The sequence below is a fragment of the Erythrolamprus reginae genome, chromosome 1 (genome assembly GCF_031021105.1).
Source record: "Erythrolamprus reginae isolate rEryReg1 chromosome 1, rEryReg1.hap1, whole genome shotgun sequence".
In the NCBI taxonomy this organism is placed as follows: Eukaryota; Metazoa; Chordata; class Lepidosauria; order Squamata; family Dipsadidae; genus Erythrolamprus; species Erythrolamprus reginae.
The window spans coordinates 175,161,569-175,283,464 of record NC_091950.1 but is presented as its reverse complement, the minus strand read 5'-3'; the positions used below and the strand labels follow the sequence as shown (position 1 = coordinate 175,283,464).

The 121,896-nt window shown below is 39.0% G+C and overlaps 1 protein-coding gene across 1 annotated transcript; it reads right to left on the bottom strand.

Moving 5' to 3' along the window:
- Nucleotides 1-1,219: 1,219 nt before the first annotated feature.
- On the bottom strand, nucleotides 1,220-62,243 carry ACVR2A (activin A receptor type 2A). Its single transcript, XM_070731492.1, has 11 exons — nucleotides 59,912-62,243; nucleotides 36,066-36,273; nucleotides 34,957-35,066; nucleotides 31,548-31,702; nucleotides 19,133-19,276; nucleotides 17,149-17,292; nucleotides 13,622-13,767; nucleotides 10,066-10,180; nucleotides 9,263-9,401; nucleotides 8,000-8,130; nucleotides 1,220-5,101 (listed from the first exon to the last, which is right to left on the bottom strand). Exons 1-11 carry the CDS (start codon nucleotides 59,964-59,966, stop codon nucleotides 4,907-4,909), a joined length of 1,542 nt encoding a protein of 513 aa, XP_070587593.1. The 5' UTR covers nucleotides 59,967-62,243; the 3' UTR covers nucleotides 1,220-4,906.
- Between the last annotated feature and the right edge of the window lie 59,653 nt (nucleotides 62,244-121,896).

Genomic DNA, 121,896 nt, shown 5'->3' with positions numbered 1-121,896 from the left:
TCTTGTGCGGCCACATTACATGCTGTCCAGGGCTGCATGTGACCTGTGGGCAGTGGGTTGGACACACCTGATCACAGCATGCACAAATAGCCCATGACTTTTTGAAGGTTGCTAAGTTGGGGCCATCAGTTGCCCAACTTAGTATGTAAAATAGGAAAAAATAATACTTAGTTGTTCAACAGTATCTAAGTGTCTTGTGCTTCCTCAACCCCCCCCCCCCCTTTGGAAGATAAGTGATAATTTAGACCTCATTCTTAGAACAAGCAGTACTCAACTACAATAGGGCTTCTCCTAAATTGTGTCCGAAAATATGAAATATGTAATCATAGGGCCATGATTTGTATGACTGTCTTCAGTCATTAGTGTTAGGAATTGCAATCCTGGATGACATTTCATTGTAGTACCATATAAGGTAAAAGGTAGAAAGTAAGAATGCTGAGTCATTGGGTGTGAACTGCAATGTGATTGGCCCAGAGCAGTATAATATGCAGATCAACCTTACTGTTCCCTTTTTGGTCTGGTCGTTGGTGGTCGTTTGCAGTTGATGGTGGTCGCTGGAGCAGTTTGAGTGTGAGTTTGATATCGAGTAGAACTGAGGTAGTGATATGAAGAAATGGGTCTCTTATCTAGTCCTCCTGCATTACTCTGCATATATACAGTATATCTGGACAATTAGGACACTTTGCCCTCCAATGACTTTTTTCATATAGATTCTGTACATTAAGAATCACATCAATTGAGCTACAGAGTTTGTAATTTTTTATTCAGTCAAATTATCAGTTTAGCTTATCGGAACTATCAAGCTTTTTAAAGTTCAATTATATCGAACATAAAAAGAGAAGGGAGAATTTCTTTACATGCTTTATTTAATTCATGATTTCCCATAGATGTAATTCCCTCAGTGGCACTTTCTGTATCTGTTTTTCTCTGGGTGATATACAGTCTACTTCTGCAGGGTAAATGTAATTGTAAAGAGTTGCTGCTAATATTGGCCAACACCATTTCCAGTATAAATGTATTTTCAGTTTTAATTATTCCTAGTAGCCAAAAAACAAATCGAAATGCTGCTCTTAAGACTTACTTTCTGCCAAAGGACATTTCATTTGTGACTGCTGAAACACAATTATAATTCAGTTTCCAAATTGGAAAAACAAAATCTGAGAAAAGTAACCGTTTTTATGTACAATATAAAGAACAAATCAGAACAGTGGGCGAGTCATAGTAGTCACATAATTTTTTATTCATTGTTCTGTGGGAATAGGGAAAGAGAAGCATACATTTATACAATATTTCACAATCACTTTTATTCAAGATGGGGTTATTCTTAAATACTTGCCGAAAAATAGCAAGAGCAATTTGACAGTAGTACAACAACCTGTGCCCAGAACACTGACAAGTACTGAGTAAAGCTAAAATAATTGCTTACCAATATTTTGAGAGGTAACATCTTATATGGGCTTGAGTGTGCATTAAAAAAAAAGTACTGCTGGTTGAATATATTGAGGTAAATGGTGTTCCAACAAGGACACTATTTTTATCCCTTGTTTGTTATCCTGTACATAGCTTGCTGAATTTTATACCAAATATTCCTAATAAAAATGCATTAAAAAGTTTAAAAAGAGAATTGGAAAAAGATCAACCAATTAGTCACCTCACTTTGTTAAACTACGATCAGCAATTTTATTCTGTAGAACGGTAGTATGAACACTATTTATTACTACTACATCTGATTACACCTTAGTTATGCAAGAGCTACTCCACATGGATTTTGATATCAAAGAAAGTATAAAGTTGTGTATTTTAATCCAGACTCATTTTCAGAATACCACCATGAATGAGAACACTAGGTCAAAGAACTCCAACAATTACGAGGCACAATCTGTTCCAAAAATGCTAAGGTATATTTAGCGACTGTACAAAGAGTAGTCATGCATCATGTGATATAAAGTTCTTCGCATCTAACACAAACTGAAAAGGTATTGCAAAGTTTAGACTTTGAAGTTGTTCACAAAACTGATCCGTTAAATCCTGTGGCAATTATATGGCAGCCAACTAAGTAGTCACAGGCAAACCAAAGGACAATGAAAGCTCAAGTCTCAGCCTGGGCTTTCTTTCACAAGTCAAGATACTAGGTAAATCACCAGAGCTGGCCAGATCAATACAAGCTGTATGGTTCAAGTACAAAAAGCAACAACAGCCACAATATCTGCCAGAAAGCAGAGCATTTTTCCTAGCTCAGACATTAATGGGTTAATTTCCTAAGATAGATCTTGGCTTAAGCATTTTGAAACAACTGTCCACCCTTAAATTTTTCAAACAAAGTCATCAAGGTTTCGTGCAAGACTATTTTGGTGGATTTTTGTTTTTTGGCAGTTTGGTGGATTTTAAAATTTGACAGATTCTACCACAAAAAAAAGTGTTTACTGATGAGAGTCATCTTGAAAAGCAAAGACTAGTTGGGAAAGAAGCAAGGAAGGGAAGTTTTGGGAAATCCCTCTTCTTACATAGACATGGTTCTGCTTGATTGTCAGTTTTGATATTTCCCCTATGTGATCTGCAATTTCAAATGCATTTGCAAAAAACCATGCGAAAATGTTTTACTTGGCTCCAATTATATTGGTGGAAGTCTATTTGATTAAAAGAAATACCTGCTCTGTGAAGCTGTGGTGGGAGATTTGCTACCACGAATGATGTTTGTAGGCATGTGCTTTTAAAGATGAACACTGATAAAACTTTGCATGTTCCTAGTATGAATATTTTCATTTTGGGGGGTGGGGAATTATACGTACTACTAATTCCTATCAATTTAGAGGATGCTGTTGCAAATCAATCCCTACAAGTAGGATCAAGCAAATAATCTTTTATTCCAAAAATATATCTGAAGAACAAACATTAAGTTTGTTAACAAAAGTAGCAACTTAGGCTCAGCAACATCCACAATAAAATTATCGTATCAAATTTCTTAACTACGAGACCAAAACATGTCTCTATAGAGTATGCCACTTTGTAGAAGAGAAATCCTCTAATACTCGTCTCTGTTTAGACCCTGATGTCCAAACTCTTGTTTTTAATTATTTCTTCTACATTTTCGGAGACCAGTACAAACTTAAAAAAACAAAACAACCTCACTGTGATTTCATAAATCTTGAAAATAACATTCACAGTGAACATTTAATTATGACCACCTTTTCTTTTATAATCTAGTGTATTATTTAAATATAAAACTGACTAGAATCTGATAATACTGGTTACTGTTGGTTCAGTACTTTTGTTTTGAGAATTACCTTTGGCTTGTATACATATAAACTATTCAAATAATCGTAGTGTATTTTACTGCCTTTTAAAAGTGCTTTGGCACCTGCTTAATTTCTGCCCCTTTTGCTAGTGTCTTCTTAATAGATGGGCTCCACATCATCAATTCCTACAATTCCTTCAATTCAGTAGTTCAAAGTTGTAGGGTGTTTTCCCCCCCCTCACTAGATTATGATACATTATCACTTCCATTGTAATAACTGCAAATTTGATGGTGAGGGTTTTTTTAGTGACCACAAGTTAAACTTATGTATCACTGATCAATATTCCTCTGACAAGCCGGCACAACAAAATAAAATAAAACTCAAGTGATGTGAAACGACAAAAAGGCAACAGATATAAAGTGTGTGGAGTTCAAGGTCATGAAGCTTCCTGAGGTGATCCTGAAACTACAACACAGTGGAAATAGAGTTATGTCCAGGGCTGGATCCACACACACCGCGTGGTTGAAAACATTCCCCCTGCCACCTCCTTCCGACAGCAGCCCTCCCCCCAAAATAGCTGGAGTTTCTGAACCCTTTTGTACAGGGGCTGGGTTGCTGCAGAGGGAAATGGAAGGATGGGTAACTTCCACCATCTTGTTACATATGTCTGTTTGGATCAACCCACTGTGTCCTATTTAATGAAATAGAAAATAACACTAGACAAAATATACATGAAACATTGAAAGAATTAATGCTAAGAGCTTTCCAGTGCTAGAGCTCAATAAAATAATAATAATTAAAAATCATGCTTAAATTTTCAAATTCCCATCAGACACAGCAAACCTAAATATGAGTATTTAGTAAAATAAATGTATACACTATTTTGGGAACTGGAGGTAAAGCTTTTAACTAATTGGAAAAGTCATCATTGAAAAGGCAATACATTTTTTACACATAAGCTAGAACAAAGAAAGACTAACACACCATTTTAGGAATGGCCATGGACTGTTGGCATGACGCACAGCTTATAACCTTTAAATATACACCATGAATTTTTTTAATGCACCATTTACAAAATCTGGATCAATTCATTTTTTCAGTTTTATTAGTGTTGTCAATTCAATTTAGCATAGGTGGAACTGAGGTATACCTTGTTGAGGGAGGTTAAGTAATGCTTGGAAGCCTTTTTGCTAGATCCCACTTTGATTACATAGAACAGCAGCACACTAAACATTCACAAGCTGTGTCATATTGGCATTACAACAGTCATTTATATAAACACAACGGCAAATGCAATAAAAACAAATTACCCTTTTTCTTAAATCCGAAATGAAATGTCTGATTTTAAAAAAAATAGCAGTAGTTCATTTTAAGGAATTAGTCTGACATGTTAAGAAATACAATGTCAGTTTTTAAAATGTCTGACAAGCCGAGATAGGTCCATGTTCTTCTTCAGGTACGTTTAACATTATCTTGCCATTTTCTCTGGCATATGCAGTAAGTCTTCTCAATCCAAATCTGGAAAGAACAAAGAGGAATCTTCCTACTGACACTTCAGAGACGGACTTACCAATATTTCATGCTGAAAATTACTGGCCAGAAATAGGCCAGTTGACTTGGCAGTTCCAGTGCTGAGTCTTATTGGTCAAGAAGAGTGACCGCTGCTACTATCATAGACTGGATTCTTTGGGAGGAAAATCCACATTTGTCACCATGGTGACCACAGTCACAATGTCTTCTGTTGTTATAATGTTTGTTAGTCTTTGCATTTGGATAATCCTTTCCTCTACGCAGCCTGCTGATAATCGAGCTTCTGCATCATGATCCCAACACTCTTCTATTGTTTCACAGAGCATTGCCATTCCCTAAAAATAACAATAAGAAAGGATACGGTTTTGGAAGTCTTTTACAATAAGACAGACTGTAAAAATGCTGTCCTGAAATACATAAACAGCATGTAAGGTTTTATCTAAATTAAAACAAAAAGATTAAAACATCTTCTATGCAACCTTGACTTTGAAGAGCAGCAGCACATGCTGAATTCTAAAATCCAGAATCCATTTGGAATGAGAAAAGTTTCAAGATCATATAAATACTTAAGGTTTATCTGCCTTAGCTATCAGCTGAAAAACATAACTTAGGTTCATTATCGTTACTTTTCTAATACTGGTTCCTATATATCTGAAATCATTATCAATATCATTTCATCTCCTTTTCAAAAGTTGAACTGATGCAATTTCAAATTAGGACTTTGTAACCCTTCTTTCTTCTGCCAGGAGACTTTTAAAAACCTAGCTACCTTTTTTTTTTTAAAGGGCCATTGTGTTGTTGAGAGCCTTTGAGATTGCCTGAGACCTTTTGATATATATGTGATTTTAGCAATCTCTCTCAATTGTGTTTATAGACTTTTCCTAAAAAGGTCACTGATGCCTGCCATGGGATGTCCTGGGAGGCTGAAATTCTCTGATATTAATTTCTCCTTGTTTTGAGCATACATGAGGAAAAAACACTTTTGCAGACAACTACCATGCCTTTCAAATAATAGCCTGTGACCATTTTCGTTTAAACTTACCTGACCCATTTTTATAGGTGAAAGACAAATAAGAAATAAGTATAAGTACCGAGTTATGTTAAATCTCAGAAAGAGTGGAAAAAGCAGCTAGCTCCATTTGCATTAAATGTGTTCTTTTTTTTTTTTTGACAATCCAACGTTTACCACCTCAAGCAGAAGCAGTGCAAAACTATGATGAAACAGTAATAGATTACCTCAAGGATCTTATAGGAGTCTACCCTGAATGACTGAATTTCCACCAAATGTAAAAAGACTAAAAAAAAAAGATTGGGTTGCAAAACTATCCTAATTTTGGAACCAGAGTTCATTACATATGAAAAAAAAGAACTTTTTTCCAACAGTCTTGTGATATTTCGGGCACATCAATTATATTCTGTTATGCAGATATCTGATGTGAAACTGGAGGAATGAAAATTAAATTAGGATACCTTTCCTAGGTGTAGACTAGAAAATTATAATATGAATCAAATTTCTCTTCAGAACCATTTTAATTCCTATTAATAGAATTTATATTCAAACTTAACACTGAAATACATAGAAATGTGTCACCCTAAAACATTTATTTTTACACAGCATATTAAACCAGATTAAAATTAAACAGCCACTCTTACATTTAGTGACTGAAAATATGTATTAACTTTTTGCTAAATAATAAAATTTAGTCCTGAGTCCTTCGGGATTGGGCAGCATAGAAGTCAAATGAATGAATGAATGAAAATTCTAAATGAGAGTCTAATTTTCAATATTTGGAATTTTATTTAGATCTTTTTTGTACTTTGATCTCTGCAATTCCAACTGTTCTTAAGAGTATTCAGCTGCTGAATTTTCCTCTTTTATAGAACAGCTTCTGAGAAAAAGCAATTATATTGAAGTAAAAAAATAATTTTAAGTCACCTATGGCAATATTCTATTAATTATTTTAATGAAGATGCACTGAAAGGAAGATCTTCCCATAATTCGAAAGGTTACCTTAAGGCCTGGGTGTAAAACTCGCGGTGTCATGTTGCCATATCATAACGTTTTTTCCCTTTGTGGAGTTGGGCTGGGCGTGGCCTGGATGTGACACATTAGGCCCACAGCTGCCAGTTTGACACCCCTGCCTTAAGGTAACTGAATTGCCATTGAAGAAAATTCCACAGCTTTGGTTCTTCGAGGTCTTGTTCCAAAGAATGCGAAAAGAATATCTTTTGGGATCAGAATGGAAGTATTGGTAGATCCACAAGACTAGATAACTTCCCATTCTTCCAAAGAAACTCTCACTGGTAGCAAAGCTACAGGAATTAATGGGGAGAATTAACACAAACCACTAGGAGGAATAGGGGAGGGGTATACCTAAAAATTCCCTCTTCACCCTTTTTGTAGAGTTTGACACATCATCGAACAAAGCAGCTTTCCCCAATTCCTATCCTTCCTACCCATGTAAGACATGCTTGCTGGATTATATAAATATTTTAGAAACATAATTTTTAAAACAGCAGGATACTGAAGTTCAATTTCTCCATTGGATTTTAAATGTATTTTTATAGGTTATAAAAGTTTTATCTTCTGAAGATAAGTTGCAGTATAGATATTCTCAACTTACAACCACAATTCAGCCCAATATTTTCGTTACTAAGTGAATATTTGTTAAGTAAATTTTGCCTCATTTTACGACCTTTTGTACCATAGTTGTTAAATGAATCACTACAGTTGTTAAGTTAAGTTAATAACGTGATTACTAAGTGAATCTGGCTTCCCCATTGACTTTGCTTATAATGAGGTCACAACAGGTGATCCCAGGATATTGCAACTGTCATAAATTTGAGTCAATTGTGAAGCATATGAATTTTGATCATGTGACTATGAGGATACTGCAGCGATTATAAGTGTGAACAATGGTCATAAGTCAATTTTTTCAGTGCCGTTGTAACTTTGAGTGGTCACTAAATGAATAGATGAGCCTTGGTGGTGCAGTGGTTAGTGTGCAGTACTGCAAGCTGCTTCTGTTGACTGCTGGCTATAGTTCACCAGTTCAAATCTCACCAGGCTCAAGGTTGATCAGCCTTCCATCAATGTGGACCCGATTGTTGGGGGCAATATGCTGACTCTGTAAACTTAGATAGGGCTGTAAAAGCATTGTGAAGCTGTATATAAATCTAAGTGCTATTGCTATTGCTAACTACTTGAACTGGCAACATTATTTGTTACTTACAGCATGTTTCTGCCAACACTCTCTCAGAACAGGCCTCTTCTTTTTATGTACCACAACCTCCTGCATATCTTCCAGAGAAGGATGCTGACCCACTTCTTCCTCAAAAGGTAACATATACTCATCCACGGGTCCTGCATTGTACGAAATAATAATACATTACATAAATTCTGTTAACTTCTAGTTTCATGCTGATCAGGTTAAGAGACCAGAATGAAAGATGACAGCTGGTTTATGACTGTCCAAATTGATTATATTGATCAAGGGACAGAGTATGGGACACTTCTAGTATATTTTATTTTGTTCTCTGATCTAGGCTTCTAAAGCATAGTTTCCAATGGAAACAATGCAGCCTTCAATGGTTGTACAATAACAGATCTGTAAACAGCAATTGATTTTTAAAATATAATGAAGTCTGACAAAACAAGCATAAATATTCAGCACAGTGAGTTATTCAAAGTATTAGAAGAAATAACTCAATTGTAATTACAATTCTTGAAATGGCCATCTGTGAATTCATTTTTCATATCTGAATTTTTTTTTAAAAAAAATCAAAACTAAATATTTGCTCAGCCACTGGTTCCTGACCTATTATGATTCCTAAGACTATTACATGAGATTCAAAGGGATTAATAAGGCCACCCAAGAATACGTACAATGAGGAGACTGGTTGGATAAATTAACAGTTGACTACTTGAATAGCTGCAATTACAGATAAAATAAGGAATCATGTTTTCTGTGACTCACACATAGATGACCAGCAAGCTTTTTACTTAAGGATAATGTGATATTTGCAAGTGATCAGAGACAACTCATCTTCCAAAAGTTGCATTTGTCTGGGTATAAAATGCCATCTATAAAGTTGAATGAACATGGAAGACTGTGCATATATAATTACCCAGCTTAGTTCTGGTAAGGGATGTTATGGAGGAAGTCTGCAGTGAAGGACACGCTGTATGGAAAGCTAGGTGTTTTCATTGTCTCTTTTGAATGGTGTGTAAATATGGTTTCTCTCTATGTGTCTATTGGTGTGGCTGAGCAAAGCTTTGAGAAATTCCCAAGTGTTTCTGGATTTGGCTTGGTCTAAACGGCTAACAGTTTCCCAGTTACAACTGTGGTTGAGTATGTGTCTGTGTTGTGAAATTAAAGAGGTTTCATTGAGTCTTCTGACAGCTAGTTAATGTTCTTGGATGGGGTCTACTAGTTTTCTGTCTATCTATCCTACTTAGTGGCCATTAAAGGCCTTACACTGTGTCAACTGCTTACCATCTGATGCTGTACATCGTGATGCCAATTCCCACAGAACTAATCCCATTGCATACATGTCTATTCTCAAAAATGCATCTCGCTGGAAGTTTATAGCACCTTCTAATACTTCAGGAGCCATGTATCTTCGGGTACCAACCTTGACAATAAGAAGAATCATTAGGCTTATAAATGTGCAAATTCAAAGTGTAAACTAATTAGATGCTCATCATACATTCTAGAAAAAACAAAATAGCAAAGTCAAAATCACTTGGTTTTTAGAATTTGGAATCCTATAATTTATTTTGAAACAGCTTGCCATCAAAATCAAAAATACACTGAAAAACATTTCTTAAAGAAGTAGGTAACCTTTGGAACATTACCTATTTAAAAAAGCATTAAAAATCTCTTGATACAAATAGTTTCAATAACTTTCATTATTTTGAAATGGCCAAGGAACTAAAAAGAGTGAACATTATTAGCAATGTCTCAAAATTTAACATGCAGAAATGCTTTCAATGATCAAAGTTTGCATTCCTTGCCTAGGAGTCACATTGCAAAGTAAATACAAAGCACAAACTCTTAAGACATGACCATTTCATACTCAGAGATATGTTTTTCTTCTTGTCCTACTATTCTGTAATTTAAAATGTTTATAACACCATGTTATAAATCATGTTAACATCATGTTATAAACTGCACCTATAAGACCATGATCGGCTACTAGCCATTTTACAAAAGTGCTTTTAATATTGTAATGGCAAGGAAAAATATCACAACATATATAATAAAATATCTTAATTCTTATTTTCGTTTAAACTTACCTGACCATGGGTATCACCAGCTGACTTGCCAGCCTCAAATTTTAAAGCAAGCCCAAAATCAGCAATACATGACGAAAGATTATTTTTCAATAACACATTTTTGCTCTTGATGTCCCTTGAAAAAATGAAGTACAAAATTGAAAACTGTCATATTTAAAAGGGATCAGAATAACATTTGGACATCTTTAACTGACAGTATAATTCATTCTTTGAATATAGTTGCAGAGATGAAAAAAAATTGGCTTGGTACCTGGACATACAATAACTATGGTTTATAATGAAAACAATGGACATTACCATTTGCACAAATATACAACACAATCGGAGCGCTTAGGAAATGGGAGGAAAATATTCAAAAGAAATAGGGGGAAATCACCCAAATCTCACATGTGTGACCGTCCTCACGGAAGTGTGATTTGGGCAAAAATTGCCAGTTTTTTGCCCAAATCTCGCTCATGTGAGATTTCGATTGTTGCGCATGTACAGCAGCCGAATCTCATGCGAGTGAGCGCACGAGTCGAATGCAGGCACACACGCACGGAGCGCACCTGACCGTCGGCAACTCATCACTGGTTGGAACTGGCCAAGGTTGAGGCCCTGGATGCCATGATTAATGGTAGAGCAATAAAGGGCCACTGCCTGTGCCGAGAAGCTAAGCAAATGTCACATACAGTTGTCACAGGACAGACAAAATTGTCCCTGATAATGAACAGCACTAGTCTGACCAAGGAGGCTCAGTTGTGTATTCTGCCGTGCTAGGCTTCCTGCCGTGCTCTGGTGGAGCGTGGCTAACCGTGACCTTTTGGCCGTGTCCTGGTGGGGCGTGGCACTATAATCTGTCTTGCCTTGCCCTGGTGTAGCATGGCTGAGTCGCTATTCGCTTGTGTCGTGCCCTGGTGGAGCAGGGCAAGCTGCTAATTGTGGGAGCACTAAAACTCTGCTCAGTTCTAATTAACATCTGACTGGTGCTTCGGCTTAATGAGGAGGGGCTGATTTATTGCTGCCCACTCCCTCTCAGCAATCTGCACAAGGGGAGGAATTATCACTTCCTAGGCAACTGCTGGATCTTTGGGCAATCTCCATGCGACAGAATGAAATTAGAGAAGAGCAACAATCTTCCAATCACAACTGTGCCTTTAACCCTGCTGTTCTGTTCGGGTCGTATGTGACCCGAAGCCAAGTTTGAGTCCCTGTAAAAAATTTTCCCTGCATATCTGAAACTTGAAATTTCATGACTTTTCATCATTTCAGGGGTTCTCTCTATGAGAATTTTTTTGGGGGGGTGGGGGGCTTAGTTTTTGCTGAGCAAAAAAAGTTCCTAATGTTATGTTCGGGTCACATACGACCCGGACCGAAAACACTTCATTTGAAGTGCTTATGTTTGGTCAATTTGAAAACTTTTTTCACTTGGAAAGTAGTCTGAACATTTCTGCACACAATGATATGAAAATTGAAATGAAAAAATTAATCCTTATTGGTTTATTTTGCACATAAATGTGCCGCCCCCCCCGTTTTTGTGATTTTTTTTCAATTTATGGATAGTTTTGCTTGCAAAATCCATTCTATTTTACTGGAGTTGGTGTGGGATTGGTAGCTTGAACATTTCTGAATATAAGAAAAATATAAAGGAACTGAAAAAAATGATTCTTACTGGTTTTTTAACATCAGAAATAAGGCCTCCCACCCCCCTCGGCTGCTTGCAATCATTTTCACTTTTTATTTTTTTATGCTCCAAATCCGAAATATTCTTTAAAATCTTAGGCATTCATTTACTCAATTTAACAATGCTGGTCATCAAAAAATATTTTTGGGGTGGTGGCTAATTGTTTTCTGGGCAAAAAAAAATCATAACTTCAAATCTGTTTCTGTTCGTATATGACAGGACCAAAAATATTTTTTTTAGGTACTTGAATTTAATCTTTTTGAAAACTTTTTCAACTGGAAAACTAGTTTGAACATTTATGAACATAATGATATGAAAATTGAACTGGAAAAATTGAGACTTATATTTTTATTTTGATCAAAAAGCCCCTCCCCCCATCCTTTTTGAATTTCGTGTCAATTTATATTTTTTAAGGCTACAAATCCCTAAGGAATTTTCCCCCAAAAGGTTTGATATACTAAATTGAACAATCCTGAACATAAGAAAAATATAAATGAACTGAAAAAAATGACTCTTATTGGTTTATTGTTTTATACTCGAGTATAAGCCTACTCGAGTATAAGCCTATTTGAGTATAAGCATGGGGGCCCATTTATGAGCAAAATAAACCAATAAGGATCATTTTTTCAGTTTAATTTTCATATCATTATGTTCAGAAAGGTTCAAGCTACCAATCCCACACCAAAATAGAATAGTAAAATAGAATGCATTTTGCAGGCAAAATTATCAATAAACTCAAAAGTTTTGATATACTAAATTGAACAATCCTAAACATAAGAAAAATAGAAATGAACTGAAAAAAAATGATTCTTATTGGTTTATTTTTGAATATAAGACCATATCATTTTATACTCGAGTATAAGCCTACTCGAGTATAAGCCTATTTGAGTATAAGCATGGGGGCCCATTTATGAGCAAAATAAACCAATAAGGATTAATTTTCTCAGTTCAATTTTCATATCATTGTGTGCAGAAATGTTCAAGCTACCAATCCCACACCAACTTTAGTAAAATAGAATGGATTTTGCAAGCAAAACTATCCATAAATTGAAAAAACTTTCACAAAAACGGGGGGGGAGGCACATTTATGTGCAAAATAAACCAATAAGGATTAATTTTTTCAGTTCAATTTTCATTCCATTGTGTGCAGAAATGTTCAAACATGTTTCCAGGTGAAAAAAGCTTTCAAAAAGACCAAACATAAGCACTGCAAATGAAGAGTTTTCGGTCCGGGTCAGGGTGACCCGGGAACATAACATTAGGAACTTTTTTCGAACAGAACAGCAGGGTTAAAATGGCCGCTGAGATTTCCAAAATGGCCACTGCAAATGCTGATTTTCAGAACGGCACAAAGATCACAGAGCCAACAGCCCAGATAGCTGTCAAATCGGGGCGAAACCCTAGCTACTTAAAAAACAGTATTGTTTTCTAATGTGCCACTGCATTTTTGCTGCAATCAAAACTGTGTTACAAATTGATTTTGCATTCTGATCAATTGATTTTGCATTGTTCTTCCTTCTACAAACTGGGTTGCATCCACACTTCAATATAGCAGAGCTCTGGTTTTGACAAGACTCTCCCAACTCTTCTACCTTGCAAGTACCTAAAAGGCTGCCCTGAGAGACTGGAAAAGAGAGCCAAAAAAGCAAGGTATGACTACTGTACCTCAGAAAGCAATTAAAACCAGAACTACAGCCCTTTTCCTTTAGATTCCAGTTTTCTCTACTCCTTGTCAAACAGTTGGGCTGAGATACATTATAATGTGGCTCATCAAGGAGGAATCCAACACTTTTTAAGCCTCTTATTACAGTTAAATATTAATATCAGAAGATAGATAGAAATAGAGATAGATAGATAGATAGATAGATAGATAGTTAGTGTGATAGGTGGTACCTGTGAGATATAGCTGGTTTATGCCCTTCTTTTAGACTAGGGATGTCTTCATGGAGATAGGCCAAACCTCTTGCCATAGTTTCAGCTATATGACAGAGTTCATTCCATGAAACTACATTAGCTTTCAGGTAGTCAGTAAGTGAACCCTAAATAATAAATAATATTTATATTTATAAATAATATGTTAAAATAATAATATAAATAATATTTTTCCCTTTATATCACATCATTAAAGTTACATGACACATTTAACTAAAATTTTAGAACTAGGATTACACAGCCTAAATACGTGACGGTGAACCTATGTCAGGCATATGCTCTCTGTGGGTACGCAAGCCATCATCCCAGCTCAGCTCCGCCACACATGTACCTGCACCTCCTGCCGGCCAGGTGGTCTTCGGGTCTCTGCCGCATAAGTGTGGGGGCAGGATACAAGTGGGGCATGCACACACAGTGGTGGGGCACACACAGGGCATGCATCATGGAGGCAAGGCACATGTGCAAGGGTCATGTGTGCATATTTGTTTGTATTTATAGGCAGCCCAACTCCTGCCTGATTCTGGGTGGCGTACACAATAAAACCATATACAACAATAAAAGCCCCATTCCAAAAGCATTCCTTATTTCTAGGCTGGAGAAGAGCCCTATAGCTCAATGGCTGCAGGTCTGCCAGCAAAGCCATGCTTTTAAGGCCTTCTGGAAGGCCAGGAGGGTAGGGGCGGGGCGGATCTCCGGGGGTATCTGGTTCCAGAGAGCCAGCGCTGCCACAGAGAAGGCCTTCCCCCACAGTCTTGTCAGTCGAAACTGTTTGGCCAATGGGACCTGGAGATGGCCAACCTTGTGGGTTTTGATCGGCTGCTGGAAAGTGTGAGGCAGAAGACAGTCCTGTAAGTAATCTGGTGCTAAGTCATGTAGGGCTTTATATGTGATAACCAACACCTTAAATTGCATCCAGAGACTGATAGGAAGCCAATGCAGCTCAAGGAATGATGGAGTTATGTGAGTGTCCTAGGCATATCCACAACAGCTCACATGGCTGCATTCTGGACTAATTGTAGTCTCTGAACATTCTTTAAGGGTAGCCCTGTGTAGAGTGCATTGCAGTAGTCAAACTGTGAGGTGACAAGGACATGAGTGACTGTGAGAAGAGAATTCCTATCCAAATAGGTCCACAACTGGTGCACTAGGTGGACCTGTGTGAAGGTGCCCCTAGCCACAGCTGAAATGCTGTTCTAATTTCAGCTGTGGATCTAGGAGGACTACCAAGTTGTGGACCTGTTCTGAGAGGGTTAACTCCACCCCCTCAAGTTAGGGACAGATGAAACAGTCCTTAGGAGCCATTTGGTCTTGTCGAGGTTGAGCTTGAGTCTGTTGACTCCCATCTAGATCCTCAAAGCCTCCAAGCACCGGCATATCACATCCACTGTTTCGCTGAATTGACATGGGGTGGAAATGTACAGCTCATCAGCATATACTGTAGGAAACTCACTCCATGCCGTTGGATGATCTCACCCAGCGGTTTCATGTAGATGTTAAACAGGATGGGGGAGAGGACCGACCCCTGAGGCACCCCACAAAGGAGAGGCCTAGGAGTCGACCTCTGTCCCCCTATGAACACAGACTGCACCCGACTGGAGAAGAGGACAACCATCATAATATGGTGCCGCTCACTCCCAACCCCTCCAGTTGACGCAGAAGGATACCATCGTTGATGGTATAGAAACCGCTGAAAGGTTAAGAAGCACTAAGATAGAGGAATGTCCTCTGGCCCGCCAGAGATCATCCATCAGCGCAACCAAAGCAGTTTCAATGCTGTAGCCAGGCCTGAAACCAGACTGGTAAACATCTAGGTCAGCGATGGCAAATCTGTGGCACATGTAGCGATATCTGTTGGCACACAAGCCATTGCCCTGGCTCAGCTGCAATGTGCATGTGTGTGCCAGCCAGCTGATTTCTTGCTCACACAGTGGCTCTGGGAGGGCGTTTATGGCTTCCAGAAAGCCTCCGGGGAGATGGGGGAGAGCGTTTTTACCCTCCTCCAGCTCCAGGGAAGCCTTTGGGACCCTGGGGAGGGCGAAACACGAGCCTACTGGGCCCACCAGAAATTGGGAAACAGGCCGTATCTGGCCTCCAGAGGGCCTGAGAAGCTGTTTTTGCCCTCCCCAGGCATTGAATTATAGGTATGGGCACTCGCGCATGCGCGATTATGTGCGCACATGCTCTTTCGGCACCCGAGGAAAAAAAGGTTCACCATCACTGATCTAGGTAACTGGCTTCATCCAAAGACTGCAGGAGCTGGAGCACCACCACATTCTCAACAACTTTCCTCATGAAAGGAAGGTTGGAGACAGAACAGTAGTTTTTCAGGTTAGCTGGATCCAAGGATGGCTTCTTGAGGGGTCATACAACCGCCTCCTTTAGTGGTTGTGGAAAGGATCCCTCCTTTAAGGAGGCATTAATCACCACCTGGATCCAGCCTCATGTCACCTCCCTGCTGGCGAAGACCAACAAACAGGTGGAGGAGGTCAAAGCTCCCATGGTCTTGTCCACTTCATTGGGGGTCATCAAATCAAACTCGTCCCACACAATCGGACTAAGACGTGCCCCTGCCATCTCAGTCGACACTGCCCAGGTCTGCCCGACTCTGAGTGACTTTATCCACAAGAAACTGGACAAATTCCTCAGCTCTACCCTGTAAGGGCTTGTCCGCTTCATCCTTATCAAGAAAGGAGCTGGTCACCCTAAACAGGGCAGCTGGGCGAGATGCACAGATACAATAAGGGTGGAAAAATGTGAACATTTTGCCACCTGAATTACCACTAGATAAGTCCTAATAAAAGGCTCTCAACAGTATCCGGTCAGGTTTGGATTTACTGGCTGTCCAACGCAGCTCCAGACTTCTCTTCTGGCGCTTCATCTCCCGGAGCTACAAATTCCCAAATTTTAGGAATTTGGGCTGTGTGCACACTTGGGGTACTCGGTCCGGAAAAGATTAGCCTATCATTGGCCTCATAGAGAAAACAAGCACTGTGGTGAGAATATCCCATTTGCTATTTTATAATCTGGGATATCCAAATTTTATTGAAATGTTTCTGTGATCTGAGCTTGGAGGGAAAGAATGAAAATATAGGGATTATATTTATCATTACCTTGATAGTAATAATTCAGTGGGCATCCTTTTAAACATATGGAAGGACAATGTTTGAAGAGTTTGGGGACTACAGGAGGTTACCTAGTGCTGTGCCATCATAAGACACAATGACAATTTTTTTTTGTTTCTTGATTTTGCTCTGTCCCACCCAAATAAAATAGCTTTGACAGGCAGACATGGAAGATAGTCTGAAATCACTGCCTTGTGTTGAATTCTTCCTCTTTAAAATTTAACATTGATCTTTTAAAAAAACTACTAAAGTTTTCACAAGCTTAAAAATTTGCCTCAAAATCTGCTTCCCTTGGAAAATATTCTATTTGTACACAATGAAAAGTTCTAACAATTGTCACATGAACCATCACAACTAAGTCATAACCTTTTCATGAAACGCTGTTATTAGCCACAAGTCAACATCAATGTTAGTGCCTCGTTTCTCAGCACCAATGAACTGTAGTATATTTTCATGCTTCATTCCTGGCAAGCTATATATTTCATATTCATTTTGCCATGATTCTTTATCCTGAAACAAAAAGAATCACATTAATATATTTTTAAAAATATTAAATGTCTTGTCTACATATTCAAAATTATTTCAAATAATCAAAATCATATCTGATATACTATAAAATTTGTCCAAATGCATGGGGTGATGGCCAAAAGATTGAAAATAAGATGGGAAATACACGTCTTGGTTTGGTTTGGTAAACTCACATTAACAGAGAACTCTTGCTTCTAGCAATTTCTGAACTGTGCACAAATCTTTAGAAATTCTGTCAAATGGCTTAATAAATTGAGGCTAGACATGTTTAGATAATTCTCTTAGTTCAACAACTAATAATATTTTGCAAGCAGGTTCTCTGGAATAAAGATAAGGATTTTTCCTGATTTGCTTCATCAAATAAATATGGACAATGAAGTGAGGTTAACAATTGAATGAAGTTCATGTGACGTAAAAGAGAATTAAATTAGCAATTTTCTTTTTCTGTATCTGGTTCCCTCCCCCAGATTCTATAATGTTTTTCATGCTGGGTGGGGCACCAATCATAGATCAGACACAAGACAATGTAAACCGGCTGTAATGGCAATGACTCAGGAATGCTGCAAAAGTTGTAAATAGGCCATAAAGTTATTTTTTCCAGCACCATTATAACAATAGCTAAATAGAATACAGTGGTACCTCAAGATACGAACCCCTTGTCTTACGAACAACTCGAGATACGAACCAGGGGTTCAGAAAAAATTTGCCTCTTTTTACGAACTTTTTTCGTGTTATGAACGCCAAACCCGAACTTCCGGGTTCGGCGTTCGGGAGGCTGCTGGGAAGCCCCCCGGCTGTTTTAAAAGGTGACAGCTGGGCGGCGGGGCTTCCCAGCAGCCTCTGAACGCCGAACCCGGAAGTTCGGGTTTGGCGTTCGTAACACGAAAAAAGTTCGTAAGAAGAGGCAAATTTTTTCTGAACCGTTTGGAGGCTGCTGGGAAGCCACGCGGCTGTTTTAAAAGGTGACAGCCGGGCTGGGGGGCTTCCCAGCAGCCTCCGAATGCAGAAGTTCGGGTTTGGTGCTCGGCTTCGGGAGACGGCTAGGAAGCCGCGCGGCTGTTTTAAAAAGTGACAGCCGGGCTGGGGGGCTTCCCAGCAACCTCCCGAACCCCGAACCCGGAAGTTCGGCAAGAGTTCGGGAGGTTGCTGGGAAGCCCCCCAGCCCGGCTGTCACCTTTTAAAACAGCCTGGGGACTTCTCGGCGGCCTCCCGAACGCCGAACCCGGAAGTTTGGGTTTGGCATTAGGCGTTCGGGAGGTCGCTGAGAAGCCCCCAGGCTGTTTTAAAAGGTGACAGCCGGGCGGCAGCGGTTTTTTTTGCGGGTTTTTTTTTTTTGGTTGCACGGATTAATTGACTTTACATTGTTTCCTATGGGAAACAATGTTTCGTCTTACGAACCTTTCGTCTTACGAACCTCCCCCTGGAACCAATTAGGTTCATAAGACGAGGTATGACTGTAGTTGGTAAGACTATATTTATTAGTTTGAGATTGTAAATAAATGATCTGATCTGAACATATTTTGGTAAAAAAAAAAGATGCCTTCTAGTTTTTATTAGTTTTTAAATCCCAAGCCTATTATTACAAAGGGAATTATTTCTTCACCCATCAGGATGGATGTCTGACTGGATCATTATAGATGTCCTTGATTTCCTTTCATATTTTACTTGGTCTCATAACCACTGGAATATTTTATTAAGCAATCACATGATATTTAGACATATTTTGAAATATCATCAGATTTCCTTGTTATAACAATATTTAAAAAAAACATTTTAAACATTTGTAACATATAATAAGCACAGTATTTGGCTGTTCATATACCTGCACTGGGAATATTTTCACAGCAACGTATTCATTTAACAACTGAGCTTTCCAGACACAGCCAAACCTTCCTCTAGCTCTGATCTCTAGTAACTGCAACGGCTTTAGGCCCATCAATGGTGATGGAGGTGGTGGTCCAGGGTCCTAAAAATAATAACAATCAACAAAAGTTCATTTTTTAGTATAATCTCATTTACCAATTCAAAAGACAACAATTTAGAAAGCAAATTATTCAGAATAAAAACAAAAATGTTAATGTCTCAAAATTTTTGAATTCATTTTCAATTCTTTCTCAGCAAAAATGAAATGAATAAATCTAACTTTTAAATTGTATGATTCCAAACAAAGGCATGCATACAAAATATGGAAGGAATTAAATTTCTTGAAACTAATCCAGTATCTTTAATCTCTACATATGGTCAATATAAGACAGTTTGTGCAACACGTATCTACTAAAATTTTATGAACAATACTTTACTTGAATGAAAAAAACTGTAAAAAAATTATTACCCTATTTTTAATGGAATTATAACTTTTGTATAGGAAATCTATATGCTTCATGCAGCCTGTGGTTATTTCCTGTGCACATACAGAATTCCTGTGGCTCCATCCCTACTTTACCAACCCAGCAATTGACCCAATATCATTAGCTTAAAAGATCGGGAAATCAGTTTTTGTAGTTGGAACTACTTAACTTTATTAGCATTTATTTATTATAAGCATTACAAGAAAGGTTTACAGTCATGGTAATGGTGATTGGGACCTTAAAGGTACTTATGTGTGATTATATTTCCTGGTCCTCACTACTTCATCTACTTTGATAAATATTAAAGCATCTACAGGATGTAAACAGAATGAAGTGAACTTTGATGAACTGGCCTGTTTTCATGCACGAGGCAGTAGCTAAACAAGGACCTATGCCAATTTAATCCCACCATTCCAAATAGTAATGCGAAATAATAGTAGAAAAAATAAAAACAAAGCCATAGAAAAAGTATTAAATGAATACTGCTCCAGATTCAACAGGTTGCTTGATGAACTCCACATATATAGTGGATCTTCAAAATCTGGTATCTAAAATGAAATCTAACATGTTCTGATTTTAAGGAAACTCTCAACATCTGTAAATATAAATGTTACTCCTGTATGTAGTTTGTAATTTATGATTATAAATAAAATGGTGCATCTTACCTCTATCATTATATGAAAGGCATGCTTGTAAAAAAACACATACACACAGGCAAAAGGGAATTATTTCATATAATACAAAGCAGATATAAGTGCATCTTAGGACAAAGAGTCATCAGTAACTTATAAAATTCATCATGCATTAGGTTTTCAAATGTGTACTTTATTGACCTTTTTTTAACAATAAAAGATAGCGATAATGTTTATTATACCTGTAACTGAATTATTTGAACATTAAACGTTTTATAAGCAAATGCTCCAAATAGTATGGAAGCTTTCAAAAACGGATTTCCATATGTATAGTGCAAATAATTAGAAGGCACAGAGAAATGTAATAATTTAGTTATTAAGATACTGGTTGTGTTTTAAACAAAGTAACTGTGCATAAAATATAAATTGGTACATTACACAAGGGGGCAGTGTTGCATCATCTAACCTACAAACTACAAAGCAAAACAGTGAAGCAAAACACATTACCCTCATCTTAATCTTACTTCATTAACCATTAAAGTTGCTATAATAGCACATTTTTCAATATTTTTGGTAGCTAATTAATTCTAGAAATATCACCCTTCCTTCTTTTTGATCAGCTGCTTTCATTTGGAAATATCAATATATAAATCAACGTTTAATTAACTTTTATTTTAACACTGATGAAACATCTCAAATTTTTAGCTTTATTTGTATATGCAAAATTATTTACTGATAAATTGAGGGAAATGCTTTATAAACTAATATAAAATTCACTGAAAACCAATAGCAAAAAAAAAAACACAAGGAGGCAAAATTAGGAGAGATTTCTGTGATTCTATCCTTAGAATCTGTCTACCTTCCATATTTTTTAGAGTATAAGACACACCTTTTAACCCCCCAAGAGGTAAAAACTCAGGTGCATCTTATACACTGAATGTAGCCCCCCCCACCCTCCCTTCTCTTTGGGTCTCTGCCTGACAGCAATTTACCTCCTTGCAGCAAACAGCAGCAGAGCCTGATAAGCACAAGCCACTGATTATCTGCCTCCCAACACTCAGCTGATTGATTGAAGTTGCAGGCAAGCCCAGGTGCAAGTGAAACTAAAGCTGAAGGGAGAAGCAAAGGCTGAAACTGGCTGTTTGGGGTTTTTTTGCTGCAAGGACTATAAAGGTCAATAACTATAAATGCCTATAGAATGTTCAAATTACTACACTTATTTTTTAAAGACTGCTTCATCATTGTTCTAAACAACTTAACAAAATGAAGGTTTTTAAAATACCGTATATACTTGAGTATAAGCCGACATTTTCAGCACAAAAAATGTGCTGAAAAATCTAACCTCGGCTTATATTCGAGTCACTGACCTTCCCTGACCTGAAAACTCCCGTGCAGCATTTTCCAAAGCTGCGCAGTATGGATGTGAAAGGCAGGGAGGGAGGAAACCTCATGGCTCTTGGCAACACAAGGCTTTTTTCTTTCCACGACTGTTTCTGCTCTTGCAGGCAACACCCTTCAGCTGCCTGATTGGCAGCAGATGGAACCAATCAGAGTTCCTCCTCTACACAGAAAGGAGGCACTGAGAGAGCTGCCTGATTGGCAGCAGGCTGAAGCAATCACAACCCCTCCTCTACAGGAAGCACTGGGGGAAAGGGCGGGAGGGTTGAAGAGTTTCAGAACGAAGGAAGCATGGCTTTCTCTCTTGATCAGAAAGTAAAATGTAAGTTACCCATTTAAATTTGATTAATTTCTAGTAACAGAAGAGGTAATGTTGTAATAAAATGTTGCTTCAAATGGGGATAACTGTGTAACTAAACTTTTTCTTCCAACTATTATTCATTCATTCATTCATTCAATTTTTATGCTGCCCTTCTCTTTAGACTCAGGGCAGCTTACAACATGTTAGCAATAGCACTTTTTAACAGAACCAGCATATTGCCCCCACAACTATACTTATCATACCCAAGAGGATTGTTAATGCTGACTTGTTTAAAACAATACAAAGGTTGGGATAATATAATAGTATGAATTTTGGCATTAATCATTTGTTCTACATAATTAATATGAATAGATCTACCTTTTTTAAGAGTATAGTTTCTCCTTATGCAAGATAAATATCACGTAGAAGAAAGATTTTACAATTAATGATTGAATAACCCCAAATTGTTATTTACTGATGTATTGAGATAGTAATGATTTTAACTTATGAAGTATGTTATAAATGGAAAATCTGAATATTTATCATATGGAAGTTTGATTTAAGCAATTGTTTTGAAATAATATATGAAATCCCATTTATTAAGAAAATTATAATGATATTGTAATGAAGATTAAGATAACAGGTTTGATCACATTCCTAAAGATATTTTAAGATTTTTGGTTATGATAAAAGAAGGAATTTTAAAAAGAGAGAGATTTAGGAAGGGGAGGAAGAAAGGTGCAAGAAATAAAAAACAGTTTGGAAGGAAAAGTTACATAATAATAACAATAATGTTGGAAGGGACCTTGGAGATCTTCTAGTCCAACCCCCTGCTTAGGCAGAAACCCTACACTACTTCAGACAAATGGGTACCCAACATCTTTAAAACTTCCAGTGTTGGAGCATTCTGGTGGCAGGCTGTTCCACAGATTCATTGTTCTCTCAGGGATTTTCTCCTTAGTTCTAAGCTGTGTCTCTCCTTGTTTAGTTTCCACCAATTGCTTCTTTTTCTGCTCTCAGGTGCTTTGGAGAATAGGTTGACTCTCTCTTCTTTGTGGCAAACCCTGAGATATTGGAAGACTGTTATCATGTCTCCCCTGGCCCTTTTTAAAATTAAACTAGATATACCCAGTTCCTGCAACCATTCTTCATGTTTTTTTATTCTCCTACAAAAACAATTTTAACAAGCTACAGTAGAAAAATATTCCATTTGTATAAGTTGCCAGTAGCCACTGTTATTTTCCACCCTAGGCTTATACTTGAGTCAATAAGTTTTCCCAGTTTTTGTGGCAAAAGTAGGTGCCTGGGCTTATAATTGGGTTGACTTATACTCAAGTATATACGGTAAATGATTTATCTGAAGAGGCCAGTACTATTGTATCTTCTTTTAAATAGCAGAGAATACTTCCAGAAAGCCACATCAATTTTAAAGATCTATAAAAGTATAATCTGCAATGTCCTGTTTTAGTACTAAGTATTAGTATTAAGATAAGGCAGCTGAGTTAAACCCTGTAAATAATTGGGAGGAGTTAGTGTGATTACATTTAAGAAAACTTTCTGGGATTAATATACTGCCATAATGTCCATTTCTCTAATTCTTTACTATTTCTATAGATCAGGCACACATGCACAGAAATATACAGCAAACATTGCATATCATCTGTGCTGTTTGCTGTTTGGCAAATTGCTGGGAGACAGAGGCCTTTTTTCTTTGTTTTCCTCCCCCAAAACTAAGGTGTGTCTTATACTCCAGTGTGTCTTATACTGTACTCCAAAAAATAACTTTCCCAGATAAAAACTACACGGGCAAGTAATTATGCCCCTGTCACAGCCTTTTCTAGAACAGAGAACTGTCCCATTTGCCAGGAATTGGGATGAGCTAAACAGAAAATCTCCCTTTCCCTCCTCTTAAAAAAGGCCTGCAGATTTTCCCTTTAAATCAACAAGGTAGTCTCATCAAGAAAGGAGGATTTTAATTTTAATAAAAGCATCAGGTACTTAAAAGAACAGTTTAGATATAGCAACTTACATAAGGCAGTGATCTGTGTTTAAAATTCAGTGTTTACCAATTCACAACACTCAAACAAAAATATGGATAACTAGAACAGATGCAAAATTGCTTTCCAATCATGTGTGCCTCACTGAGCAGAAATTAATATAAGGGGGCAGGGTGGGAAAAATCATCACTCATATGATAAGCATTCCTTATCAACCTTATTAATGTGGTTTCCATTCTTCCAAGGCTCTAATAAATAACAAAGAAACTCCTGACATTCTCTCTTAAATCTCCTCCTTCTAAATAAAAAAATATTTAAAAGTCCAACAAGATAGCCAGCAGGTTATTCAGAATGAGGAGTTTCCTTAATCCATTATATTAACACTAACTGCAAAATCAGAAATCTTCAGCTTTATAAAGGTAGTCTTTGATGAGGAAAAATATACAGCATGAGAAAGAAATCCTCCTTATATCTGGATTAAAATAAGTCATTTTTTTCCTAATGATTCATATTGGTAGTGGGGTCACATAAATAACTGAAACAATGTTGACCATATAATACACTGTCCCTGACAGCAAAGCTTGTGCAAATTCTTCAGAAATAAAAGTTGGCAACTGCATTCAAAGGACTTTGAATTATATGTGACCACAGCTTTTGTCCGGTTTCCATGGCTCCTATGAAAGCTACTCCCACCCAGCTTTATTCACATATGCCTGCCGGTTTGCAAAGTGAAATAGTTACACCAGGATATATTGGGCCGGAGCAGTTTCTGATGCATTGGTTTTGATTGAAGAGAAGTTTTGATCCCCTTTCAAAGGAGTTTCACAGCCTGATTGTATAGTAAAACATAAAAAAGTCCTTAACAGCCCAACATTAAGATCTCATTCAAAGTAAAAATAAATTATTTCCAGTGCTTATCTACTTCTTGATGTCAGGAACTTCCGACATAAATTACAAAAATACAGTGCAGTCAAGATTTTGCATTTTTGTGAATACGGCTAATAAAATATGGCATTCCAAGTATAGGATATAGATGCTCAATAACTGTGCTAACTGCTCTAAATGCAAAAGGATGATAAAGAAGTACTGAATTCATCTAATCTGGCAATAAAAAGTTGTTAAGCACTGCAATAATTAGACTTTAATTTTATTCTACATGTTCTATTTGCAGTCAGGTGTATCTGAAATTCAGCTGAGGATTAAGAAATTTTCAGTTTATTTAAATCTCCTTCTAAAATTTTCCAAATTAAAAGTCTAATGGTTTTATCTACCAAGGCTTGATCAGAATATGGAGCATGTCTAAGGTGCCCTTCCTTATCAGGGTGGTCCAGGGGGAAAGCATTTTGAAATTTCCTGATATTTCCCTAAAATGTCTCTGTAACTTGCGATCTAGTTAAGGCATGGTCATAGATGATGTCATGCCAAACAGCTAAGCAGTGGAGAAATATCGGCAGCTAAGGAAGCAAGTTGTTGCCACACTTATGCTCATTTTTGCTTGACTCTGCCAGGCAGTGTGATCCGTGTTTTTTTTTAACATGATTTCCCCCTGACTTTTAAACATTTTAATACAGTTTGTTTCCCCCCCCTGATTTATTCTGTTTTTTTTCACGAATTCCCTGATAATACCCTGATATTTCCCAAATTGCCAATTTCCCTGATAATTCCCTGATTCCCATTTTCCAGGTTTGCTGGACACCCTGCTTTTTCATATAGTAAATGAGTTGCTTGGTACACAGTATTATTCTTTTTCCTTGATCAAAGCAATGCAACTCACATTGACTAGTAATTGACAAAGATAAAAAGCTGCATTTCTATACATGGGATAGAAGATGGGCTCCTATGCTTGAACTCATTATTCCTCTTCTGTCAGGTACAAGAAATGCTTAGTGTTCTACATTTTTTAAAATTAAAAGCCGAAATAAATTTTAACTGACAAGTTTTATTTTTCAAATTACATCCTCAGAAACTATTTGATTCATAGAAAACAGTTTAATAAGGGCGTGCATGTGCAAAAGTAAGAATATAGTAGAGGCCTTTACAGGAGCAGCTCTGGCACAGCTGGTTAAGACACCAACTAGAGGGGAGAATATTCTAGATTTAGTTTTTACGAATGGGAATTGGGTTTCAGATGTCAAGGTGGGAGAAAATTTAGGTTGCAGTGACTATCTATGTTTGTGGTTTGATGTAAAAACTCATTGTGAGCAATCCTATAATGCAACCAAAGTATTGGATTTCAGAAAAACAAATTTTAATGCAATGGGAGAATATTTAGATAATGAATTAAAGGGGAGGGATAAAATGGCAGGAGCGAGCATCCAGTGGACTGTATTAAAAAAGGCCATCTTAAAAGCCACTGGACTGTATGTAAGACAAATAACTAAAGGTAAAAGGAAGAAGAAACCGCTATGGTTTAGCAATGATGTAAGAGCTATAGTCAATGAAAAAAAGGCTGCCTATAGGAGGTATAAAGAGTCTGGAAGTATAGCTGATAGGGAGGTGTATAAAATGAGACAGAAGGAGGCGAAACAGATAATATATGATGCTAAAGCCTCAAAAGAGGAAGAAATAGCAAAATCTGTAAAGAAGGGGGATAAAACCTTCTTCAGATATATTAATGATAAGAAGAAGAAAAACTGCGGCATCACGAAGGTTAGTACCGGGAATAATACATGCATTAATGGGAATAAGGAGATCGCTGACCATTTCAATAGCTACTTCTGTTCAGTTTTCTCAAAAGACACCTTACAAAATAATACTATAGAGGGATATAGCATTGCTTCCAACTGTACGGATTCAGCTCCAGTGATCTTAGAAGCCGATGTCTTAGAAGAACTTGAACGATTAAAGATAAATAAGGCAATGGGTCCAGATGGCATCCACCCCAGAGTTCTTAAAGAACTCAGATCTGTCATTACTACCCCCCTGACTGATTTGTTTAACCAATCGTTGTTAACAGGAGAAGTTCCTGAGGATTGGAGAATGGCCAGTGTTGTGCCTATTCACAAGAAGGGCAGTAGAGAAGAAGCTGGTAACTACAGGCCAGTTAGCTTGACATCAGTTGTAGTTAAAATGATGGAGACTCTACTCAAAAAGAGGATAAATCAGCACCTAAAAAACAATAACTTATTGGACCCAAATCAGCATGGCTTTACTGAAGGCAAATCATGTCAGACTAATCTCATTGATTTCTTTGACTATGTCACAAAGGTGTTGGATGAAGGTGGTGCCGTGGATATTGCCTACCTGGACTTCAGCAAAGCCTTTGATACGGTTCCACATAAAGAGCTGATAGATAAATTAGTGAAGATTGGACTTAATCCCTGGATAGTTCAATGGATTTGCAGCTGGCTGAAGCGTAGACATCAGAGAGTTATTGTTAATGGTGAGTATTCTGAGCAGAGTCAGGTTACAAGCGGTGTGCCACAAGGGTCTGTTCTGGGTCCTATTCTTTTTAATATATTTGTGAGTGATATAGGGAAAGGTTTGGTAGGGAAGGTTTGCCTATTTGCCGATGACTCTAAAGTGTGCAATAAGGTTGATATTCCTGGAGGCGTCTGTAATATGGTAAATGATTTAGCTTTACTAGATAAATGGTCTAAGCAATGGAAACTGCAGTTTAATGTTTCCAAATGTAAAATAATGCACTTGGGGAAAAGGAATCCTCAATCTGAGTATTGTATTGGCAGTTCTGTGTTAGCAAATACTTCAGAAGAAAAGGATTTAGGGGTAGTGATTTCTGACAGTCTCAAAATGGGTGAACAGTGCAGTCAGGCGGTAGGGAAAGCAAGTAGGATGCTTGGCTGCATAGCTAGAGGTATAACAAGCAGGAAGAGGGAGATTATGATCCCACTATATAGAATGCTGGTGAGACCACATTTGGAATACTGTGTTCAGTTCTGGAGACCTCACCTACAAAAAGATATTGACAAAATTGAACGGGTCCAAAGACGGGCTACAAGAATGGTGGAAGGTCTGAAGTATAAAACGTATCAGGAAAGACTTAATGAACTCAATCTGTATAGTCTGGAGGACAGAAGGAAAAGGGGGGACATGATCGAAACATTTAAATATATTAAAGGGTTAAATAATGTCCAGGAGGGAAGTGTTTTTAATAGGAAAGTGAACACAAGAACAAGGGGACACAATCTGAAGTTAGTTGGGGGAAAGATCAAAAGCAACATGAGAAAATATTATTTTACTGAAAGAGTAGTAGATCCTTGGAACAAACTTCCAGCAGATGTGGTAGATAAATCCACAGTAACTGAATTTAAACATGCCTGGGATAAACATATATCCATCCTAAGATAAAATACAGAAAATAGTATAAGGGCAGACTAGATGGACCATGACGTCTTTTTCTGCCGTCAGACTTCTATGTTTCTATGTTTCTATATTAGCAGTGGATTGTTCCCGGTTTGGTCCAGTTCTGTGAACTGGTAGCAGCGGGAGTTTAATTTAGTTTAGTTTAATCAGATTTGTATGCCGCCCCTCTCTGCAGACTCGGGGCGGCTCACAGCAATAGCAATACAATGTAAGACAAATCCAATATTTAAATTAATTTAAAAAACACCACAAATTAAAACCAATCATACACACTAGCGTACCATGCATAAATTTTATAAGCCTAGGGGGAGGGAACATGTCAATTCCCCCATGCCTGACGACAGAGGTGGGTTTTAAGAAGCTTACGAAAGGCTAGGAGGGTGGGGGCAACTCTGATATCTGGGGGGAGTTGGTTCCAAAGGGTCGGGGCCGCCACAGAGAAGGCTCTTCCCCTGGGTCCCGCCAAACGACATTGTTTAGTTGACAGGACCCGGAGAAGGCCAACTCTGTGGGACCTAACTGGTCGCTGGGATTCGTGCGGCAGAAGGCGGTCCCGGAGATATTCTGGTCCAGTGCCCACCAGCCTGGGGACGCTTCTCTGCATGCACAGAAGCATTGAGCACGAACCAGTGGCAACAGGTTTTAGATGTGTATGTTTATATATCTATAATCACATAATATAGCAATGAGATATATCTGCTGAGTTTAACTATATTTTCAAAGTAGTAAAAAATAGTAACTGATAAGGTAATTTTTACTTGCTTCAAAAAGAAAAAAGAAACCAGGAAAATGATGAAACCTTCTGAAACTTTTGTCTGCATAAGGAACCCATTTAGAGCTGCTCACTAAAATATTTGGATGAAAATTATATAAGCAATTGATATATTATTTTTTTAAAGGGGTACAGCCTTGGTTCATACTGTAGTCACTGTATGACTCAAATTAGTTTATTTTGCAGCATTTAGTACTGACAGTTATTTAATTACTTCCATGGATATAAAGATAACTTCAAAGATTCTGCATGATGTTCCACAACAAGGTAGATGTTACTACAGTATTATGGATATATATAGAATATATGTGTGTGGGTAGCAAGGGGGACAGAATAAGCCAATGGCAAAGCATTTCTATAAAGTTGCCAAGAATATAATTTAAGTATGTCCATGAAGTCAACAAGCATTAATCACATGAGACTTGATTTCATACTGATATATGCCAGTTTTACTTTGTTTTTCCTTTTCAAAATTGTATTGGTCCTTTATTACAAATTATTTATTCTTTCTAGAGATGATACAAACCTATGTTTATAAATAATTCAAATTATTCTGAATAAATATAAGCTTTTTCAAATTCATAAAAGTGAGCCTTTCAAGGGAATTTTTTCAGCTACAGGTGGTTATAGCATGAAGCAATATCCTTGTAATCAAACTTAGGTATCACTGGCTGTATCTACTGCAAATATGTTGATAATCTGTTTTCTCTACATTCATAGGTTCATATTAGAATTTCCATGTCTGGTTTTTCTGTCCAAACTCTTTTATATTTGTATTCTGAATCCACTGAGTTTTTACAAACACTCATGTTTAATGGTAATGCCAAAATTACAATTATGGAATATACACAGAATAATTTATGAAAACAATTGTGTGTGTTGTATACAGTTCCTTGTAATGATTATATATGAACGGCTGTAGCACTTTTCAAACTTTTCATTATACTAAAACCTTTCTGCAATTGCTGCTGCATATAAATACCTCCCTGTAAATTCCAGGGGATCCTTAAATTGTGTGGACAATGACATGGAAGGTTTGCTGTGGATTAAATCAGATACTTATTGACCTTCATCACTTGTGACTTTGGAATCCAACATTCTTGCTTGTTGTTACTTGTTACATAAATCTAACATAAACTACTACTTCAAAGTGCATGCAACATTTAAATATTTTAGTGTTTTAAATATAATTTATAATTTAGTTATGTTAAAAGATGTAGCAAAACATTTCTGTTTTCCAAAGATACTTTATCTGTATTTTATATATACTTTTATCAAAAAATAATGATCAAGCAGAGAAAGGGGAAGAATATAAGGCAATGTGTCAAAATATATAATTCCACTAAGCAAAAACACTCCTGATTTGTGTAAAATATGAGTTTTACAAATACTGTCTCCTTCCTTGCCAGAAGTTTCTTTCTTGTGAAAGAAAGAGAATTTAAGACTGCTACAATATGAGTCTATCTTTTATTTAATTTATTTAGCTCTATAAACTTTTATTCATGTACTGAAGTACATAAGACCATTTAAAATAAATTATAAAAAATCCAATGTAGTACAAAGGAAGTGGTGCAAATTCAAATTTTTGTACTGACATTTTCACATTATTTTTTTTGATCTCACATTTGATTACAAGTAGTTCATATTTTAACAACTTAATGCTTTTCCTCAACTGATCTTCTAGGCTTTCACTTTACATTTTTAAAACAAGACATCCCATTTGTATGATAATGTATATATGAAGTATGCATGTACACTTCTGTATAAGTTACAGATATTCATAAAATTCATCTTAAAAATATTTTTAGAATATAGCAAGGTTCAACAAGAACCTCATTCCTAGATTTTCTAAACAGTAGGATCTAGTGCAAAAAGCTAATGGAACCTAGCAATATTATTCAAATGCCAATTATCTCACGCAAACAATCATTCATAGTGCAAAAGTCCAACCAAAAACACTTACACTTACATAAACACAAATGCATGGGCAGCAACAGGCATGAAGGCTTTTTTCATCCTAACATAATTTGAATGGTGATAGGGTTGAATTGCTTTGATTATTTACATACCCGAACAAAACTAGAATACAACTGAATATTCAAAAGTTGTTATTTCAAAATAATTTTTCCAAATAATGAGAAAAACTAGTGTTTTACTAATATGTATATATTACATCCTGTTACCATAGGTAAGTAATTTTAAAACATCTCATGTACAAATCATAAAGTGCCTTTTGCAATAATATATTAGATTTGTATGCCGCCCCTCTCCAAAGACTTGGAGCGGTTCTTCCTCTAACTACAGACTCTCAGATCATATGCCAACAATTTTCCAAAAATCTTCAAAAGGTCAAATAGCAGCTATCAAAAGTAACAAGTCTCTATCAATTTGAGAAAGCTAACAAAAAGATGGGATATAAATCTGACAAAGAAACAAATGTACTTGTATTCAAAATAATGCACTTACTTGGGTTGGTACAAGTACTGGAGGATATGCTAATTTGTGGTGTCTGTACATCCAGAATGAAAAGAGTACAATCACTGCTATTCCCATTATAGGTCCAAGAGAGTAAAGCAAGGTACTAAACAGGGGTGGTTTAGATGTCATAGGATTGGAAGTAGCTGCAGAGGGAAGAAGTTTTCTTATAATTCAATATTAACACAGAAAATATGAGCAATTCTTAAAAATGGAAGACATTTAGGCTATCTATACATTAAAGTTACCTATGATACATCTGAAGCTTAAATGTTTAAATTTTAGGTTTGCATTTAAGTTCATAGTATTTTGCCTATTCTTGTCAATGAGCAGATTTAGTTAGAAGGCAGGGTTAAATGTATCATAAGTTTGGAATCATTGCACAGCCACAAGAAACCCAAATCCAGTTCCGCGGAATTCCATCCATCTTTATCTAGCACAAATTTAGCTTTGAATGTTAATTGATCAGATTCTTGTATATAGGTAGCAATAATAATAATAATAATATTATCAGTGCTTTGAATTTGGTGAATGTTTTCAGTTTGTTACACCTGATAATTGTAGTCATTGTAATTTAGTAATAATTTTCCTGGATGCAACCATCAGGCAAAGGTTCCCAATCTCTAGGCTACTGAGCCTTGGCCTATTCGAAATTGGGTCATACAAGTGGATGGCTGGAGCACAAAGGCAGCTCAATTTGTCTGAGCGACGCACCAGCGTACCACACGTGCAAGGGCTGCATGTGTGCCCATGAGTGCTGGCCTGTCACTTGTGTGGCCTAGTTCACCTCTTCCCCTCCCAGCCAGGCCACCAAGCCACAAAGGTTGGGGAGTGCTGGATTATTGTTGAGATACATAAGGTCAAAATTCAGCAATGCTTTTTCCAAACTAATGCAACTTCAGATGGTCCTTGTATTACAACCATTCATTTAATGACACTTCTGTGATGGAAAGTGCATCTGGAGAAACAACGGAGGGGAATCTTGGTAGCATATAGGTTTCATAGCAGCACATTCCGGAGAAGCCCAAATTAAGAGACTGCAAATTCCCAAACTAGATGGGGGGAGGGGCAATAACTTTTAGAGTAGCCACATCTTAGCAGGATATATTTATTAGAGAAGTGAATTATAGCTTTAGTTTCTGTCCATTAGGTGTAAGCAAATAAAAGATTGGACATGGTTGGATTTCACTGTGTGGCGTTCAAGCATGGGCCTGACAGATTAAAAATTATGATAAGCTCAGAAAAAAAATAACATCACCCACCCTTAAAGACCACCACATTACCTCTGCAGTTATATGATCAGTATTTGGGTGCTTGACAACCACCTCAAATTTATGATGGCTTTGTATCCTGCAGTCATGTGTTCACAACCTCTGGCTTCCATCAAGCAAACTCAACTATGAAAGATAGTTTTGCTGTGCGAATGGGAATGAGTGATTTTAAATGTTATTAGGGTATTTATTTATTTATTTATTGGACTTATATGCTGCCCCTCTCTGTGGACTCGGGGCGGCTCACAACATGCAAGACATTTTAGCTACCGTATTTTTCGCTCTATAAGACGCACCTGCTGATAAGACGCACCTAGATTTTAGAGGAGGAAAATAGAACAAAAATATTTTGAGCCAAAAAGTAGCTATCACACATGAGCAAGTTCTTGCATCCATAATTCTATCCTTGCTCATGTGTGATAGTTACTTTTTGGCTCAAAATATTTTTGTTCTATTTTCCTCCCTCCCACTTTCCTTTCTATCTCTCCCTCCCTCTTTTCTTTCTATCTTTCCCTCCCTCTTTCCTCCCTCCCTTTTTCCTTTCTATCTCTCCCTCCCTCTTTCCTTTCTATCTTTCTTTCCCTCTCCCTAACTACCCCCTTCTCCCTCCTTTCTATCTCTCCCTCCCCCTTTCTCTCTCCCTTCCTTCATCTTTCATTCCCTCTCTCTCCATCCCTCTTCCTTTCTCTCTTCCTTCCTCCCTCTTTTTTGTTCTTTCTCTCTCCCTCCTTCCCTCCCTCTATGTCTTTCCCTCCTCCTTCTTCCCCCCTCTCTTTCTCTTGCTTTCTTTCCCTGTCTTTCTCTCTTGCTTACTTTCTCGCTTTCTTTCTCATTCTTTCTCCCCTCCTTTCTCTCTCTCTCTCTTTCTCTCTCGTTCACCACGCCGGCAAGAGAGAAAAAGAGAGAGAGAGGGAGAGAGAGTGGAGGGCGCCGTTGTCTTCGCCTCTTCCCGACAGCTCTGCAGCGAAGAGGAAACAGTCGCGCACCGCCCCCCGGGAGCCCAGCCGATTTTTGGAGCCTTTTTGTTTTCAGCTGGGCTCCCAGGAGGCAGAGCGTGGCCGGGTACCGTGTCTTCGCCTCCGCGCGCTGCATCCGCCCGGCCGAGAACAAAACGGCTCCAAAAGTCGGCCGGGCTCCCGGGAGGTGGTGCGCGACTGTTTCCTCTTCGCTGCAGAGCCACACGGAGGCGAAGACACGGTGCCCGGCCACGCTCCGCCTCCTGGGAGCCCAGCTGAAAAAAAAACGGCTCCAAAAATCGGCTGGGCTCCCGGGAGGCGGAGCGTGGCCGGGCACCGTGTCTTCGCCTCCGTGTGGCTCTGCAGCGAAGAGGAAACAGTCGCGCACCACCTCCCGGGAGCCCGGCCGACTTTTGGAGCCGTTTTGTTCTCGGCCGGGCGGAGGCAGCGCGCGGAGGCGAAGACACGGTACCCGGCCACGCTCTGCCTCCTGGGAGCCCAGCTGAAAACAAAACGGCTCCAAAAGTCGGCTGGGCTCCCGGGAGGGGGTGCGCGACTCTTCAGGGTTGGGAAGAGGAGAGGCGGCGACAGAGGCGGGACACTTTTGGTGAGTATATCGCCGCCCCCCCCTCTGCTCCAGCGCCTCCCCCCCCCTCCCTGCCTGCAGCTTCGCTCCATAAGACGCCGCTGATTTTTCATCCTACTTTGGGAGGAAAAAAACTGCGTCTTATGGAGCGAAAAATACGGTATATTAATTGAATTTTTAGATATGTATACTGTATTGTTTTGATATGTTGTTAGCTGCCCCGAGTTCTCCGAGAGGGCTGGCATATAAATACAATCAATCAATCAATCAATCAATCAATCAATAAAAGTTGTGAAGTTGGTCCAGCTCAGTCATGTGACTCCTTGATTTATGATAAAACTGACCTTCATTGGAAATTCTGATACCAAGTATGGTTGTAATTCAAGGGCTATTTGTATTGTTAAGTATTGTATCTAACCAAGGCTGTTGTGTCCAGGTCCCTTCCTATGTTTCCTCATTTACAATTATTATCAGCCAATGAAAATAACAAGAAAATACTTGTTATTTATAAGCATGTTCAATATTTAATATAGGTTTTAAATTCTAAACAAATTTCTCTGCAGGAATAGGAAGAGTTTATCACATACGTTGTGTGACCTCCATCTCTGGAAAGTAGAAAAAATGTTCATTGCACATGTTGCCCTCACAGCAGCAGAAAAACACTTCAGGGCTATCTTTTTTTTCTACACAGTCAGTTCTGAAAGAGATTAAAATCAGTTAAATATTAAAATTGTACAATTATATTTTTAAAATCCAGCAAAAATTGCTAGGAGTAAATTAATACAGAATTTAAAAGGTTGGCATTCTGGAATCTACATTTGAATATCTGAGTAATTATAATTTTATGCAAAAGAACATCAAACTTTCATTTGGTTTCCCTAATGAAAGGGAACAATACAAATGGTACTACATAAAAAGCAGCACAAATCACACACATTGCATCAAGAGTGATACCAGCAGACTACCTATTGCTTCTTACAAAGTGGGTGCTAATCATGCTAATCTGAAGCATCTCTTAAAATAACAGTACAAGTCTCCTACACATCTAACATTTAAGCTTCTTGCTTTTCACTTTGAGAAAAGGCCTGCAGGAAATTGATAGAAAAAATATATAGAAATGACTGGCGCTTCAACTCACTCCCAATTTAAATTATGACTCCCAATAGCATTTCAGCCTAAATTTGATACTGTACTGCATCAGCTGCAACCAATGCAGTTCATGCAATTAAATCAGTTATACAGGAACTGGCTCACCAGTCAGATCTGTAGATCTGAAGAATTTTCTCCACACCAGATTAGCTCAGCACTAGTCTGTTCCAATTTGATTACCAAATCAAAAACAGATTTGAAAAATGGACCTTTCCTCTATTTTTACTTACTATGAAGAAAAAATCATCCAATGTGGTTTTTTGACTATTATTTATCAACAAAGCCTCACAAAATGTATATAAAACTAACTAGCCAAATTCTACTCAGGGAAGAATGAAGAAATAAATCTTCATACCTAAAAAGTAATGTGGCAATACCCATAAGGCTCATTGTATCACTTGCCTTAAGGCATTTGTTTGATATTTTACTTTCTATAAATCTTGTGCAATAACCTATGCTTATACACATCATCAAACGTTTATACTTTTGAAACAGATTAAACTTTAGAAAACAGAAAATATATGAAAATAGTTGGTTGTTTGCTTGCCTGTCATAGCAATTAATATCATCCAACCAGCAACCCTTTTTCACAATTTCAACAGATCCAGAGATATTCTTCCATGTTGCAAAGCAGTGTTTTCTTTTATCTTTGTCACCATAGCACAGTTCAATGCCACTACGATTTGTCTTATCATTTTCCCAATTAGCATTGTAGAAGATGCATTCCTGTGTTTCTGATCTGCCTAGTATGGCACCTGCAAGGAATTGGTTTTTAAAAATTAAATTATGGGTAACCTTAGAAAAATAATTAAATATTAAGAACAAAGCTGTATTTAAAATATATTGCAATCTTTACTATATAAATATTATGCCTCCATTTCAGTCTGGCATACATTCTTTTTTTTAAAAGCAGAACAATAGTTACTTTTATTTACTATTTTTAATTTAGTAATGCAATTTTTGGGAATGTCAAAACTCATTGTTTTCTGATATTCACAGCAAAGATTATCTGTAACAATTTCCTTCTTAAGAAACAAACAAAGTACAATTCTATGTCTAAAATTACTTGTCATTTACCAAACTAGTGAAATGTCTGCTATAAAGGATGTTATTTCATTTTGGTGAAAGAATATGATTTTATACAGACATATCACCTCCTAGTTTTCCTGTAAGATACTGAGGAATTCTAATAATTTCTTATGCCATGTAAAACAGAAAACAAAATGCACATTATATTTCTTGTCCTCTGAAATTCTAGCATAAAATCAATGAACATCTATAAATGCAGGCATAAGCTTAAAATAGTTGGCAGCTCTTTAATACTGGATTCTAAACTATGACATTATGTCCAATAATCTGTATTAAATCTTTCTATGTTTCTATCTTATACCTGTCTTTACATTTTTCATTAAAGCATATTTGCCTATGGTTATGTTAGGATCAAAACATGTTTCAGATACTCCATTTAAGTTTCTAGCCATATATATTCATTTCAGTTGGGCAGGCCAGAGAAACAGCCTATCTCTCTTGCAACCTTTACACATGTAGGGACAATGTCTTATAAATACAGACTGTCAAGTTATCTGAATTTATATTTTCATTGGAAAGTCATTTAAGCATGTTTGACTAGACTTCATATTTCTAACATAAAATGTTATTAGCACATTATTTCATATTCATATAGAATTACTGCAGGCATATTGTGATTCTGCTAGAGAAAGGAAGAGAAGGAATAGACAAGAGGAAGAAGCAAAAACAAGACACAAATTAAGCAGGTGGAAGTGATTTATTTCCTATTTAATAAAACCCACAAAATGCAGTAATAGATTTGATGCAAATAGGAAAATGCTGTTTTATTGGTAAAGCCTAATTAAGTGATACAATCAATATTTAAATTACTACAAGATTGAAGATTCTAATTTTATATACAATGTATTTTTTTTTTTAAATTACAATCCTTACTAGATTATCCTTTAGTAATAATCACAGAGAAATTCAATTCCTTGTTATGCAGATAAAAGTAGCCTTTGACTTATGACCAAAATTGGGACAGGAAAATTCCTTGTTAAGCAAGGTGAGAGTTCAGTGAGGCATCACATGTATTGTATGATCAAATTGTATGACCTTTTCTGCCACAATTTTTAAATGAATCACTATGGTCATTAAGCAAGACATCATGTGATCACAATTAGTGACCTTCCCTGTTAACTTCCTCTCATTGATTTTATTTCTTGGAAGCTGGCTGGGAAGGCTGCAAATTGTCATCACATGACTGCAAGATGGCTGCAGTGGTTCTAAATATGAACCAATTGTTGCTAAGTGCCCAAATCATGATCAGGTTACCACAGGTGTTCTGGGACAGCTAGACCTTTGAAGTCCTATCACTTTTTTCAGGGCCAAGGCAACTTCGAACAAGTGGTTATTGGTGAGAACTATATGTAGTGTCACTCAAGACTATTAAAAATCTCTGCATCTATGGATCTAAATCCCATCTTTTTTTACTTTTGTATTTTATGAACACTATTATCTCATCTATTTCCCATAAATCTTGCCTCATGTTTACCTACTACCCAGAGGGAAGGGGGTCGTTGTTCTTTGTTTTGTCATTCCAAGGATGCAAATATAGATTAATGAAGAAAGCATGGGATTTGTCATCATTTAAATTACATTGTAAAAATTGAAAGCAAAGTTTATAGAATTACAAAATTTCATATTTATTCCAGATCCTTGAAGAATGGCATATATTTCAAATAGATTACTTTTAGTATAACAGATGAGTAGTTTTACAATTCTTAACAGGTTATAGCCTAATGCCCTCCCCGACTTTCATCCCTAGCAAAAAACCTGTCAATGTTATTTTTAAATGCTTTTTAAGAACATTAATTATTCATGGTTTTCCTCCATGTTTATATTTTATTGTTGTAGGTCATGTATAAAACTATACATATAAGTAAATTATATATGCAAATATTGATTTTCTGCCCGAGTTTTTTACTTTCAAGTTTCAGTCTCTTGTTACTTCTGTTTTCTTCTTTTTCCCAGAAAACCATTTTGATATGCATTTCCCCAAATATAAGTTATCTGTTTCATGACCTTTTAAAACTGATGTCTATTTCAAACAAAATGGATTTTATAAGCAGACAAAATAATATAGCATAGTGAATTCTACTTCATAAAAATTTAAATCATGGGAATTACAAGAAGAAAATCCTGCTACATTGGATAAAAGCTAAAACATTTGCTTGTTTTGCTATTATAATATTTAAAAAGAGAAAATATTTAATATTATTTATACTTTAGCGATATACAGTGATCCCCCGTTTATTGCGTCCCCAACCATTGCGAACAGGGTACTTCGCGATTTTTCAACCCGGAAGTCAAAATACCATCTACGCATGCGTGCGTTTTTTCTATGGGCACGCATGCGTAGATGGCAACCGGGAGATCAGCTGCTGGGTGGCTTTCCTGGGTCTTCCCCCTCTTGCTGGCGTCAGCGAGGAGTTTCCCCACCGCCCACGCAAACTCCTCGCTGCCGCCCGCCCTTCGCCCGCCCACGCCGTTCATTCTCGCCGCTTTCGAGCTGAGTCCTGAAGCGAATTCGCTCCCGGACTCAGCTCGAAAGCGCCGAGAGAAAGCGCCAAGGAACGGCCTGTCCACGCTGTCTCTCGGCGCTTTCGAGCTGAGTCCGGGAGCGAATTCGCTCCCGGACTCAGCTCGAAAGCGCCGAGAGACAGCGCCAAGGAACGGCCTGTCCACGCTGTCTCTCGGCGCTTTCGAGCTGAGTCCGGGAGCGAATTCGCTCCCGGACTCAGCTCGAAAGCGCCGAGAGACAGCGCCAAGGAACGGCCTGTCCACGCTGTCTCTCGGCGCTTTCGAGCTGAGTCCGGGAGCGAATTCGCTCCCGGACTCAGCTCGAAAGCGCAGAGAGACAGCGCCAAGGAACGGCCTGTCCACGCTGGCTCTCGGCGCTTTCGAGCTGAGTCCGGGAGCGAATTCTCTCCCGGACTCAGCTCGAAAGCGCAGAGAGCCAGCGCCCCCCGGACCCCCAACCCGGATTTGGGGGGCTGCTAGGAAGCCCCCCATGCCGGCGGCAAACAGCCGCGCCGCCCCCAATCTTCGGCTCCTCGCTAGCGCTGTGGGAGTAAAAACACCATCTGCACATGCGCAGATGGTGTTTTTACTTCCGCAGCGCTACTTCGCGAAAACCCGCTCGTTGCGGGGGCTCCTGGAACGGAACCCTCGCAACAAGCGGGGGATCACTGTATAAATTTGTCAATTGCTTTCTTCAACAAAATAGTGTAAAACTGGAAAAGTTTTTTTAAAAAAATATTTGATACTTATTCATAGTAATAATATTCTGTTACTATTTTGGACCTTTAGAGATTAACAGGCTCAAGTTCAATCCTAGACAAGATAGAGTGGCTGTGGGTACTGGCCTGAGGGGGGGAGGAATTGTTAACCCCTTCAGAGAGGGTCTGCAACTTGGGTGTCCTCCTTGATCCACAGCTGACCTTAGAACACCATCTTCCGGCTGTGGCAAGGGGGGCGTTTGCCCAGGTTCGCCTGGAGTACCAGTTGCGTCCCTATTTGGACAGGGAGTCTTTATTCATGGTCACTCATGCTCTTATCACCTCAAAGTTCGATTACTGCAATACTCTCTACACGGGGATACCATTGAAAAGTGTTCGGAAACTACAAATTGTGCAAAATGCAGCCGCGCGAGCTATCGTGGGCTTATGAAGATATGTCCATGTTTCTTCAGCACTCTGCAGACTGCATTGGCTACCAATTGGTTTCCGGACCCAATTCAAAGTGTTGGTTATGACCTATAAAGCCCTACATGGCATACGACCAGATTACCTGTGGGACCGCCTTCTGCTGCATGAATCTCAGCGTCTGGTCAGGTCCCACAGAGTTGGCCTTCCCCAGGTCCGTCAACTAAACAATGTCATTTGGCGGGTCCTAGGGGAAGAGCTTTCTCTGTGGGGGCCCCGGCCCTCTAGAATCAACTCCCCCTAGAGATTCGCACCACCCCCACCCTCCTTGCCTTCCGTAAGAACTTGAAAACGCACCTATGTCGGCAGGCCTGGGGATGCTAGACCCCAGCCTCTATCCAGTAAATATATTGAATGTGACAGTATGGATGTGATTGTTCGTTTTTAAATAGGCGCTGATTGCTTACCTGAACGCCTCTTCTTGTACGCTGAGCGGGTACAGCAGTCACGTGGGTTGCTCACTGTCCAATCCGCATAGGACCGAGCCTAGTCTTTAAAAAGCCTGCTGGATCCGCCCCTTCCCCAGAATTCGCGAATCCGTAGACTTAGCCTCAAAGGTGGTGGCTCAAATAATGCTCTACTCTTTTGATAGGAAGAAACAGGTTAAAAGGTAGAAGGAAAATAGGGAGGGAAGTGACTGCTGTACCCGCTCAGCGTACGAGAAGAGGCGTTCAGGTAAGAAATCAACGCCTATTCTCCGTACTGAAAGAGCGGGTCCAGCAGTCACGTGGGACATACCCAATAGATGAGTCCCTAGGGAGGGATTAGTTCGCTATCGTGAGAGATAACGGATTGGAGGACTCTTCTGCCGAAGGCAGCATCTGCTGAAGCATAAGAGTCAATTTTATAGTGCCTTATGAAAGAGTTTGGAGAGGCCCAAGTGGCTGCTTTGCACACTTCCTCCAATGGAGCTTGAGTTGCCCATGCGGCAGATGTGACTGCACTTCTTGTGGAATGTGCCATGATACCTCTTGGTATGCTGAGGGAAGCTGACTCATAAGCCTTTGAGATTGTCCCTCGGATCCAACGACCTAATACGGTTGAGGATGCCCTGGATCCCAGGGATAATTAATAATATTAAATTTATTGGATTTATATGCCGCCCCTCTCCGTAGACTCGGGGCGGCTAACAACAATGATAAAAACAACATGTAACAATCCAATAATAAAACAACTAAAAACCCTTATTATAAAACCAAACATACACACAAACAAAGCATGCCTAACTTGTAATGGCCTAGGGGGAAGGAATATCTCAACTCCCCCATGCCTGGCAGTATAAGTGAGTCTTGAGTAGTTTACAAAAGACAGGGAGGGTGGGGGCAGTTCTAATCTCCGGGGGGAGTTGGTTCCAGAGGGCCGGGGCCACCACAGAGAAGGCTCTACCCCTGGGGCCCGCCAAACGACATTGTTTAGTCGACGGGACCCGGAGAAGGCCAACTCTGTGGGACCTTATCGGTCGCTGGGATTCGTGCGGTAGCAGGCGGTTCCGGAGGTAATCTGGTCCAATGCCATGTAGGGCTTTAAAGGTCATGACCAACACTTTGAATTGTGACCGGAAACTGATCGGCAGCCAATGCAAGGCACGGAGTGTTGAAGAAACGTGGGCGAATCTTGGAAGCCCCACGATGGCTCTCGCGGCTGCGTTCTGCATGATCTGAAGTTTCCGAACACTTTTCAAAGGTAGCCCCATGTAGAGAGCATGAGTGACCGTGAACAATGACTCCCTGTCCAAATAGGGTCGCAACTGGTGCACCAAGTGAACCTGGGCAAATGCCCTCCTTGTCACAGCCAAAAGATGATGTTGCAATGTCAGCTGTGGATCGAGGACGCCCAAGTTCCGAACCCTCTCAGAGGGGGTCAGTAGTTCCCCCCTCCAGGGTAATGGACGGACAGATGGAATTGTCCTTGGGAGGCAAGACCCACAGCCACTCCGTCTTGTCTGGGTTGAGTTTGAGTTTGTTGACACCCATCCATGCCCCAACATCCTCCAGGCACCGGCACATCACTTCCACTGCTTCGTTGACTGGACATGGGGTGGAGCTGTATAACTGGGTATCATCGGCATATTGATGATACCTCACCCCATGCCCTTGGATGATCTCACCCAGAGGTTTCATGTAGATATTAAATAGCAGGGGGGAGAGGACCGACCCCTGAGGCACCCCACAAAGGAGAGACCTAGAGGTCGACCTCTGACCCCCCACTAACACCGACTGCGACCGACCGGAGAGGTAGGAGAACCACTGAAGAACAGTGCCTCCCACTCCCAACCCCTCTAGCCGGCGCAAAAGGATACCATGGTTGATGGTATCGAAAGCCGCTGAGAGGTCAAGAAGCACCAGGACAGAGGACAAGCCCCTGTCCCGGGCCCACCAGAGATCATCCATCAACGCGACCAAAGCAGTTTCCATGCTGTAGCCGGGCCTGAATCCAGACTGCTGCGGACCTAGAAAATCGGCTTCTTCCAAGGACCGCTGGAGTTGGAGCACCACCACCTTCTCAACAACCTTCCCCATAAAGGGAAGGTTGGAGACTGGACGGTAGTTATTAAACACGGCTGGGTCCAGGGAAGGCTTCTTGAGGAGGGGGCGCACAAGTGCCTTCTTATAAAGGGTCGGAAAGGACCCCCTCCCCAAGGAGGCGTTGACAATCTCCTGGGGCAAGCTCCGTGTCACCTCTTGGCCCGCCGAAACCAACCAAGAGGGACACAGATCCAGTAGACAGGTGGCGGAACTCACAGCTCCAATGGTCTTGTCCACTTCATCAGGTGTCACCAAGTCAAACTCCTCCCAGACTGATGGACAAAGACGTTTAGCCCCAGTCACCTCGAGTGACTCATTGTCAGCGGATACTACTATGCAATTGGAGTCGAGATCAGCCCGGATCTGAGCTACTTTATCAGCGAAAAACGAGTTAAATTCCTCGGCACTACCCTGCAAGGGCTCCCCAACTCCCCCCTCATTTAGAAGGGACTGGGTCACCCTAAACAGAGTGGCCAGGCGGGATTCCGTTGATGCAATCAAGGCGGCATGGTACGTGCATCTCGCCGCCTTGAGCGCCACTTTGTAGGTCTTAATAAAAGCTCTTACAAGTGTTCGGTTAGATTCAGACTTACTCTTCCTCCATCGCTTCTCTAGATGTCTCTTCTGGCGTTTCAACTCCCGAAGCTCCTCGTTGAACCATGGAGCTCTACGGGGTCTAGTGCCACAGAGAGGTCACAATGGCGCAATTTGGTCAAGAGCTTCCGCTGCAGCCTTGTTCCAGGCCTCAGCAAGAGACTCTACCGAGCTGTGGACGAGTGAATCTGGTAAAACCCCAAGTGCCCTCTGAAAGCCCTCAGGGTCCATCAGGCGTCTGGGGCGGAACCTCCTAATCGGTTCTGCCTCCCTGCAGGGGAGTATTGGAGCCAGGAAATCAAGCCGCAGTAGAAAATGGTCTGACCATGACAAAGGCAATGCTTCTAAGCCCCTTAGTCTCAGACCATTATTCAATTGCTCCGAGAGGAATATCATATCAGGTGTGTGTCCACCCTCGTGAGTTGGACCCTGAACTATTTGAGTCAGGTCCATGGCTGTCATGGTGGCCATGAATTCCTGTGCTAATCCAGAGGAACCGCCGAGTGATGGCAGATTGAAGTCCCCCAGGACAATGAGTCTGGGGAACTCCACTGCCAACCCGGCCACCTCCTCGAGCAGCACAGGCAGGGCTGTTGACACGCAGCTGGGAGGCAGGTACGTAACAAGCCCTCCTGAACCCCTGAATCCAACTTCACAAGGAGTGACTCACAACCCGCAATCTCAGGGGCAACGAGTCTACGCAGGTGAAGGTTCTCCTTGGCTACAATAGCCACTCCCCCCCTCCCCTGGGGTCAAGGCTGAATTAGGATCCTTGGGGTTTGAAATTATGAATTCTAAATAATTTAAAATTATGACCTTTGTGGTCCCTGAGGTCCAAAACATTGGGGACCTGTGCTTCAAGGGATAACTGATTATGTAAAGCGATTTACAAAGAAAGCCCATAGCCAACAACAAAGCTTTGCTAGTTGACATTAAGCAGATGCAGTGGAAGTACATAGAAAATATTTTCTTCCCTATCAGAATTACCAAAGAGTAGGCCCTTTTAAGGCAATATTGAAATAATTGCTTTCTAAATTATGCAGTATACAGTAAACTGATACACAAAAATCTGACAAATTTTAAATACCGTAGATATCTTTGGGGGAGGGAAGGATATGAAAATATTTCAAATTTTATTCTACTTTATTTCTGTTACCTGCAATTGTCAATCTCTTTGAATGCACTAAAGAATATATATCATGCATCAACACTTTATGCATTAATTTAATTTAATTAATTTGACTTCAATGCTGCCCAATCCCTTGGGACTCAGGGTGACTTACAACAATAAAAATGTGATACAATATTACAAAATGTTACAAAAGTCAAATATTAATTAATAAAAACAATAAAACCCCATTATAAAACAGTAGAACCTTCGTATTAACATTACAATGATCCTGAATTTAGATAAAACAAAGTTTAATGAATATAGAATGAGGGCAGATTTGCTTCTCCACATAGGATTTCAACTTTTTAAAGACTGGGCACCAAATATATCAGAATGTAATTGGATTAAGTTGCAATCCTGTGTTTAGACAAGTAATAATTATGGCTAAATATTTTATACCTCCGCCATATTTGATACCTACTATATTATATTATAGCATAATCTTATAAAGACAAACTGGAGTAGACAAAGCAGCTACTCCCAATTACTGTATTTTAAGGAGTATAAAATGCACCGGAATATAAGATGCACCTAGATTTCGAAGAGGAAAACAGTAACAAAAAATAGTGCTTGGCCTTTGTTCGTCTGGTTTTTGGCAATTCTGAATTCTGATCATGTGATCATGAGGACGCTGCAAGTCAGCGGTGAAATGTAGTTACCTTCCCTACTGGTTCAGAAACGTGCATTTGTGCCATTGTCGCACACACATTTTCATCCTCTGTGCATAAGCAAAGGATTAAAAAACAAGAAAATGGCAATCTCTGGGCAAGTGGGCAGAGCCTTGCAATGCCACCACCAGTTCTCCCAACCAATGGCGGCCACCACTACAGTTATGGCCAAAACGTATTTCACCCCTGATGCAAGTGTGAAAAATGATTATGTCACTTTTTTCACTACCATTGTAACAAATTATTTGCTGGGACTTTAGTAGAGTTTTAAAATCATGAATGCAGCAAGCCCACCATAATCCTTTAGTCATCAAGGTCTTGGCAGCATTCTTTTAAGTGCTGTTATGTTTGGCTATTTGTCCTATGTAGGCCTGCATTTTAACATCCTAAACTGTTTCATAATTAACTAAATTAATGCAAGTATTACAAAAACACTATTCGCATATTTGGGCAATTATTTTCTAAAAATAATTGGGGCATTGGAGTGTTCTTAATAGTGAAATCAAATGCAGTTATGGCCAAAACGTATTTCACCCCTGATGCAAGTGTGAAAAATGATTATGTCACTTTTTTCACTACCATTGTAACAAATTATTTGCTGGGACTTTAGTAGAGTTTTAAAATCATGAATGCAGCAAGCCCACCATAATCCTTTAGTCATCAAGGTCTTGGCAGCATTCTTTTAAGTGCTGTTATGTTTGGCTATTTGTCCTATGTAGGCCTTTATTTTAACATCCTAAACTGTTTCATAATTAACTAAATTAATGCAAGTATTACAAAAACACTATTCACATATTTGGGCAATTAATATTTTCTAAAAATAATTGGGGCATTGGAGTGTTCTTAATAGTGAAATCAAATGCAATAATGTGATACTAACCTATCAGTTTTAGAGTAGGGTTGTCAAATTCACGTCATCACCACGTGACATATCAGGACTTTCCCCACTTTGCTTAACTACGGTGGGTTTGGCCAGCACATGACATATCAGGCCCGCGGACTGAGTTTGATACCCGTGACGTAGAGCATAGGAAAGAGGATATCCCTTACCTCCATCTAGTCTAACAATTTTATTTTACATGCAATTCAGTGAAAATATTAAGAGTTCTATCTTTTGTAATACAATAAGCACGAAAAACAAAACAATTCCTCTTAAACAGAGTTAAGGAAGGAAGACCCATCTGAAAAGAGTTCAAAAGTCTGGATTTTGTAGGGGCACATTAGTAGAATGTGTGGAAGGGCACATTAGCACCATGCCAGAAAGCAGAAGAGTGCATTCAAGTCCTAGATGTGAAAAGTCAGCTGGGTGAATATGCAACAAGTTACTCTCTCTCAGCCCAATCTATCTCACAGTACAGTATTGTTGTTTAGGGGAGGTGGAGGAAGAGAATGGTATGTGGGATATGTTAAATGCCTTGAGTTGTTTGTAAAATAATAAAGGTGGAATACAAAATAATTAAATAAAATAAAAGCAAGTTGCTGATCCAGCAAGCTCATTCAAAGAACTCTTCTGCCTCAGCTGTAATAGCACAGACTGTGCTTGCTGCTATTGTATGCTTGCTGCTATTGTAAGACCGCAGTGGTCAGTGACTGAGTCCCCTCTGCCATTTGTGGGATGGTGCCAGGGGCCTTTAAGTGTGCCGGAATGGATTCAGCCTCCCTCCGCTAAAAAGCAGGAATGGCAAGGACCTCAGCTCCTCACTGAGCTGGCCTGGCAGCTTACCGGTGGCCGGAAAGTCTCCCTCCAGATCACTCTTTCTGTAATCAATTCAAATTTGCACATTTATCTATTCCAAAGAATTCAAGAAAATTATTCAAAGTCTGACTCTGATCTTCACAATATGTCTCTGTTGGCCAAAGACTGAATCAAAACTGGGGAAGCATACAGGCACAGGAGGAGGGGGGCTAGTTGGAATGAATCAGTTTCCAGGCAAGAAAGGCAGAGTTAATCCTTTCCTTGGATTCTCTGCTCAGCACACTGGAGAACATAAAGTTTTAAAAGCATAAAATCAATAGAGAACCAACTCTAGTAATACAAGAAAATCTGCAAACTGAGAAGGTAATCAAAAAGATTACTGACAACCTACAAAGGAAAATAAACAGATATTCCTGATTGCAAAAAGTTGAGTCTATCTGGAGTACTGTGACTCTCCCTTTAAAAACTTGTCAGGTAAAATAACAGCATGCTATAAAAACAATTTACCAATAGTTGTTTTAATGCAGATTTTCTGGACATTAAATCAATTTTCTTCCCATTTCAATTACAGGTTGTCTTTGACTTATAACCATTTGCTTAATAATGCGTCAAAGTTACAATGGCCTTGGAAAAAATTACAACCCATTCTCAAAGCTGTGACTGTAACACCATCTTGTGGTCACATGATTGCAATTTGCACACTTGGCAATCAGCTCACATTTCGGATGACTGTAGTCTTGCAGTTCTGTGATTGTGATCTGCATCTTTCCCAGCCAGCTATTGACAAGAAAAATCAATTTAAGAAGCAGGATTTGCTTAATGAGAGGGACTTTGGTACTCTTTGAACTTGGTTGATTTCTTACAGACCACTGGTTAACAACCTATTTTTCACCATGCCCCAACTAAGCATCTCTAAAATCCTGATGCCCACCCCCAACATATAATTAACTTAAGATCCTGTTGGGATCATGCATCATCAGTTGGGACGCTCGCTTGCATCTGATGTACCCAGTGAAGAATGACGCTCTGTTGGGGCCTTAACCAGACAGGCGCCTGGTATGCTCTTCATAGAGCCATCTCGGCTCTTTTGTCCTCTGGTCGAAGACTTTTCATGGCATCAGTAGTCAATGGGGAGGCAGAAATTAAAGCTGCCACCAGGGTATCTATTGCCAGAATCTGAAGCAGGTCTGAGAGATCTGAGGCCACATTATACAACCTCCGCTCAATGCCAGTGATGGAGAAACCTGTCTCCGGGGCAACCCACTGCCTCTGAACCATGTCTTTAAAGAGCTTGCTCGATGGCACAATCTCACTCTGAATAGTGAGTTCAGAAAAGAGCATCTGCTAGAGTCCAATGATTCCACGGATGCCTCTGAGCTGAGGTCACAACCAAGGTTGGCTGTCATCTTGGCCTTGCAAAGAAGTTTCTTAAAAGGGTCAGGACGAAATAATCCTGAAAAGGGAGAGGTGTCAGGTGCTATACCCTCATCGTCTGACCAGGGCAAAAACTGGTCCTCTTCTTCAGAGGAATCCTCACTCTGGCTATCAGGACCTGTGCCTCTGTCCATGTGCCCTGAGACCTAGGTGCCAAGGGGAGGGGGCTGGAACTGTGGGAAACTGTGAGACAGCAAGGAGGGAAGAGACCCCTGCTGTAAACCTGTAGCAATTCCTTGTGAAATAGCCTGGGCAATTAACACCTGCAGGTGATCAGACATCTCTGATTCATGCCTGATACGCAGAGCCTACCCACAGTGGGTGTGAAGGTAGTTGCAGCAATTGGCCTAGGCCAGTGATGGTGAACCTTTTTTGGTTTGTGTGCCAAAAGGGGTGTGTGTGTGTGCTAGCATGTGTGCATGTGCCCATACCCCTTCCCTTCCACCCCACGCGTGTGCATCCCCCGCGCTGTCCCCCACGCATGCTCACAGACCTTTCTTAAGCCAGATAAGTGAATAAATGCCCAAATGGGAAAACCGGAGGTTCGGAAAACACACTTCTGGTTTGCCCATTGTGCTGTTTTTTGCACTCCAGGGCTTCAGGAAGCTTCCCTGAACCCTCCGAAGTGCAAAAAACAGCACAATGGCAAACCGGAAATCTGTTTTTCTGAACTTCCAGTTTGCCTTCAGGGCTTCAGGGAAGCTTCCCTAAATTATCTGGAGGATGAAACGGCCTTTCCCAAGGCTGAAAATTAAATGGCCAGTGCGCACATGCATGCTGGAGCTGAAACATAGCAAGTCTCACCTCCGATATGGCTCTGCGTGCCATACGTTCACCATCACGGGCCTAGGCCCACCTATCTGAACGGGCTCACTCTGGCCTGAATCCTGGGGAAGCCGCTTCCTTGTGCTCTCTGGTGACCAGACACAATGACAGTGTGACTGTAAGGTACTGGCACCTGAATAGAGGAAAGACGGTGAATCCCAAAGATATGGGAAGGGCCAGACTCCCCCTGGAAAGAGTTGCTCTTGTCCTGTAATTTAGCAGCCTTCTCAACTCTAGCTATCTCCTTTTCCACAGCTTTTTATCTGCATATAGCATCTTTTTCAGATGCTTTAGACATCTTGCCCTCCATTGAAGTATTGGCAGAACTGGCGCTTCTAGCAGCCATTCTCAGGCTCGAATGGCAAACTGGAGCTGTGAGGGGAATTTCTTGGAGTTCTCCAGAGCCCTCTTGCATGTGGCTGTCAGAGGGAACTGTTGTCCTATGAAAGGGAGTTGCTAGGTAGATTAACTCTGCTGAGAGCCAATAGTGCCCCTACTTTCAGCAGTCGGCCGTTGACAGCTCTCTTGCTGTTGTTAGGCAGATTAGGTGGCAGGCTCACCCTGCCTCAGTTTAAATGGCACAGGAGGCGCCAAAAGCTATTTTAAAAATGGTGCTGGCAGGCTGGCTCTCAATGAACAACTGCCAATCTGAAGCTTGGGAGAGAGGTCTTTACTCGACCCAAGAAGACAGACTGGCCCAATGAGGGCAACTCATGCTGCGGCTCTCCTAGCGTTAGCTCTGCCAACCTAACAAGGCAAATGGCTTGCAACGAGCACTCCTGCTGTGGCTTTTTTTCCTTTTTGCTACTGCAGAGTATGCTAGCCACGGTCAGTGTGCCTGGACAACACCAGGCAGTGACTGAGCCCCTCTCACTGGATGAGTTAAATCCGGGGCAGCCCAATCCCAAGGAATTCCTCCTCTGCTAAAAGCAGGTGCAGGCAGGGACCTCGGCTAAGGTTTGAGACAGAAAGGAGACTTACCAGCAGATCAGTAAGCTCCCAGACCACTTTCAGTGATCTCCACTTACTGATGGAAGAAAGGAAAGAAAAACAAAAAGTCCTGATAACCTTACAATTTAGAAGATAATCTAAGTCTAAATTTTTTTCTCTGTCTCTACTCAACAAAAGACCGAGTCAAACTGGGAGGGAACCAGAGGGGGTGTGGCCAAAAAAGATGACTTGGTCTCCAGGCAAAGAAGCAGAGTTACTGCCCATTCCTAGATAATCTTCTCCTCCACTGTAGAGAATACACTGCTGCCTTAATGCTGACAATTCAACAAGAGCACCTTCCTCCTATCCTGCATGCAATCTATGAAAATTCTGTAGAGATACAGGAATTATTCCTCCTTACTTCTCAGCAGGGAGAAAGAAATGGTGCATGTTGAATCCAATTGAATTGTTTGACAGGCAGACAGATATGCAAAAAAAAATATTCTATTACTTAGATATTCATAAATAAAACGAAGACTGCTTATTCTGATTGTAATGGCGTAGTACTAGTATTTGTCCGGTTACCAAATCTGCTATTAGCTTTGATGCTTTTAAATTACATCTTAGCAGATTGCCCTAATTGCAAATATCAGTGGCAAATTAATTCTCAGAAAGAAAGCTGCTATAGCTTTAATATATATATATTTAATTTTTAGTACTAAACTGCATGCTTCTAAGTTTTTTCAATGCCTAGTGTAAAATGCATCATGAGTTATACATCAGAGTTTTGAAAAATTATATTTCTTTGTATACTCTTAATAGGGTTAACTTTGCTTCTTGGTCAAATTACAAAATTGCAGGACAATTACAATCAGCTGAAATACAGGGATAAAGTTATGGCCAACAATAGCCCAATTTTATCTTTTTCTCTCACACACACACACTCCAAAAAATATATTAAAAATTTCAGGTTGACAACAATTAAACGTTCCCTACTCTGCTCAATTTTGTTTTCCATAATTATCCAAGCTATTTGTTTGCAGTCCAGTTGATATAAATTATTTTTTCAAGGCATAAAGGTGAGCTATTATTTTAATAATGCTTTGCTATGCTGTTATGACTTCCACAGTTTTTGTCATATGTTATTTACATTGCACATTGCTCTGGGCTGATGGCTGATGCTTTCTTAGAGAGATTAAAATAGAAATTGAGGGTAATCGCATTTTTAAAATGTGTTATAAAGCTTAATCTAACTTGCCCACATATATGTTTGTATATGGAGGGGTGTCTTCAGGACTGCATCTTCAAATTAAAGTTAATCCATGATATATGGGAGAACCTCTTAATAGTGCCCCACTTTCAGGAGGAGAGCTGAGACTAAAAGGCACTGTTTTTCCATGATGACTTCAATCTTCAAGAATACAATCCACCCCATAGAGGTAAAACTGGCACCATCAATAACAGCTTTCAGAAACTTGTTAAAATTAAGTAATTCTGGTGGAATTGGGGATGATCTGTGACATCATATGGCAATATGTTTTGTAACTTTAATTTAACTTATAGTAATTTTAATTGCAGGTTACTGTGGACATGTCAATGTTGTACTTTGCCATGAATCATCAAGATTTATGAAATGTGGCAGGAGAAGCCTGTTCATCCTGTTATGTTCAATTGGTGAATCAAGAGCCAGAAAAAAGCACTGTTTCTAACAGCTTGCAACCATTTGTTTCTTGCTTTTCTCTGTTAACACATGAGAACATAACTTATCCTCTTGCCTGAATTTGAAAGTGATGAAACTGCAAAAGCATCAGAAGCTCAGTTCAACCCATCTTTATCTTCCTAGTTTCAACCAAAGAAGCAACTATGTTTGCATGCTAGGTGAACAGATTTCCCAGAAAATTTGTTCACTGTATAAATTATTCCCATTTCTCCTATTCTATAGATCAAAAGATTTATTTCTGGATACAAAAGACACATGGGTGAGACTGCAATGAAAAAAAGGTATAGCCTTGTCAGCAAGCATTGTTTACCACTATTTATGACAGCCACAACATGCAGATTTCCAATTATGATTCAGAATAGAATCCCACATTGGAATACACTTAATTCAATTTTATGCAAAGTTAGAAGCTAGCAAGTCATCTCAGGCTTGGGATCTAGCCTTGTTTCAAATATTTGTCCTATAAATCATTAATAAATTTAAGCATAATGCACATTTAGAATTTCTCAACATTTTATTGTTCCTCCCAGGTCTTCAATGACTTCAAAGGTAAAATCTATAAAATTAGAAATATGTCCTCTAAAGTCTAAACAATCATTGCTTCCATAAAGCAAGCTGCTTTATTCAGTGTCCATTAGTTCTTTGGAAAATGTTGGCCATTTGCTTACTCTCTATATGAGCTGTGATTTGAAGGTTGAATCTCATTAGCTATCAATACAGCAAAAACTTTTTAATTAATAAATTTTTAAAAATTAATTGGAAAATAAAGTTACATTTTTAACTACCAATGGGAAACTTGATTCTTTAACTGCTGTAGTTCATGATGGATCCATTCAGGATTGACTTTAAATCAATCTATCCAAAACCTCTAACTACAGCTCCTCTATCCAGCAATGCTATCTGAGGTTTGCAGATTATTTTCAAATATATTAGCTGATAAGTAGAGAGAATTTGGTGTAAGTGATTAAGGAGCTGGCTTAGAATCACAGAGAGTATGAGTTTTAGTCCCCACCTTAGGTATGAAAACTAAATAGGTGACTAAGAACAAATCATTCTATCATCCCAACTCATCTCATAGGGTTGCTGCTGTGTGCTGTGGGAACATAGGAAGAAAGCATACTACATATATTTGCCACCCTGAGTTACTTATAAAGTAATAAAGGCAAAGTAAAAATCTAATTAAAAATAAATGATGGCATTCTAGATATTGTGCAGCCAAATCTGTAGTTCATAATTTTTTAATTTTTCATCCTGAGGTAATCTACTATGAAAAATGGTTAGGAAACGAAGGACATCAGACACAGACCAAGAAGGTGCATGTGATTTCTGAAACCAATTTTATCCATTTATTTTACTTCATATCTAATCTATCATGTTATTCTATTGTACCTTATTTGTACAGTAAATTTTAATGTGAACAATAAACAATTATCTTTCATTTAGAAAACAAGAATAGGCCTATAAGAATTGGGCTTATTTGAAATTCCTAAATATAATTCAACTATGTTATAGTTTATGCTCATACTTAGAATACCTTATCGAACAAATATTCAACTCTGAGATCATGCCAAATCTTTAGGTTTCTACAAATACAACAGGTTTCTACCTGTTTTTGTTTTCTATTCTTTCAGGGTTCCTATTAACTATGTTCACTAATATCTCCAATATGTAAGAAGTTTTACAAAATGAGTGGAAGTTTTCTTCAAACTGTTTTCTGAATTGCAGATAAATAAATGATTGTAAGGCTATTTTTAAAAATCTCATATTTGGTATTATAAAAAACTATAAATTTCTAGCAAAATTTGAAATACACAAATTAAAGAACTGATTTAAATTTTGCTTTTCTAAAATAAAACAAAGACAACAATTTTATTGCTGGTGACATTGTAAGTATAATACAGTATTAAATTACTATGTTATCTGCAAACATAAAATATTTTGTTCAATAGTACAAATATATTTTCATGCCAGTGCATGACACGGCAGGCAGCCTGCATGACTTAAGAATTTGTACACCAATTAGTTCAATCATTATTTCAGTTATTTACAATACCTTGATTTAACTCACTTTGTATATGCTACTAAATTTATACAGAAATATTAAGTAATCATTAACCTACAGCATTATATTATGCTTCTGTTCTCAGAAAAGTTACATTTCCCTCAGTATATCTATTATTAAAGACCAAACTTTATTATGATCCTAGATCAAAACTTTAGTAGTTGTATTTATACCAGGGTGGGATGCATAGAAGATAATAAGAGCATGTTTCTTGATTCATAAAGCCTTCAGTTTTGTATTAGTATGTTTTGGAGCTGTATATATTTTGAAAATGATTCAGAAGAGTTTTGGCTGTCTTACAAGTAACATATATCTTTGATATTCAGTAAAACACACCACTTAAAAAAAAACCTTATTAACCCAAACACAATGTTAAGCTTTAAGGAGTCCATTTACAATGCATCCACAATTATTTTTCAGATTTGCTCAAAAACATGAAAAAGTCAGAAGTCTGAATAGCAGAGGAAGGCACTTACTTAAAGTCTATAATGCTACTAGAGCAAATCTGCTTGTACCTTGTATTTAAGCCATCTAGACTGATCTAAACATAAATGGTCTGTGAATTTAGCATAATTTAACTTGTTCTGCACCATTTGTCACAACTCTTTTAATTATGTATTTGTACCTAGAGACTAGATGTGGGGTAGACTATTTCTGGATTGAATCTTGTTCCTGAAATTGTCAAAACTTCTGTCCCTTTAAGTGCCCACATCACTTAAGGATCAGAGATAGGCAACTTTTCTTTCCTAAACTGGAATTGATAGTCTCATTTATTTATTTAAAATGTTAATACAACCCTGAATAGGAGTGCCTCTGTATATCATCCAGAGTCTGCAGAATGAACTGTTAACAATATTGTAACATTCCACCATGTTTCTAAATGTACAATAACCCACTTATTCTGCACCTCAAAATTGCTACCATATGCCGAAGCCCGTAATTCTGATAAATATGCAGTTTCATTTTAATTCGCTATGTTTTAGGTACTATTTTCAGAAAACTATCAATTTCAATAGCAGCATAATCATCTTATTATGCGTAAAAACCAAAAACTAAGCACAAAGAGCATTTGAACTTAATTCTTTAAGAACTTCAGTTTACCACTATAGCTTGCATATAAGATCTTCCCGAGGCAAGGTACAGGATAAAATTTTATAGAAGTCATAAACCAAATATATTAACATGAAGCCTATGCCTCAACACTATCTTCCACTACCTCGACAGAGGGACCAAGCCCTGAAGAAAACTGTCCAACATCCCCACTGCAAGAAGGCATCCTCAAAGCATGCTATCAAATGCAACAAACTTAAGGCCTTCTATTGCAAGTAATACTTATGGGTAAAGAATAAAGGAAAACCAGTTTAGTCTGTTTAGATTATCAGTTTGATCTGATAAGACCTGAAGCTACAATATCATTTCATATTTAACTCATAATCAGTCTATAACAATATTAAAGCATTCATTCTGAATCAATAATCCTACATTTCCTGGTTAGCAGTTACCAGTAGCATCAATATGATCACTAAGATCATGCAGCATTTCAGGTTTAATTTTGCAAAAGAAATTTGGGAGTGCAGATTAGTGCCTAACTGAAACATGTAATTAGGCTGTGCAGAGGAAATAAAATAGGTGCTAAATTCATGCTCCTATATACTTTGAAGCATTTTTGAGTGTTGTACAACTCTTGTTAGTATCAAATGATCTCAAACAGGCACATAAGGAAGCAGAAAGTATACTATGGTACTGCAGCATCTGCACTGAATTAAAACAAAATTCAAATAGTTCCCTAAATTGTACTGTGTCACACACAACTATAGACTGAAGCCTAAAGATTTTATTCCTATTTCACTGAGCTCTCACAACTCCTACTAGCATCATGTTTCCAGAAATCAGTTAAGAAAAAACCAAAATTGATTATATTATACTATAAAAAGCTTGGAATTGAATAGTCTGGATTGCATGAAATAGTAAAAAAGTAATATGTTTCATAACATCTACAAGGATTGTAGAATAGTTCGAGGTCAATAATAGTTTTTTCCCCCCTCCCTTCCCCCTCACTTTTTTCCTACTTACTTTTCTACCCCTTTCTCTACAAGTTTCTATGTTCATAAATTGTTATACTATATACTAGGATTTAACTGTTATTTGTTTTGATTATTCTTTTATGTTTTGTACATTTGTAAATAAAATTAATAAAAAAAATAAAAAAAATAGTTTTGGTAGTATTTTATATAATCTTTAATAAATAAAGTAGTGCTAATGCTTCAATTCTTTTAACATTATCCAAATTCTGACTTAATGTCAAATAATGTTGAGGGGGGGTTGTCATATGCCATATATTGAATGTTCTATTGTGATATGTTTCCCCCACAGAATTTTAAAAAATCACTAAGTCATGACTCTATAAAAATTGACACTCACAAGGAAATGTGTGCAATGTGTATTGTAAGCTAATTCAAACTTCTAAAACCTTCCAGACTTATTCCCAAAACAATTGAAGCTACCTAGCAGTTTTTAGGGGAGATGTATCTGAGGAAACAAACATCTTGTGTAACTCAACTGCATCTCAACAGTAACAGGACTTTAACAGCTATTCACAATGACCAAACTAAGAGAATATAAAGGTACCTTTCTTATGTACAAAACACACTTCATGATAGTAGAACCAATAGAAGGCAAATTTTATGATGACCTTACACTTCCTTTAAAAAAACACCAATGTCTCTGAGAAAGATTTATTATTTTATGTAGTTTCTTCAAAATCATAATTGGGGTCTGATAGGATTTAAGGAAGTAACCTAGCAGCAAATATTTGAAATATCAAATATTTCAATGAGAATAACATGTTTTGATGCAAGTTATGTAATAATAGTTATTCAGTTATAGTAATATTCATTACTTAGACTATTAAAAATATCTGGATCCCAAATCTAGAACTAAATATAAAATCATAGCTTTCTAGAAAGATCAAATTTAGTAAGTTACATAAATCTTACCTCCTCCTTAAAATCCAATCAATATAGTGATAGACACAGCAAAGGAGAAGCTATTCCAATTACAGTCTTAATTATTTTACTATTAAACATATTTCATTTTCATTAAAATCTGCATATTTTAAGCACCAAAACATTGAAAGTATTCATAGAAAAAAATCAAAGCATCACATAGAAATCATATACTATAGCTGAAAATTATTAAATGTATCACAATACTTTACACCAGTTGTTCAGGATAAAAACAAAAAAGAATGAAAATCACACACACACACACACACCCGAATATTTATTAAAGCTATATGTGTACTTTGTTAGTAATTAAGATTTCTATCAGAAGCCTAGAGCATAGGTTACTTGGCTATAATTGTCATGCTCTTTAAAGATATACCTAATATTGCAAGTTATTAATTGTAGGATGCAACATATAACTTGAAGTTGATAACCACAAAGACTGTCAAATCCATATCATGAGCTATTTATATGCATTTAGGAAGAATAAATAGTACATTCCATCTGCTCTCTTTTTGTAGACTGATCAGTTTGAATGGATGGAAACATTATATGAATTCATATAACCAATTACTGTTTCTCGTAGCAACAGCACATTCTTTACCCACTATGTCATATCAAGACTAAACAATATACTGCAAGAAGCAATTGGTTTTCTTATAATATTTTTTCATTTACTGTATATACAAGACATTCTTAGAAATGTTTCCCTAACTGTGTGGAGATACAGATTATCTGCCAAAACAATTTAGTGTCTAAGGGATTATATGGAGAGAAGCTGTTAGAAGCTTTTATGTTGGTATTCTGAAAAACAAAACAAGGCCTAGTTTATAAGAGTAATTCTGTTGCCTATGGAATTTTGTGAAAAGTTTTATTCTTCCATATTTCAAGCCAACAAACAATTACAACATTTCATAAGAAATAATTCTACAGTTGATATTATTCAGATACAGATATTTTACTAACTCTGAAGTTAATTACATAATGTACTAGTGTTATCTCATATTGTCTCCACTCCCAATATTTTCCCTTTATTCATTTTCCTACTGTAAATGAGCATTGGTTTCTCAGTACAGTATATGCATATTTTTAGTCATTTTTGAATACTGAAAAAAGTATTGCTAAATTTAAAAATATGACCCACAATGATAATTTTAGTGATTTTTTAAAGTTCAAAATTTAGTTTTTTTTAAATTATACTTACCCAAAAGTAAACTTTATTTACTAGATCTTTTAACTTTGTAAACCATGTTGTTGTTGCTTTTGACTTTTGAAATTCAAGTTAAAATCCTAGTTTGGTATAATATATGTAATGAATTATTGTGGCTCTCTTATCACTATTTAAAACTTAGAATAGCAGTGCAAGATGTATTTCTTCGCATTTATACAACTCCATTCTACAGCAACATAATCAATATAGAAAAGATAAATTCTACAAAACAAGTAGGAAAACCAGAGAAAATATTGAGACTTCACTTAAAAGGTACTCTCTATAGAACTTTTCAATTTTCATTTCTGCAAAAATAAAAAAAATATTAAAACCTAGGAAGGATGTAATCCGTTGGCCTAAATTTCAGTTTGCTTGGAAGAGATCTGGGACATATAATAATAATAATTTATTAGATTTGTATACACCAACCTTACTGAATAAGTATTGAAGTCTTATTTACTCCTTGCAACTTTATCATCATGTCATTAATATATGCCTAACTTTATAATATATTGTATTATTTGTATAAATGTATAGATTTCCAAATGAGTTTTTAAAACTTGTAAGGCATATTTAAAGGTACTTATTATCTTTAAGTATCCTCTCTCTGATAAGTGTTTTTGTTATCAGTCTTTTAGAAACAATTTAAAATCCCTAATTGACTTGAACTGCTTCTTTGTCAATAGTTAAAAAATAAGAGTAGATCTTGATTGAAATTAATAAAATACAAAATATAAACAAAGAACATAGGAAAACCTCAAATCTTACTTTCAAAAAGCAACTGAAGAAGCTAAATATAATATTTCTAACAGATATTTTACCTGAAAGTTAAAGTGGTTACAAGTTTACTAATATGAAAGAGTTTCAAGTTTACTACTATCAAAGCTATTAACATCACTTATTTAAAATCCACTATAACTTTGTCAAAACTATTACCTAAAGCCAAGATTAGCTATTTTTCTCTTTCAAGCAAACTTCAGCCTGTCCAATTGCTAAGTGATCGCCATTTCACAGCAGTCAGCCCACACAGAACAGATCAATAACATTACAGACACAAGACTAGACTGCATCCATTTAATAACCACAAGAGAAGTGTACCATTCAGCAGAATCTTACACAGGGTTCTCATTACCAGATATGCAATAAGAAATCATAACTATATATATCAATTCAATAACAATTTTCTATTAAAACTCAGAACTGTTCTGGAAATAAAAACAGAATACTGTATATATTCTGTTCTAAATAATGAAGAAACAACCCAGGTGATTATATCCTTGAATAGGTTGGTCCAGAAAACTAAGTCTTAACTACTACTTGTTACCCAGAAAAGTACTTACCTGACTCTACAATTGCAGATTTTCTGTTGCACAACTCAGGATTACTATATTCACTCCCCAATATTAAGAGGTTTTTAAAAATTCTAAACCCAAAGGAAACTATATTCTAATAATACACATTTCCATAGTTCATTTAAAATTTTATAAATATAAACAAATCTTTTAATTACTATAAACCCGAAAACATTTTGGTTTTATTGTTTGTTTGTTTGTTTATTTATTTGATTGGATTTATATGCTGCCCTTCTCTGAGGACTCCTCCTTATAATCCTCCAACTCCTTAGGTTCCAGAGGTGGTTTATAAGTAATGCTCAACTTTATTATATTTCTGCAAGGATAATTACTTTGTAGAAAGCAGTGTGAAAAATGTAAATTTGCATTTTAATCTGGTTATATTGCTATACTGTGAATAGTGAAAAAAACATATACAGTACTTGCCTGAAGAACAGGATATAAGAAAAACAGCAAACACCAGCTTTGTAGCAGCTCCCATTTTCCAAATTGTTAGAATCAATGGGGGGGGGGGATGCTATATCCAGCTTCTGAGATCTTGCAAGCACGAAAATCCTTCCTCAAAGTGATAATGTATTTGGAAAATAATGCATCGGTGAGAATGAAATCCAGCTTCTATAATAGTTTCTCTAGCTCTAATTCAATAGACCCTCCAGTAGATTTGGAAACACATCATTTGGCTTCTGTTCTAACAATGGCAAAAAATCCAATTCATAAGAGGATGTTAACTATTCAGGTTAAAAGATGAACATTCAACAATGAAGTAGCTGAATGTCAAAACGAATAATTGTCCTGAAGCACAATATATTTTCTTCAGTGTCAAATCGTATTTCCCATGTGTCTTGGAAACAGGCAAGGCGCAGAAATATTAGTAAACAAATACTCGTCTTCACACTGCTTTTACACAATGTGGTATCTGGATGAGAAACAGTTTCGTCTTCGTTTCAAGTGTCAAAATAAATATGCTTTCGATGTAACAACCAATAGGAAACCAATTTCTAAAACACTGGTGTTTCCTACTAACAAATGCTGAGAGCAAACAAGCGAGGAGAAATAAGAGGTAATCAGTCCTCTGTAAAATCACAGATGTAAGGGATGAATAGTCCTTATCTGGAGACCAAGAAAATGTTTCCCCTTGTTTATTCCATCCGTTTGCTTTCACGATCTTTTTCTCACTTGCCCGACAGATTTCAGGCTTCTCCCCAACTCTTACAAGAACATTATCCAAGTGCCCAGACTTCACTTAAAAACCGCCTTTGTATTTGGTATTTGAAATCGCACGAAAATGAGGGAGGGGGGGAGGACGGGAAGGAACCGATGCTCTTTCCAGATGTTAAAAGGTGGTTTTTCTTTTCACGGTTCTAAAAAAAAAATCTATTTAAAAAAGACTCGAGACCCTTTCCGAGAGGTTTCCTAAAATCTGTTAAGCATAAAAACGTCTCAAATAAAAGCAAGAGAAGCGATGCTCTTAAGAAGCTCGGAGATCAAATAAGGGTACAATCGGGTCTTTTCGGAGCGGCCAAGCTGGCGGGTTAAATAAGATATTTTTCTCCACGAGCAACAAAACCCACTTTAAGCTCGTCGAGGCATTTGTCAGCAGGCCCTCCCTCTGCTTCTCAAGCTTACCAGCTCACTGTTTACCACAAAGGGAGACCCCCTCCCCACCACCCTTCAACCAGTTTGGAGGCAGGCAGGGTTTTTTTTTTCCTTCGTCCGCGGTCCAACTTGGCTTTTGTTTGCTTCTCCTCCCTTTTTCTCCTTCTCCTCTTCCCCCCTCCTCCCTTTTCTTCACGCCCGCAGCGAGGGGATGAGAACGGGGCGGGTGAGGGCACGGAGCCCGGTCAATCCACGCTCTCCTTTTCCCTCTGCCCTCGTTTGTGCCTCCTATGCAGCGTAGATCAGACCAGCCCGTGCAGCGAGAACAACGGAGGGAAGAACGGTGGCCGGGCAAGCAAGGCGGTCGAGGAGCCCCCTCGCCTTTCTCCTCCTCCTCCTCCTAACTCTTCCTCTCAGACTGCGCAAAGCCTGAGGCGCCGAGATCCAACCCTTCGTGTTCTTGGCTGGCGAAAAGGCGGCTAAGCCCAACTTTGAGCTCTGGGTAGCGAAGTTGAAGAGCCGACTGCGAGAAAGAGGAAGGGCCCTGCCGAGATTTTCTTCCCTCGCGGCGGCAACCGAAGGCGAACAGGAGGGAAGGAAAAGCGCCGCTTTTATCGTCACGCAGGCCCGGCTGGTAGCGCTGAGCAGCCCTCCGTACCTTGCCGCTCCCCTGTGGTAATTTCATAGCTACCCATTCACTTGCGTGGTGGAGAGAAGCGAGCCAAGATGGCGGCGCTCGAGCGATTGTTTTTGTTTCTTCTCCACCTCCCCCCCCCTTTTTTTAAATCTGCCCTCCCCGACAGCTCTGGCTCTCTTAACGCACGCGTGGATTACTCCCTCCCTCCGCCCCGGTCCGCAAATCTTAACCGCTGCCCCTTTCCACACACATGGGGCGTGCGCGTTTTGTGGGCAGATGATTTCTCCTGATTGGCAGACCGAGCTAAGCCATTTGGAACAAGGAGGGGGGCGGAGGATGGGTGGGGCTTCGCTCCCGCCTTTCCCGCGCCTCGCGGGGTTTAGGGGACGCGATTTTCCCGCCTGTGCGACATTCCAGGTGTGGTGGAACGCGGGCGCGCGCGGGCGCGCGATGGGTGAGGGGTGGTGGGTGGAAGCGGGCGGCGTTGTCGAGCGAGTAGCTGAGGCGCTCTGTTTTCTGCGCAGTACAAAAAACAACAACAACCGTGATTGGATCTTCTTTGGATCGTTCCCGTCAGAACAACAAACCTGCATATTTTAGCTTTAAGAGCAGAGCGGACGCTCTTCTTAAAAGGTGTGTGTTTGCATGCATAATTGCATACACGCGCACACATACACATGCGCATGGGCGCGTCTCTACATGTGTGTTTATATACAGACATGCATGTGATAGCAATGCACTTGTGGTTTTGCTGAGGGGAACCTGGTAAAATTACTGCTCGCGCTTCCTTAGCCTGTCGTGGCGGTTCTCGACCATCAAGAATTCTTGTGGTTGTAATTGTCTCAAAATCTGCTTTCCCCCCCAAAAAAGACAACTGGACTTCCTTCGTTTAAAAAAACAACAACACCTTTTTTCATCCAAGAAGCTTCTTCCGTTTAACTAAAAAAGGCCAGTTGCCTTTGGAGGGGTGGGGGGAGCACACTTGGGACCAAAAGTACATCAAAAACGCTGTGTGCTCTCAGCAGCCCGATTTGGAGATGTTTGTTCCAGTTTCCAGCAGCGCTTCTATTTTGGCATGGCTGATGGTGTTGGGGATACTCAGCGTTGAGATTACAATATGAATGGGTAGCAGATGTATCTTTTGGGTATAGGGTGGACTGAGAAGTCTATTCCAAACAAGAAGTGACAGAAAAGACAATGCTTTCTGAATTTGAAATGTGAACCCCAAATTATCTTCCTCAATAGAAGAAAGAGTTATTTTAGATTTTATGTCTCTTCAACTATGTACTTGTGTGGGAAGTTTGTGAGTCCTTTTTTGAACCTTTTATTTTTGAGACTCATACTTGAAAAATGATTATGGCCTTTTCCAGCTAAATAATGACAAATGAAAAGCCCATTACTTTTGCAGATTCAATAAATACTCTGAAAATGTTCTGGTTGATATTAGGCACAACAATACTTTTGAGAACTCTTATTTTATATGAAGGCATACGGAAACACTACTGAAACTTTCTAAGTACAGTAATATGAGTTATTCGTCAGATGAACAATGCAAATAATAAAATCAGATGGACTAGCCATTTCATATAATTCCTTTAAATTACTTTCCACGTGTTAGTGTTGTAGAAAGTTAGCATCTACTCCTCTTCTAGAAGAATGAAATACTGTATTCTAGGAAATATTTAAAAGGTAGCAGAATATTATATTTCCCTGGATGAGAAAATGAGAGCAGCTCCCTGCACCCAGCAGATATTTGGTGCCCTTGGGGGCTGGGCTAGCCTATCTACAAAACAAAAGATAACTCCAGGGTGATGGGATTAAGATATGACCCTCCAGGACATAATAGGATGAGCTCACCACATGGCACAACTAAGCCCTTTCATTGCATCACCCAGCAAGATTCAACCAAACTTATCTCAGACAACCTCAGCTATGACCCTTGCATAGCCTCCTGGGAGTCTGACAACCAATAGAAAACATTTATTGCACGGGAACAGGAAACTTAAGGACAAGGGCCAAGGGAGGGTATAAATATATTTTTCTCCTCTGTGTTCAGCTGCCCAGGACCTCAAACCTATGTGGTCCTGTCCACCAATAAACCCATCTTTTCAATCAGCCTCCATGTTTCCAATGTCTTTTTCCCTACTTGGAACGGAACCAGATGGATATTTCTTCCAACAGTTTGAAGTAAGTATCCACACTGAACAGTGGTTGATGTCCTCACCTTAAAAAAAAAATCAATAACCAAACAGTAGTTTGCACTGCAACAATGAGAATTGTGATTTCCATAAGCATTGTGGGATGGGAGTACATTACAAAATATGCACCATGAAAAGTATGTATTTGGTCAGACACTGAGTTGCAAGTATGTAACAAAAAGATTGTATTGTGCTGTCACCACAACATATATCGTTCTGACACTTGCATTTGCTTTGGGTATTTATATACTTCTAAGTATCATTTTTAAAAAATCCCTTTTCTCCTTTGACAAAATAATATTCCTAACTGACCTTGTGAAAACAGAGAATAGAATCTATCATTACTGGGAGGTTTTTAATCAATATATCTATCTCTAAGCATATATATGGTATAAATTTATTTATAATAGTGACATATGTTGAAAGATTAAGAAGCTGTGGATAGTGAAGTATGATGGAGGAAAAGGGTGGCAGCGCTAAAAAATATCTTGGGAAAGTGTGTAAAAAAGCATTGAAAATATGTAGGATGATGTTACTTGTATATTTAGACTTGTCAGGACTGGTTCAAAACAAGAACTTTTTAAAATGCAAACATGAAATGGTACACGTTTATTGCAGTTAAGGTAATTTAAATATAACGTTTGCATTCACATTTGTAAATATGTCACAAGATTTCAAATATTAGGGATTTGGGCATGGCAGGCAGTACTATTTTTCTATCAGAGTATTCCAAACTTGGAATACAACCACACTTCCCAAATCTCTCTTTCTCAAAACAAAAAAACCCAACCTCTGCTCCTGTTATTTGCAATTGGAATTTTTTAGTGTAATGTTTAAAGTATTTAGTGAAGAATTAGGTCAGTAATGGGAATATTTCACTTTTTTCATTGTTCTTTTTCCTTTCTTGTTCTGAAGTTGGTCTACCTTTATGTGTCAATTCTGGGTTTTGCTACAAAAATTTGCTTGAAGGCTTTAACTTTATTACACTGTAAATATTACATCCTGTACCTGATGTAGTGAAAATCAAAATGTCAAGCAATGCATGGGCTTTTTTCACATTTTATCACTTAAATCTGTCTTTGGAATGTGCTAATATAAAAATGGAACTTCTATCTTGTTGAACTGTTTACAGCCCTAATCATAAGCACTAGCATGTCTTAATGACAATAGTATTTTAACCCACAATCTGTGCTCAGAACAAATATACCCATCAGATACTGGTCATTCCTTCTGAACTAAAATGTATGTAATAAATTAATAAATTATTTTGCAATCCCAGGTCTGTCAGGTTTAAAACGCTGTACCTTCACCTTGCTTTCTTTTGACTTGGAATATTTGACATTTTGTTATATGGTTATGCTATACAGAAAATAATAGGATGAAATACTTTGGCAACTTGTCAGGGTTCCAAGTAACACCCCCAACAAAAGCTGCTGGCTAATTTGACTTCATTTATAAATATTAATTAAGTCTTGCAACACCTTGTTTAACCTGCAGATTTAATATAATTTATCCCAACATGTTCTACCAGTTTATGTATAACTACATCAGGTCCAGCTACTTCTGAATAATCATCACACGGTTAAAATTACAGACAGATTTATCAGTTATTATCAATCCCAGCTATGTTTTAAACATATTAACTTCAACTCCTATATTTTCCAAGTACCAGTACTATTGAAATCATGAACAACTTGTTATCCCCCCCCCCTCATATTCCAGCTATTCCCATCTCTGAAAGATGCTGGAACATGGATCATATAACCAGTGATTTCATGCAAGAATATATTTTCTGCTCATATGTAGATGTAGACATTATTTTCCATTATTAGAATAGATTTCATGAATTCAACGGACTAAATTTTACTGATTTTGTTTGATTGACAGGTACAGTGAATTCTTTCACAAACGAGTTAAACTTTCGCTAAACTTGCTATTGTATGGCCACAGCAGATATTGTCAGATGCCTGGAAGAGTATCTGTTGGATAGTATTTCATGGCCATAAAGAGAAGTTACTCAGTGTCTACTACTATTTTATAGTTGTTCACAAAATAATATGCAACTTTGAGTCAAGTTCTAGTCAGTCTTTCCCCTTTAAAATATGCTATTGTATCTGCAGTCAGACACTGCAAAACAGTGCTGTAAAATTGGCATCAACTAATGATACCAAATACCTGCTAAGTAGCAATGCCTATTTAAAAATAAATAGTGTGTGTGTGTGTGGGAGACATTCAGGTAACATGTCATCATCAGATTGCAAGCCCATGTGCAGTATGGGAGAAATGTGATTTATATGATCTCATTCTTAAGTCATTTCTGCTGAGAGTTGCTGTAATAATTAGCTTCATTATTTAAGAGATCATGGATTTTAATTTCAGATGGACACGAGTCCATCCACATAATTTTCTTTTCCTTCCTGGCAATGTAATTTTTATATTTGGTCTTGCTGAAAATAGTTCAATATTTATCTGTGTCCTTCTCTCTCTCCTCCAGCTGAATTAGCTGAAGACTAGCATGATCATACGATGATCGCTTTGCATTTAGCATTTAGACATTTCAATTTCAATCATTCCAGTCCATATTTGAGTTAAGGTTAAATAACTCCAGTCATTTTATAAATGAGAGTTTGGGATTTGCATTTCAAATAAATATATTTTGTCACTTTTGACTTAAATTAGAAGTCTCTGATGTATCTTGGGATGTGGCAGCACCTGGCTAAGCTTGCACTGAACATCCAGTTATGGTTGTAAAGTCATGGTCATTAAGTGAGACATCACATGACCACAACCGATTTTATGAGCTTTTTTGTGGCAGTCCTTAAATGAATCTATTGTTTTCTACGGTGTGGTTTTTGCCAGAAAATCAAAGTAAATTCCAGTTTCTAGGAAAAAAGGTAATAAATTTTCACGAATTGTTCATTTTTATGAACTATCATGACAGTGCAAAACTACAAACGTCTATAAATGCAGTTGCTGAGCGCCCAAAATGCAGTCACATGACCACAGGGGAGGCATCTGCTGGTATTTCAAATCCTGGTCATAAGTACCATTTTCAGGATCTGTTGTTAGTCGATCACTAAGCGCCCAGACATATTTTTGAGGACTACCTGTATTACAGCCAGGATGTTAGAGGCAAACTTCCATCCCTGCTCTGAGTCACTGTTCTGTGACTCTGTAACTGTAACATTGTTATCACAATACTTTGACACTGTCACTGTTTTGGGATGCCTCTGCCCATCTCACAGAGGTCATTAGAAGGTATTTCCCCATGCAAAAGTACAAAAGGCTGGAGAACTCTGAAGACAGCAATATCAACAGAATCTTCCTAAGCAGCCTCTTGCCTTAACTCTAATCATAAAACTCTCACCTCCTTTACCAATTATGCTTCAACCATCCTGTTGTTCAGATCATTCAGGTCCAGCTTCTGCTTCATTGCTCACAGGAAAGACACTAGAAGAATAAACACATTATCACACACACACACACACACACACACACACGTGGGTGCACAGAGTTTTAGATCTGCCTGGAGGGGAAAAAACAAACATGCTGCCAGATTTTACTCAGTGCTTACATTTTGTTCTTGAGCAATTAAGAAGAACATTTTTCTGGCACATGATTTTAAAAAATGGCAGTTATTTTCTGTCTGGTTAAAAAAAAAATTGATACGAGAAACATGAGAGGACGCATGGATTGATGCAGGAACTTAATCCAGGCAGATAAACTGTGACATGTAAAAAGAATCTTGTTCCAATGAGCTGAAGAAGAGTCTTCCAGCAGTAGTAAAATCATAAACGTCAGAATGGTGTTTATGTTTGTGTCATCTCTTGCAAGAATCACAAATTATATTTGATTAGCTTACCCTCCCCAACCCTCTAAAATGTGCTAGTACCGCAATTCACAACATTCTTGCGAATATTATGAGCTGTAATTTTGGCACATCTGGAAGGCACTAGGACTGGATGGAATATCTGTCTTGTGATGCCACTCGATGAATATTGCATTAACGAAGTTTCAAAACAAGTTTTAAAGCTGCACTCCAGATGTTTCAAAGCCATACCTTATTTATTGGATTTAAACCCTATATTTTTACTCAAAAAAGTTGTTACAATTATAAATCAGAAATACTATTAATCGTTCTCTTCGGAGTAAGAAAGGGCACTTAAAAAAAGAAAAGAAAAAAGGACAGGCCAATAGATACAGCAAGGACTTCTGCAGCCATTCCAAAGGCTCATTTCTACATTGAATTCAAATAGCTACAGATCCCTGGACTCCAAAGCGTTGCCAATGTCTAATGGAGTTAACTGCCAGGTTAACTGATTTTCTTGTAGTCAGTGTCCACTTTAATTGCCAAGTTTAGTGTAAAACTCCTTCGGTGTAGATGGGGTCTGATTACATTCAGAAGAAAAACTTGTAAATATAAACTTTCCCACCAGACATATTTTTCTGTGGGTTATTTCTAAGAGAACTGCTTATTAGCAAGGTTGATTTTAAATTTCTTTACCTAAAAAAGGTATGTATATATTCGTATGCAGTATTTAAATAATGACAAGCTGTTTTCAACAAAGTTGCCTTCATTGTATGTTCATTTCTGTTTAAAGATAATTTGAATGCAGACCCTCTTAAATTGTTAAGAAATTATTGTAAAAGATACCCCATGGGGGGGGTGTTACAGGTTTTTTTTACTGCTCATGATTTCATATATTGATTTTTTTAAAAAAATGTATCACTTGGCAGGATATAAGCCACAATTCTAAAGAGCATTAAAATGGAAAGATGAAATCAGAAGTTATAATAGTTTCCCCCCAATCTAGTACCATATTTGGCTGGAGCTCTGGCAATTTTAGCTAACACAAAAAGCAGTGATTTGGAAAGACTTCTATAGGATTGTAGGTGTTATCTGTATATATGTTTTCATTTGCTGACATTTCATTATAGTGCACTACAGCTACAGCTCAGAAGATCTTACCTGTGCACATAATGAAATCTGCAAATGAAAAACCAACCCAACAGTCCAATCTAGAGGTACAGTACATGTATACTCTATCATCACAAGGCTGTTTTGCATGGAATTGCTCATGAAAAATGTATTTATTTTTATTCAGTTTGTGCACTGCCCAACTCCCAAGTCAGGGAAACAGAAAAATAGCACATATGCATTTCATTCCAATTAATTGCAACATTTATAATCATTTATCTATATACCTAGGTCACAACATATCTACATCTTGGTGTTAATAGTAAAATACCGTATATACTCGAGTATAAGTCGCTCCGACTATAAGTCGAGGCGCCTACTTTTGCCACAAAAACTGGGAAAATTTATAAACCCCTGTATAAGTCGAGGGTGGAAATTGCAGCGGCTACTGGTAACTTATAAAAATGGAAACCAATAAAATTACATCAATTGAGGCATCAGTAGATTAAATATTTTAGAATATTTATTTCAAAGAAAGCCAGTAAACTAGCTCTGTAAGTTTAAAAGAGGGTAAACAGGTATATATCCCCCAAGGCAGGTATAGGCAAAAAAATTGCAAGTACCTAGGTACTTACCTTAATCCCCTGCTCCTGCTGGTTTGGGTTAGGGTTAGGATACTTGACCTCTCCTTGCCTCAAAGAGATACAATTTCCCTCTATATTTACAATTACTGAACATCCAAAATATACTTAATTCTATGTATATATGCCATATGTGTAAATAAATATTACACACAGGCACACAAAAATATACTGTACATTATCTACTATATAAACTGTATGTGTATATACAGAGAGAGAAAGAGAGAGAGCTCTTGTAAAATTATATATGGTACATTCAACCTCACTGTAATAGGAAAACAAACCCAGAGTCCACTTTCTGCCACACAGTTAACCATAACTAGAACATTACACATGTCTTCAGATGTACCGGTACTTCCCTAGCTTGCACATCACTGTTAGAGCTAGGAAATGTCATGGATTGAGTAAAATGTGGTGATTTTCACTTAACAATGCTTTTGCTTAACAACAAATTTTGAGCTCAATTGTGGTCATAGGTCTCTATCTGTCTGTCTGTCTGTCTGTCTTCCTTTCCTGTCTGTCTGCGCCCCCCTCCTGTCCCCTCCCCGGGTAAATTACAGAGTCAATACTGTATTGTTTTTTTATTTAAGGTTACAAAGCAAATGAAGAATCATTTTGAGTATTCTTTAAAATTTCTTCAGTGAGATCCATAGCTAATCTGGCAAAAAAAAATTCACCTGGCAAAAAATTTTATTGTTGACATTAGGCACAGCCAGAGAGATGTTTTAAAAGGCAAACAAACTGTCAAAAAAGTATGTTTTTTAAAAATATAATATTTTGGTTGTTGAATTTAATTCTGCCTTGGCACGGAGCAGCCCCCGCAGATGGGTGGCTGGCAAGGACCACGCATTCCCATCTTTGTGTCCGCTGGGGTTAAAGGAAAGTTTAGGGACCCCCGCCCCTTGGAGAAATGCCTCGTTGGTGACATTCTGAGCGTTTTTGCCTCCCCACTCCGAAAACCCCACTTCTCGGCAGCTTGCCGAGGCTGAGAGGAGAGTGATTTTAAAAGGCACTCTCAGCTTGGGGTTTTCTCCCCGCTGAAATGTTGCTCGCCCGCCGCCCTCAACACCCGCTTTGTCCTCGACCCGGCAGAAGAAAACCGCGTCCTTTCCTGTTGCTCTCTTCCCGAGAGGTGGGGTGAGGGGGTGTTGAGAAGACAAGCAAGAATCCACCCCCCCCCACACACACACACCTCATCGGCTTTTCCCCCCTCTAGCGCGGCATTGGAGTGTTTGGCTGGCTCCTTTTCTTGCGGGGAGAGGGGGGAAAAGCTGGGGGGGTGGATTCTTGCTTCTATCTTCTCGCCACCCCCCCCCCCCTACACCTCACCGGCTTAGGAATGTCGTTGCCTCCCACAGCCACTTCCCCACGCGCTTCGGATGTGCCTGCCTTTCCTACAGCGAAGACAGGCGGCACCTTCCCGAAGGGCTCAGCTAAGCGGGTGGGGGAAGGGCTGGCCATTTGCCGCCTCTCTCCGCTGTAGGAGGGGCAGGCGCAAGCAAAGCGATGTCCCAAAGCGGTCTCCGGGAAGAGACCGAGGGAAAGGCAATCGTCTGCCTTTCCTTCAGTCCGAAAGAGGAGGCAAATGCCCCGCCTTCCCCCAGCCGGTTAACTTGAAGCGCTCGGTTAACTGGCTGGGGGAAGGCGGGGCATTTGCCTTCTCTTTCGGGCTGAAGGAAAGGCAGACGATTGCCTTTCCCTCGGTCGCTTCCCGGAGACCGCTTTGGGACATCGCTTTGGGAGAGGTTTAAGAAGCAAGAATCCCCCCCCCCCAGCGAAACGGCTTTTTTCTTGTTTAGCGCGTCGTTCGAGTGGTTGGCTCTTGCGTGCAAGCAAAGGAACCTGCCAACCACTCGAACGCCACGCTAAACAAGAAAAAAGCCGTTTCGCTGGGGGGGGGGATTCTTGCTTCTTAAACCTCTCCCAAAGCGATGTCCCAAAGCGGTCTGCGGGAAGCGACCGAGGGAAAGGCAATCGTCTGCCTTTCCTTCAGCCCGAAAGAGGAGGCAAATGCCCCGCCTTCCCCCAGCCGGTTAACTTGAAGCGCTCGGTTAACTGGCTGGGGGAAGGCGGGGCATTTGCCTTCTCTTTCGGGCTGAAGGAAAGGCAGACGATTGCCTTTCCCTCGGTCGCTTCCCGGAGACCGCTTTGGGACATCGCTTTGGGAGAGGGGGCAACTGCTCCCGGTTTAAGAAGCAAGAATCCCCCCCCCCCCCAGCAAAACGGCTTTTTTCTTGTTTAGCGTGGCGTTCGAGTGGTTGGCTCTTGCGTGCAAGCAAAGGAACCTGCCAACCACTTGAACGCCGCGCTAAACAAGAAAAAAGCCGTTTGGCTAGGTGGATTCTTGCTTCTTGACCGGGCAGTTGCCGCTTCTTTCTAGCTGAAGCAAAGGCAGACGGCTGTCTTTCCCTCAGCCGCTTGCGCCCTCTTGTGGTGACATGTCAGTCACCCGATTATAAGTCGAGGTCGGGTTTTTCAGCCCATTTTTGGGCTAAAAAAACCCGACTTATACTCGAGTATATACGGTACATACAAATATGTAATGTCATAGTATTTAAACAATGTAAAAGGGGGCATTGTTTAAAATAGACACACATTTGCCTCATGTAACAGCATTGAGGACTGTTTGTAAAGTTGTATTGTAAAGTTTGTTGCTTTCCTTATGTTCAGCACGCAAGGAATACATTGAATGTAGTACTCAATCATGCAGTTGCCTCCTTGTTTTTTTAAAAATAAAATCTTATGTCCAATCTGTTATTGGAACAGAAAAAATCAATACCTTGAATCTCTACACAAATTTATATTTTGTCTATTGATGTATTTAAATAGCCTTAGTTTTTAAACTGCTTCCTTGCTAATGAATCTATTGATAGAATTTTGATAAATCGATGCTCTTAACATTTCTGGGATAGAGAAAACCAGTGTATATTTTATATGTATATTTAATATATATACTGTATATATATTTGTTGCGCAAATAGAGAGTGAAGGATGAGGTCTAAGACACTTTTCCAGGCTAGTTTCAATGTATTTTCGAGTATGTTAATTGCTAGTAACTTGCCCAATAAGGACCCCATGGTTCAGTGATACATTGAATAGCACACTTTATATGCATGAGCTTCAAGAATCTTTCTCATTAGGTCTAGTTCTTTGATTGATGAATACCCATTGTTGTCTGTTTCTGAGATTGATAAATTATCTATGCTTAAAAGAGACCATTAGAATAAAAGTATATTACATATTATGTCAGATTTCCTACAATCAGAGGATAAATACACAATTTCTTTTTATCTTCCACTAGATTAAATTCATATCTGTGTTTCTACTTCATATTTTGGGCACTCTTTTATATCACCCAGCTAACAAATGCCCTTGGAATGTTTGTCAGCAAAAAACAATTTAAAACTTTGACAATAATAGAGCAACATTTTTTTAAAAGCCAAAACTAAAAACTCAAAAAGCAACAGTGGCAAAATAATAGTATTCTAAAATCATAGATTATAAAATCAACACTTTATGAAATATTTACCTTAAATAATATACAATTTACTTATGGTAGTTTATTTCACCTTGTTCTAACAACAATAGTTACAAACAAGACTGTCAAAAGATATCCAGCCTCTGCTTAAGCATAATCAGTAAAGGAGAACACTTAACACTTATTAACACTTCTCTGAATAATTGTTTTTAGTATTGAATAGTTTTTACTAGTTAAAAGTTTAGGACCTTTTCAATAATATTAAATTGGAACCTGCCTATTGTCTTCTGGAAAGTTAAAAAATAGGTGTTCACTTTCAGAAGAACATCTGAAGATCTGAATAATTAGACAGCAATTTTTGAAGTGTTTCTTCAAGTTCATTAGAATTCAAATTCCAGAAGAGAATTACATAATAGAAGACAAAAAGCAATGCTGAAGTACCTACTTTAATTCAGGTAACACAAACCAATTTGTTAATCCGGATACCTGGATTTGTCTGATTTGCTCAACACTGAATTAAAGGAGAACTTAGGACAGACAGCATGGATGTTGCATAACTGTGTACACCCACAAGCCCATGATTCATGTTGAAAATTTGTGGAAGTGAATGCAGATCTGAGGTTTTATCCTGGATTCCCATCACATACAAACCAGAATTGTTCACTGCTTGGGAAAACATTCCTGGGTAGGAGAGACTGGTATTCTGGTCTTCCCGTGTCCAAAATGCATTGTATCAGAATACTTGTTCATATCCCAAGGGGAAGAGAGCCTCTCACGAAAGTCCATAAAAGTGCCATTTTGTCGAGAAGACATTTCTTCCCACATAGCATTAAAATTATCTGCTAGGTTGAGAAGAAGGTCTCAATGGTTTGGAGGGAAAATATCTTCAGCCAATATGTGAAGAAGAATATGCAGATCTTGAATTTGGTATTAACTGATCCACTTTTGCAGCAACAGAGCAACGTTAGATAGCAACGTTAGATAGATTTTACTTTCTGCCAACGTTTGTCTTTCAAATTTAGTTTTAGGTTAAGAAGTGACATTCTGTTTCCTGATTGTAGAGACACAGTTTATAATATTCTGTTCTACCCTTTTTGTTGTGTTTCACATCTGACCTTCCTCTCTTACTTTTAAGCAGTCTGTTGATTTTATTTATTTATTTTATTTATTTTATTTATTTTATTTATTTTATTTATTTATTTTATTTTATTTATTTTATTTATTTTATTTATTTTATTTATTTTATTTATTTTATTTATTTATTTTATTTATTTTATTTATTTTATTTATTTTATTTATTTATTTTATTTATTTTATTTATTTTATTTATTTTATTTATTTTATTTATTTTATTTATTTTATTTATTTTATTTATTTTATTTATTGATTGATTGATTGATTGGATTTGTATGCCGCCCCTCTCTGTGGACTCGGGGCGGCTAACAACAGTGATAAAAAAAACAGCATGTAACAATCCAATACTAAAACAACTAAAACCCTTATTATAAAACCAAACATACATACAAACATACCATGCATAAATTGTAGAAGCCTAGGGGGAAAGAAGATTCCCCCCCCCTATACTGATCTTTAATTGTAATAAACTTTGAATTGAATAGAAGGACTTGTTCATTGAGAAATAAACTGCATTCATGTTTTCCTCACAAGCATCTAATGACAAAAGTCAAGAATATTGTTTCCACTGGAGTAGACTGGAAATTTCACAGGACTGATTGCAGAGATAGGAAGATAACAAAGAAAAGAGAGGTAAACTACGATGAACTATGGTCTTGAATTAGTGAAAATGACCCAAAGCAACAGCCTTGGCTATCAAGTGGCTTTCCAATCCATATCAGCTATTAGGAGCTCAGTGAGTCTGCCAGCCAAGTGTAGAGGGAGAAGAAAAGATTGGGGAGAATAAACAATAGCCTTATCCCCATTGATGACTGGTACCCAATGAGCTTCATGGGCAAAGTTAGTCCTTTAATGGATGGAATCTTGAACTCACAGTAGAGTGAAGTAGATCAGGAGTGTCAAACTGGCAGCCCACAGACCGGACACACACAGGTGATGCCCATTCCAGCAGGGTGATGCAGCGAGTTTGATACCCATGCTACACATGGAGCCAACTAGTCTTTTCCGTTCCTTAAAACAGATTGGGAAATAGTCCTTTATGTGACATTTATCACATCTGACCGTTTTGATGGACAATTTTGTAGACTAATCCTTTGAACAAGGAATTTAGTTGCAGCATTTTCAGAAACAGCTTCTGATTTATAAATAATGTTTCTCAGAAAAACAAACTTCACATTCCCTAGTGATTATCACTAATAACCACAAACTGATTTTCAGCCTTTTTGTGTGTGGGGTGGGGTTTGAATGAAAAGAATGAGTACTACTGATAAGCTGGCTAAAATGGGGCTTGGAAAGTTATTTAAGGTAGTTATTGTTTGGAAAAAAAACAAAAGCTACAAGGAAGAACAAAACAATTAGGATACAAAGAAGTCACTCACTGCCCAGCAAAAGCTAATTGAGACGCAAACTTCAAGTTCAAGACTTCAGTACAGAAGGTTGGTGGGTGATCATATTAAAAATTATGTCAAGAAACTTTCTGATTGTTGTTATTTTGCAATTCTAACAAGGAAGAAGCACAAGCCCAATCAAAGCAGCAATAGCATTTAGACTTAAATGCTACCTCATAAGGCTTTACAGTCCTCTTTAAGTGGTTTACAAAGCCAGCAGATTGCTCGCAACAATTTGGATCCTCCTTTTACCAACCTCAGAAGTCTTGAGTTGGTCAGGATCAAGCTACTGACATGGAGCTGTATTCACTGTGCTGCCATGGTTAGTAGCAAGGTGTTAGGCTGCTTAAAAGGAAAAAAGGATGTAGTTCAAATATTTTACAATTTCCTCCAGTTCGTAAATCAATCATGGAAGAAAATGAATTAAGTAAATTAGTTGATTAGTGGCAGTTGGCAAAGTCAGCCTGCAATACTTCATTCTAACCACTGTGCAATCACGGCTCCTGAATTGGCATCCCTAAAGCTGGGGAAGGAACGTGGACAGGAATAGGTTTATCCCAAGATTTGTTTCAATCACAAGAAAACCTATAAGTAATACTGTACATACCCTTATATTCCTGCCTCCCTTACTGTGTCTTATTATTTTATTGGAACGTTTTCTCCCGACAAAAGCCAAGAAGGCTGTTTATTCAATAAGAAAAACCTGCTGAAGACACGAACTATATGGACAACCATTTCTGATCCCTCCTACGGAGGTTGTATGTGCAGTGCTCATTTTGTTCCTCCAGAAACTGATCCGTAACTGATTGCTCTAGTCTGTCCAACCATTTATAGGAACAAACGTGAGGAGTGCACAGTAGTGGCTTTCCTCACTGCTTATTGGATTCCAGTACCTGCAATCCATTCTGGGATGTGCATGCTCAAAAGTGGTAGTGGAGAACAAAGGGGCTTCTGTATCTCCTTATTAAGAAGTCACCTTTAAGCAAAAGAAACAAGAAAGGCATCATTTGGGAACATGGAACTCAACTTTAGAGTCTTTTTACTTGGAAGCACTTCTCAATGTGTTGTTGCTGGTTCTCCCACCCCCTTTCCAGCTTATTTTCTGAAATATTGCAGTGGAAGTTAAATGTAATATTTAAAAAATGGGATGGCAGTGACAAAGGTTTTTTTAATGGCATAATCATCCTTAGGGGAAAATAAGTGTCTTATGCAAGTGAATGAAGCAAATGTGATAATCTCCCATCAAAAACCAAGACAATCCTGCATGTGAATAATGCATGTCTGTCCACAGTATCTCAATGAATGAATGAAATATTGATCATACAGAAAACTGAAAGGTAAGATGACTTTTACTTTGGTGCTAGAATATAATCAGCCAAATGTGACCTTAAAATGACAAAACATCACTGAAGGACAGCATTTTCACAGTAATTGTACTTTAATTTTGCTTTGTCTTCTTGAAAGTGAAGATAGTCATGATAGACTTCTTAATAGAAGAATTTTAGATGATAACGTAAATGGGCAGAACAGAAAAAGTGTTGCATGCCTTCAATTCTTCTCTTAAATATTTGAATCTAGATGAGGTTGAAGGACAAAATGGGACTTAAGTCTTGCTCCACAAAATTGGGTGTGGCCATATTTGGAGTGTGGGTCTTTATGACATACAAATTTGCTGATTGAAATAATCCATACATTTGGGATATCTTATCATTATTCTCTTAATAAAAATGATGACATAAACTTGCTAAAGATTCTGTGTAATTCATTTTACTGATGGGTATTGTGTTAAATATAAGTATCACCACATGGCAAACATCTATTTTAGAATAAATAATTGAGGTATTTCACATAGGCTACATTAGTGGGTTTGTGGGTATGTATCTGTGTATTTTACATGTGGTAGCTGAATAATGCAAGTGGTTGAATCCCTTAGACTAATTTATATATATTGGCTCCGCATGCCTTGCTCACAGTAAAAAAACTAACCTTGACATAAATGAATTATGTCTTCATAACATATACCTATCTTCTATCTATCTTTCATAATTAGAAACTGCCCATGTCCCTCATAGAGCAATTCTGGGCAGTGTGCAAATAGATATTTAGGAAATTGTTCATTCAAAATAGCTTTCTGTATCTAAGCTAGTAGGTCCCACTTAAACAATTTGTTATAAAAACTCCTTAGGTCTACTCTGAAGTTCTATGGAAAATAAGAATAGAATTGGTTATCGATAGATTATAATTATTACCAGTTCCAGTTCTAGGACTCATGGAAATCTTTTGTTTAGAATATTTACAAATCTTTCAATATTTTAAAGCCATTTCTCCCCATAATAATAATAAAAAGTATAGAATAACATCTTCCAACTCATAAGAAAACAATTATATAATTGAAATGGTAATACTCTAAAATACAAGCAGTCTATTCTGCAATGTGACAACAATATGGACAAGAATCCTCAGATTCTTGATAATCTGGTTTTTCCTGGAAGTTAATTAGCAACTCATTAGATCCTGATTTGTTTTGGCAGACAGATGCTATTTTTCTCATAAAGCCAAGAACAGATACTCAGCTGCCTGAAGATTCCTTCATATTTCTTCAATCAAAGATGTAGAAATGACACTCTGGTTGAACAATGTTTTTCATAGCCCGATGATAGCTTTATCTTAACATGTGCACTCAGCCATTTAAAACAACTATTTATCTTATTTGGCAATCGGAAGAAGGGTGCCAGAGTGTCTAGTGTTTCAATATCAAGCTGGATTAAAGTGTATTAGGGAAGCTTATGCAACTCTCAGGGGAGAAAATCTCATAGTTCGAAGAGTTCATTCCAACTAAGCAGTTGCTTGCTTTCAGTTTAGGTTGAATGAATAGGTCCACTCCCCTAAAAAAAACTGACCAAGAATGTATGAAATCGGTGACTAAAACAGGCAGGCTTTGGAAGAGGCATTACCATATATGATAGGCTAGCTGCCAGGTTCCCAAATATTACAATTTCCTGTAATTTCCCCTTAACTTTAAAACTTGTGAACAGAGGTTTTCTAATTGCAGCTCTTCCGTGGAATCCATATTTGTGAAGCTCCCTTCAAACAGTTTTTGTGGAAACTGGGTTCTGTACGTGTCTATTGAGCTCTGCAGTGATTTTAGGAGCTGTGGTCTTGCAATCTGCTCTAATAATTTGCTTTAGAGTCCCACGGACTCTCTCAGACAACTTCGACTTTCGACCAGACCTGTGCTTGGCTGAGGATGTTTTCCCTTCTCTTACAAAAACAGTCATTACTTTTGAGACATTACCTCTTGAAACACCAAACATTCAGGCACTTTCTATTACACTAGCGCCTGCCATTCGAGCACCAACAATTTGGCCTTTTTGAGTCTGAGAGATCTGCCATTTCTAAAAGGTTATAAGCAATTTCCTTAAATTTCTGTAAAAAAAAAAAGGTAGTTTAAAAATATATATCAAATAACAGAATTAAAAACAAAAAACAAAAAAAACCCCATTAAAATATGTCAAGTTTTGATTGATTTGAAGGTTATGGTGCCAAAGTCAAGTGTTTCCATTTCTTTGTCCACCCCCATATATTGGAGAGAGAACAGGTTAGAAAGAAGAGATTCCTTTGCCTTTTTATTATTATTATTCTCACACAAATCTCCTGTATGCAAAGTGAACAGCAATGAAGCCACAGGCATGGTAAAAGAGAAATTAAAACAATACTCAAACTATACCTAGCATATCTAATATATTATATTGCTTATAAGAAAAAAAAGCAACCATATGTTTGGTTTATATGCAATTTTAAAGTATAGTGTAAAAGTCTACACTGTTTCCCAAGCTTCAACAATCACCGCAACTATAGTGTTTTGTTTATTAAAAGAAGAAAGAAAGAAGTTTCATTGAACCATCAGATCTGATGCTTCATTTCAAATAAATAAACATGCAAGTTGTTTATAAATTATAGATCAGGGCTTCCAGGCTTTGCCTGAATAACTGAAAATGAAGAATTAGGAATATCTCACTGAGTAATTTTGCTTATGCCCTTCCAATATCAAACCTGATTCCTACCCCCATCCTCCCAAGTAATCTGAAATCCACACACAAATCCATCCTAGGCCCAGTACTCTTTAATATCTTCATAGATGACCTAGATGAGGGAATAGCAGGAAACTAATCAGGTTTGCAGGTGAAATCAAGCTGGCAGGGGTAGCAAACTGGATTCTCTGGATTCTGAGGACAGTCTCAGAATCCAGAGGCACCTTGATGGACTCGAACACTGGGGCCAAACTAATAAAATGAAATTCAATGCGGGGAAAAGTAAAATCCTACACCTAGGTAAGAAGAATCAAAAATACACATACAAACTGAGCAAAACCACACTCAATAGCAGCGACTGTGAGAGGGATCTCGGAACCTTGGCAGACAGCCAACTAAATATGATCCAGCATTGTGCAGCAACAGCCAAAAAGGCCAACACAATTCTAGGTTGCATAGAATCAAGGATAGAATCAAGGACCAGAAAGGATTGGATTGTTACACACTGTTTTTATCATTGTTGTTAGCCGTCCCGAGTCTACGGAGAGGGGCGGCATACAAATTCAATCAATCAATCAATCAATCAATCGACCGACCGACCGACCAATCAATCAATCAATCAATCAATCAATCAATCAATCAATCAATCAATCAATCAATCAATCAATCAATCAATCAATCAATCAATCAATCAATCAATCAATCAATCAATCAACAAACAAACAAACAAACAAACAAACAAACAAACAAACAAACACCATTCTATGAAATCTTGGTCAGACCACACCTAGAGTACAGCACCCTGTTTTGGTCACCACACTACAGGAAAGACATTGAGACTCTAGATAAAGTACAGAACAGAGCAACCAGGATAATAAGCGGACTTGAAACTATAACATACAAAGAGCGGTTGCAGGAACTGGCGAAGAGAAGGACCAGGGGTGACATGATAGCGGTAATCCAATACTTGAGGAGCTGCCAAAGGAAGGCGGGGGTCAGGCTGTTTTCCAAGCCACCAGAAAGCCAAACAAGGAATATGGGATGGAAGTTGACTAAGGAGAGATTCAACCTGGAAGACGGTGAGATTGATCAACCAGTGGAACCGGTTGCCTGCGGAGGTTGTGAGAGCCCCAATACTCGTGACCTTCAAGGGGAGATTGGATTGCCATCTGTCTCAAATGGTATAGGAACTCCTGCTTGAATAGGGGGTGGATTGGACTAGATGACCTGCAAGGTCCCTTCCAACTCTAATAAAATAATAAATCCAATCCTTTCCCCCGCCCTCCCCCCGAAACGTATCCATTAAAACACTTCTGACAGATTCTCTCCTTTAAAAGTGCATTACGTACCCTTGCCTTGCAAATTGTATTATTGATGTTTCCAGAAGGCAGGCAAGGCAGATTTTTCTCAAGATGTGTAGCCTCACATCTCTTTCAATGGGTTACTTGATCATTAGTATTCAGGTGATGCCCAGAAGCAATGCATGAAATTAAATGCTAATGCACCTTCTTTGCTATCTCATGAACATCGTTATGACATACGGTGCGGTCCATCACTGGAACGATTGTCTATGCATGACAACTGGCTGCATCTGTGTTCACTTTTCCTTATGTTCTTGATTCACAATAGGTTGAAGGGTCGCAAAGCAGCGAAAGGGGGAGGAAGTGAGATATATCTTCAAAAGGATGTCTGAGGATTTTTCTCTAGTTTCTCATGCTCCTTCAGTAGAGTAAAACATTTTAATTGGCAACTCCCTCCCCCCAAACCCCCGGAGGCATTTCTACCACTCTGCCCTTTCAACCCCAACTCCTCAAATCCTCAAAAGAAGAACTTTCACTGCCATCAACAAATAGGAGCAATGGTAGAGAATGTCTGCTGATGCTAATCTGCCTCAGATTCTAGTGGGGAAAAAAATCCCTTACAGCCGCACCATACCTAAACTGGGAATATATATACTGTATTTCCAGGTTTTTTTTATATATATAAAAAAGGGAAGCATGCAGTTAAATATATATATACAGCATATATATATATATATTTAAGTGCATAAAAATATATATAAATATAAAATATAAATAAATAAAATATAAATATATATATAAAATATATAACACCTAATCCACTGACTCACCAGGAAGTTTCTACACAGCAGGCAATTTCTGAGCCATCAAACCACACCCAGCCACCTGTATTTATAGAAGGAAGGCAGCTCAGGTCTCGCAGTGTTCGCCCTAGAACAAGGACAGAAACACCAGCCTGAAGATGACGAGTGGGACCTCGTTGAAACGTCGCCAGAAATTTCCAAATCCTACATGGGAAGAAACCCGAATATACCAAGACCGTCATACCTGTACCCATGAAAATCTACGAAAACAAATATATATATATTTGTTTGTTTGTTTGTTTTCGTAGATTTTCACGGGTATATGTATGTAGATTGTTCTGAGTTTGGGTTTTGCCCCGTATAATATTTTGAATGTCTGTGACGTGTTTTTTATGTCATACAGAGCTGAAGGGATCAGGTCTAGTGGCCTAGAGGTTAATTCTCTGCCTTACAAGGCAGAAGCTGCCGGATCAAATCCCAGTAAGGGTGTGGCCAGCTGATGAGGTGCCATCCTAGTCTCCCTTAATTTTAAAAAATTTCAGCAAAAACATGTGATACATATATATATATATATATATATATATGTGTGTGTGTGTGTGTGTGTGTGTGTGTGCGCGCGCGCGCGCATGCTTCCCTCCCATTCTTACTATTGTACATGCTTAGTACATTTTGTAAAAGAAATATAGTCCACTATATCTGCTTCCAATATCCTCAGAACCTTGTGGTGGATTGCAACTCAAGAAAGGAGAACACAAGTAAAACAGCAAGAGAGGTACGATGAAAGGACAAAAGAAATGATCAGGCTATAGATACTACACGTGTTTCATATGTAAGAGTAAAATTCCAAGCAGGTAAGGTTGCATCAGCTTGGTCTCCATTCCTAAGACAGGCTGCCATAACATAGAAGTTTTCTCCTGCACGCCCATATAATGAGTTTTGCCAACCATGGTTCATTGAGGAGATCCTCTTGCAGATGTTAACCTTAGGATAGGCACTCTCTCCAGCAGAAGGATTCTAAACTGCTATGGACCTTAAGCATAAAATAGGAGTTCAGCTGGTAATGTTAAGACAGGCTGGTTCTTATAGAATAGAATAGAATAGAATTCTATTGGCCAAGTGTGATTGGACACACAAGGAATTTGTCTTGGTGCAGATGCTCTCAGTGTACCTAAAAGAAAAAGATACATTTGTCAAGAATCATGTGGTACAACACTTAATGATTGTCATAGGGGTCAAATAAGCAATGAAGAAACAATCAATATTATTAAAAATTTTAGGATACAAGCAACATGTTACAGTCATACAGTCCTAAGTGGGAGGAAAAGGATGATAGGAATGATGAGAAAAACTAGTAGAAATAGAAGTGCAGATTTAGTAAAAAGTTTGACAGTGTTGAGGGAATTATTTGTTTAGTAGAGTGATGGCGTTTGGGAAAAAACTGTTGTTGTGTCTAGTTGTCTTGGTGTGCAGTGCTCTGTAGCGACATTTTGAGGGTAGGAATTGAAACAGTTTATGTCCAGGATATGAGGGGTCAATAAATATTTCCCCGCCCTCTTTTATGATCAATGTCATATTTTCTGAAGATGTTTTGTATAGTAGCCTTACCGCTGCATTCTACTATAGGTGTAATTTCAGAGTTGCCTTCAATGGCAGAACTCACGTACAATCTATGTTGACATAGTCAGATGTTAGAAAGATGTTGTTGTTCTGATCAGCCTATCCCACTCCAGAAAGAGTCATAGACCTCAGATACCAGGGCACTGATATTTAACTGTACCTCAAGTAAAAAAGAAAAACAATGTAAGACTATATCAAAGCTGAGTGTCTGCTTTTAGGCGACTAAAACTAGAATTGGAGAGCTTCCTAATTTGGGGCCCAACCATTTTTCTAAGGTTCCACATCCATTCATTGGCTCTTATCCAGTCTGTTACAGCATCCAGGCACCTGAGCACACCTTGTCTAATGACAAGGAGAAATAGAACTATTTATTTTAGCTTTGTTTATTTGTTTATCTCCATTATAAATAACTCAGTGAAAATCTTTTCCGCCTCCGGTTTTTCCCAGAGGTGGATTGCACTGAGAGTACCTCACCAGCCAGCTTTCATGCTTAAGAAGAACTAGAATTCCCACTGTTCTGCTTTCCAGCCTGGTGCCTTAATCCCGGGATCAAATTAGCTCTACCAGAATGAACCAACCATAGAAACATAGAAGTCTGATGGCAGAAAAAGACCTCCTGGTCCATCTAGTCTGCCCTTATACTATTTTCTGTATTTTATCTTAGGATGGATATGTGTTTATCCCAGGCATGTTTAAATTCAGTTACTGTGGATTTATCTACCATGTCTGCTGGAAGTTTGTTCCAAGGATCTACTACTCTTTCAGTAAAATAATATTTTTCATGTTGCTTTTGATCTTTCCCCCAACTAACTTCAGATTGTGTCCCCTTGTTCTTGTGTTCACTTTCCTTTTAAAAACACTTCCCTCCTGGACCTTATTTAACCCTTTAATATATTTAAATGTTTCAATCATGTCCCCCCCTTTTCCTTCTGTCCTCCAGACTATACAGATTGAGTTCATTAAGTCTTTCCTGATACGTTTTATGCTTAACCAGCGTTTTCAAAGTTGAATGCTAGACTAGAGTCAGTATGGCACAATTCCTACTCATCCAGCATGCAAGTTTTGTTCAGTGGTTTATGGAGGTAACATGTTTGCTTTATTATGCTTAGGGGGCCTAATGCCATTATTTATGGGGCACATTTTAATGCTTAAAATGCAATCAAAAGAGGCTATAGTTTAGAGTAGTGATCTGTAGACTTGGCAGCTTTTAGATATGTAAACTTCATCTCCCAAAATTCCCTAGGCAGAATGCTGGTTGAGAGGTATATTCTTCTCAAGGATCTTGCACTGGAGAAAAGATTCCGTATGATAATATTTTAGAGTATTCAGAAACATTATCTCTCCAATTAACAATTTACTTCTGAAAAGGTAATCAGAACTCAATTTCACTCTGAAATAGCCTCTATGATGGGCTAGAAGATATACAAAACCAAACCAAAACACAATAACATTTATTGAACACAGGAAATGTAAGTTCTTGGAGATGGCACCCTGAAACCTGGCAGCACCAGGTTTTGAGGGAGAACAACCTAGGAGACCACTCCTTAAATATGGCTGTACATTTTTTTAAAAGTTTAACAAGTCAGTGACAGAGACTGCAATCTGAAAAAGAAAGGCTGACACAGGCAGATGGGTTTCTTACCAATTAATTATGTAATTTTTGTTTAAAATAGTGGTTCTCAACCTGGGGGTCAGAACCCTTTTGGAGGTCGAACAACCGTTTCACAGGGGTTGCCTAAGACCATGGAAAAAAGACATTTTCCCCATGGTGTTAGGAACTAAAACTTCTATTCTGGCGCCTTGGAACATATTTTTACAATCTGACCAATCAGGTGTTTGCAGTCGGGGTGTCCCTCTGACCTTCCTGCCAATCAACCTAAAGCTCTGTTGGGGGAATTGGCGCTAGACTTATGGTTGGGGGTCACCACAACACAAGGAACTATATTAAGGGGTCATGGCATTAGAAAGATTGAGAACCACTGGTTTAAAAGTTCCCTCCCCTGCTGCTTTCCTATGCAGTGAAACTTCATGCTGTGGTTATAATTGGGACCATATTCCTGCTTTTGGAGTCAGATAGGCTTTTTCAGTTTCCTTATCTGTTTTGTTCTTATGCAAAGCACCGATGTTCTTCCCTTCTGGGCTGGAGTATAAAAGTGTTAGAGCTTGTTGCTACAACTTGGTTACAGTGTTCTTCTTTATTCCAGCAAAAAGCTAAAACCGAGATAGATTCACTGTCCCCATTGTCAACCCCAACTGGCCAGACAGTGGCTTTCCTCACCTCCCATGCAGAGAAGGCTGCCCTCCTTATGCTTTTCAGTGTGACACTTGCCAACCTCAGCTGTGCTGTGAAAAAGTTTTGACAAGTGGCCCAGACCCCTGGATTTAGCCATGTGTCAGAAGTGACCCGCAACATCTGCCATTCCTTCCAGCCTTGATTCTGCTGCCAGGCCAAGAAGCGGCGGGCAGAGGGGGGAGCAGAAGCCATTTAGCCCCCAGGTTTCCTAGTGAAAACTTTGTTTGAGGAATCTGGATCGACTTGAATAGTTGAAAGCCCGAACAACAGCTGACATGGGTGGAGAATTGCTTATAGCTGGCTCTCTGCCATTTCACAGCAAAATGACCCTTGCCTGCCAGCTGTTGCTTGGGCTGCTTTTGAAGGTGGATTTGCCATTCATTCATCCAGAAGACTGTTAAAACATGTGGTCTTTTGAATGAGTTTTAGCATCATTCTGAAAGAGTAAAACTCCCAGCTTTCAAAGCAGGCAGCATAATAGCTGACAGATGTATTAGGAAACACAATGGGTACAATAGGAAGGGAAAGGAGAGTAGCAACAGTATGGATTTCACACTGTGGCCAGATGAAGATCCAAGTAGTTATTGATTAGCAATAGCACTTAGACTTATATACTGCTTCATAGAGCTTTTACAGCCTTCTCTAAGTGATTTACAGAATCAGCCTATTCCCCCCAACAATTTGGATCCTCATTTTACCCACTTTGGAAGGATGGAAGGCTGAGTCAACCTTGAGCCGGTGGTGAGATTTAAACTGCTAAACTACAGCTAGCAGTTAGCTGAAGTAGCCTGCAGGGCTGCACCCTATCCACTGCGCCACCCCGGCTCTTTTGAGAGGATCTCATATAGACAGTCCAGAATTTTTTGTTCTGTACTTCCAGTAGGTCCAAAATTGTGTGTTTATCTCTTTGGGTTCAAACCTCACCTAATGGCCCTACTTGCTTGGAGATCATTGTGTCCAGGTAGCACTAGCACTAGCAATTAGGCTTATACACCACTTTACAGTTACACCGCTCTCTAAGAAGTTTTCAGAAAGTTTGCATATTGCCTCCAACAATCTGGGTCCTCATTTTACCCACCTCGGAAGGATGGAAGGCTGAGTCAGCCTGGAGCCTGGTGAGATTCATACTGCCAAATTGCAGGTAGCTAGCAGTCAGCAGAAGGAGCCTGCAGTACTGCATTCTAACCACTATGCCACTGCGGTTCGCTGTCTCTCTTGTAAGTCAAGAGAGCCCTTGACTTACAACCAGAATTAAGCTCAGCATTTCTATTGTTAAACCAGACAGTTATTGAGTTTTGCCCCATTTTCTTGCCACCATTGTTAAGTGAATGACCCAACTGATAAGTTAGTAACACGGTTATTAAATGAATCTGGCTTCCCCATTGACACATACTTATGACGGGACACTGCGACCGTCATAAGTATGAACCAGTTGTCAAGAATCTGAATTTTGATCACATGATTGTAGAGATGCTACAATGGATGTTCAGAGTGAAAAATGGCCATAAGTCACTTTTCTCAATCCATTGTCACTTTGAATAGTCACTCAATGAAGGTTGTATTTCGAGAACTATTTCTGGTGAAAATGAATTTATAATAATAACAGCAGAGTTGGAAGGGACCTTGGAGGTCTTCTAGTCCAACCCCCTGCTTGGAGGGGTTGGACTGGAAGATCCCCAAATGTTAACAGAAGCATATATGTCATTGGTTAAAGCCCTACATGGCATTGGACCAGATTACTTGTGGGACCGCCTCCTGCTGCATGAGTCCCAGAGACCGGTTAGGTCGCACTGAGTTGGCCTTCTCCAGGTCCCATCAACTAGACAATGTCGCTTGGCGGGGCCTAGGGGGAGAATCTTCTCTGTGGGGGCTCCGGCCTTCTGGAATCAGCTTCCCCCAGTTTCGCACTGCCCCCACCCTCCTCGCCTTCTGCAAGAGTCTGAAGACTCATGTATGCCACCAGGCTTCGGGCCATTAGACTCTAGTCCTCTGGCCGACAAATGTAATATATGTCTGTTGTTTAAATGGGAATGATTGACTTTTAGTGTTTCAGGGGTTTTTAGATTAACTAGTTTAAATTAATTGGATTTAGGATATTTGTATTGTTTCCTTTGATATGTTGTAAGACGCCCCGAGTTCTTGGAGAGGGGTGGAATATAAATCAAATAAATAGAAAGATAGATAGATAGATAGGTAGGTAGGTAGGTAGGTAGATAAATAAATGTGCACTTGTATGCTACTGTTAGCATTTAATAGTAAGAACTTCACAGACTTTAAAACTGGACTGTGGATCACATGAAAATATCTTATGTTAAATTTGTCAAAGTTAATGTGCTAAGAAAAAAAAGTATTTTATGTTAACTTAGATGTCTCTTTTCTGGAGAAAATTACTATAATCGATACATTTGCTCAAATACAATTACTGTCACTAACAATTTCCCTCTCTCTGTTCCCCCTCTCCCCCCACTTTATTCAGGGCACATTAAAAACTCTGCTAGAAGAACAGTAATCATATTTATTTATTTATTTTTGTTTGTTAAAAAAAATGACAGAAAATAAAACGCAAATTCTTATTTTTTGGCTTATTACAATCTAGTTCTGAACATTACTTTAAACTTCATTGGCAGTTTCTTCTGAGAGAATGAGATTAACAATTAAACAGCACTGAAGACTGTAGGAGCGGCTGGGGTCTTCGGTGGGAGTGGATTAGGGAACAGTGAGGTGGCATAATTTTGCCTTTTCAGAACAGTCACTGAACACATGTGTGCTGAATCCAAGGCATCTTCTACAGTCACCCAAGAACCCATGTGCCAAATAATAGTAGCAAGGGCAGGCTTTATGCCACCTGGCTGAGATGATGCTGTAGAGACACATGCCACTAATGAGGAAATGGCCCAAGTCAGGTTTCCAAGCTATTTCAATCTGTCCTTGAAACAGAAATGGATCATTCTCCCTGTGTCATGGCCTTCAACCCTATAGATTCTTATAGTGAACTCTTACCCATCGCAAGTCATCATTTCCCCTAACTGCCACTGCTAATGGAACAGGATCATTACTAGAAGACAACAATTTTTTTTTTAAAAAAGCATCCTTTTCAGGACATTTATTCCCAAATAGCCAGCATTTTCATTTCTTCTTGATCCAAGGACAAAACCATCTTACAAAGTTCTACCGCAGGAAACGAGAAAGTTTCCATTTGCTGAATCGTACAATCGAACATGTGGATGCAATACTGGAACCCTTGCCTTGCGGATTCTCCGTGGAAATTCCAGATAGAATTGATCCTAGAAATTGCCCGGGGGGGGGGGTTGTTTTCATATATTTTAATGATGGGTAGTCTTTGATTTACGACCGCAGTTGAGCAAAAACCTTTCATTCATTGCTAAGCAAACCAATGTTAAGGGACTAGCGCCTTATTTTGTAAAGCTTTTTAGCCACAACTGAAGTTAAGTGAACCACTGCACTTGTCAAGTGACTCACGGGGTCATTAAGTGAATCTGAAATCACCTGATTGGCTTTGTTTGTGGGAAGCCATCTGGGAAGGTTTCAAATCGTTTCCCTGGGACAGCGCAGTTATCACAAATACATGACAGCTGCCAAGTGCCCTAATTTTGATCACGTGACTGTGAAGATCTGCAATGGACATAAGCAGTGAGGGGCTACCAAAGTTTTTACTATCACTCTGTGGGCGTGACTTATGCAGGACGCCCTGCATTTTCTTTCTTTCAGTGCAAATTCGGTGCTCTGGGGTGGAGCTCCATTTTCGTTACCCCACTGTGCAGTAGCCCACCCCTGGGCGTAAGTGTGAAAAATAGAAGAGGAGTTTTTATGCATATGTTCTGGGAGTGTTCCGTAGTACAGAAATTTTGGAAAGAAGTGCAAGATGAAATGAACAGGATGTTAAATATTAACTGGACAATCACAAAAGAAATGGCAGTACTAGTAAAAAAAGGAGATTTAAGAGAATTTAAAGAAATAAAAGTAGCAGCATTGGAAAGCGCTCAAGCAGTAATTGTATTGGGTTGGAAAGAAGCAGCAAAATGGATGATACAGAATTGGTATTGGTATATGGTGGACCACATTCACTTTGAAATTATGGAGATAAGGATGAATATGTACAATGAAAATAAATTGAAGAAACTGATGGAACGATGGGATATGGTGAGAGGTTATATGAGAAGTAGAATTTGTGATCTAGCCATAAAGAATAAATTAGAATCACTCTTTGATATGTAAATAAAATGCAGACCCTAGCTTAGAAGAATGTTAAAGATGTTTGTACAGACCCTCCAATTAGTGGTGGGGTATGTATGTTGTTAGGTGGTGGGTGCACCTTCACAGGGCACTGTTTTATGTTGTATGATGTGCAGTCTGTGTGTGTAACATTTAAAAAACTAATACATTTTTTTTAAGTGTGAAAAATAGTCATATGTCACCCTTTTCAGTGCCACTGTAACTTTAAACGGTCCCTAAACAAATAATTGTAATTTGAGGACTACTTAGACTCAGCAACATCTCATTCATATAAAACATGTCATCAGTTCCATGGCATAAGATCAGAAACCTTCAAATATTTGGGGTAATGGGCCCATTTGGGGTTATTATAATGCATATAACACTTGCATTATCTCAGAATGATTATCATAGTGGGTTTGCCTGGCCACAAAATGGGCGGGCTACCACCTGGATTGGGGGGGGGGACACAGTGGGATAGCAAAAATGGAGCTCTACCCCAGAGCAACCAATTTGCACTGAAAGATGTTGAAAGAAAATGCAGGGCGTCCTGCATAAAGCACGGCCACAGTGCGGTAGTAAAATTTTTGGTAGCCCTTCACTGGCCACACATCATTAATGCAATCAGAATGATATATTAACCAGTATTGATGTGGATTTTATATGTATTTGGCTGCTGAACTATACAATCCATTGAGGATGAACTTCACTTATATACTGGCTATAGCTGAGTTCCAATCTAGTGTATCTCGCTCCCCTCCCTCCCTCCCTCCCTCCCTCCCTCCCTCTCTTATTTAAATTGACTTACAGCTGTTACTTTACATTGAGACATTCCTAAATCCTCAGTATAGCTTGCTAGCTGCTAAGAATTAGATTAAAACTGTTTATCTTAAGACACGTCTTTACCTTTATACAGATTTCTGTGCAAAAGTTCTCATTCTCATTCCTATTTTCTCTCCCTCTCGCTCCCTTTTCCTTCCTTCCTCCCTCCCTCCCCCCACCATCCCTTGTCAGTCAAATCAAAGTTCATGATACAGTCATGGAGCAAAGAGATTGCACAAGAAATCTGTTTAATCATAGCACACATTTCTGTTTTCATACTGCTTCACTGCTATAGCCTTTCTACATCAAATCCTCATTTCTGCTCTTCTGGTTTTTGCTGGATCAGCTAGAACTCGGAACATTGCATAACCATTTATAATGTTGTTTCCATTGTCTTGGGAAAAAGCAAAAACACATTGCGAGAGAAATTCATATATTGCGAAAATGCAAATGCTCGTCATGCGAATACATTCCTTTTACTACATTAAATTCCAATACAAACAGAGGTTGAACTCTCTGTCCTAATTACAGCATGCAATTACTGTGTTATTTAGTTACTGCTGAGTGCCTCCACTTCTTCATGGAAGCTGGACACACCTCTGGAACCACGTGTTAATATTTGAAAGGATTTGCCAAATCACTCCCTGAAGAACAACAGCCTGTGGGAGAAAAACCAGAAATTAAATAAGCACTGATAGGGTCAGAAAACCACTCCAAGATACCGGCCAGTCTCACCACAACATAGCTTTGATCAGCAAAAAGCTAAATTTAAAAAAATGGGCTCCTGTGTTATGAAGTGTTGATACTACTTTATAATTGTGTGATTATTTTATAATAAGGGTTTTTAAATTGTTTTTTGAACATTGGATTTGTACATTGGGTATTGTTGTGAGCCGCTCCGAGTCCTCGGAGAAGGCGGCATACAAATCTAATAAAAAATATTATTATTATTATTATTATTATTATTATTATTATTATTATTATTATTATTATTTTGTTGCTGTTGTTGTTTGTTGTTGTTGTTGTTGTTGTTATTATTATTATTATTATTATTATTATTATTATTATTATTATTATTATGCCTTGGTAAGATCACACTTGGAATATTGCAACCAGTTTTGGTCACCATCATGTAAAAAAGATGTTGAGATTCTAGAAATAGTGCAGAGAAGAGCAACCAAGATGATCAGGGGACTGGAGGTTAAAACATATAGAGATGGGTTGCTGGAATTGTTTAATGAAAAGAAGGACTAGGATAGGAAAAGAAGGACTTAAACGTATGTTCTAAAAACTGGTCCAAAGCCGGGAGCTGATTCAAAGTTACAATGGCACCAAAAAAGGGACTTATGACCACATTTCACACTTATGACCATTGCATATTCCCACGGTCACGTGATCAGTATTTAGACTGGTGCAACTGGTTCATATTTATGATGGCTGCATTGTCTTGGGGTCATGTGATCCCCTTTTGCAACCTTCTGACAAGAAAAATCAAGGGGGAAGCCAGATTCACTTAACAGCTGTGTTACTAACTTAGGAACTATAGTGATTCACTTAACAATTGTGGCAAGAAAGGTCATAAAATGGGGCAAAACCTATTTAACAACTGTCTCACTCAGCAACATGAATTTTGGGCTCAATTGTGCTTGTAAGTTGAGGAATACTTTATACAAGATATAAGATCAGAGAAGCCAGCCGGCTTGAGCCCATTTAACCATTAAGTAACATCAATGATGGGCTACCAAAAATTTTACTACCACACTGTGGGCGTGGCTTATGCATTTTCTTTCAACATTTTTCAGTGCAAATTGGGTGCTCTGGGGTGGAGCTCCATTTTCGCTACCCCACTGCATTCCCCCCATCCGGGCAGTAGCCCACTCCTGATTATCTACTATATAAACTATGTATACACACGCACGCACAGCTCTTCTAAAATTATACACATTCAACCTCATTTACTGTTATAGGAAAAACATACCCCGAGCCCAGAAGGGAAAAAAAGAAAATAAAACCAACATTTTGCTACAGGTACTGTGTACCTGACCAAAATTTTGCTACCGGTACTGTGTACCTGACCGTACCCATAGGAGCCCATTACCGAGTAACATGTATACCAAATAGCTAATAATTAGGTCTGGAACTGAAGTGAGACCATCAGTAAACATTCTTCTTTTTAATAATTTGAGAAGTCATCTGTTAGTTTCCCATTCATAGTTATGGTTGTATTTCAACATTTCCCATATTTGCACATTAACACAATTACCACTGTTTACATTAACTCACAACTTGGTTTCTATTCAATGCAGGAGGATCCAGTATAGCTGGAAAGCTTACAGTTCTCAACATGTCCTGTAAACAGAGTTAAAGAGAGCTAGATTTGCATATGGAATATTAGCCATTAAATGTTTATGCTTGTTTTCATGCAGCACAGCCTTATTATTGAATTAGCTTCTTTTTCCAGTTTTCCACTTTATTATCAAATACATATGGATTTGATTCACTTTGTCACAATAGGGCTCACACAACTTGCTAATTCACACATACATTTAAGGTTAACATTAACTAATCAAATAATTGTATTTGGGACATTCTTATTGAGTCTAAGCTTCAGTCAAAGTCCCATGGATCTAAGGATCAAATGATACAATCAAGTGTTGTAGGCGTCTTTAAAAATAAGGTTTTAGAACGTGGCTCTGTTAAATTTGCCAACAGTCCCTACCTCTTTTAAGCTCAGGAATATAGGTTCTGATTAAATATCTCAATCTTTTTCTTTCTTAGCCAGTATATATCAATATTTATTCATATTGCTAAAGAGATTTTTACCTTTTCTATCACTTATTGATCTACTCCAGGAACAAACAAACAAAATCCCCATCAAATATTCATAATCTTATCAAGAAGTCATTTTGAGCTAGAAAACATATATAAATTAATGCCCTTTCGGTTATTTGTAAATCATTGCAGTATATAGTTTAATGACTAATTTTTGCTCACATAATTAGATGCTGCTATGAAGAACTTTAGGGTAGTATGTTTCTATGGCTCTTTAACTATTGTAATTTTTAATTGTTATCATTGTGAAATATGTGCTGAAAAAATTTAATTATCTTGCTGATGTAGGAAGAAAAATAATGCATACCAAATTTATTACAAACATGGAAACCTAATCACAATGACATTGTTCTGATTAGAATGTAAAAGATCTATTGGGTTGATTTGCTGGCTCTTAGCCTAATCTCATTATGTTCTTTTTCACTATGTAAAGATTCCCCCAAACTTAGAGATAAAGAAATACAGGACAAGTCTCTTGAAGTTTTTCACGCAGCATCCTGGGGTCATCTGATCAAAATTTAAATGCTTGGCAACTGGCATGTCTTTATGACAGTTGCAGTGTGATTCCCTTTTGTGACCTTTGGACAAGCAAAGTCAATGGGGAAGCCAGTTTCACTTAACAACCATGTTACTAAGTGAACAACTGCAGTTATTCACTTAGCAACTATGCTAAAATGTTATAGAATGGGACAAAACTCACTTAACAACTGTCTTGCTTAGCAATGGAACTTCTGGGCTCAATTGTGATTGTAAATTGAGGACTACTTGTACTTATTTATAGAGTTAATTGAGTGTAAATTTATCTCATTTTCTTATTTAATTTGTGATTAAGAAGTATTGGTATATTTGAAATATATCTTAGAGGCAGCTACTTGTAAAAGTATGGATTGTTGACCAATTCCAAGGTGTACAGTCTTGTAAAATATGATCAATGTATTTGACTTTAGCATTCAAGTTTTCCAGCTGTCATGCAGATGTTTATAGAGATGAAAATAGGCTCAGAGATGTGTGTATACCATCCATGCTTTGTATGTTAATATGTGAATCAACGAAACACCAATTTGCCCACATAAATCATCAGGAAATAGTTGTACAATAACTTCCTTTATAGAACGTTATTGTTAGCAGAATTGCAAATTTTGATTATATTCTACAGTAACACAGAAACCAGCCTTCTTACAAATCTAGCACTTGTTGGAAGTGCTAAGCAATAAGCTAATAATTTAGCAAAAAAACATAACAGTTCAGAATTAAATTTGTGCTAGGTGATACCACATTTTGTCAAAATAAACAGACCAAAATTGCTACTGTAATTACTGTTGCATAATATGGACATATTGCAAAAAAAATAACAGTGTAATTCAGAACGTAAGCTAGACTAAAAAGCAGGTGATATTCCAAATATTTTTTAATTGTTCTACCACTGTGAAGTCATTTCACTGTTTAGAGTATGTGTTTCTGCAATGGGTTAAGATTCTTGCTAAGGTTCCAAAATAATTTTAAAAGAACATTGCTAATTGCATAGTTAATTGCAAGGACCCTATTTCAAAGTGATTATTTCCCCCTTAAAAATAGGTCCTTAAGATTACTGGTGTTAAATACTGAATCGAATTTAGAGAGAAGTGGATATGAATGCTTGTATTTTACAGCCCAATAAACTTCTGCTGAAATCTGGATTGCAACATATACCACAGATGAAATAGAATTGCATCAATGATACAGCAGGCAAGAATACAGTTTCTTGCTCAAATCTCATGTTGGTGGGGGTCTGATTAGCTTCAGCCACTATTCTTGGGTTGAACTTAAGCAGCCAAGTGTTGGAAGAAATTTACATCTGATTCAGTTCCAAGTTGGGAAAAAGAAACTGGAAACACGGAGGCCTATTGGAAAGATGGTTTATTGGTAAATAGAACCTCATGAGTTTGAAGTACTGGACAGCTGAACACATGGAGTGGAGAGTGAATGTTATTTATACCTTCTCTTGAGTCTTGCCCTTGAGCTTCCTGTTCCTGTGGCAAGGACATGTATTCTATTGGTCGGACTCCCATGGGGCTATGCAGGGATCATAGCTAAGTTTGTAGATTTTCTGAGTCAAGCTTGGTTGGAACTTGGGCTGATGTAACTTAGCTACAGTGGTTGAATGGTTTTGTCCTGAAGGATAATCCTATCATCCTGGAGCTGAAGGCCTTTGTCTTGTAGATAAGCCAGCTATTAAGAAAGGTGGGGGCTGCTTTCCAAGAGCATGTTTCTCCTTTAGGGAAATATAATATTCTGCCTTTCATAATATTTCCCAAAATATTTCATTCTTCTAGGAGAGGGGAGGGTGCTAATTTTCTACACAAGCATAAACACCACACTGGCCAGCTGACTTTGGTGACTGAGCACTTGGGCTCAATTGTCAAAGCTCTATAACATTTCTTACTTACTTGTCTTTACTTTATCGTACATGTCGTCTTCTTACTTCCCTAAGCCTTCATTCTGGTTGACCTTTGAATCACTCTAGATAAAGATTTGCAGCTATTAAATGAAGCACATTCTGATAGAATTACAGTTCACAACATCTACATTTTAGCCTTGTGTGTAGCATCAGCATTTTAGCCTAGTAACTTGATGGCAAACCTTTTTTTGGCTCCATTACCAAACAGGTGCATGCGCACGCAATAGCGTTCATATGCATACCCACACCGGTGGTGGGCTGCACCTGCACACTGGGGTAGCAAAAATGAGTGGTGTGCACGCAGCTGCGTGTCCCTGGTGTGTTCATGCGCTCCCCCATACAAGATTTGGCTTCTGTGCATGTGCCGCAAGCAAAATCTCATGAGCTTTTGCCTATTTTGGGGTGGGTGGGTTGCTTCTGCACATGCATGGAAGCAAAGTAATAACCAAAAATAGGTGAAACCTTGCACACGCAAGTGTCCTAGTGTGAGATTTCACTTGTAGTGCATGCGCTGAAGTTGAATATCACACTGACGAGCACGTGTGCCCATGACGGGCACCTGCATGCCCACACAGTCGCAGAGAGCAGACTGGTAGCGCTGAAGATGAACAGCACTGCCCATGCCCATAATGCAATGGCCTATGCATGTGCACAACCCCTCTTGCTGCTCCTCCAGGTATGTACACAGAAGCTTCCTGAGTTCCAGTAAGCCCATTGGATTGTTTTTCGCTCTCCCCAGGATTCAGGAAAGCCTCCTGAAGCCCAGGGATGATGAAAAATGGTCCAACAGGCTAATTGAAAGTTCAGAAATGAAAAGAAGTGGAGCTGCCCTGCTACTTATCTTCAGATAGTTGCAACCAAGCCTCGCACTCCTCTGCCCATTTCTTCTGCAGACAGCAATGCTTTCCTGAAGGCCTCAGCAGCTGATACCAGAGCTCCAGATCGATCTAGAGCTCTGTTATCACCTACAAAGGCTTCCAGGAAAGCCTTGTCGGCTGCAGAAGAAATGGGCCAAGATGCTGCTGCTGCTGCTGATGATGATGATGATGATGATTATTATTATTACTACTATTATTATTTACTAGATTTATATGCCACCCCTCTCCGAAGACTCGGAGCGGCTCACAACAAGATATAAGAAGCTTGGCTGCAACAGAGATGTGAGAAGCTTGGCTGCAACTGTACAAAGTCAAAGACGTTCCTGAAGACCTGTGACAGTGAAAAGGAAACTGAGAGTAAGCACACAAGTGAACTTCCAGTTGGCCCGTTGGGCCATTTTTGCTGTAAGAAGAGCAAAAATGGCTGAAAATCAGGTGGCCAGCATGCACATAGGGCAATGCCTTGCATGCTCTCAGATATGGCTCCGCAGGCCACCTGTGGCACACATGCCATAGGTTCACCATCACTGGCCTAGTATGTAGTACCAACTCATAACATCTAGGTACTGTAGTTTATGGTTCAGCAGGAAGAGATAACCTTGGCACATGGATTAAGTTAACCATGGATCAAACATTTCCTGCAAATATACAAGAGAGACTTAACTGTTAACAGTATCACCCTTGCAAAGTAGTCTACATAAGAAGCATACCAAGAACTATTAATCCTATTTATTTATTTATTTATTTATTTTATTTTATTTATTTATTCATCATACACATATAGTATTGTATTATAGTATGTTTAACATAATATAAGTATAAAGTAGAGATACAACAGATAAAAAGACATTAGGACAGGAACGGTAGGCAAGATGGTGCACTTACGCGCAACCCTTACAGACCTCTTAGAAAAGGGTAGAGTTCTATTGCAGATAATGTAAGGTTAATATAAGGTTTGTATGGCTACATTAATGGAAGCTTGCAAGTCTGAAGGTATCTCTCTCTACCCACCCTTTCCCTTTACAGTGCAAAAAAATAGGGAAAGTCCCTTCTGAGTTGTTTGCCATTCCTCACCCCACCCTGCTTGTTTCTCTGGACTAAGCTGCCTCTTATCTAATCTTTGTCTAATCCAGTGATGGCTAATCTTTTTCCCCTTGGGTGCTGAAAGAGCACGTGTGTACGCTATCACGCATGTGCGATTGCCCACACCCACAATTTAATGCCTGGGGAGAGGGAAAACAGCTTTCCCCGCCCCAGAGGAGTCCCTCTGGAGGCTGGAAACGGCCTGTTTCCCAACTTCTGGTGGGCCCAGTAGGCTTATGTTTTGCTCTCTCCAGGCTCCAAAGGCTTCCCTGGAGCCAGGGAGGGTAAAAATGCCCTCCACCATCTCCCTGGAGGCTCTCTGAAAGCCCAAAACACCCTCCCAGAACCTCTGTGTGAGCCAAAAATCAGCTGGCCGGCACACACATGCACATTAGAGCTGAGCTAGGGAAACGGCTCACATGCCAGCAGATATGACTCCGCATGCCACCTGTGGCACCCGTGCCATAGATTCGCCATCACTGGTCTAATCTATAGCTCTTCCTCCTGTCTCCCAGGATGATTCCCACATGCATTTACAATGGGGTCCCATGAGCTCTACTTGACAAAGCTTTACTTCCTCAGGCGTTTCATTTCAGTGGCTTAGGTAAGCCATCTTTTGGATTGCAGATTTTTAAATTTATTTTTATTTTATTTCCACTACATACAGAAAGTCCACGGTGAATTTGGGAAAGCAGCAAAAACTGATTCTAAACTTGCCTTTTCTCCCCCAATCCCTTTTGGGTGCCTTTGAGTCAGTCTTGTTTCCTGTCTAGATAAGTCCCTGTAGTTTTCTTGACAAGGTTGCTTTGGAAGCAATTTGCCATTGCCTTTTTTCTAGGGTTGATATAGAATGACTGGCCCAAAGTTACCCAGCTGGCCTGATGCCTAAGGCAGCATTAGATTTGCTTGCTGCCATTCAATGCCTTAACCATTAGAGCAAACTGGTTTTCAACATGCATTTGAGAGTTAAAGTTGAGTCACTACCCTCTCAAAAGAATAGTGAATATAATTGTGGATTAAATAATTAAGGAGGGTCTTATCTTCAGGTTTTGCACTTTCAAATTAACCACAGTGAATACTAGAGCCATTTTCCTGAGGTTGGAAAGTTAGCATAAAACAATTTCCATCATAAGCTGGCAAGCTATAATTCCCATTGCTCTCAGAAACCCCCTTGTGTTAGAAGCTTCTTCAATTGAGGGAATGAATAACAATACTGCATTCTTTGTCTCTCTTTTTTATTTGCAACAAACTGGTTAATCAAGTTAATGTTTTCTGAGACAACAAATGTGAAAGGAAGGACTGTAATAGATACCATTAGTAGTATCCAGTGGTGGGATTCAAATTTTTTAAACTGTGGATGTGGCTTATTTGGGGGTGTGGTTTGGTGGTCATGTGACTGGTGGTCATAGATACATGCATAGGGACTACTCAGAGGGACCGAAAAAAAGTGAATTATGACCGGTCCTCGCACTTACAACCATCCTCACATTTATGCCCATTGCAACATTCTTAACAACCATGTCACTCATTTCACAATTGCGGTGCTTCTCTTTACCATGGTGACAAGTGTGTAAAACGTAAAATGTGAGGACAGTCCTCTGAGTAGTCCCTATGTGCACCCAGCGTGGCCAGGTGGTCATCTGACTGGATGGGCGTGGCCAACTCAACGTCATTCATGTTGAGGGGCGCTTCTCCTCACCTGGCCTCTTGTGACCGTGCGATGCTGCAACAATCATGTGAAAAAGCTCATAAGTCACTTTTTCAGTGCCATTGTAACTTTGAATGGCCACTAAATGAACTGTTGTAAGGCAAGGATTACCTGTACCAAAATACAAAAAGCGTATTTGCTTGCAAAAAGCTGCCCTAAAGACCAATTATTAGTTTAGAAATACCTGCAAGCTGGAGTTACAGATCAGGCAGGGTGCCAGAGCACCTTGAGGGTTTAAAATAGTTAAAATTCAGTGATAACTATCAGCAGCTAACTCTTGCTCATAAAGTGAAACCATTTAGTAGAGAGGTCATTTAAGCTCTCCAGAAAGAGCACACCCAGGACAAGCAATCCTTAGATCCATTTACACTACTTAAAAATATCAGCTGGTCTCACTCACCTTATAAGATATCCAGGGGTGGGCTACTGTCCGGATGGGGGGGAACGCAGTGGGGTAGCGAAAATGGAGCTCCACCCCATAACACCCAATTTGCACTGAAAGGTGTTGAAAGAAAATGCATAAGCCACGCCCACAGTGTGGTAGTAAGAATTTTGGTAGCCCATCACTGAAGATATCCTAGAAACAACCAATAACCTAGCAACCTAACCAATACATTCAGTCCTCCCTCCCTTCCCAGATATTTACCATAACTGGTGTTGATATAGAGGTGCATCATATATAATGTGAAGTTTTATTTTTATACTGTTCTCCAAAGAATATGTGAGGGTATAGCTAGGGAGGTAAATGCAGCTCATAGCCTGAAGGCAAATTTTGATATATATGAGGCAGCAAAATAAAAGAGATATCTATGCATTCCAAAAGATATGCATATATGTTCATCTTATTGCCCAAAGGAAAAAAAGAGGGGGGAAATACACCATGTTCATTTCTTAGTAATGAAACCATTGAAACTGTTCTGATAATATTTATATTTTGGGATTATAGCCATAAGAAAAGCATAAAACCTGTTTACGTTTCCTCCTAGTTAAACTATGGCTGTTAAGATGTTGCAAATACATAAATATATAGTATTTTCCTAAATCCAGTTAGATTTCATGAAATTTAATTGTCTTTCCTGCCTGGTTATGTAAGCGTTCTTCCCATTTTATCTTCATCCTCGTTTATAGCTTGAGAGGATTGATTTGCAAGCTAACTTTAACTCTGGATATTATGATGTATCTATAATGTGCTATACTTGAGCCTTGCTTATAAAAGATGGATGGACGTCATATACAGGACCTGAAATGGGATTGATTCTTATCTCCTCTGCTTATTTTGCTCCCACACTGGAGATTTTGCATTTAAGATTTCTTCTCTTCAGTGTTATTCCACAGGCGTCTCTTTCCATGTGATTCTGTAAAATGGTGTTGCCATGTGACACTTGTATTCTCTGCCTGACTGCAGGTTGCTTTGTCTACATAAGCAGCTGACACAAAAATGTGGTTTCCTTTATACCCTAGTTCCCATGCCTTGGAAAGCATGGCTTCCTGCTCTCCTCTGAAATCAGATAGCTTTTCTTCATATCTGGTCCTGTCATTATTTCTGGCAAGATTGTTTTGGAAATTCAGGGTTGTTTTCAATCCCTGTTTATTCTAAGATAAAGATGTCCAACCTTGGCAACTTTAAGATTTGTGGGCTTCAACTCCCAGAATTCTGGGCGTTCAAGTCCACAAGTCTTAAAGTTACCATGGCTGGACACCCCTGCTCTAGGCAATTGCATCATTAGATTCCTCCAGTTTTGTCTGAATATTTGTTTGCTCTGGGAAAACTAGGCAGAGCTGCAAATGTCATTCACCTACTCTTTTCTCTGGGAAAATACAACAAAGTGGGAGTTTTAATTAAACGATCTCCTTTTAAAAAAATAAACATGTCAAAGTGAAAGTAACTGAACTTCCCAGTCTAACGAGGTTTTTTTTGTGTGTGTGCTACTTTCTGTGCATTCCTGGGATAACCTCCTCCTACTTTTCCCAACCTGATGCTCTCTGGGAGGCTAAATTGCCAGAACGGAAAGGCAAAACCAGATGACAACATTGCGTGAGTTTTAGTTCAATACATTTGGAAAATATCACCTTAGCATGTACTCTTCATTTTCCCAGATTACCCCTGTACAGTGTTCCCTCGATCTTCACGGGTTCAAACTTCGGAAAAAGTCTATACCACGGTTTTTCAAAACTATTAGTTAAAAAATGCTTCGCGGTTTTTTCCCCTATACCACGGTTTTTCCCACCTGATGACGTCATATTTCATCGCCAAACTTTCATCTGCTTTTAATAAATATTTTTTTTAATAAACTTTAATAAATAAACATAGTGAGTAATAATCTAAATGGTTGCTAAGGGAATGGAAAATTGCAATTTAGGGGTTTAAAGTGTTAAGGGAAGGTTTGTGATACTGTTCATAGCAAAAATAGTGTACATATTTACTTCCGCATCTCTACTTCGCAGAAATTTGACTTTCGCGGGCGGTCTCGGAACGCATCCCCCGCAAAAAGCGAGGGAACACTGTACTTTCTTTTAAAACATGGTTCTTACAGTTAGTATTTGTATCTGCCTTTGACTCCCTGTGGTTTTCTTGCAAGTTTTTAGGAAGTGGTTTATCCTTCCTAGGGTGGGAGAGAATGGCTTTCTCAAAGTTACCCAGGTGGCTTTTCGCCTAAGGCAGAACTGAGACTTACAATCTCTAGGTTTGTAGCCATGTACCTTTAACTGCAACATCAAAGTACCTTTCTATCTTGCAAAATTAGCAGAAGGTAAACGTAAAGTGTAAATAAATGTAAAATTAACGTAATCAGATCTAGGACAAAGTTCCATGTATATTTATCTATTATGCAGTAAGTTTCTGAATTTAGGGGTTCAATGCATCCAGCATGCTAAGCAGGGGTGGACTACGAGCTGGAACGCTAAATTGTGCTTGCCGCTGTGGCTCATAAGTTCTTGTGGGAGCAGCGCAATTTTGCTGCTGCACCTGTGAAGGTAACAAAATTGTGCCCGTGTTTCGGTGAGGTTTTATCTGCGGCTCTGTGTACAATTTTGCTAGCTCCACAGGTGCAGCAGCAAAATCGCGCTGGTCCTGCAAGAACTTACGAGCGCAATTTAGCTTTCCTGCTCGTAGCCCACCACTGATGCTAAGCCAAAACCAGACAAACCAGCCTTATCATGTGGCATTCTACCCAATTATGTTTTATTTAATAAACCATCTTTAATAATCATGGCTTAGTCCTGGGTACAAATACATCTCATAAAGCTTATCCCAAAGAAACACGTATAGTTCTACTGCCTCTTCAAGACATTCCCTCTTTTTCTGGATGTCTTCCAAGATGCTCTTTGATTACAAGCAGTGCTCAATTTACAACATTTTGTTTAATGACTATTTGAAGTTACCACACCACTGAAAAAAAAGAGACTTATCCCAATTTTTCACACTTATGACCACTGCAGCATTCCCATAGTTATGTGTTCAAAATTCAGAGACTTGGCAACTGACTCATATTTATGATGACAGCAGTCAGACAGGGATTCCTGCTTACCTCCGTTACTGATGTGGTTGCGTGCGCAGCTCCGGGTGACCGGCGGTGCATGTCCACATCTGGCCCATGCATGTGTGTGTCAGAGCAAGATTTGGCTTCTGCGCATGCGCAGGATGCAAATCTCATGAGAAGATGCAAGGGCATGTGAGATTTTTTGCTTCTGCGCATGTGCGGAAGGAAAAAGTCGCTGGAAATCACTGAAATTTCATGTGCCCGTGTGTCCTCTAGAGAGATTTTTGCTTCCTGTACTTACGCAGAAGCCAAATCTTACTCCGATGTGGGCACCCACCCACTGGTCACCCAGAGCTGTGCCTGCAGCTCCATTTGCGCTACCAGAATACCATCCCCCTATCCAGGAAGGAACCCAATGCTGATTGTAGTTTCTTGGGATCCTGTCTTGCCATAGTTGTTAAGTGGATCACTGTAATTGTTAAGGTAGGAATCCAATACTGATTGTAGTGTCTTGGGATCACATGATCTCTTTTGCAACTTTCTGACAACCAAAATCAATGGGAAAGACATATTCGCTCCACAACTGTGTAACCAGTGGTGGGCCCCAGCCGCAATGGTGGGGAACTCCGTTTCGGTGGCAGCCATGTAGCACGTAGGCTAGCACCAGTGGTGATGCCAGGCGTGCATATGCATGCATGCGCCACCGGTACTTCCCCGGGCCTACGCCTGCCCTGCCACGAGCATTGCCTTCCCCACCATTCACCACTTGCTTGCCTCTCGCGCCGGCTCCCCCCACCACCCATGCTGCCGCTGTTCGCCCCAAGAATGAGAGGTGAGAGTGGCAAGCGGGTGGTGGTGGGGCAAATGGCAGCGGGCAGCGGTGAGTGGGCACTTATTTGTTTGCCCATTTCTGGGGTTTTTCGCTTCTGTGCATGTTTAGAAACAAAAAAAAAGCGGGAAATCGTGCTCGCAAGTGCAAGGGGGTGAAAGCGGGGGCACGCTCCCAGCCTGTTCCAGTAGGGCCGGGAATGGTAGCCTGCTCCTGTGTGTAACGACCTTAACAATTGCTGTGATCCACTTAACAACTATGGCAAAACAGGATATAAAATGGGGCAAAGCTTACTTAACAACTATCTTGCTTAGCCACAGAAATGTTGGGGTTGAGTTTGAGGTTGTTACCCGAGTACTTTCTGTACTTCAATTCTAGAATAAAGGAGAAGGAAATCTTTGATCATGACTGCCTGTCAAATGCAACCTATTCTCTAAATTCCATTTTTCTTATTCTCTGAAGAGAGCGTTTGTTTCTCTGAAGTTAAAACTTTGTTTCAACTAAGCCTTTTTATGAGTTGCATTCATAATTGATTTAGCTATTTCTGCTGGGTTATTATTGATTGTTAGCCAACTCAAGCAGCCTGGGTATAAGAGGGGTGGTGAGGGTAGTGATATAAATTGACATAATAAAAAGTGAACAAATAGAATTTTATTTTCAGGGCAGTCAAGTTTCTTCAAAACAAAGGCCTACTGAAATTATTGCCTTCATGAAATTGCGCGCAGCAGCGTCTCCTGACTTAAATCCCAGCCAGAAACACGGATCTCTAACAATTGTCAGCTAGGGAATACTCTTTGATGAATCCTATTTAGGATTATGGTGTTTTCGTGAATTTCTCCCCAGTGTTTTGTAAACCATGGTCCTATTCATGGTTACTTTCTTGAGTTGTAATCACTTGCGCTTCAAAACACAAAACAAACCATTGTAGTGCCTTAAAATGATTTTTAACCCATCAGAAAAGCTGAGCCAAAGGATCTGAAAATTGCTCAGAATTATTTGCTCAGAAAGAGTTTATCTAGCTATACAATTGAGCCCAAAATTTCCGTTGCTAAGCAAGGCAGTTGTTAAGTGAATCACTACAGTTAAGTTACTAACAAGACGTGATGCAAATATGATAAGGGGCTAAGATGAGTTCCCTACTGATCATGTTACACCATGAGTTGTTACTTAACATTCAGCTATTTCCTGGCATACCTCTATGGAGAAATTCTAATTTCTTCAGGTTTCTTCCCCCTTTTCCTCCCCACTGCTTTCCTATTTACTTTCGTATTTTGTATTTTATCTTATAACTCAATGAAAATGTCGAGAGGCGAGTGCAGCAAATGGGGCGGCATACAAATCTAATAAATAATAATAATAATAATAATAATAATAATAATAATAATAGTTGTTGTTGTTGTTGTTGTTGTTATTATTATTATTATTATTATTATTATTATTATTATTATTATTATTATATCAATACAACACAGCAAACGAGATCACTATGCTGGATTTTGTATTTCATCACCAGTCGGGCGCTTCCCAAGCACCTAGGACTGCGTGATGTAGCGGTGAATTATGTTTGTCGATCCCAGTAAAGCAGCCTTTTGCAATTGACAAATGGAGATTTTGTCAATTCCGATGGTTTTCAAATGTCCACTGAGATTCTTTGGCACTGCACCCAGTGTGCCAAGTACCACTGGGACCACTTTCACTGGCTTATGCCAGAGTAGATGCAGCTCTATTTTTAGATCTTCATATTTCACTAATTTCTCTAGCTGCTTCTCCTCAATTCTGCTGTTCCCTGGGATTGCGATGTCGATGATCCATACTTTCTTTTTCTCCACAATCAGGATGTCTGGTGTATTATGCTTCAGAATTTGGTCAGTCAGAAGTCCCACAGTAGTTTTGCTTGCTCATTTTCGACCACTTTTTCGGGCTTATGATCCCACTAGTTCTTTGCCACTGGTAAATGGTAGTTCCGGCACAAATTCCAGTGGATTATTATTAATAATATTGTTATATTGTTATATTATTATTATTATTATTATTATTATTATTATTATTATTAATGAAAAATCCTAATTTCTGTGGGTGAATGCCATTGGAGGAGTTGCAGTCTCTCCCAGTCTTCAGTGTGAAGTGGGCTATTACTGGAATACTGGTCTGATAAAGCTTGGACTCCTAGCACATGATGTTCCTACATGATGAGGCTCTTCATACTAGCTTAATTTTTGAAGAAAAGGAAGGGGTTTTTTGGCCAAGCAATTCCTCATGCTTTAAAAGAATCATCGCGTTTCAATAAGCTATTGGTCCATCAAATCCAGTCACCTGCTTAGCGCACAAATTCATATTAAGGCACTTCCAATAAGGGGTTATTCAATCTCTGCTTCAACACATCCAATGAAAGGAAGCATATCATCTCTCTAGATAATTAGTTTCGCTGTCAAATTGTTCTTACTGTCAGGAAGTTTTATTTAACGTTCAATTGGAATCTGTCTTCCTGTAACTTAAAACTATTGTTCCAAATCCTGCGTTCCTGAAGGATAGAGGATGGGTCTTGACCTTCTTTTGTATGACATCAGAAACTTGAAAAGTGCTATTGAAGCCATCAACTTTTCTCATCGCTAAGTGTACCCAATCCCCTCAATGTTTAGTTTCTAGCAGTGGTAAGATCCATTTTTTTTACTACCGGTTCTGTGGGCATGGCTTGGTGGGCATGATGTGGGTTGGCGGGCATGGTAGGGAAAGGATAATCTCTATTCCCACCCAACTCTGGGGCCAGCCAGAGATGGTATCTGCCAGTTCTCCGAACTACTCAAAATTTCTGCTACCGGTTCTCCTTACTACTATTGTTCTCCAGAACCTATCAAAACCTGCTGGATTTCATCTCTGGTTTCTAGTCAGTTTTCTGCTCCTTTTCTCTGTCCACACTTCTCTGAATCTTTCTTAAACTATGCTGCCAAGAATTGAACAGAGTCTTCAAGGTAGCTTCTAGTCAGTACAAAACATAATAGAATCTAGAATTGGGAATTATAGGTTGTCCTCAACTTATAACCATTTGTTTACCGACTGTTCAAAATTACAATGAAAATAAAAAAAGAAACTTAGGAGTGGCCATTACTTTGCAGCATCCCTATAGTCATGTGATCAAAATTCAGATGTTTGGCAGCTGGCATGTATTTACAATTCTTATGGTGTCCCAAGGTCATATGGTTGCCACTTACAATTTTCTCAATCAATTTTTGATCAATGGGGAAAGCTGGATGCACTTAATGCCCGCACGATTCACTTAACAACTTTAGTGATTTGCCTAACAACCATGCTAAAAGTCAAAAAATCAGCTTAGCCATGGAAATTCTGGTTGCCAATTTTGGTTGTAAGTCAAGAACTATTTGTTGATCGCTTGAAATGCAGCCTAACATTGCATTTGCTGTTTTGCATATAGACTATTTATATTCAATTATTGATTAAATACGATCTTAAGATCTTAAAAATTCATTCAGAATAGAGCTGGAAGGAACCTTCTAATCCAACCCCCTGCTTAAGCAGGAGACCCTATACCAGTGATGGTGAACATTTTTTCCTTCGAGTGCCAAACGGGCGAGTGCACGCACTATCGTGCCTGTGCGAGTGCCCACACCCTTAATTCAATGCCTGGGGAGGACAAAAATAGTCTCCCCTCCTCCCCCAGAGGCCAGAAACAGCTTTTTCCCCTAACTTCTGGTGGGACCAGTTGGGCTGTTTTTAAAAAAAAATTATTTATTTATTTATTTATTTATTTATTTATTTATTCATTCATTCATTCATTATTCATTCATTCATTCATTCATTCATTATTTATTTATTTATTTATTTATTTATTTATTATTTATTTATTTAGTCCAATACACAATGAGGGTTTTAGTGGGTATATATCTATATACACATAGTAAAATACCTGATGAAGGTTATAGAGGAGATACTCATAGTAAAAAATATCTAAGAAAAAATAGAAAAGAAGGTATAGTAATAGAACATATCAATGAAAGAATAGAAGAAGAGATATAGGAATAGAAGAAAGGTATAGGAGATATAGGAGAGCAATAGGACAGAGGACGGAAGGCACTCTAGTGCACTTGTACACGCCCCTTACTGACCTCTTAGGAATCTGGATAGGTCAACCATAGATAATCTAAGGGTAAAGTGTTGGGGGTTTGGGGATGACACGATGGAGTCCGGTAATGAGTTCCATGCATTACAGTATGTCCATGTACAGGTTCCAGAGGATTCCCTGGAGCCTGGGGAGGGCAAAAATGCCCTCCCCCATCCCCACGAAATCCTCTGGAAGCTGAAAATGCCCTCCCAGAGCCTTCATGTGAGCCAAAAATCAGCTGGCCAATGCATGCTGGAGCTGAGCAAGGGCAATGGCTCGCGTGCCAGCAGATAATTGAGCCGGGGTGTGCGCAGTAGGTAGAGTGCTGTACTGCAGGCCACTGAAGCTGACTGTAGATCTGAAGGTCAGCGGTTCAAATCTCATCACTGGCTCAAGGTTGACACAGCCTTCCATCCTTCCGAGGTGGGTAAAATGAGGACCCGGATTGTGGGGGCAATAGCCTAGCTCTGTTAAGAAGTACTATTGCTAACCTGTTGTAAGCTGCCCTGAGTCTAAGGAGAAGGGTGGCATAAAAATTAATTAATTAATTAAATAATTAATTAATTAATTAATTAATTAAATAAATGGCTCCGCGTGCCACCTGTGGCACCCGTGCCATAGGTTCACCATCACTGGCCTATACCATTTCAAACAAGTGGCTGTCCAGTCTCTTCTTAAAAACCTCCAATGATGAAACAGCCACAACCTCTGAAGAAAAGCTGTTCCATTGTCAACCCTCACTTTTAGGAAGTTCCTCCTTATTTCCAGGTTGCACCTCCCCTTGATTAGTTCTATGTGTTGTTTCTTGTCCTGCCCTCTGGTGCTTTGGTACATAACTTGACCTCTTCTTTGTGGCAGCCTCTCAAATACTGGAATACTGCTACCATGTCACCCCTAGTCCTTCTTTTCTCTAGACTGGCCAAACCCAAATACTGCAACCATTCTCCATCTGTTTTAATCTGCAGGCATTTAGTTATCTTAGTTGCTTTTCTTTGTACTTTTTTCAAAATCTCCACATCTTTTTAGTAATGTGATGACCAAAAGTGGATGCAGTATTCCAGGTGTGGTCTTACTGTTGTGGTCTGGCCCAGCTCCTGCCCCAAGGACTGTGGATGTGGGGGAGACATCCACATGCTGCAGGCCTGTTTTGCCCCCGGTGGAATCTGATGATGAAGGCTCCTCTGACCAAGAAGACATGAGTGACAGGGAGGAGGAGAGTGTGGCAGACAGCTCAGAAGGAGATCAATTATCTAGCTCCTCCTTGGATTCAGAACAAGAGTTAATGATACAGCCACGCATGCGGAGAGCGATGCATAGGCAACAACAACTGAGAGATTATTATCAAAGAAAATGAGGCCACCTGTGGTTGGGTGGGGCTGTGGTAATTAGTGAGGCTGCTATAAAGAGCAGCCTGTGGGTTTGGCCATTGTGGAGGATTATCTGATTGTTGTGTTTCATGACTGCATTACTAACTTTGACTTTTTGTGTGCTGATTTTTCCCTGCTTTGAATCTTTCACTTTGTGAAAGAAGGACTTTGAATTGCCTCACAGCTGCAAGCTAAGTATCACAGGATTGATAAGGGACTTGTATAAATTACCAGTTTGTTTGGAGACTAGTGCTCTTTGTTATACCAAAAGAGGGCTTAGTTTAAGTGAATTTTCATTATAAAGAACATTGTTTTGAATTTTCAAACGTGTGTGTGTCTGAAATTTGTACCTGTGAATTTTTGGGAGGATTCTACCAGAGAGCCCGACAGAACACTTACTAAGGTTTTTATACAGTGGTACTAATATTTCATATGATTTTGATTCCATGCCTCTGTTTATACAACCAAGGATTTTATTTTGGGCTGCTGTTGCACACTTTTGACTCATATTTAAGTTATCATCCGATGGGACTGCAAGGTTCCTCCCACAGTTTACATACCTACACTTTTACATAAGGTATATTGTTTTCAAACTATCTGTCTCTTCTAGCTACTCTCTCTCTATAAGTTTTATTTGATTTAATTGTTTTCATCCTCTCTCTGCCTAGCTTTTCCAAGAATGCTACTTTGACCAGTCTGGATTTCAACCTGCTATCTAAATTTGGCTTCCATGTTTGACTGACTACAGTCCTAATGAGGATGATTCATTTGGCATCCATATGAACCATGCATTCTGCTTCTCCAGTTTATCTAGAGGGTGTGCTTAATCTGCAGCCTTTCCATTACAAAAGCAAATAAACATATGATCTATATGCCCATCACCACCCACACACCCGTGTTTCTAATGATTGCATTACTTACAATTAAAAGTTTTACATCACTCAGAAGAATAGCCTTGGCATAAGATATGGATTCATGATGCAAGAGCTTGGTCCTTCCTATGGGAATATCTCCCCTATTCTCAAAATGAATTTCTCCCCTTCTCTCTTACAGGAGCTGTCATTCTACAAGTGGGACAAAGATGGCTGCATCTATGAACTTGGCAACTTTAAGATTTGTGGACCTCAACTCTGGAATTTCCAAGACAGACATGATCTACTTAATAGCCAGTCTAGAGACCTCGGGCTAAACCACCATGGTTTCACTGAAGCCTAGGACAGTAAAAAAAATGGCCCAATGGAAAAACCGGAGGTTCAGACTTCCGGTTTGCCCGTTGCACACTCCTGGGCTTCAAGAAGCTTCCCTGAAGTGCCCAGAGGGTGAAACAGCCTTCCCCTAGACAGTGTTCCCTCTAATTTTTTTTGGGGTGGGCGGAAAAGTATAGTGTCTGAGCGGCAGTCCCTTCGGGACTGGACAGCACAGAAATAATAAATAAATAAACAAACAAACAAACAAACAAACAAACAAATAAAAACCCACCCTGTTTTGCCTCAGAGAATTTCAAAATAAAATACTGTACTGTGTGTCTATAACAGTGAGCTCATAATAGGGCAACTCTATCAATATCAAAATGCCACTTAAATAGTTGAGCTAGTTTCAAACTAGATTTTGATTTTCTTTCTCTCTTCCTTAATCCCATTATTTTTCTTTCTCTTTTCCTTCCTCTCTTTTTTCTATCTGTTTCTCTCTCTTCCTCTCTCTCTCCTTCCCTCTCACTCTTTCCCTCTCGGCTTCTGGGCAGGTTTGGAAAACTCTGAGTTGATGATGATTTTTAAGTGAGCGATTGCTCACTGCTCAGCTTAGAGGGAACTATGCCCCTAGACCTAGAATCAGCTGGCTAGTGCACGCATGCAGACTGGAATTGACATAGGATAACATCTCACATGCCTTTTGACATGGCTACGCCTGCCACCCATGGCATGTGTGCCACAAATTAGCCATCCTTGTTCTAGAGCCTATAGTTTTCTTGGGTTACAATACACATTTCACGAAGTGCCTAGAAATTAACCACAGATAGATATTTTTTTTAAAGTCACAGAATTCAATTAAAAGAACAGATGCTTCAGCTGTAGCACTGTGATGGCTTATGATGTTGTTTGTATTTGTATGATGCAGTTCACAAAGTGTAGTATCATGATTCTAAACTTAGTTAGACTTGTTCTGAAAGAGCTTACAATTCAGGCAACAGTGGTAAAATATGGTCTTAAATCAGATTCTTATGCCTATTGCCAAAAATAGCAAGTCAACAGGTGTTAGCAGCCACACTATGCAGCCAAATATTTGACAGCCTAATTTATCTTCCTTTGGCCAGGGGGAATGCTTTTGTTATATTTAAGTGTTGAAAAATAAGTATACAATGTACAGTGTTATACATTATCATGAGTAATTTTGCTGACTTTGGAATGTACTGTAAAAGTTTTACAAACCTGGAAGTCATACTTATATTTCACTTATCTCTGATTACAGTCCATTACAGTTCATAATTAGAAGGTCTAATATTTAACCTATTAGTACAACACTTAATGATTGTCATTGGGTACAAATAAGCAATCAGGAAACAATCAATATTAATATAAATTGTAAAGATACAAGCAACAAGTTACAGTCATACAGTCATAAGTGGAAGGAAATGGTGATAGAAACCATGAGAAGACTAATAGTAATAGCTGTGCAGACTTAGTGAATAGTTTGACAGTGGTGAGGGAATTATTTGTTTAGCAGAGTGATGGTGTTCAGAAAATTTTTTGTTCTTTTGTCTAGTTGTATTGGTGTGCAGTGTTCTATAGTATTGTTTTGAGGGTAGGAGTTGAAACAATTTATGTCGAGGGTGTGAGGGGTCAGTAAATAGTTTCATGGCTCTCTTTTTAGACTCCTGCAGTATAAAGTTCCTCAATGGAAGGAAGGTTGGAAGCAATTATTTTTTCTGCAGTTCTGATTATTCTCTGAAGTCTGTTTCAGTCTTGTTGGGTTGCAGAACCAAACCAGACAGCTATAGAGGTGCAGATGGCAGACTCAGTAATTCCTCTGTAGAACTGTATCAGGAGCTGCTTGGGAAGTTTGAGCTTCCTGAGTGAGCCCAGAAGGTATTGGTATATTCGGGTTTCTTCCTGTGTAGGATTTTGAAATTTCTGGCGACGTTTCGATGAGGTCTCACTCGTCATCTTCAGGCTGGTGTTTCTGTCCTTGTTCTAAGGTGAACACTGCGAGACCTGAGCTGCCTTCCTTCTATAAATACTGGTGGCTGGGTGTGGTCTGATGGCTCAGCAATTGCCTGTTGTGTAGAAACTTCCTGGTGAGTCAGTGGGGTAACATCTGGGGTCATTGATGTAGCTGAGGTATGCTGATTAGTTAATGGTTGTAGATTAGGCATGATATCCTGAGTAGTTGGAACTTGCAGGCTACTTGATTGTTTTACAATGTGTGTTCTGAGTCTGGTTTCTATGGCTGGGATACGTTTGAGGGCTGGTTTCCAGATGTCTGGTAAGCGGGAGGTATCATCCCGCTTGTTCATATTTTGGGGATGTTTTTCTATCTCGATGGCTTCCATGATTATTCTTTTGCTGTAGTGTTCTGTTTTGGAAATTAATTTGGTACTGTCAAAATCAATTTCATGTCCTGTAGTTTTAAAGTGTTGGAAAAGGGAGGAGGTTTTTTCTTTTTTCTTTAATGCATTCTTATGTTCTGCAACACGTGCATTTACTCTCCTGTTAGTTTGTCCAATATATGTGGCTGGGCAGATTTTACACGGTATTTGATAAACTCCCTGGTTTTCTAGTTGGATATTGTCTTTCGGGTTTCTTAGGATGTTGGCTATTTTTTTATCTGTACCAAAGACTGTCTTGATTTTGTGTTTGCGGATAATTTTATTGATTTTATCTGTGGTGCCTTTGATATAAGGGAGGAGGGCGATGCCATTGTCCTGTTCTGTGTCTTGGTTCTTGGGGGGTGTCTCTTTTTGGATTAAGTTGTTGATTGCCTCTCTTTGGAATCCATTGGAAATTAATACATTTGTGAGACTGTGTAATTCAGGTTCTAGGTGGTCTTTGTCGGCTAGGCGTTTGGTTCTGGAAATGAGGGTCTTGACTACGGAATTGATCTGTGCAGGGTGGTGGTGGGATTTTGCGTTCAAGTAGCGGTTGGTGTGTGTCTTCTTCTGGTAGACAGTATGTCCTAGGGAGCCATCGGGTTTTTTTGTAGATTAGGACATCCAGGAAAGGAAGTTTGTTGTTGGTTTCTATTTCCATGGTGAATTGTATTTTGGGGTGTAGGCTGTTGAGATGTGTGAGAAAGCTGTCCAGTTTTTCTTTCCCATGTGGCCAAATTACGAAGGTGTCATCTACATATCTAAGCCAGAGTTATATATATCAGAATTTCCGTTTTTTAAAATGTGTGCCAGTGTTTCATAGAAAAAAATGACAATCAAAGCTATCTTACTGTATTTTTTGGAGTATAAGTTGCACCAGAGTATAAGATTCACCTAGATTGTAGAGGAGGAAAGCAAGGAATAAAGTATTCTGAACCAAATGGTGTAGTAATATATTATTTAATAAAATACCAGTGTAGCAGAATACTTTTCACAACCATGTACACTTTTTACAAACTTCAAACTTGACAGCTTTAAGACCAATGGACTTCAGCTCCAAGAATTCCTACTCCAGTCATGTTAGATGAGGTAATTAGAACCGCTAAATGAGCCACTCCGAGTCCTCAGAGAGGGGTGGCATACAAATCTAATAAATTATTATTATTAGAAGGCAAAAACACCCCAGTATTTGTGAAAAATGAGCTGTCTTTCACCCTTATCCCCCCCAAAAAAATTGGGTAAGCAAAGAGTCTGGGAACCCTGCAGAGAGCTCCTGGGTGCTGGAGGATGGCAAATATGCCTCAATTTTTGCAAAAATGGGCCATTTTTTGCTATTTTCCCACCAAAATGGGAGCATTTTTGCCTCCTACAGTCCCCAGGAGCTCTCTGCAGGCTTCCCAGACCCTCTCCCCTCCCCATTTTTGCGAAAAGCAGGGGCGGGGCTTCAGGAGGCCAAAAATGGCTGTATTCGGTATATAAGATGCATCGACATTTCTACCCTCTTTTGAAGGGGGGGAAGGTGCGTCTTATACTCAAAAAAATATGGTATCTTCTTATCATAGATTATAAGGGAAAATGTTAGGATTGGATTCAGCTACAGTAGGAGAGCCTCCATGAGCAAAGAAACAAAAGTATCCTAAGGTGCGCTAATACATTGCATGTACTTATTAGCCAATCAGTACATAGATATAGATTTCCAAGACCTCCTTCAAATTGCAGATTGTATCATGTGTAGAATAGCAAAAAAGCATGCTTGGGGGAGAAAATAGGGCTTTGGTTGTGTTTCAGCATATTAGTCAAAATGTGTTAAAGGAGATTAGTAAAAGCGTTCCACCAAATCTGATCTAGTGGGCATCTTCTAGTCTAGTGGGCATGGTAAGTCCTTGGCCCAGAGTTTCAATGGATAGGTGCTGGTCATATTAAATAAATGCACAAACAAATCCTGTTGTTGCCATTAACAGAGATTACTAATTACAGATTGTGACTGATGCCAGAAACCAAAGTCTGTTCATTGTCTTATTAAAGAATATTATTTATTAATTTATTATTTATTAATTGGATTTGTGTTATGTGATACCCAAGCCATGGTAGGAGATGGAAAGAAATCTATACGGTCCATATGGTACCCACTATAGCATATGGGATGTTGTGACTTGGTATATAGGTGTAAGTGGGAAAAAGCAGGAAATAATCGATTAGATATGTTGCAGGTTGATGGACCTAAGAGAAAAGGGATGACTATAATAGATTTGAATGAAAGTAGTCTGAGCTTGAGTGTATATGACAAATGCATGCAGGGGTGTGATGGTATATGTTTAATAATGAACAAAAAGTCTAAAATATATATCTGAAAATATAAATTTGGAGTTACATAGTCTAAACGCCAGCCAGTTATGGTTCACTCTTGCAACCTTGAAACTGCCAGTATCTCGACTGTCTTTTCTCTTGAAGTTTCTTCCACAGATGAAGAATTAAGAACTGCTCCATGCAGCTTTGTTTTACTAGAATGAAAGAAAACAAAATCTACACAGATTCTCCCCCACCCCACACACCCCTATATTTTAAGGTGGCAGAAACAAAAGTCCTCTTTATTCCTAACTGACTTTAAAATATAAAAAGTGTGGCATCATACATACATACATACATACATACATACATACATACATACATACTTATTTATTTATTGATTTGATTTGATTTGATTTGTATGCCGCCCCTCTATGTCTGAAACATAGAAACATAGAAGACTGACAGCAGAAAAAGACCTCATGGTCCATCTAGTCTGCCCTTATACTATTTTCTGTATTTTATCTTAGGATGGATATATGCTTATCCCAGGCATGTTTAAATTTAGTTACTGTGGATTTATCTACCACATACATACATATTCTCTCGAAAATCAACCATATCGACTATATATATGTATATCAACACACACACACACACACACACACATGTATGTATAAAACATTCAGTTTTCAAAATTGTTTACTTGCATCCCTGGGCTACATGTTTTGCAACTAGTTGGGCCCTTTTGCTACAGCGAAGAGAGAGACGCCTTTCCAAGTAACTAGACTGCTCATAAATGCCTGGCATGTGGTCCATTTCGAATACAATGTGGAGTGGAAGCTCAAAAACCTGAAATATGGGACCTGGGTAAGCCTAGTCACTTGCTGCCTGTGATATAATTTCACTTCAAAAGCCGGGTGGCCATTTATAAAACAAGCACATTCCTTTTTAGACAGCGAGCCAATCATCTGAGCATACCTGCAGCCAAAATTGTCTCCATGCTCCCTTTCTCCCCCCCCCCACTAGCCCCACTACAGTCGGCATCTAGAAACGAGGTATGAGATCATCCTTGCATTTGAGATTGGTTCTGTCTCTCATTTCTTCTGAGATCTTTTTAAAGCTTTGCACTCCCCACTCCAGAAATGACCTCTTTGCATAGAGTGTGCAGGCATGTGATCGGTTGTTTACTGCCTTTTGCTGCTGTCCTAGTTTGAATCCTTTAACCCAAGGAGACACTTTAAATTCTGCAAGTTAAGGGAGGTGTCCATATTTATCTCAGACACAAACAGTATCCTCCAAAAATGGAGCGAATGAATGTCAGCCAGCAGCCACTCAGGGGAGCATCATTATCATTAAGATAGGATTTCCATGGTTGATAAATAGCAAGCTGAACCAGCAGTAAATTGTCTGTTTTGCTATCCGTTCATCCATCCATCCATCCATCCATCCATCCATCCATCTATCTCCGGGACTGCCTTCTGCCGCACGAATCCCAGCGACTGGTTAGGGCCCACAGAGTTGGCCTTCTCTGGATCCCGTTGACTAAACAATGTCGTTTGGCGGGACCCAGGAGAAGAGCCTTCTCTGTGGCATCCCCGACCCTCTGGAACCAGCTCCCCCCAGATATCAGAGTTTCCCCCACCCTCCTTGCCTTTCGCAAGCTCCTTTAAACCCACCTCTGTCGTCAGGCATGGGGGAATTGAAATTTTCCCTTCCCCCTAGGCTTATAGAATTTATACATGGTATGCTTGTATGTATGATTGGTTCTTTAAATTGGGTTTTTTTAGATTATTTTTAATATTAGATTTGTTCACATTGTCTTTTTTATTGTTGTTAGCCGCCCCAAGTCTTCGGAGAGGGGCGGCATACAAATCTAATAAATACAAAATACAATAAATACAATACTTATGGAGCACCTGTGACTTTACAGAACTCTGTTATTCTGTTAAAAGTAGAGTTGCTATCATTTTACCCTGTAACATTGTTTTAGGAAAAATTACACCAGAGCAGAGCTGTCACTTATAACACTAAAGAAGGAGGGGCAAACCTGTGGCTTGCGGGATGGATGCATCACATACTGGCCATACCCACCCCGGTTTAGCGAAGGGGAAAGAAAGCTGCCATAAGTTACCTGATGACAATGTCCTCATGAATTTGATACCCCTGCACTAAAGGATCCGTGTATTAATGTACTAAGAATTCAACAAGATTGAAAGATGCTTAACTAACTCTCCAATGTCTCCGATGTTTCCTGTGATGCAACGCAATAACTAAGTCATTTAATTTTATGTTATTTAACTACACAAATTAAGTTGTGGATGTGACTTTTAAAAGAGAGATATTTGGAGTTATTTGAAGCTACTGCATCCTGTCTGCAAGTGTTAATACATATTCAGTCTTTAGTCTAAGACTGTTCTAAACTGAATTGATTGATTGATTGATTGAATGCATATTCAAATTCAAAAATAAAACTGAAATGGGTTGAAAATTCATTGAATGCTATTGAAAATAGGGCACAGCAACATATGAAAACACTTATGTACTTTAAACACATTGCAGGAGGAAATGTGAATTAGTGGATGATTGCCAGATATCAGAAGATCTCTGGTGCAACTTTTATTTTGTATGATTCAAGGTGTAGTCCGTAATGGTACCTCCTTCTCCCCCCTCCCTCACTTTCTCCAGAGCAACAACTGTGAGGATGGTTGGCTAGTTGTCTAAGAAAGTTACTCCTCCCAAATCAAACAGCTGGCTTCCAAGTCTATAAGAGGACCAGGATTCATGGTTTCTCAGTTTCTAATGAGCACTTTAACCACTACACTAAACCGACATTACTTTATTTTATTTATCCATTCATTTATTTATTTGACTTCCACTTCCTGTGGGATTTTATTTTATATTATATTTTATACATTCTATTACCAATCTCAGAGTAGCGGTTTGGGAACAGAGAACCTTTACCAACCCAGTTGAGCAAGACAATTTTGAACTCTAATATGTCAAATGGTTTCAGGCCATCTCAAAGACCTAGCAAGCACAATGGGTTTTTAATACATTAGAGCTATTGATAAATAAGTTTAATTACTAACATACTTGTATTCTGTCTCAAATGTAACTTGCATAACCTTTTCCCTTCTCTCCCCACCTGATCTCAATTTAAATCCTACAAGAGTTTAACCACTAGGCGCTTTCAGTGAAGGAACCCTAGACTACAGAATTTGTCCCTTAAATGTGATGCCAGGTCATGGGGACATGGTGCACCAGGCCACATTGTTTGATGGTATCACCACCAGCTGTCCATGCAATGATTTACGTTTTTATAATAGCCTTTGTTTTCAAAAGGAGGGATGGCATTGATGTCCCCTATAAGCTTTGTGCCCTAGGCTAGTGCGATCTGGGCCTTAGCCTAAAACTGCCCCTGCTTTCTAGGAATTTATTTAAGTGCAGGAAAGCCCCCCTCTTTATTTTTGCACTAAGTTTAAGTTCAAATTGGATTAGTTATTTGGTCTGCGGAGAGGGGCGGCATACAAATCCAATAAATGAATGAATGAATGAATGAATGAATAAATAAATAAATAAATAAATAAATTTGTATCTATTAGTTACTTACCTTTCATCCTTATCACAAACATTCCTCAGATGATCAAGCTCCTTCTTGGAAGTCTGATGTGAATTTTTGTACCACATGTTAATAGAAACACATATCTTCCATATTGTGCATGGGTAGTCATTTTCTTGAGTTGCTGAAGTTTCCTTCAGATGACCTGCACATCAGCAGATTTGTCATGAATTTTAAAAATAATGTGGCATACTGGTCTGATGACAAACTTTCCTTTGGGTGTCTATATTTGTTCACATCCCACAACAGGAACAAGAAAAGACTGCTCCATGAGTTATTTTTAAGTGGTTGGAAATAGTATCTCTATTATTTTAGGACATTAATGAATGTGATCTTTGTAAGCAAACATTGGTCCTTTGTTGACTGCAATGTATCAGTCTGTGCTTCTTATTATCTTGCATTTCAGAAAAGTGTCAGACCTGAGAAGAAAAAGAAAACCCCTAAACAGTCAAACATTTCTACCACATGCTTTGGATTTCAATCTAAAACAAAATTTTGGAGTTAATTCATGCCATGAAATACCTCGTCCAGCATCATCTAAGGCTTAAGGGTTAAGGCATATATTCTTGCTTCTTTAATAATTATGATGCAAGTAGCTTAATGACATATTATAGTATCATCTGATGAACTGAACTGTGGCTCCTGAAAGCTGATGCCTTTCTGTAAAAATTGTTATTTGAGAAAAGTGTTATCAGGTGTTTTTTGCCATCACAGGCTCACAGAAATATCCTCCTTCAATTTCAGCCTGGTTGACATTTCCAAACATAGGTTTTATTTCCCAGATGAAATTCTTTGGGTTTTGAGATAGCTGTGAGTTGCAGTTCAATAACATCTGAAAAGCCGTACAGTGTCTTTGCATCATCTCCTTGTGCCGGCCAACAGTATGTGTATGTATGTATGTATATTCACAAGCAAAGGCAATTTCCACTCATAAGCATTGCTGGGTTTTTGAGGAGTTAGGGAAGCCAAGCTCCTTCACTGTAGGTTAAGTTTCTATTCCAGAAAAAAAATTGTGGAGATATTGGTAGGAGTCCTCCCATCATCCAAGGTTTCTCGCCTCCTGCTAGAAGGCAAGGTGGCATCTCCCCATACTCCTCAGTCATATCAAAAGACAGGTTTGCCACTTCTCCCTATCTGCCTCCCTTTCCGGCATCCAGTGGTTAGTCAGGATTTATACACTTATTTTGTTTCACTGCTACTAGAATAGAATAGAATAGAATTTTTTTTTAAATTGGCCAAGTGTGATTGGACACACAAGGAATTTGTCTTGGTGCATATGCTCTCAACGTACATAAAATAAAATATACATTTGTCAAGAATCATGTGATACAACACTTAATGATTGTCATAGGGGTCAAATAAGCAATGAAGAAGCAATATTAATAAAAATCTTAGGATATACGCAACAAGTTACAGTCATACAGTCAACATGGGAGGAAATGGGTGATAGGAATGATGAGAAAAACTAGTAGAATAGAAGTGCAGATTTAGTAGAAAGTCTGACAGTTTTGAGGGAATTATTTGTTTAGTAGAATTATTTGTTTAGTAGAGAACAAGAAAAGGGGGAAACAAATCCTTACCACCATTGATGTTCTTAATGACCCCTCAATGGAGAATTTATTTATTTATTTGTTTGTTTGTTTGTTTGTTTGTTTGTTTGTTTGTTTGCTTATTTGCTTACCATATTTTTCGCTCCATAAGACGCAGTTTTTTTCCTCCCAAAGTAGGATGAAAAATCAGCCCCGTCTTATGGAGCGAAGATGCAGGCAGGGAGGGGGGGGAGGCGCTGGAGCAGAGGGGGCGCAGGGACGGGGACAGGGGGGGGAATCGTCTGAACACGGTTCCGAGTTGGGGGTTCGGGGGGGGGTGCTGGAAAGCCCCCCAGGCCGGCTGCGATCTTTTAAAACAGCCGCGCCGCTTCCCAGCTGACTCCTGAAGCCAAAAGCCAAAGGCGAACTTCCGCGCTTCAGGAGTCAGCTGAGAAGTGGCGCGGCTGTTTTAAAAGATCGCAGCCGGCCTGGGGGGCTTCCCAGCACCCCCCGAACCCGCTTCCCAGCTGTTAAGTTATTCTGTTATTGTAATAAATATTTTAGCCCACTTTTTGGCTCAATTTTTTTTTTCCATTTTCCTCCTCTAAAATCTAGGTGCGTCTTATCAGCAGGTGCGTCTTATAGAGCGAAAAATACGGTATTTGTTTATTTGTTTATTTATTTGTTTGACTTCTATGCCACCCAATCCCGAAGGACTCGACAACTTACAACAGTAATAAAAATACAATATAAATAGATACAAAGGGATAAAAAAAGAAGTTGAACATTATCTAAAACTAAAATATTATCTAAAATTAAAACCCCATAAAAAGTTATTTAAAAAGGCAGTCACAGTCATACACATGCACACCATTCATAGAGGTGGCCATCAAGGATGTAAATTTATGGCCCCTAGGCCTGCCGACAAAGCCAGGTCTTCATGGCCTTATGAAAGGCCAGCAGAGTGGAAGCATTATGGTCATCGGGCAGAAGTTCATTCCATAGAGCTGGGGCAGCCTCAGAGAAGGCCCTCCCCCATGGTCCTACCAACCTGCATTGCTTAGTTGACGGGACCTTGAGGAGGCCAACTCTGTGAGCTCTTTTTGGTCTCTGGGAGGTATGTGGCAAGAGACGGTCCCGTAGATAGTTGGCCCTGAGCCATATAAGGCTTTATAGGCAATAACCAACACCTTGAATTGTGCCCGGAGACTAACAGGAAGCCAGTGCAGCTCACAGAGCAAAGGTGTTATATGGGTGTACCGAGGTGCACCCATGATAGCTCTCATGGCTGCATTCTGAACTATTTGCAGTCTCTGAACACTTTTCAAGGGTAGCCCCATATAGAGCGCATTGCAATAATCAAGACGGGAGGTGATGAGGGCCTGAGTGACTGTACGGAGTGATCCAATAGCCAGTTTTTGTGCAGTGGAGAGATACTATTTTGTCTTGTGGGATCAAAATGCGGCAATGTCATACAAAATACTATGACTAATCCATACTAGAGGTTCAGTATAAATGTATAGATGTTATGAAGATTCTGCGAGGATGAGAATCCCAACAAACCAATTACA

Coding starts and splice junctions, on each gene's coding strand:
- ACVR2A (XM_070731492.1), bottom strand. CDS start 59,966: ATGGGAGCTGCTACAAAGCTGGTGTTTGCTGTTTTTCTTATATCCTGT. Junction 31,703..34,956: donor AGAGATGGAGGTCACACAAC/GTATGTGATAAA, acceptor TTCCCTCTGCAG/CTACTTCCAATCCTATGACA. Junction 9,402..10,065: donor CTGGTGATACCCATGGTCAG/GTAAGTTTAAAC, acceptor CTTATTGTCAAG/GTTGGTACCCGAAGATACAT.